At 41.4% G+C, this 141,278-nt stretch overlaps 3 protein-coding genes and 1 long non-coding RNA gene across 6 annotated transcripts in view; 2 read left to right on the forward strand and 2 right to left on the reverse strand.

Moving 5' to 3' along the window:
• ZCCHC4 (zinc finger CCHC-type containing 4) overlaps positions 1 to 11,942 on the reverse strand; it is a 19,605-nt gene extending 7,663 nt beyond the window's left edge. Inside the window, exons 1-8 of the mRNA XM_048848692.2 lie at positions 11,773 to 11,942; positions 11,264 to 11,382; positions 9,794 to 9,876; positions 8,635 to 8,910; positions 5,781 to 5,861; positions 5,403 to 5,475; positions 2,123 to 2,273; positions 1,515 to 1,615 (exon numbers count right to left, since the gene is read on the reverse strand). Of these exons, the coding sequence (XP_048704649.2) occupies positions 1,515 to 1,615; positions 2,123 to 2,273; positions 5,403 to 5,475; positions 5,781 to 5,861; positions 8,635 to 8,910; positions 9,794 to 9,876; positions 11,264 to 11,382; positions 11,773 to 11,911 (1,023 nt within the window). The 5' untranslated portion in view covers positions 11,912 to 11,942. The remainder of the gene's footprint in view (positions 1 to 1,514; positions 1,616 to 2,122; positions 2,274 to 5,402; positions 5,476 to 5,780; positions 5,862 to 8,634; positions 8,911 to 9,793; positions 9,877 to 11,263; positions 11,383 to 11,772) is intronic.
• Positions 11,943 to 16,190: 4,248 nt separating this feature from the next.
• On the reverse strand, positions 16,191 to 56,651 carry PI4K2B (phosphatidylinositol 4-kinase type 2 beta). 2 transcript variants are annotated; one of them, XM_048848698.2, is made up of 10 exons: positions 56,489 to 56,651; positions 44,430 to 44,587; positions 34,195 to 34,395; positions 32,274 to 32,405; positions 28,524 to 28,677; positions 25,675 to 25,742; positions 24,953 to 25,052; positions 23,075 to 23,208; positions 21,428 to 21,487; positions 16,191 to 17,936 (listed from the first exon to the last, which is right to left on the reverse strand). In XM_048848698.2, exons 1-10 carry the CDS (start codon positions 56,634 to 56,636, stop codon positions 17,763 to 17,765), a joined length of 1,329 nt encoding a protein of 442 aa, XP_048704655.1. In that variant the 5' UTR covers positions 56,637 to 56,651; the 3' UTR covers positions 16,191 to 17,762. The 2 variants fall into 2 exon arrangements, with proteins under 2 accessions (XP_048704655.1, XP_048704654.1); XM_048848697.2 differs by lacking the exon at positions 56,489 to 56,651 and adding an exon at positions 50,915 to 51,343.
• SEPSECS (Sep (O-phosphoserine) tRNA:Sec (selenocysteine) tRNA synthase) lies at positions 51,368 to 101,703 on the forward strand. Of its 2 annotated transcripts, none has more exons than XM_048848695.2 (11): positions 51,368 to 51,534; positions 63,356 to 63,510; positions 66,053 to 66,171; positions 66,261 to 66,419; positions 68,743 to 68,896; positions 73,350 to 73,452; positions 78,238 to 78,367; positions 78,692 to 78,783; positions 97,938 to 98,031; positions 98,699 to 98,789; positions 100,213 to 101,703. In XM_048848695.2, the coding sequence occupies exons 1-11, from the start codon at positions 51,406 to 51,408 to the stop codon at positions 100,466 to 100,468; spliced, it is 1,482 nt and encodes a 493-aa protein (XP_048704652.2). In that variant the 5' UTR covers positions 51,368 to 51,405; the 3' UTR covers positions 100,469 to 101,703. The 2 variants fall into 2 exon arrangements, with proteins under 2 accessions (XP_048704652.2, XP_048704653.1); XM_048848696.2 differs by lacking the exon at positions 51,368 to 51,534 and adding an exon at positions 56,733 to 56,946.
• A 10,786-nt stretch (positions 101,704 to 112,489) lies between these two features.
• On the forward strand, positions 112,490 to 115,553 carry LOC142071785 (uncharacterized). The gene is made up of 3 exons (XR_012667978.1): positions 112,490 to 112,789; positions 113,571 to 113,734; positions 115,186 to 115,553. It is a non-coding gene; the product is annotated as an uncharacterized LOC142071785 (long non-coding RNA).
• Positions 115,554 to 141,278: the final 25,725 nt, after the last annotated feature.

Consider the following 141,278-nt stretch of genomic DNA (forward strand, 5'->3'; position numbering starts at 1 on the left):
CCCGCCCCAAGCATGGCTCCCACAGCTCCCATTGGCTGGGAACCGCAGCCAATGGGCACTGCAGGGGCGGCACCTGCGGATGGGACAGCGCACAGAGCCGCTTGGCCATGCCTCTGCGAGGAGCCAGAGGGGGGACATGCCGCTGCTTCCAGGAGCTGCTTGAGGTAAGAGCTGCCCAGAGCCTGCACCCCTGCCCCAGCCTTGATCCCCCCCTCACTCTCCAAACCCCTTGGTCCCAGCCTGGAGCACCCTCCTGCACCCCCAACCCCTCATCCCCAGCCCAACTCCAGAGCCCGCACTCCCAGCTGGACCCTGCACCCCAACCCCCTGCCCCAACCCGGAGTCCCCTCCCACACCCTGAACTCCTCATTTCTGGCTCCACACCAGAGCCTTCACCCCCTCCCACACCCTAATCCCCAATTTTGTGAACGTTTATGGCCCGCCATACAATTTACATACCTAGATGTAGCCCTTGGGCCAAAAAGTTTGCCCACCCCTTCACTAAGTCAACAGCACAGTTAATCTACCTCTCTGAGAAGCAGTAGCTATGTTGGCGGAAAAAGCTCTCCCACACAGCACTGTCTACATGGGGGGAGGGGTGTGTGTGTTAGGTGGGTATAACTATGTTGCTCAAGAGTGTGGATTTTTCCACACCCCCGAGTGACACAGTTATACTAATAGAGGTCTGTAGTGTAGATCAGCCCATAGAAATATTAATCCAAATTAACTAAAGGTGGGAATTTAAAATGGAGTAGCTATACTGCATTAAATCCCTGTGCGGACACACTCATTCAGAATTAAAGCAGCCATATTCACTTTGGAAATTAAGTAAATTAAACCGAATTAAGGCCACTTTAATTCTAAATGAGAATGTCCACACAGAGGTTTAATGCAGTTTAACTAATCCATTTTAAATTCAGACCTTATGGCTGGTTTATGCTGAAAACTTACATCTCTCAAGGATCTGAAAAATCCACCTTTGAGAGACATAGCTGGGTTGATGGAAGAATTGTTCTGTTGACCTAGCTAACATTTCTTGGGGAGGTGGATTAACTACAGCGACAGGAGAACCTGGCCCATCACTGTAATGAGTGTCTACGCTGAAGTCCTGCAATGGTGCTGCTGTAGCATTTTAAATATAAACATACCCTTAGTTAATGATTAACTTTTCTGAATGACCCCATGTGGGCAAGCCCAAAGCTTTGTTATATTAAAAGCATCTCAAGTGAGAAGGATTAGTGGATAGCGGGCTGCTGAAGTGTCAAAGGAGCTTGATGAAGGCATCACAGTGCTCCACAGTTTATCTGAGAGATCACCAATATAAATGTGGAATATATGTATCAGGTTAAGAAATAACTTGACAGATGTGGTGTTTGCTCTGCTGCACAGTAAGGCATGAAGTTGAAGACAAATTGCCTTTTGCACAGAAGTATTTTGATTATCTACAGTCCAGCCCATTTTAATTTCTAATATATGTAGGGTAAATTAAGAGCATTAATTAGATTTGGTCATACCTGGTAATCCATCATACTGAAGCTTGGGAAAAACTCAAGAATGCGAGACTCAAAGAAGTATGGAAATATCCAAAAAATGGGCAACTCTTTGCTACTGTGATCTAATAATAAAAAGATTCAGATATATTTTTTGTTAAATAAGGAAAGCAGAATGAACTGCATGAAAATGTAGTTTTATTTATGCACCCAAAGCAGTTATGTGTGTGAGAATAGCTCAAACGGAACCAATTCCGTTAAGAGGGCAGAATGTTAGCCAGACCACTATGGGTAGTTAGCTTCCACCTGGACAACAACCAAGGACAGGTGTAAGTGACATTGATTTAATGTTTTATCCACAAAACAAACATAGAAGAAATTAAAAAAAGAAAAGAAAATGAAACTTTGTATAAAGAAAGTGATTTGTTGCAATGTCAGGACATTAGTCAAGAGCACCTCAACCATTAGTTAAAACATACATTTAAATTTAGCATATTGGTCTTACATCTTTAGAAACTAGAATGAAAATGTGTGCATCAACTCAAGAGTCAGGTACCATTTTAAACAGTAGTTTATTATTACGGGGTGATGAAGTTATTAACTCCATCATCTTATTTGCTTGTAACACATACCTTCCTCTTGAATCTCTCTCCATGTTGCAATCAGCTTTTTGAAACTAAAAGCCAAGGGCTCCACCAAACCTCCAAATGGGGGGTCAGTCACCAATATGACTCCTTCACCTTTCTCTTGATGCAAGAATTTTCTACAGATTTCATGTGCAGCCTGCAGGAGATATAGGTTACTTTCCAGAAAATGAGCTCAAAAAGTTTAAGGACAGCATTGGGCATTATTAAAAAATGTGTTTTTTATAAGTGTGCAGTTTTCTTTTAGAAGTCTGAAAATGTGTTTTGCATTTTAATTTTTTTTTAGTGAATTTAGTGTTTGTAAAAACTGATAGATTAAAAACACTGAAAATGAGTCTTTATATTTCATAGGCTAGATATAGTAAGGATAGCAACAGCTCGAGCTTCCTAACACTGCCCTTCTTATTGGGTCCTAACCCTGACCTGGAGAGATGGAGGCTGCTAGGAGTGAGAGAGTAGCTCAATCTCAATGCCAATTCAATATCTGCTCTTTTCCCTTGGTTGGCAATTAGTGCAAATTATGAATGCAGATGGAGAATAGCTACCCCACTAGGAATTAGGATAAATTCACCAGTTCATTCCATATCATTACCAAATCTATTACTTTTCAGAAACCAACATTCCATTTTGGAGCTGGATTTCCACTGATAGCCTTTCACATCTAGATTAGTATTCTACTAACATCTGTTAGGATATAGATATTCAGGTCTGTCTGTAAAGGCCTATACTCCAAGAATTTAGGTGTATTCTTATCAGTTGGCTAGTTCTAGAGGTATAAAAGAAAGAATCAAAATCACTGTCTGCTGGTGTAAGGGCCTTCTCTTACTGTGACAGTCTGAGGCCCTGTTCTTAGCTAAGGCCTTTGGCTAAGCAGCAGAGGCAGCCATAAACAGGGAAGTGAATGGTCACATCCTCACATTCCAAACTAGTCACATTGAAATAAGGTGCTATTGGGCTGTTAGGAATACAATCCTGTCCTGATAGTTCCTATCACTTCCAGAGAAAGGGAAGCGCCTAGAAAATGTAAAAGGAAACTTAGTTTGATAGCATCCTGTCTGGCAAGAACTCACTTATCAATAGCTGGGATGTGAAATCCTCACTTCTGTATTGTCTTGTCATTATAGTTCCCACTTTGCTATTGTTTGTCTGTATAATCTCTGTCTGGTTCTGTGATTGTTCCTGTCTGCTGTATAATTAATTTTGCTGGGTGCAAACTAATTAAGGTGGTGGGATATAATTGGTTACATAATCATGTTACAATATGTTAGGATTGGTTAGTTAAATTTCAGGAAAATGATTGGTTAAGGTATAGCTAAGCAGAACTCAAGTTTTACTATATAATCTGTAGTCAATGAGGAAGGGTGTGGGTGTGGGAGATGGGAACAGGGAATGGGGGTAAGGAAATTGGAATCATGTTTGGCTAAGGGTAGGAATGGGAACAGGGACACAGGTGTAAGGCTCTGTGGTGTCAGAGCTGGGAAGGAGGATACTAAGGAAGGAAACTGGAATCATGCTTGCTGGAAGTTCACCCCAATAAACATCAAATTGTTTGCACCTTTGGACTTCGGGTATTGTTGCTCTCTGTTCATGCGAGAAGGACCAGGGAAGTAAGTGGGTGAAGGAATAAGCCCCCTAACAACATCCTACACAATCATGTACTGTTCCTTCCCCTATGAACCATGTCCAACTCTGTCTGGTGGAGGGGGAGGGGGGAAATCTTTATAATAACTTCTATTCATAAAAGTGCAGTGGTTCGATAGCCTCAAATAATTTATTATACTATTATGTATACACTTCTATAGTGCCAATCATTTGAGACTTCCCATAAGTTAAAAAATTAAACTACAATGGGGTATAACTATCCCTAATTCACTTTTTTTTCCCTTTTTCTTTTTTTTTTTTTTAAAGTGAGACACAGTAATACTTTAATAGAATGATAAAGGATTGGATTTGAACCAAGAAGGCAAGGAAAGTTTATTATGGGCCTGAAACCTCAAATAGCTAGTTTCACTCCTGAACGTTAGTTTTCTTTATTATTTTTGAGTCAACGTTAAAAGCTATGGTTTATGATGCAAAAATATGAATCCTAGGTGAAACCAAACTAAAGGGCACTGCTACAGATATATTATTATAAACTGGTATCTACAATAACAACGGCTCCAGAGGAGACTAACATTTATTGTGTAAAATTACTTGGATGAAGGTATTGTCAGAAACAATCTCAAATTTGTAGGTTATATTACAGTATGGTTCCACTCTGGAAAGTGACTATAAATATGGCATTGTGGGGTTGCATGTTTCTTTTCAATGATTTCCAGACCCAAAGTGATCAGTATACCAGTAAAAAGATGTTTTTGCTAACTGTCAACGTTACATATTTGTCCTCATTTCAGACAGTCAAGCTGAGATATTTCGATCTTGAACACTTGTAGTAAATCCTGCCCTCAGTGGACCAGTGTAACCCCACGGTCTTCAGTGGGACTTCAATAATAAATTCTACTAGTGATTCACAAGTGGGAAGCTTGTTCCCTCTTCACTGTGTTGGATCTGCAAGACTAACTGGAGTATAAAGCAGCAGCCAGCAGATAGGATTCTGAAGACACAAAGGGAGTAATCTGCTGAGAAGGGTGGGGCCTTTTTTTCTCCAAGTCACTTCTCAGAGTGGATCCTCACTTCAAGCTAGTATAAACAGAAAAATAAGATACAGCAGAACTTGATCACTGAGTACACCAGCTAACAGAGCGCCAACTACTAACGATCTGGGATTGAGGAGGAAATTTTCCTGTGGATGGATTATTGTCCATTATAGGACTTCTGACACCCTCCTCTGAAGGATCTGGCTTTGGCCACTGTCAAGACAAGATACTGGACTAATGGGCCACCATTCTAATCCAGCATATTCCTAACTCTGTTGCATTCCTCAATATTGTCCATTTGAGATGCTTTCTTTCTTATGTAAGAAAATAACTTGTACTGACAAACTCTCTCTCTTTAATACAAAATAACTAAAAAGTATTTAAAGTAAAAGTAACTAAAAATATTTAAGTAGCACTAGTTAAAATAGGCAGTGATGTCCTTGGATATAATGGTATAAGTTACTGAAGAAATTGACACTGCTATTCTTTGATCTAAAGTAGAGTTTGCTGGGCATTACATTATGGTAACTATTTTATAATATGTTTGACCATATCAGTAATATGGACAAAGTTCTACATGAACAACATACACAGCTTTGAGAAAACATTCAGGGAATTTGACTGGCCCTTACCTCTCCACCAAAGAAATAATGGTTAAACATATTATAGTGGCAGAAGTCTTCCTCTGTATAAAACTGTGAATACCTGTAAAATAAGTTTTGAATGTAATAGAAAACATAAATTCCTGTATGTTAGTAATAAGATTTAGGGTGAAAACTTGTGAGCACAGGGCCATGACTGGTTAATTACAAAATATCTTGACAGGCTGAGTGCAGAGGACAAGTACTTATATTGGCCAATCATTGAGCTAGTTGGAAAACAAGTATACCACATGGATCCTGGCTAGGGGAAAAAAAGAACAGATGGCAAAAATTAAAAATGAAATAAACCACACAGAAAAAATAGTTTGTGTATGTTCCCCATACAGACAGACACTTAACAAAACCTACCTGAAATCAATATCTAGCAGAAGGCTTTTAACACTGGACTCCTGTTCTCGTGATGCTTTTAATCGGATCAACTCATGAAGCCTGAGGTAATTAAAGCAAAGCAGTTTAACGTATCATATCATGAGTGCTTCAGAAAATAGTTAACTAGACAAAGAATGACCAATAGTTTTCCAAAGAAAACAGCTTATTTTTCAGATGAAATCACACTGAAATCTCCCAAATTCAAGTTATCAATCTTTCAGTTTCACTACTATTTAAAGTTAGAAAAAAACATCCCATTACCTGAAACACGATATTAGAGATGATAAAGCAGTGGAGATTGTTGAGCCCAACAGAATTCTCAATACTTTTTTTTTTTTTAAATAAAGAGAGGCTTCTTGTGTCAAGGAGAAATCCAGTGCACTTCAGTGCCACTACCATGGAAGACAGCAAAATTCTACTTTCTAATGAAAGAAGACTGTTGGTACTTCACTATAATATTTATAAGGCCTTCCCTTCCTGTATCTTCATAAGATCTTCATGAGCTGCTTTGGCAATACCAAGTACCTCAAACCAGAGCTCATGAAGGCACTTTAATGTCACATACAGAGGGAGAGAACCCTTCTGCTAGATACTGAATCACGTAAGAAAAAGGACTAAGCAAATTAGGTCTTGTCTATACTACAAAATTAGGTCGATTTTATAGAAGTCAATTTTTAGAAACTAATTTTATACAGTTGACTGCGTATGTCCATACTAAGCACATTAAGTGGGCAGAGTGCATCCTCACTACTTGTGGCTAGCATCAACTTACAGAGCGGTGCACTTTGAGTAGCTATCCCACAGTCTCCACTGCCCATTGGAATTCTGGGTTAAGCTCCCAATGCCTGATGGGGCAAAAAAATTGTCGCGGGTGGTTTTGGGTACATGTCGTCAGGCCCCCCCTCCCTCCTTCGCTCCCTCCGTGAAAGGAATGGCAGACAATCATTTCGTGCCTTTTTTCCTGGGTTACCCGTGAAGACGCCATACCATGGCAAACATGGAGCCCACTCAGCTCACCGTCACCGTACATTTCCTAGGTACTGCTGGCAGGTACTGCATTGCTACACAGCAGCAGCTCCTTGCCTTTGCGATGTACGATGGCTATCAGTCCTACTGCACCATCCCCTGGGTGCTCCTGGCAGACCTCGGTGAGGTCGATCAGGGGCGCCTGGACATACATGGCTATCCTCCTCTTAGAGCACCGAATGGGAGCCAGAGACTCCAGGTCATTCTCTTCTTTAAGTTTTGTCTCATGGAGATTCAGTCCTGCCTGGAATATCATGTGAGCTGGAGGCCTCTCCCTCAGGCTGCTCTCCCAGCCAGCAGCACCGCGCGGTCGCACCTACCCCAGCCTACCCCTTGCTCCCATGGCTCATGAAGCCTGGACAGTAGTAAGAGGCAGTTCAACTATAGGCTGAGCAAGTGCAGAATGGTGGTAGAATGTGCCTTTGGACATTTAAAAGCTCGCTGGTGCTGTTTGCTGACTAGGTCAGACTTCAGCGCAACCAACATTCCCATTGTTATTGCCGCTTGCTGTGTGCTCCATAATATCTGTGACAGTAAGGGGGAAACGTTTATGGCAGAGTGGGAGGTTGAGGCGAATCGCCTGTCATCCGATTTTGAGCAGCCAGACACCAGGGCAATTAGAAGAGCACAGCAAGGCGCGCTGCTGCGCATCAGAGAGGCTTTGAAAACCAGTTTCATGACTGGTCAGGCTTCGGTGTGACAGCTGTGTGTGTTTCTCCTTGCTGCAAACTCACCCCCTTTGTTGATTTTAATTCCCTGTAAGCCAACCACCTCCCCATCTCGAAATAAAGTAATTATTGTTTTGAAACCATGTATTCTTTCTTTATTAATTAAAAAAAAATATGAGATAACGGACAAGGTAGCCTTGGTGGGATGGGAGAGGAGGGAAGGACAAGGCCACATTGCTTATTGTAGCCACACTAAAAATCAAACTGTTTGAATGACAGCCTTCTGTTGCTTGGGCCATCCTCTGGAGTGGAGTGGCTGGGTGCCCGGAGCCTCCCTCCCCCCAGTTCTTGGGCGTCTGGGTGAGGAGGCTATGGAACATGGGGAGGAGGGTAGGTGGTTATAGAGTGGATGCAGTGGGGGTCTGTGCTCTTGTTGGCTTTCCTGCAACTCCAACAGATGCTTCATCGTGTCCGTTTGCTCCCCCATTAGCCTCAGCATCGCGTCCTGCCTCTGCTCTTCGTTCTCACTTAATTCTTTCCTGGCCTCTGCCACCGAATGCCTCCATGCATTAAGGTGTGCCCTATCAGTGCGGGAGGACTGCATGAGCTCGGAAAACATGTCATCGTGAGTGTGGTTTTTTTGCCTTCTAATCTGCGATAACCTCACGGACGGAGATGATAGGGGGAGCATAGAAACATTCTACGCTCTACAGTTCTGGGGAGACTGCATGGTCACCTGTGCTCCTGAGTTCGCCACGCTGACCAAACAGGAAATGAAATTCAAAAGTTTCTGGGGGTTTTCCTGTGTACATGCTAGTGCACCAGAGTTCAAAGTACTGTCCAGAGCAGTCACAATGGAGCACTCTGGGATAGCTCCTGGAGGCCAATATCATTGATTTGCATCCGCACTACCCCAAATTCGACCCAGCAAGGTCCATTTTAGCGCTACTCCCCTCATTGGGGAGGAGTTCAGAAGTCAATTTTAAGAGCCCTTTAGGTCGACGGAACGGGGTTGGTTGTGTGGACGCAGTCATTTTTAAAATCGACCTAATGCAGCTAAATTCGACCTAACCTGTAGTGTAGACCAGGGCTTGGTAACAAGAATTTCTTGCAAGACATATTGATGCTCACTAACATACCTTGGTGTGCCAACACAAAGCACTCTTTTGAATCCTAGAGCAATAATAAGGTCCAGCAGAAACTGACAGCTTCTATCTGCAAACAAATACTGTGCATTTGTCTTCTTATTCTTCAGTGGACACAAAAGTTGACTGGGCCTTTGTAAATGGGCAATGGAGAGATCACTCAGTATTTGATGGCCAGAGTGTTTTCCCCACTCCATTGGCAATAGCAACTGCTGGCATTCTTGACAAAATTTCCTTTTTGATAATGGCAATAGACCAAACTGCTTAAACCTTCAAATACAAGATAAAATGAGGAACCAATTTTAGAAAACAAACTATTGAATGAAGGTATGAAATTAGTCCAAGTATTTTATAAAAGTTTAAACAATACAGTAGCACTATTTCAAAGGTACTGAACCTCAATCAATTAATGGTTAGGAAAAAAAAATGTTCAACAGCATGCTTGGGAAAAGCCTTACTTGACAAGAAAAGGGTGTAGCATGGGGGCTAACTGTGTTGTGAATCTCAACAGAGATTGGTATACATAGAGAAGAGCCTATTCCTGCTACCAGCTAATCAGCTACTCCTTTAACTTAAGTGGTAGAAGCCTGTTCCTTTGGTGCTAAAGGTTCAAATGACCGTAGTAACTGAAGATATTGGGCCCCCTCCAGACTTCTAACAGCAACACGGTCAGCAATACCCTTGGACTGGGGCAAAAACTTCTTCTACAAACTCTGGAGTAGGATGGTTAGTCTCTAAGGTGCCACAAGTACTCCTTTTCTTTTTGCATATTCAGTAGTGTACATTTCTTTTGTGCTATCCAGCTCACTTAGTCGAGTAATTGGCTTTCATTTTTATATTATTTTCCAACTGCATTCACTACTTGTTTTGAACTCCTACTACTGCTGACCTACATTATTACCTTAGCGCCCACGATGTGCTAGGCATTGTCCACTCATACAAAGATACAGTCCCTGCCCTGAAGAGATCACAATTTAAGGAAACTTTTCATGTAATTTTATCTTCATAGTTTATTGGTTCTTATTTTCCCAAATCTTGTCTGTAATTTTTCATATTTTTAATCAGCATAATGGAGGGATGATCAGTACATATGATGTACCTAAACTATCTACATGCTCATATTTAGTAATGAAAATGCACATAGTAACAATACCTTTCCACGTTCTGTCTGTGTGACAAAGAGGGTTGACAACTTCTATTAACTCCTTCTCGTGCTGAAAGTCTACCTTCTAACACCTGTAGATATAGAAAATGTAAACAAAGATGTGAAACTAACTATGCTATACGAAAAGTTCACACTTCTCTGTTGAAAAAAAAAGTATGGATTCCCAGAAGACCTAACATTTCTATTTCAGCATCTGACTATCCCTGCAAAAGATCCTACTACTCAGAAGAATTCCCACAATCCCTGCAGAGATCATGGCAGCATTCAACATACTGGAAAGGTGATTCCCTGAAAAAATTCAAACAGCCTATGAAAGGATAGATTCCCTTCTTTTCATCCTTCTACAATAATAAAACCAGGAGTGGGAAATCAAAAATGTTCTGTTGCAGTGGAGTGAGAGAAGGATTTACCCACTGTTAAAGGATGCCACAGTCTTAAATGAGATTCTAATCCCCTTACGGAGTATAAACCTGGTCCTGCCACCAAGGACAATGAGAATTTTGCCATTGGCTTCAATAGGTGGAGGATCAAGGCCTTGTAGCTGTCCTGAAGGTATGACTGACCCTCCCCAAGTATTTTAAAAATATTTATTTTATTCCTATAAGAAATTCACACTTCCTGTCAGATTTTATTTAACCTTTTTAATGCAGCTGCAAAACATCTATAAAGAAGCGACAAAACTAGTTTATTTAAAGGACACAATGGAAGGCTGTGAAGTTTAATGGACTAGGAACCAAGGAACCTAAAGTATGTATAATTCCTGTATGGACACGTCTATCCACTGGCAACACCACTTCACTCCACACAATCCAGCGAATAGCCATCTCACACAGTTTTCAAGTTAGACAACTTTTCATCACTTCCAAACAGCTGGGTTTGAACAACAGACCAAATGGTGAAAGGCTTAAGAATCGGATTGATAAACGTCCATGCTAATATCATCCCCCAAGAAGTGAGTTTTAAGATCCAATTTGAATCATGCAGACATGTTGAGAATAGTATTGGAAAAAGAGATAAGTTACTGAATGTGAAGAAATGATAACACTAAGCCCAGTGGAAAGATACTGTGGCAAGCTATTCCCTCCGAGCTCCACCAATGCTCATCAATCCTAAGTTAACATTATTTTTAAATTGTCTGAGCAAAGACATACAAATCAGGAAAGGGTGCAAGGAACTGTATTGTGTTTTGTAATATTCACATAGAGTGACATTTAACCTCAGCTGTACTTCCTTTGAAAGCAAATCCTGTTTGAAACTGGATCTCCAGAGCTGCAGGGATATTTCACCATTTAGCCCATTCTCTTTGTCCAACAGCTGGAACTTTAGAAATAGTAAATATTATTGCTTCTCAGATAAAAGAAATCTTCAGTTCAAATATATACACACACACATACATATACATATACACACACACAGGAAAAAAAAACATTAACCATATCTTAAATAGTATTTTCTTACCTTTTCATTTTCCCACTGAAAAAAATTGCAGTCTTTCCTATCTCTACATGCTGAACAAGCATAAAATCTTCTTCCCTCTTCTTTTCCTTGGCTAATCTTTACAAACAGAAGAGTAGGACCTAAAGAAGAAATGTGCTGAGATCAGTACCTTTAAAAGAAAAAAATGCAATTTTTCCATTTGCTACAACACTAGCTATAAGGGATTATAGAATTAGATTTGAGATATATTTATGGCCATCCCTCCCCGAACCTGCCTACGTCCCCTCTGCTACAACTCGCCCCCATTCTCTCCAGCCCCTTCCCGTCCCGAGTTCCCTCCCCATCAATCTCCGCTGGCCTCTGCTCCCCTCCAACCAGCCCCCATTGTCCTCAGCCCCACCTTTCCTTCCCCCCCCCCCCGACATCCCTCCCTCCGCTCCCCTCCTCCCCAGCCCGCTGGCTCCCCGCCAAGCCCGCTGCCCCCTGCTCCCCTCCCGGGCTCCGTCCCACTGGCCGGGCTCAGGACTCACCGTGCGGGCAGCAAGGAGCGGGCCGGCCGGCCTCCTGCCCCAGCACCACCGCCACCCCCGAGCCCCGCAGAGTCCTCTCGCTTCCGGCCGCCGCATCCCCCATGTCAATCGCCAAACCCCGCTCCGCGGAAGCTGCCATGCCACCGTCCCGGCAGCCTCAGCGCCCGCCGCCAGTATCGGCTGGTGATGAGTCCTGCGGGCGAGAGAACCCATGCAAACCCCACGCTGCGTGCGCCGGCTGCAGCGCCACCCCGTGGCCGGAGGAGCGCCCGCCCCAGCTGAGTAGCGCCTGGGATTTGCAGCCCTAGTTAAATGACAAACATTAAGCGTTTTCCTCACTTCTGTCCCTTCCCTCGCCCCCATCCGCACAGAGAGCTGCGGCTGCACCTGCCCAGCCCAGGCCCCATTTTGAAATTTTATTCTCGCACATCTTTTAAAAACATGATCTCCTTGCTGGAGGTGGGGAGAGCTGAAGGAGTCCCACTGGCTCTGGGTTTTCTTGTTCTGCAGGAGCTGCGCCTTGGTTCTTGTCAAGGAAAAGTTAGCACATGTGACTCCATTTTGGTTTGGGGCCCACCATTGTCCAAAAACAAGCACATCATGCACCAGGAGGCGTGTTCCCTAGCTACTGCATTCCTGTGAAAATCCTCCTCCTTGTCTCCAGCCTGCCTTGACTCCAAGTATCTGTTCTTTCTCAGTCCCTAAACTCCCTATCTCCTGGCCTTTGATGTGAGGTCTCCCATCCTGATAATAAAAGTTACTGATGCATGGCTTTAGGACCGTGCTGTGTAATTAACATACTAGTTTAGCCCGAGGAATGCACCAAGCAGGGATAGGTGGTAGATAAGAAAAGGGTTTGTGTCATAAATATAAAGGGAAGGGTAAACCCCTTTGAAATCCCTCCTGGCCAGGGGAAAGCTCCTCTCACCTGTAAAGGGTTAAGAAGCTAAAGGTAACCTCGCTGGCACCTGACCAAAATGACCAATGAGGAGACAAGATACTTTCAAAAGCTGGGAGGAGGGAGAGAAACAAAGGGTCTGTGTCTGTCTGTGTGCTGCTCTTGCCAGGGACAGAACAGGAATGGAGTCTTAGAACTTTTAGTAAGTAATCTAGCTAGGTATGTGTTAGATTATGATTTCTTTAAATGGCTGAGAAAAGAATTGTGCTGAATAGAATAACTATTTCTGTCTGTATATCTTTTTTGTAACTTAAGGTTTTGCCTAGAGGGGTTCTCTATGTTTTTGAATCTAATTACCCTGTAAGATATCTACCATCCTGATTTTACAGGGGGGATTTCTTTATTTCTATTTACTTCTATTTTTTATTAAAAGTCTTCTTGTAAAAAACTGAATGCTTTTTCCTTGTTCTCAGATCCAAGGGTTTGGGTCTGTGGTCACCTATGCAAATTGGTAAGGCTTTTTATCCAACATTTCCCAGGAAAGGGGGGGGGTGCAAGTGTTGGGAGGATTGTTCATTGTTCTTAAGATCCAAGGGTCTGGGTCTGTAGTCACCTAGGCAAATTGGTGAGGCTTTTTACCAAACCTTGTCCAGGAAGTGGGGTGCAAGGTTTTGGGAAGTATTTTGGGGGGAAAGACGCGTCCAAACAGCTCTTCCCCAGTAACCAGTATTAGTTTGGTGGTGGTAGTGGCCAGTCCAAGGACAACGGGGGGAATATTTTGTACCTTGGGGAAGTTTTGACCTAAGCTGGTAAAGATAAGCTTAGGAGGTTTTTTCATGTAGGTCCCCACATCTGTACCCTAGAGTTCAGAGTGGGGGAGGAACCTTGACAGTTTGTTTATTGGCTAAGGTTTCCGATGCACGAGGGCAACATGCTTTGCTAAAAAGTATATAACCTTTGTATAATCTGTGTTCGGGGTCCCCTCCTGGCTAGCAGGGGGGCACAACGTTTCAGCATAATAAACTTAGTGTCTTTTGGGAACTCTGCAGTTGTGGACTTTGTTTATGTGCCTCAGCCTAGATTTGAACTGTGCATGACCTACCAGGTATAATTCGCAGCAGTTGTGTGTGTGTCCTCTCAGGTATAATTCGTAACATTCTCACAACTCTCATCATTTGCCACACTCAAAACAGGCTTTTCAAATGTGGGTGTAATGTAGGGGAAGTCTACTCCTTAGACTGCAACAGGAACCATTTGAACTGGAACTGTATTTTAGTAGGTTTTATCCGATTTTTCTGTATCACTGCTCTTGGAGTGCAACATCCATATTTTCATGTGTTTATACTTTAAAAAGTTACCTTTTAAATTGACATTTTTCATACACATTGACTTAGACAGAAAGGGTGGTTTTGCACAGGTAGGCCTCACGGTGGGCCTACTCTGAAATTTGACTTCAGCACAGGAAAGTTTACGTGTGCAGCTGATCCCTTTGCACAAGCGTTGTTTTCCAATTTCAGTCACAAACAAGTTTTTACTGCTGTGGATGCCTATTTCACCTACAGAATCAATATAGCTGAGAGTGGATGAACTGCATTCTATTCCTTCTCAATCAAAATTCTTAGTGAGTGCTCATTTATACAACCCCACTGAATATACGGGAGTTGCACAGATGTCACAGAGCAGAATTTAGCCCGCACAACTTTTGTTACAAGTCATAGATATGATAAGAAAACCCAGCTGGTGTCTCAGGTGCCAGGTGGAGGTTATTCACTGTCAAATAAATATAGAAATCAGCTACCACAGAATGCCCTTCTGACTGTGACAGTGGCTTCTTTAAGTAGTACTGGTTCTGAAACTAGGGAGTGAAAAGCATCTCTCCCTGTGGTAAAAGTGCAGTCCTTGTGACTCCATAGGACCTCTGCTCCTTCTCAAATGTTACATACATATACACACACCCCAGAAATTTAAAACAAGGCATCACCCTCCACTAAAACAGCAAAGAAAAAAGGGATGTGGAAAATCCTACTCTCTTCCTTGGTACTTAAGGATATGTCTACACAGCAAAGAAAAACCTGCAGCTGGCCCATGCCAACAGATTCAGGCTCATGGGACTCAGGCTTTGGGCTGAAATCCAGACTATAGGACCCTGCAGGGCCTGAGAGCCCAGAAGTCTACACAGCAATGAAACAGCCCCACCGCCCCGGCCCTGCAAGCCTGAGTGTCAACTGGTGAGGCCAGCCATGGGTTTTTCTTTGCTGTGTAGACGAGTAAGTGTGCCAAGTACATGCTATCTTGGACAACATATGGGCACAGAACACAAAGGGAAACGAGCAGGTAAAAATAAAATACCATGTTTTTAAGGTTTCAGAGTGGTAGCTGTGTTAGTCTGTATCAGCAAGAACAACGAGGAGTACTTGTGGCACCTTAGAGACTACAAATTTATTTGGGCATAAGCTTTCATGGGCTAAAATCCACTTCATGAGATGCATGCAGTGGAAAATACAGTAGGAAGGTGTGTGTATATATATATATACACACACACCACGAAAAAACGGGATTACCATACCAACTTTAACAAGACTAATCAATTAAGGTGGGCTATAATAGTGTGTGTGTGTATGTATATGTGTATGTGTGTGTGTGTATATATATATATATATGTATATATATATGTATATATATATGTATGTGTATATATATAAAAAAATCTTCCTACTGTATTTTCCACTGCATGCATCTGATGAAGTGGGTTTTAGCCCATGAAAGCTTATGTCCAAATAAATTTGTTAGTCTCTAAGCTGCCACAAGTACTCCTCATGTTTTTAAGAGTATCTAACTATAGATCATTAGGTAGAGTCAAGCTGCCTGCACTTGTTAGTTTCACAAGCATATTATTCACGGTATTTATAAATTCAGCCAAGAGGAATTCCTGTTTGCTCTTTACTATTCATTGGCAGGAGACAAGTTGTAACAGAGCAGCAGCACATACGTTTATATTGTGTAAGGGAAAAAGACAAACTGCAGAGTATTATTATTTTAATAACTTGTGGAGTGATTATAGAAATGGCAGTATTCAGGACTCACTGTTTTCTTCTGTTGTTGGTGCTTGTTAATTTAGATAGGTAAAGAATAGCTAAATAATGTAACCATTTTCAGAATACCTATTCTTGTTTCAGTCTCATCATAGATGAATGGCTTCAATGCCACATGGCTGCCTGAACAGCTTCTTCACAGCAGGTACTTGAGTCTCAACAGAATGTTAAGTACGCAAAAATAAAGTTAGTATCCAAGATATCCAACTGCTTATTAGAAATGTGTAAGTTTGTTAGTATAGTACTAATGGCATTGCAAGTGTTTTTTGTTGTACTCTTTCCCATTATATGTAATATTGAAAAACTTCTCAATGTTCTACACCATGTACATTTTATCTTGTAGAAAGTGATTTGGATGCAGACTTTACAAAAGATTAAGTTAAGGTCCTCTTCCTGCTTAAGAAATAAGACACTTTAGGCAAAAACTATTCATTTCAGACTGACATTTATTGTTGCAAGTAGGCATGCCCAATACCTTAAATATACTCTTTAAATTTAAGAAATTGTTCAGCTAAAAACTGAAGCCATAGAACTTTATAAAGGTGGCTGCCTCAATCATATTTTAAACACCACAGTCCAGTAAATTCTACATTTAAGGCTTAGACATTTTAGTAAATCAAGGGAATTCCTGACATGCTACAATATGTACATCAACCCAAAATTATATAAAACAGTATACAAAGATTTTGTTTTTGGGATTAATAGTATTGCTTGGAATTATAAAATACAGCAATGTCTGAAATACTTAAACTGTAGATTTCCTAAAAGCAACAATATTTGTAACAAAGGTTTTTCCCCCACCCCAGGTCCTAACCTTCCAGGACATCACTGAAGTAAAAATAATTTACCATATCACATAAGCCACAGATGTGAAAGATGAGTCTATTTTAAACTGTGTAGCTTCAACATAAAAACAAATAAGCGGCAGGCAAACATGGGGTTGCAAGGAGTCCAATGACAGTGTTGCTGTACTCTACACATTGCAATCTATTTTCTGCCTTTGCTGGTCCACATTAAATAATGGAGAGCATTTAAACTGAAATGTTGCAAGTGGGATGGCTCAACAACCAACACTCCAGTGTTTTCATCAATCAACAATGGCAGGGAACTACTTTGGTGTCAGTTAATATACTCCATTGAATTGTCATACATAGCATTAGCCATCAATTCTAAACAAAACTATGTAGTATTTTGTTGTCATGATGGAACTACAGAATGCTACCTATGGAGTAAATATAGTACAGACAATTTTCCATAAGTTATTTAAATATACAAGTGATCCTTAAAAGGCTAAAGACCAAATTTCACCCAGGAATACATGTACATAACTCCCAGTGAGGCCAAATGAAGTTGTGTACACATATGAGGGCAAAAATTTGCCCTAATTCTGATTAAACTAAGATGTGCTTTTTTGGTCCCCAACTCAAAAACCTTTGGAGTATTTTTCAAGTTTCAAAAATTGCAACTAATGCACTTTTTTAAATGCATGACCATTTTATTTGAATATTTTCCAACTCACTAGGCTATGAAAACCCATGGAATAACTTATGACATCTGTAAGCAGTAACACTGAATAGCATTTTACAATCAAAGAAAGAACATGCTGTGCTTCATTTCTAAAGCATATATAAAAAGGATCAGTTTATAATTGTATGTGCTCACATTTATATCCAAATAATAAGCATTTTTTCTATGTTGTATTCAAAAGTAGTCTCAGAATATGTAAACTGTAAGTTTTCCCTTTAGTATGAATTCAGCCTATAAAAATACAGTATAGACAAATTCCTCTCATTCCCTGACATAAGGAGTCACAATTTTGACACAAAAATTGTAAACTTTGATTACATTCAAAATACAATGCTTAAATCTTTACATTTTCAAGTTAAGTTTTGAGGTTTTGGCAGTCAGAGCCCTCGGTATATAGCAGAATTACATTATTGCAGAGCCTTTTGTGTAAAGTAGCGTACTAAATTACAGTCATTTACTTTCCTCTTATGTTGCTACCAGGAGGAAAAGAAAGGCTTCCTGCTATGAAAGGTCTGTGTGAATGCATTACTCAGATGAACAATTCGGCCCTGACTTCCAGTACTACTACGCTCCACAACCACGCGTGGCATCTGAACTAGCTGAATTGGACTTCTTCCATCTTTTAATGCCTGAGTGAGATTTAGTATCTGCAGAAATAAAATAAAACAAAGTAAGTGGTACCTAATGAAAATTTGATTGTTCAACCTGTTTAGATGCTGCTCTTAAAAAAACAACCAACCAATCCCATAGGGTTCTGGTAATTCTATTTTCTCGGTTATCTTTCTCCTAAAGAATCACATTGTATTTTAAACTGCAAGTAAAACAACATAAGATATTACTGGGCAGCTGAACGTTCCACTAATCTTTTCTCTTGAGAGCATACACACCAAACCCTGCCTTAAATACCTCTTGTGAAGCAAGTTCTTTCTGAACTACTGGAATAGGTTACAAATGCAGAAATGCTTTCAGGTCTACATAGTCTAGCACATCTCCAAAGAAACCCATATATTAAAACACAGGAGGGCCATCAACATTTTCTTAGCCTAGAAGTCTGCCAGCTAAAATTTTAGCTATGAAATGACTGTCTCACATCACAAGAGAATGATTACAGGCTACCTTAAAAACCCGTCTAAAATGCAGTTATCCTAGTTATTCTTTCATGTCTTTCATGAACCCTGGGAACCTTTGAAACAGAATAATTTTTTTCTATTTTACGTTACAAGATGGAAAGTTTTAGGGCATCCAGACTATGCTGAACTTTAGTGATGCTATTATATAGCCTTTACACAGGTAAGTGTCTAAGCTTTTAGTTACATGGATCCCTGAACGATACATGGCTTAAAGGAAGAGAATGTCTCTTTATGCAGCAAGTAACGGCTAGACCTACTTGGTTTGTGCTGAATCCAATGACTCTTGTGAGTTAACAGACATTTTGGTGTAATTCTTGAAATATCTTCAGAAAATTGCTTAGAATACAAAAGGGTCTAAGAATTCTTAAGAGAATATGGTATTGAACAGTAAAATCTTAGCTGGATCTCTATTATTTTAAAAAAGGCTTTTCTAAACTAGAACTTGTCTTGATTCTAAATTATTTAACAAAAGAATTCTGCAAAACCTTTAATCAGTTTTCAATGACAAGTTACCGGCGTGTCATGAGAAGGTTACTCGCTGGAATCAGTTTGGTGCTTGATGAATACTTCCCAGCGATAAAACTCTGTGAAGAAGGGGATGTGACTTTCATATGTCCACACACCAAACTTCTTTCACAAGTTCTTTCAGAAACCAGACCTAACAGTTCATTTTGACAAATATGCTTTTACTGGCTTTTTTGCCAGAAGAGCTACTTAATTTACCAGAACCATATTTGACTCAGCGAGCAGGAAAGCAGTATCAATGCCAGAGACTTCTGTGAAAAGGGGTCAGATTAACCCTGTACAATGCCACTGTAAAACTGAACATGAATAACTTCTGCATTGTTCAGACAGATCATGAGCTCAAGAAAATCAAATTCATAGAGTTTAAGGCCAGAAGGGACCACTAGATCATCCCATCTGACCTCCTATATATCACAGGCCCTTAAATTTCACCCAGCTATCCCTGTATTGAGCCTCATAACTGGTTTTTGGCTAAAGCATATCTTTCAGAAAGGCATCCAAGTCTTGATTTAACAACATCAAGGGATAGAGAATCTATCATTTCCCTTGGTAGTTTGTTCCAGTGATTAAATCACTCTCACTGTTCAGAGCGTATAACCTATTTCTAATTTGAAAATGTCTGGCTTCAGCTTCCAGTCATTGGTTCTTATTAAGCCTTTCTTTGCTAGATTTAGGGGCCCTTTCTCTTCTCCCTGTGAAGGTACTTATACACTGTAATAAAGTCATCTCAATCTTCTTTTTGATAAAGAGTTCAATCTGTTTAGTTTAAGACTCTCACTACAAGGCAGTTTTCTCCAGTTTCAATCATTTTTATGGCATTTTGCTGTACCTGCTCCAGTTTTTCAACATTCTTTTAAAAATGCTGAACACAGAATTGAACAGAGTACTCCATTACGTCTCACCAATTCCTTATGTAGCAGTAAAACTCACTTCCCTACCTCCAAGGATTACATTAGCCCTTTTTGCAATAGCATTGCATGGGAGCGCATGTTCAGTTGTTTGTCCACTATGACCCCTAAATCCTTTCCAGAGTCATTGCTTTCCAGGATACAGCCCCCCTTTCTGTAGATTTGGCCTGCATTCCTCATTCCTATAACTTTGCACTTGGCTGTATTAAAATCATTTTGTTTGACTGGGCCCACTTTACCAAGCAATCAAGATGGTTCTGCATTACTGGCCTTTTCCACCAGTCTGTGTGCCATCCATAAATTTGAATCAGCAGTGTTTTTATATTTACTTTCAGATCACTGACAAAAATGTTAACTAACATGAGGCCGAATACTGATCCCTGTGGAACCCCTCAAAAACTACCTCCATTCAATGATGATTCCCCAATGACAACTACTTTGAGATCCGTCAGTGAGCCAGTTCTAAATCCATTCAATGTGTGCTCTAGGTTTTATAGTGCCCCTTTTAAATAAAATGTTATACAGTACTAAGTCAAATGAGTCACAAAAGTCAAAGGTAACTGTATAGTTGCAACGTACTTAACCCCCAAACTCGTAAATCTCCTAAAAAAGAATCAAATCACCTTTCTTGACAAGACATACTTTCTGTCAAACCAAATCTTATGTTCAAGTCATACATTAATTAGCACACAGACTAGCATAGCACTTCAACTTAAAATAGTAACTTCAGTGGGAGATCTATTGGCTTACAAAGTTTTGACTAGATAACTTTAGAATATTACATTTTATATTAGCTATGGTGGCAGAGACTTCGGTCTCCAGGAGGGTTACTTGTATATTAAAAATAAACACCAAAGCGATCCAACCAACTAAAGATTGATGCAAAAATGAGAACCACCCGTTTGTTACATGCTAGAGAAGCCAGCTAAAAAAGAAGGTTGTCTAGTACTCCAGCGCAAGACCAGTGGAAAGAAATTATCCTTTTGATATTTCATTCAATAATTCTGGGAAGCAGGTTTATCTGTGTTTGCATAAACTGCTAAACTACTCAAACTGGAATTATTCACTGCTTAAACATCATACTAAAAAGTATGCATTTTGATCAGAATTCAGTCTCAATAAAACCATTACATAGAATTCTATACTTTATGATTAAGTGCATTTCAGTTAAACTGCAATTCAATTTGTAAATCCCAAGGTGTAAGCATGTGGTACAACGAATGATTTGTAAGGAGTTCCTGTTGCTTTGTCACACACTTATGTGCTAGGTTTCACAAAACTGTCTTTCAAGAAATAAACATACAGTTAAGGTCAGGTGTTGTTTCCTCAGCATTCACATTTATCTCAAGTTAACTGCTAGTTTAATTCAGCTTAATTGCTGATTGAGCTGTATGCTGGTTTCTCTAAATACAGTTTATCAATCAAAGTTTTTCACTATATTTAACAGCAGTTAGTTTCAGGTATATCTGAAAAATCAGGCAATTATTAAGAAATACAGCAACTATCTTAAATATCTTACTAAGTGGTAAAATTTTTTAAATGGGTCATGATAAGGAATTTAAAAATCAGCCATACCTGTCCCCTCATCACTGACATTTGGTTTTCAAAAGTAGCCTTGTCAAATCCTTTATCGGTCTTTATTCAAAATAAAAACAGAGCAGTTATTTTCAAAACATTTCACCATTCTTAAAACCAGATGTATTTGGAAACACAATCTTATTCTAAGAATTTAACTGACCTTTCGTAAAATTTTAAAGTTTATGATTGAGACAAACCATAACTAGGAAGGAAATTCCAAGTACAAAAGCAATTATAAAATTAAGTGTAGTAGCTGTGTAAGATGACAGATTGGACTTGGACACTGTCAACATCAAAGTGAATTAGAAGTAGTTTCAGATACTACACCTGTCCCCAGTTCTCTCTTTTCGTAGTTTTGAAACTGCATTTTAAAATGTCTCTCACCTATTACTGTGTGAAAGAACCACACAGGGTGACCAATACAAGGGAAACCGGGAAGCAGACTATAAAATAGAGAGCTATAAACTGCGCGAAGTAACTGAAAAAATTCTTTATTGTCTTTCAGTTTTAATTAATTAGGTATTACTTATAACAGTAAAAAGTTTCAGATACTGCATAAGTGGAATATTTCTGTTGACAGTACCCTTTAAGACATAAGAGGAACAGCATGAGCAGTAACTGTGCAAGCTTAAAATCACCTTTTCACAAATGTTACTCAACCCCAATGTGCAGAAACTACCTATATGGGAAAAAGGACAGGTCTGTCTCCAGATCCATTAAATCCTTCACATTTCTGCTGTGACTAACAATGGGTGCTAGTTAGTGCCAATTTTGATTGTGGTATTTTAATCACTTTAAGTCAGACAAATACAAAATTACATTAATGAATGTGTTTCAGGACTCTACTTTTCCAATCAGAATTGCATTTTTAGAAATGCAAGTTGTGCGCACACACACACACCCCACTATGGTCATCTGGAGCATTCAGCATGGTAAATGTTCATATTTTACAAGATTAGAATTTGTATAAGTCCCCTTTACTAAGATTACAGTTGTGTTCAATGCTTTAATAAACAGAGTAAAAGGAGGTGTGTGTGTGTGTGTGTATTCACAATAATATATAGTTTGAATATCTTAAAATGAAACTGACAAAACCTCTGTCTGGAAGCCCATTCATTAATGGAATGACACAGATTTTAATATCGCTTTGAAGGCACATGTAAAATGAAATATTTTAAATATGTACCAGCTGGACTAATGCCTGATATTACAGTAAGTGAAGCTTTTTCCCCAAGTTATTACTGTTTATTTCAAGTGCATGTTGCCAGGCATCTTAAGTGACAAATATATTTAAATGCATGTTTTAGTTATTAGTTTAGTGTTTTTTAATTGATTATATAAAATTTAAGTGTAACAAAGGAGGCTATTACCCATCAGTAAAGTTGATTACCAACAATTTCAAATCTTTCATGCACAATACAAGGCCATACATTTACAAAGGGGGATGTATGACTACTGTGTCAGCCTATGTACCCCTTTTGCCATCCTAACATTAGTGGTAAAGCATAAGTAGTATCACATATTGTGAAATAATTAAGTAAAGTAATACAAGTTTCTAAGTTAACTTTTAACAATTAAGTTTTCCTTCCACATATACTACTCAACTAACTATCCCTTCTCAATTAAAAATTAATTCTGATTCACCTTGAACAGTTCATAAAGATCTTCACAAAGATCCTGTACAAAGTTCATGTCAGAAATACGAGGGAGAATCAAATCTCTGGTCTCTTGGGAAAAAGGAACTTTTGCTTGAGAAAGCCAAGCCCAATGAAATGGATCTAATGGGAAAAACAGTTCAATTTCTTGATTAATTAACAGGTAGAAGTTAGAATCAAATGATCTGCTATGGGCAGAAATCTTAGGAAATAACTTGCTATTCGGTATCAAAACATGAAACCATTTGTCAGTCAGCAGTTACCAAAGGTTATTTACATATATAATATTCCCAAATTTGTTTGCCACTATTATTCACTGTGTTTGCTTGTAATTACAAGTTAAATTTGATTGCTGTAAAGGCTTTAGTTTTTAAGAGACTACAGAAGACATTTTAAAAGGTTATTAGGGTCGCAACAAATATTTACTGAACAAATAAAAATTAAAAAGGTTAATTGTTCCAAAATAAAAGTCCCTACTTTCCCTATCTCCCCATCAGTTATACAGTTTGTCTTGGAGTGTCTTGTCTTTGATCAAATAAAACTACTTCCAGATAGTTGATTTGATTTAAAAATATAACCTATAATTTTTAAGTAAAGATCAATCTTAACTTACTAAGACATTTTCTAAAAAATAGCTTGAAAAATAAAAATTACTAACTATAACAAGGGTCTTTTCTCAATCCTATAATCTGTGAAAGAACGTAAGATGAAGTTTATGTACATTGTATAATGCTTTTTAGTTAGAGAAAAGCAGCTCTGCATCCCAGAGCTAAGGCTTTTGAACCACACTGAGATAGATATTTTATTTTTAGAAGTAGTATTGCACCAATCTTGTCCAACTTAAAGAAGTTTATATGCTGAGATTAATAAAATTTATACCGAACAGAAAAATAGTAATGCTCTTTAAATTTTAGTATCACAATACAGTGGATTCCACTTATTAACAACATCTCAGTTCTCAGCAAAAAATTACATTAACTGGAAGTTGCCCATAAGCAGAAGGCAGGTTTGCAGGGCTGCAGCTAGGGAAGGAAGCACTGGAACATACCTTCCATGGCTGCAGACCCACACGCCAGCCTGCAGCCAGTGCCTGGCACATTCCTTCCCTGGCTGAAGCCCTGCAAGCCTGCCTGTGGTCAGGGCCTGGCACATCCCAGTGTTTCCTTCCTTGGCTGCAGCCTCACAAGTCTGCCTGCCTTTCTTCCAAAAAGTGTTAATAAGCAGCATGCCTGAGGCCAATAGCCAAATCCCATTAGGGATCAACTCTCAGCAAAATGTTGCTCTTAACCAAAACTTAAGATTGGTATTGGTATTAACCAGCATCCACTGTACTTAAGTTTGCTGTCCCAGGTAAAGGTTACCTTAACCTCCGTACAACAGAATAAGGCTGAAGTTATATGTCACTTTGTATTTGTCTACTAATTTCAATAAGCATTACAAAAGGATGAAGAATAGTTTGTTTTGTAATAGGAAGAAATAGGACCATTCCCATTTATAGAAATAATCTGGGAATTTTAGCACTCAAGAGAAATTCTATGATAGCAAGCAGAAAGTGCACATTAAAGATGCATCCCTAAATCCCTTCCAACCCCACATATCTAAGTAGGTATTCATATTAATGCATCCTATTAGTCACCATCCATTACTGGTGGGGTGAAAAACCAGCTAGTGAGTGACTATGAAGCACAAACACATTCCAAAAACAGTAAAAAGCCACTCAGTATTTGCTTATTTTCTTGAGGGAAAAAAATACACCATTATTCAATACAAACAAAAGTTAATATGGTGAAAATATTGTAAGTATTCTCAAATACCACCTGAAGACAATTATTCCCTCAAACTGAAGATTAAAGAACTCAATACTCACATGCTCTCCACTCGTCAGGATGTTTAAAGGGAAAAGCTAAACCATTATCAATTGCAGCAATTTTAATAACAGGTTCTTTACTAGTAGTCCATTGGATATCCTAGGTAAGAACATTTTCAAGTTACTAGTAATTGAAATATCGATAAGGTATACACAAAATTAAGTATACAGTAAACTGCATTATTATTTTTTTAATATAGCGGGTTTAGCAACACCACAAGTGCTTTAGACTGAACAAAAAAAATAAAATAAAATGAAGGCATTAAGTGGGAGTACTCAAAACGAAGGCCAAAAGTCAGGTGCATAAGGTTTGGATCCATTTATTCACTTCTGTAAACAGTATAAATGACCAAAAGCAGCTACATCAAGACAGCCTGAAGATCTAATTTAAATCAACAAAACCAAGATTAAGTATTAGATGAACAGAGCATATCAATAAAGTAGCTAAGATACTGCATTTATGTGCAAGCAGACAACTTTATTGTTGAAGCACATGTGCTACAAAATGTTGCTTCTACTTATTTAGTTTAAATACGAAGTTCATTAATGGTTTTATCCAGGTCACTCTGTAATTTAATTTGACCAGACGGATATAGCCACATATTTCACCAGGAGTACTCTATCACATTCCTAGTTAAGGCACACTGTGCATCAGCATTCCAGCTACACTGTTCAAATTTTATGAGTCAACTGACTAGTTTTGAAAAAAAAATTCTTCTTACCTTATCTGAAAGATCAATATCATCAGCTTGCTTTTCATACCTGACTAACCAGTTATCATTGCCCCTGTCTTCAAAAAGGGAAACAAAAGTTGTTGTGGGGACGTGCAAGTCTTTTACAATTAGCTGATCTTAAAATAATGTTGTAAAACAATTTGTTTCTATCATAAACTGAAGATATTTATTAGAAGGACAAGGGAAAATATTCACAAAAATATTTTTCCATCAAAATACACGTGTTTTAGAGTTTGTTTAAAAAAAACTAGTATTAGATTAACTGGAAAGATGTAAAATTTTTCATGTTATTAATTCAAATTTTGTGTAGAGTCATGCACTAGTAGTTCAGCTTCTCTTACTAGCTGAGCAAACATGTAATATCAGGAACGTCAGCAGAATTCATTTTAACCTGTTTTCCCAGAATAAGTTGGCTATGTTGTGTATGTTCTCGCCAACCAAGTCTGGGGGAGGAGGAGGACGGAAGTGTCAGTAGCAGCAGCAGAAATTTGGCTCTGGGCTGCTGGTGGGGAAAGGGCAAGGCCCTCCTCCAAGATTATCCATGTTTTAACAAATTTAGCTAAGCACACAAAGGGGAAAGGTCTACTTCTGAGGGAATTCTGCGCCACTGCACAAGCACAGAATTAACGTCCCTTGCAGATTCCTCCCCCCCGAATATCAATTGATTCTGACGGGGAGGCAAAGGAAGCTGCAATTACACCTTTCGCCCACCCAGGGCTGATGTTGTGCTAAAGAGAGGGCAGCTGGCTCATGGGCCGGAGCAGCCAGCCACAGAGAGGGAGATGTCGGAGACTGTCTTCCTCACAGCACTCTGCCCACAGGGCCAGGTGGAGGCAGCACAGGACATGGTGGGGAGGACAGAGCAGGTCACACAGCGCTGCTGGGGGGGACACACAAACTGGGGTGGGGGTACAGGAGCTAGTGGGGTGACAACATTGAGCCAGGGGATGAACATTGAGCCAGGGGGTGCAGGGCCACCTGGGGACAGGGGGAGTGGGAGTGGCTGAGTGGGGCTTCAGTGATACATATGGACAAGGGCAGAGGTGCATGACTGAATGGGAGAGGCTAGGGGTCAACCACGGTCTGCACGGAGGAGGCTCCCCAAATCCCTTCCATCGCCACGCCCCCTACCCCGCCACCCAAAAAGCCCAAAACAAAAACACAACCCTCCAGGTTCACTCCCAGACCCCTTCCCAGCAATTACTTCCTTCTCCCCTCGGTTCTTCCATTGGCCCTGACTCCCCGAAGCTTTGCACTGCTTCTGAGGGGTGCAGGAAATACACTTATTTATTGTAGTTTAAATGAATTATTACTCAAAGTTCTGTATTAATATAACTAATAAGGAATCTATTTGTCAAAAAACATTTCCTGAGTCTTTTTTGCTGACATGTAACAAAACAGACAACAAGTATGTCTGTATTTTGAAATGTTACCAAAATAATTGAAACTGGCATGATTATATTGTATTTTGACAAATAAAATATGCACAATATTACAATATTGTGCACAGAATTTTTAATTTGCTGGTGTACAATTTCACCAGGAGTAAAGGTCTACCCAAAGATGCTGAGAGGAGGGGAATAGAAGACAATCTTCATTCCTAAGAGGATATTCTCTACCAGGAAAACACAATGGTACGTTGTAAATTCTTTCACAGGGTCTGCTGGATAGAAATTCTTTCACAGGGTCTGCTGGATTTTGTGGGGACAGAGGGGTGGTGTATTTAGATTCTTCATAGATTTGGATAAGCATTCAAACTTTGAACATTTTACTGTTCCACTATTGCTAGTTTTGTACATAATTTGGTTGTGTGGATGCTGCTTTACATGTTTGGTTTTTAACTTATTCTCTTAAAGTAATATGGCGCAGATCATGAAAAATCTGTAAAAGTTTGGAGACACTGAGATCAAGCTTGGAAACTGGCTGCCAAACCGTAACAGTGACCAGAAAGCACAATGATATCTTTATCATCGTACTTTCTTCCTTCAGGGAGTTTAAAGTGATATGCATCCTCAACAGACTTTCCTTGAGATATCCTCAACCGGCTTTCCTGCTACATTCCTAATTGCGCGGGGTGGGTGGGGAGAGGAAGGAAAGAGGAAATTGCAGTGGTAGGACCTGTAGAAGAGCAAAAGAAGGAACCCACTACTGGCAAAGCAGTGGAGGAAATGTCCATACCAACTACCTTCACACTCATGAGGAAACTGGACTCCTACATAGCCAGCAACAGAACATCAGCCTCCAGCTACAGAAAAGGAAGTTTGGCCAGCATGAGATGCTGAGGGTCAAAGTTCCAGGGCTTGCTCATGCTGAATAGGACCAGTTCTGAAGTGATATGCAACTGGGCTGCCATCTTCTTCCACTCAGCAGAAAGATCTGGCAGCAGATATTGCTCCTCTTCCCAGTTAAGTGGTCTTGAAACCCCAGTGTGTCCCTCACAGCTTGGCTACGATATGGAAAGTGGAAGGTAAGGGCACATATCCTGGGAGACTTCCCTCTGCTAGTAATGGAAGAGAAACCAGAGAGCAAATATCCCTAACTCACATCAAAAGGCTAATCGCTGGCTGGGGTTGTGTGCTTGATTTGCTACATATTGCTCTAGCCCTCAGTGTGCCTTACAAAAGCCAAAAACTGCTTAAATGGCTGCTATGATACTTGATACATTTCAAAGACAAAACTTTTGTAGCTTCAACGGATTTCACAAGTTCATCTGCAAAGGAGTTTCAGATTTGTGAAAAGTATGTGAAATGCATTAGAAGAATGTTACTTTCACTCAGCACTATTTTCTGACTCGAATGAGCAAGCAGATATAAACTGGGGGACAGTATGTTAGATACCTGTGTTTCTGATGACATAATCTAAAACAACCAATCTCTCAAACTGTGACTGAAATTGTTTCCTAGTATTCTCAGGTAAAGGATCAGTTTCAAATTTCCTGAGCCAGTACTCAGCTTCTTTATATCCTTCAACGAACAGCTGGAAGGAGCCAACCTGCAATTTTAAGAACCTGCATTTAGAAAATGTAATCAAATAGGTGAAGTTTAAAAGTTAACTGAAAGAACTGAACACAGAGTTCTGAACACAAAGTGTTTGACAGTACTACTCAGAGTAAGCTACATGAAATATTAAGTCTACAAAATAATCCCCTGCTTCCAATTTCTAGATAACCACATTTTATAGGTTGAAATACAACCGAACTATTTCCAGTTTCAGAGTTCTTTATGATTAGAGTACTACACCAGAACAGCATTCTAGTCTTAGTTTGCATATAAGCAGTATGTCAGAAAAGAATAGTTGAATGTTCAAAAACAAAACATAGCAATCATATTGATACATGATATAAATTTACTGAAAGAAAAGCAGCAACTAAAAAGTTTTACTACTGTCATAATTTGAAAGCAGTTCAATCCAATCAAACTGGAACTACTTCAGGAGCCATACAAGAGATGGCAAAAGGAAAACAGAAATGTTTCACAGCAGTAGTGAAGTAACTGGAAGCAACAGAGGTTGGCTAAAGTGACTGTATGCGTATATCCTGATTTCTAGACCAGTCCTCATTTTTCATGTGGATCTTGGTACCTCAGAACTTCTTTTGGGATCCCTGAAATGTCCCAGCTCTTCTATTTCACCACTCAAAACATCTGTTTTCTACATCTGTTCAATAATTTGCTCTATATTTACTAGGCACAAAACAGTCCAATGGACTGAATGTTCACAGTGATGAACAGCCTTTGGGGCAACAAGAAAATCAGACTACGCACTACTAAAGCTGCTGTTCTGCTCAAAGTGAACATCAGTGACGCTTGGTTCAGTGTTTCATAAGCTCATCCAGAACATTAAGTTACTAGAGAAAATCCTCCATTCTCACAAATATGCACCTTTCATGTCTGAGTCAGAGAACTGGCAGCAACAATACCAGCACACTTTTTAAAAATAAGAGAACTTTTGTATGACTTTCATGACCCCAAAAATCATTTCCACAATAGTATCTGAGGAAGAAGAAAACTGTGTGAAAGAGGACTGCATGTGAGAGAGGGCACACAGCAAAGAAAGAACACTCAGGAGGAAAGAGAGGCTGTGCTTGTGTTCAGAACAAAAGGCTGCATGTTGCTATGCATCTATGTAAGTAGACAGAGACTTTCTGGGAAATGCATGCCTAACAAGTGTCATATGGAGTGCTGTTGTGGGTAGCCTGCACGTGTCAGCAGATAATGGGGGAACCCACATGTGTGCATTTGCTTGATTTTCAAGAGAACATGGTTGTGAGATTTTGGGGATGCAAGAAGAGCATGTCTATGATTTTATGGGTGAGGAAGTCGTATATGAGGCTTTGATCAGGGAGACAGGAGAGTCTATAAGATAAAATGAAGGTGGGCATTATGTACAAATGGGGAAACCAAGAGAGGAAAGAAAAGACAGACTAAGTGAGTGACTGAAAACACTGGGCAGTTGGATGAGAAAACACCACAAAAAAGGTGGAGGGGAAGAGAGAGAACAATTATTATACCACATAGAAAAGATACTGATGGGAAAATAGACTGCAAGGCAGGAAAAAATACCTAGAAGAAGAAAGGAAAGATGTAAAGAACAAATACAGTGTGGAGACAGTAAATTTTAGAATCCTCTTGGTAGAAAGTGTAGATGCAAAATGATGCAGTAAAGTCACCAGATTTTAAAATATGTTTAAATAAAGGGATAATATCTGATATGCTTTGTGGACAGAAATTTGTTTAAAGCTAGCTAAGGCTGGCAGTCTTTTTGTTGAATAGGGGCATGTCTACACAGCAATGTAAACCTAGGGTTAGTGGGACTCAAATCAGCTGATTAGTGTCAGGGAATCCTGGGCTTGAGCATCTACACTGTATTTTAACCCTAGACTAAGAATTTTCTGACCTGTGCTTGAACTCAGGGCTCTGGCATCCACACTGCAGTGCACCCAAGTCAAAGTAAATATATCCCGAAGTGCCTTGTGCCCCAGCTCCCCCATGTTGGGACTCTAGCCCTAGCAAGGTGGTGCACTGTGGGAAACTCTGCTGCCCATCCTGTTTCCTAACTGTGGCGGTGCTACTGATGGGACTCCCATAAGGAGTACGTAATCTACATAATTAGCTCCTTTGGTGGCTGTCTTAGTATAATGACTACAGTTTGAGAAGGCTTTATACTGAACTGCTGCCTAATCTGAACTGGGCTCTCTACCTCTAGGCTGAGTCACATTGCCAGGAAAATGCCCACGTGCACCAGTTTGGAGGATAATTAGGATGTTGGTCTCCAGGACTATCAAACCACTAAAGTAAAACTTTGCAATTCTTAATTTTTACAATGGGATGTTCAATGAAGGTGTTTTCATTTTTTTTTTTTTTTTTTGTATTTATTTGTCTGTTTGGAAGTTTGACATAAAATGTAGATGCCAGAGGAAAAACACAAACACCCTCCCCACCCAACCTGGCTGCTGCCAGCTGCAGAATGGTGAAGTGCATATCCAGGGCTTGGGGTACAGTGTGCTTCATCATCCCCTAGGGATCTCTTATCCCTACCCCCGCTGCACCCTGGGAGACAGGGATAATGGATCCCCCAGATGCTACAGACAAGTTTTGGGACTGGCTCCCACTCACTGCCCTCATAATGGATGCTGCCAAGATGCCTCTGCATATGCAGCTCCAGGGAATAGCAGCCCCAGGTATCCGGGAGTAAGGGCCAGAGAACGGAGCAGGGACTAAGCAGCTGCCCTGCAGGGAGTGGGAGTGGCAGAACTCCTGGCTTAGCACTTCCAGGAGAGGGATGATCCCCAAACATCCTGGCAGCCAGGAGCTGCCTCCCACTGTCAGCTTTGCTCCCTGTGCTGGGCAAGGTCTGCACAACAGCAAAGAGGAACCAGAGCCACTGCCATGGGAGGCTGCAGAGAAGTTTGGAGTCTGGCACCCACTTGCCACTGTGAGAGTGCACATTGCACATGCAGCACCAGGGAGGGCAATGGGGGCGAGGGAGGGGGCAGAGTTGAGTGTGAACCACAGGCAGGGGGAGCGTTGGGCTCCCAGGTCAGCACAGCCAGGGAGGGATGACCCCAAATATCCTGGTGACCAGGAACAGCCTCCCACCTGCCAGCTTTGCTCCCTGCTCCAGGCAGCAGTGAGGAGATGAAACAGGAAGGGGGGAGTACATTTAGCCAGGTGGTAATGTCGTTTCTGGCCACTGCGCTGGCTGCCTGCAGTGCTACTTCTCTGCAGCCAGGAACTCAGATACATCTGGAGGACTTCCAGGACCCGAGTCAAGTTGGAGCCACATGCAGCCAGCAAAATAATATGGCTCGGACCCTACATCCCAGTTTAACATGGGCTCGGACCCTCTAGAATCCTGCGACCTTGGTCCAAGCCCTAGGTTAGCTCAATTAACACGTGGACGCAACGGGGTTTTGGCTTGAGCCGGGGTTCACACTGCTGTGTGGACATAGCTGGTATTAGTTTAGGGTTTCTTCTCCTGTGACTGAAACTACCCATGAATGTCCTCTTTTTGATTCAGCAAAGTATATATCCTGTATAGACAAGGCATTAACAAAATACTACAATGTAAAGCTTCTCAGAAGAACTTACCTTAGGAGGTAGTCCAATTCGATGAAATTTTTTACCAACTTTTGGCACTTTTTCTAAAGCATATTTTTTCCCTCTTGATTTTGCACGATCTATTGCACTGTAGTTAAAGGTTTCACTGACAAGCCAGACAACCTTAAAAATATCCAAGTTAAAACATGGCTCAAAGTTGCTTATCATTTCAATTACAGATTGACAATAAGATTTCTAACCATCATAAAGATTCCAGGTGAATAGCAATATTTAAAAACACAAGCAAATTCAATGCAAAAAAAGCTGCACACATGCAACACTGCAGATGGCAGAAAATTTAAATGTACACATAGGTCTGGAAATTCTAGACTACAGTCCTTAGAACTGGCCCCCTATTTTAATATACAAAGCTTTGTATTACCACTATATTGAAAGAACTACATTAAAAGAATGCTAAGATTGCAAAGTCAAGCACTCAGAAGTTAGGAAATAATGAATTAAAGTTGCCCAACCTTATGCAACCTTAATGTATATACAAAAGGGGGCCAAATTATGTTTGTCTAACATGATCATTTACTATTTTTCCGCCCTTGACCTCTGCTTTATTCAGTGAATATGTAATTATTGAATATTTTTTAACCCTCTCATTCAGTCTCTCCCTCCCAGGTCTTATTTATGCTCACCATCCAAACTCTGTACTGAATACAAAATTATTAGTTTCCTTGTGGTCATTTCTATGGTGCTCTCACGAATGTCTGAGTGCTTCACAAACATTAATGACTTTATCTGTATAATTGTGCTATGAAAGTAGGTGGTATTATCCCCATTTTACGGCTGGGGAATGTAGACCTGGAGAGATTAATGTCAAAATTGTGCAAAGTGTCTAGACAACTAAGCGCTTAATTTTCAGAGGACTTGGTATTTTTAATAAAACTTTATACATTCAAAGCACAGCTCCAACTGACTTCAGTTGCAGTTCTGACAATTCAGCACTTCTTGTAATTTGGCCCTAAGTGTCTCACATTGATCACCAAGCAAATGCACACACAAATAGCGACCAAATAGGTATTCAATTTCCTTAACCACGACAACATCCTTTCTTTTCTTGCAGCCCCCTGCCTCATTCGCTATTCACCACACTTACACCTTCTGCAACACACAAGAGGTTCTACAGACAACATCCTCCTTCGCTACACAGTCCTGATATATGCATACAGCACTATCCATCCTAGGCACCTAATTAGGGAGTGGTTTTGAAGAAAAAAATAGTATGATTGCACATATAAAGACCGTCTCATAATGCATATGCAAAAAGGCATGAATTAAAGCTGCAAGAACAATTTCCTAACTTCTGAGTGCTTGAATATACAACTTTGAAATAACTTCAAAGCAGCATTTTTAATGCAATTTCCTAGGGTTGTTGTTTTTTTTTTAAATTAAAAAAAATCCCATCCTGTAAAACCATAATGATCCCCCACATTGGTCATCAGCAGGATTTGGAGCTTTATATCCACAGTGCAGACCTCATCATATGAGCTAGGGGACAGTTGATAGCACTAGTAAGCATTATTTCCTATGTGGACCAACCACTGGAGAGGGATGAGACATGCATTTTTCTGATCGGTTTAACAGCTATTTGCTGAAGGCAGAGAAATGTGGGTTCCCTTCCCCAGGACTCCTAGGTTCCATTACAGGCTCTGGAGAGGAGCATGCTATAGTGATTAGACACAATTTTGCCACTGGACCCCAGCTTGTCTCTCCCTCCACTTGGCTTCTATTCAGCCCTCTCACACTGGCTCATGCAATGCACATTGAATTGTTTTTCTCCAATATTAGTTTCTCTCTCTCAAGTTGGGGATAAAAATACTCAGTTTGATTCTACATTGCAATATCATATCCTCGTTTATTCTGCACACTTAAGTTGTAGTGTACTAAGAAAGAACTCTTTTACCTTAGTTTTAGGTACCACTCCTAATCCTAGTTTGGTGTCCACAAGACAGGCACCAGTTTCAGAAAGGTATCCCTGATTAGGAACAAGGCACCCTCTGCCAAAGCAGCAAGGACAACAGATCTTGTGAATGTATTTGGTCCATTTTGGATTCAGATGACCATAAGGCTCTTCAGATTTTGGTTTGAACACTCCAATAGTTTTCTAAGAAAAAAAATCCAAAGTTAAGTAACACATAATAATTTGAAGTGTAAGAATTAGTCACAACAGTTTTTACTGAAAAATTCACAACTTGCATTTTAAGATTTATAGACTTGGAAAATAGTTTGCCATCGTTGATGATATTCTGCTTTGTACTTGTTCATTTTGGTCTAAACAAGGAGTTGAATAGGAACTCTAAAATGGTAATGTCAATTCACAAGTTTATAAAATGAAATGCTTGTCTAAAATGTACCATTCAAAATAAAACTTTTGTTCACAGATATTTTAAGATAGACATCTTTAGTGTTTGGGTTTTATTTATATTAAAAGGGATATGGTCAATCTTAAATTTTAAAAATTAGTTAAAAGTAGTAATCAGATTTTCTAATTTAAGATGTTTTCTCTCCCACAATACTTGTGAAAGACGCACAGAAACACAACTATACTGAAGAAAGTGACACTTACATAAAAAACTGAAGTTAAACTAGAAAATATTTTTCTTTCCTCTAATCAAATTTTAGGTGTTTTTAGTGACAGTATATAAAAAAGTAATATGTTTTTTTAGTTTGTTTGCATCTATAGGGGCTGTATTGTCTTGTACAGCTGCTTCAGACTTAGTTTCTCATAGCAGACAATGCCTCAAACCATCAAGTCATTTACCTTAAAGGGAAACAATGAGCTTGAAATTGTCCTTATTGTTAAAAGTAAGCTTAGGGTTTACTTTTAAGTTTCTGTTAGAAATGTCCATCTGACTGATTGTCTCCAAACTCAGTTTCAGGTAAATCAGTATGCTGACCACAATAAGGTTCAAGTAGGGATCATGTCTTCATTCTCTCTATACCAGTAGTCCCCAAACTTTTCAGGGTCAGGCCTCTCATTCCCCCTCCCCCCTCCGCCTACCCAGAGCTAGGTCAGAGAGCAGGGCAGTGGCTCCTGGGGGAAGGGGGGCAGTCAAGGGGACAGAGGTAAGGGGACCAAGGCTGGGGCTGCAGATGGGGACAGGTCTGGGGACAGGAGTAGAGCTGGGGCCCTGGCCAGGGGCCAAGGCTGGCAGCTGTGGCCTCAGCCAGAGCAGAGTGGGGCTGGGTGGCACTCCCTCCCCACCCCCATAGGGGATGGCCCAGGCCCTGCCGCACCCTCCTCAATGTTCCTCTGTGCCCCCCTCTCCCCCCCCCCGCCCCCCGGGGATGCATCCGTTCAAGTGAGCTGTAGCTCAAATAAATTTGTTAGTCTCGAAGGTGCCACAAGTACTCCTTTTCTTTTTGCGGATACAGACTAACACAGCTGCTACTCAAACCTTTTTAGATAAGAGTTAAGCTCATTTACCTACTCCACTTGACTCAGCCATTTGTGTTTTTGTTTGTCACTTGTAATCCTTTAAAGCCATCTCATTCTTATGCAGATGTGCTAATGAAACAGCCCATATTGCCATGGACAATATAACACTAAATCCCCACAGTATAGCATTTTTTTTTAAAAATCGAACAGTTGAGTTTTGTTTTCTTTTTTAACAGCTGCACATAGCCTTGCCCAAAAATCATTAACACAAAAATTCCCTTTGGAAGGATATTTATCTATAAAATAAATGATAGATCTGACAGTCAGAAATATATGGTGATTTCCATTTTTATTTTGACATTTTCAATCCTTTAACTCAGTAGTCCCCGAACTTTTTAAGGTGCATCACCTTACCTCTAACGTAATTCCCCCGCCCCCGCCCAATCCCCGAGTCACAATTGGGAGTCAGGGCTGGAAGCAGGGCCGTGGTTGGGGCCAGAGCTGTGGCTGGAGCTGGGCCATGGCCGGGAGCCAAAGATGCGGCTGGGGGCAGGGCCAGGCCGCAGCCAGGAGCCACGGCTGGGGGCAGGGCTGGGTGGTGCTCTCTCCCTGTCACTCACTGGGGCTGGCCCGGGTCCTGCCACACACCCCCGAACATTCCTCCATGCCCTCCAGAACGTGGGTGTGTGGGGGGGTGGCGCCCCAATTTGGGGATCGCTGCTTTAACTCATCATGTATTGATATTCATAAGCGGTTCTTTTTAAGAGTCAAATAACCGCTGTAAAGTTAATATTAAAGCAAACAATTTAAAATTTCTAATCTATCATCTTTTTATGAATGATTTAATAAAATAGTTTACATTACTACCTTTAAAAAGACAGAACAACAAAAATAAAGGGTAATTGCTTGACTAGAGAACTGAACATTTCTAGTTCTAAATAAATAATGCCACAGTCCAAACAACTTTAATTATGATTTGCATTAGCTAATTCAGATGCAAAAAGAGCAAAACAATGACTGACAAGCCATAGGGCAATATACAAAATAATCAAACAGTAATGGAACCATATGAAATCAGACTTCACATTTTAATTCTATATACTCATGGACAACAGCAGTGCACTGACTGCTAACCTGATAGTGTATAGATCAGTCAAAGCTTCCCATAAAATGATTCCTATAATAGATCATTCTTGCCTGAACAATTTTGAAGGGCTTAGTGTATTTACATAATGAAGCTATCCTGACTAGCAAGCATTCATCATGAATCCCAATACAAATTTTAATCACATTTTTACCGTTTCTGTATGTAGAAAAATACCATTTAAATTTTACATCTGTGCTTTTTTTTCTGTTTATTGTAAAGGAATTCCTTAAATTAAACAGTCATTAGTAAATAAGTATTCTCAGAATTTTAATGTTAAAATGATCAATATCTATAAAAGGGATTCATGAAAAATCAAATTGCAAAGCTGAAAGGAACAGTTCGGTTCAACTAGCCATGTCACACATATTATTAAAACACTCAGAAAGGTTCTGCCTGCACTTGAATTTTAAACTACTTTTATAACCAATTAGTGACACCGTTTGCTCAAAACAAAGTCAGTGGCCATAAACGATAAGTTTAATACACAGTGAACATGGTACAGCATTTCACTCCATCAAAATTCTACTCTGGTGCATGGTTTTCTCCCTGAAAGAGTTTCAACCCACCATTTCGTTGTATTATTTTTATTTCTGACATCCCTCTTCCTCCTATTACAGAGGATATCCAAAATGCACTTCCCTCACAAGCAGCTGATGCTGCTTTGTGCAAGCCCTCTAGGCACATACATTCTATTGGGGTAGTAGTGACAGTTGCCCACATTTTCCCAGAATGGCAAGGAGATGCTTGATGAGGACACATAAATATGGGTCAGCTCTAATTGCAAGGCAGAAAGCTGCAGAGTAAACAACTCAAACCACATTTGTTGTGAGTCAGTCAGATGAGCATGTCACAACCATGTTTTTGTATCCAGTTTAACTTTTAGCATGGATGGAGCCAAGACAACTTAATACCCTTGAACTGAAATGGGTAGCACTGCTTGAACACAGATGTTTGTGCACTTTCTAGGAACAGAGGACCATCATTTGCTTTAATTGTGCATGCTTTACTAGGTAAATGCTTTTTACTGTACTTGTACAATACTGAAATATTTGTTTTGCAATCACTAGAGGAATGTTTCTATTTAAAACAACTATATATTGCTTTGTTTTTTTAGTTCCATAGCATTTTGAATACTGGATTTATTGAGTTTATTTTGTTAAGTCACAAGTCCAAAGTCAGAGGCTTGGAGGAAACACTGACAGGTAGTTTAGTTGCTGCTACCCAAAGCAATCAAAGCACAATACATTTATTTGAAGAGTCTACAATACTAGTGACTTCTTCATTTCCCAGTGACGAGTTGGTAGATACAGTAGTATATGCAGCCTGTTAACCCTATAATCAGTCTCGTGCCTCCTTGAATTACACTTTTAACCTACCAAGGAAGCAATCAATACATGTGCCACATTAAAGGAGTCCCACCCATTCCACCAGTTGACTGGACCATGATGTATTTTCTCTGTATTGTCAAATCTAGATTATCCAATCCCAGATATGGCCTCTAAAGTTTGACTGAAGCACTGATCTTGCTGAGCTCTACAGGTTCAAAACTGTTGGGCAGCATAATTGTGCAGAGGCTTTTAATGAAGAGGAGTTACAGAGCCACACAGCTCGATGTTTAAGGAAGTCTCCATAGCAGGATTTGAAGTCTACACAAGTCTCCTGATTGACTCCACAGGTTACCTAATGGTTTTGTGTACTCTATACACTTCCAAGACTTCAGGACAGTTAGTCCTTGGAGCAACGATAATATCATCTATGTTCCGTAAAATGCAACGCACATTAGGATTGGGGTGAGGGGGCTTAATAAAATATTTTAAACTGCAGCTCAATTACTTTTACAATATTATATTTGAATTTAGATTTCATTAGCCTTTTTTTAATTTAGTTTCCTTTACCACTGATAAGCAGGGATGGTGTCCCTACCTCTGTTTGCCAGAAGATGGAAATGGGCACAGAGACTGTATCACTTGATGATTACGTGTTCTGTTCATTCCCTCTAGGGCACCTGGCATTGGCCACGGTAGGAAGACAGGATACTGGGCTAGATGGACCTTTAATCCTACCCTGCATGGCCGTTCTTATGTTCATTACCCAGAGGTATTTTAATACACAACGAACTAAGAGCATGATGGTAGTTTATTGTTTCACTTCTGTTGGCATCAAATAAAAGAGCTAAGGAGAGGGAGGCAAAAATCCACATGTTCAGTTTACGTATATTCTGGGAAAACAGGTTATCAAGACAATGATACAATCACAGGGATGTTAAATACTGTAAAACACAGAGTGAAGAAACAAAATACTTTGACTACCTATTTCCCAACACAAGGGAGAGAGGACTTATTTTCCCTACCCACAGGGGAATGGGAGAAAACACATCAGAAAAGTAGTTTGGTGTGAGATGATGCAATACTGAAATGTCAAGCTGAAAAAGGCTTTAAAAGCCAGCTTAAAAGAAAGGGGCTTGGACGGTAGAGATGTAAATTTAACCAGTTAACCAATAAGCACACAGCCGGGGTGGCAAAGGTGGGGGACAGGAGGCAGCCAGGACCCCGGGTGTGTGGGGGGCGGGGAACAAGGGGAGGAGAGAGGAGGCAGAAGAACCCTGCGTAAAATGCGGGTGGGCTGCAGCACCCCCGCAGCCCTAGTTCCCAGTTAAACCGATTGAATTTCAATAGATTAAACTATTACTTTTTTAACCCTTTATTTACATCCCTATTGGAAGGCTGACAAAGGAGTGTCTGCGGGGTCCAAGAAGCACAGCAACCTATCCTGAAGGACAATCCATCACTCTCACAGATCTTGGGAGACAGGCCAGTCCTTGCTTACAGACAGCCCCCCAACCTGAAAGAAATACTCACCAGTAACCACACACCACACAACAGAACCACTAACCCAGGAACCTATCCTTGCAACAAAGCCCGTTGCCAACTGTGTCCACATATCTATTCGGGGACACCATCATAGGGCCTAATCACATCAGCCTCACCATCAGAGGCTCGTTCACCTGCACATCTACCAATGTGATATATGCCACCATGTGCCAGCAATGCCCCTCTGCCATGTACATTGGTCAAACTGGACAGTCTCTACGTAAAAGAATAAATGGACACAAATCAAACGTCAAGAATTAGAACTTCAAAGACCAGTCGGAGAACACTTCAATCTCTCTGGTCACTCGATTACAGACCTAAAAGTTGCAATTCTTCAACAAAAAAACTTCAGAAACAGACTCCAAGGAGAGACTGCTGAATTGGAATTAATTTGCAAACTGGATACAATTAACTTAGGCTTGAATAGAGCCTGGGAGTGGATGGGTCATTACACAAAGTAAAACTATTTCCCCATGTTTATTCCCCCCCACCCCCCTGTTCCTCAGACGTTCTTGTCAACTGCTGGAAATGGCCCACCTTGATTATCACTACAAAAGATTCTCCCTCCCCCCCCACTCTCCTGCTGGTAATAGCTCATCTTAAGTGATCACTCTCGTTACAGTGTGTACATCCATTGTTTCATGTTCTCTGTATATATAAATCTCCCCACTGTATTTTCCACTGAATGCATCTGATGAAGTGAGCTGTAGCTCACGAAAGCTTATGCTCAAATAAATTTGTTAGTCTCTAAGGTGCCACAAGTACTCCTTTTCTTTTTGAGAATACAGACTAACACGGCTGCTATTCTGAAACCAGCAACAGAAATGATGGACCTGGACAGAACCCTGAACTGACAAGCACAGAGACTGCTGGGAGAACGAGGCAAAGCTGTAAATCAAATGTAATAAATCTTCTTGTGACCCCTTAGCCAATACTTTCATATTCTGAAATAAAGCTATTGCCTACCTACCAATATTTTTATAAATATTTAGTCCAAGCATATTTGAATATTATATGACAGTTTCCTCCAAATATATCAAAGTGTGATGAAATGACTCATTTTGGGAACAGTAACTGTCAGGCACACAGGAGGGAAAGAAAACTGAACTCTGACCTTAAATGATGCTGAGCGGAAATATAAGTAACTGCTTCAGCACTAAGAAACAAACAGGAAAATAAAGGACTCCTCCCAAAAAAGTGCCACAAAGAAGATTGCCAAGGATATCATAGGCATTGGGACAGTCAGAGACTTGAGGGTGTTAGGCATTGTTACATACATATAGGACTGCCAGAATTCATGGGTGTTTTAATGCGTCATGATTTCAACAGAGAATATCAGTTTATGGTGCCATAGCACTGACCGGCCCCAATCATGGATCAGGGTCCAACTGTGCTAGGTGCTGTATAAATAAAACAAAAAAAACAGCCCCTGATCTGAGGAGCTTTTATAAGATCTGACTTGGATTAGGATTTCTGCTAGGATTGTGAGTCTTAGCTCCTTCCTATGAGTGTGATGGAACTCCCCTCACAAGGTGTGTGGGGTTTTGTTTTTTAACTTTTGAAGGCAGCGCGGTAGAGCACGAGCCAGGCTTTCTAGTGACTGTAGCACACTGCTCCAACAAGTACTGTGTTCTGAAAGTTCTAGTCTCTCAATTCAACTGCAGGAAGTGACATGTCACAGAAAGACAAGGTTGGGGAGGCAATATCGTTATTGGACCAACTTCTGTTGGTGAGAAAGAGAAGCTTTCGAGCTTACACAGAACTCTTCTTCAGACCTAAAGAACTCGGTGTAAGTTCAAAAGCTTGTCTCTCTAACTAATAGAAGTTGGTCCAATAAAGATATTACCTCACCCGCCTTGTATCTCTAATATCCTGCGATAAGCAAAGCTACAACACCACTGCATACATCACAGAAAGAAAAGCCAATTCAAGATAATTAGAATAAGAGTACACTAGAAAAAGATGCATCCAAAACCAGCAACTTCCAATCTCCGAGGAAAGATGGGTGGGCAAGCAAGAATCGTGCAAGTTGATTTTTTCATAGGAGCAAAATTAGTAAATATTAACCCCTTCTCTAATGAGATCATCTGTGCATGATGACCTCTCCAAAATCCAAAAAAAGATTAATAGCTGTTCCAAGGATATAGGAGTAAAAAGCTCCACCATGCAGTAGCAACAAGGCAGTTGTGTATAAATAAGGAGTGAATATTTGGCATGTAAGAAGACAGGTACTTCCACTAAGGCACAATACTCAGCCTGTAGAATGATTCTCCCCACCCCTGCCCAAAAACTCCCCCCCAAAAAAACTACCTATGCAAAACCAACTGAAGATAAAAGCCATCCAAAATAACTGTTTTGATTCACGACCAGCCAAATCACAGCAATTTGAAATACAATCAGACAGCTAGTTAAGGCATGGTTAACAGGACTGCCCAGCAGACTGGTGTCAGAAGTTGGATAGATTTTCTAAATGCATCAGTCCACACCAAGCTCTTTTCTAGAAAAGTTCTTATACCACCCTCTTCACCACAGTAACTGAATACCTTCCAGAAGTTCAATAAGTGACATGACTAACATCTGTCATGTGTGGTCCATTCTCTCATCCTCCTCTCCGCACTGGAGGTTGGTGGGGGACATGTGTGCAGAGTGGTTTTTGTTTTAGTAGGTCTTTAAAAAAATATGCACACACTGCTAGCTGTTTATATTAGATAACATGAGGTTGAAAAAATGCACATTTCACTAGGAATGGAAGATGGTGACGTTTGTGATGGTCCTTAATTCCTGGGGGAATTCCTTCCAGTCTCTGACCAACCTCTGATGCAGCTGTGTCTCCTGCATTAATGAACTTTACTTACCCTTGTGGTGGGAAGTTCCACTGTGGCTGAGAAGTGGAGTTGTCAACCACTGTCCTCATCCTGGAGGCGATCTTTTAGAAATCTTGAGCCCAGGCCATCGAACACCTTGAAGATGAGGACAGACACCCCAGATAGAAACCCAAAAGCCTTTTATCAAACAAGTGGAGAAAGACTTCAGTGCGATGGGCATGTGGCAATGGGAAAAATGTTGTCAGGTTTATAAACTCTTTAAGGTGGAACTCTGGTAACACCTTAGAGAGGAATTTAGAACGAGTCTGCAGCACCACCTTATCCTCATAAAATCTGGAATGAGATGGGTTGGTCAAGACAGCTTGAAGAGTTCACTCACCCTGTAACTTGTAATCACTGTCATCACGAAAGTGACCTTCCATGTAAGAAACTTAAGATCACAGGAAATGAGTGCTTCAAAAGGAGGTTGCATCCACTTTTTCATAACCACATTAATATCCCAGACACAGGGATTTTTAATGAAGTTTTTTAAAACGGTCGATCCCCATACAAACCTGATAACAAGGATCATTCTTTTAGGGATACAGGACAACCATCTGGAAGGTTGACTGAAAACCTAATGCTGTACCTACACTGTACAGTGCTCAAGATCCAAATGCCAAAGGTGACCATAGGTATTCAAGACTAACAGGCTTCTAGTCTGCATCTAACTGGGAGGTCTTTGCAGACTACTGGTAAAAGCTGGCCAGCTAAGCATCTAGAACCTTCCAAAAACCCTCTCTTTTTGGTGCTTGCTGAAACATCCCTTTGGCTTTTGGAAGTGCTGAGGACTTCAGATAGAGGTGATTAAGTTCCCTCAAAGCCAGCTGGCGATGTGAAGTCAAATTACAAATCAGAGCCTCTCTTTTTAGTACACATTAGGGGTTAGAATCAGTCACAAGAATGGAATGAGACCCTTGGATAACATTTTCAAAAGCACTTAAAGTCACTCAGAAGCCTAAATCCTACGTCCCTGTCTCAGATCACCATGTACACTTCACTCTCCTGAGTACTAACTTCTCATGTTTGCTTACAACATTCCTGCCAATACATCTCAGAATGATGTTATGATGTTAGCTTTTTTTGCAACAGTGTTACACTGTTGACTCACATCTAGCTTGTGATACCTGGGGGTTAGAGTGTTTCTTTCCACAGTACTCCTTTCAATCCAGTCATTTCCCATTTTGTATCTGTGTGATTGATTGTTTCTTCCTAAATCGAGTATTTTGCATTTGTTCTGATTGAATTTCACCCTATTTACTTCAGACCATTTCTCCAGTTTGTCCAGATCATTTTAATTTAACAAGAGATGTGAAGCTGAAATTTAAGAAGCAGAAGAGACTCAAAACGTGAGCAGGGAAACAGAAAAATCCCTATTAACAGAATTTAAAAGAGAAATTTTAAAGACCTCTGTAAAACTACTTGAAATAGTGTGCTATCAAAAGCTTCAAAACATTCAAGTTTTTGAAGTTTATGGTATCCTTTTAAGATAGTCCTTTTAAGATAGTCCTTTTGATATTTAAAGAATATCAAAATTTTACACAAGGTAAGAAGAATCCTTGACTTGTTTTCAAACAGTAACAGAGATCCCATTCCCCATATATTTTGATTAAGCATCAGCCATTCAAAAGTGCCTGAATAAATTCCACTACACAGGAATAAGAATTATTTTCAGATTATCTTGTTTTGCAAGCTACCTGATCAAATTGATTTTCACAGCCGTGCTATTAACGCATCAAAATAAATTAAACTAACATGGCACCATTTATTTAAGGGAGACAGTTCTTTGGTTACCAGTTAGAGAATGCCAGTTTCTTCCACCTTTTCAAATAAAATGAGTTGTGTTTACCATGTCTGATTAGTCAATAGTGCACTCACCCCCTTTGGATCCTTGACAAAATAGCTCCCACTAGATCCTTGGGAAATTCGTTCTGGAAAGACTCCACACTCGATAGCTTGTTCTGTTCTCAGCACAATTTCTGCAAATTCTGGATCATCCAAAAATAAGTTCATCTCTGCAGTACTTCCCGCGTTTCCTAAAAAACAAAAAGTTATTCCTCTAAATGTTATTGAACTATCTTAGACAAGGTTCACACAATAAATGGCGAGTAGGAAAAAAATATATCAGTTCTTCCTCCTTTAGTTAGAAAACGGCACTAACATTCACTGGAGACCAAGGGTGAAATGCTGGCCTCCCTGATGTCAGTTGAGTTTTGCTATTGATTTCACCAAGACTAGGATTTCACCAAGTGCCAACAAAGTATCTATTGTTTAAAAAAGTTAAGCATTAAGCCTAGTTTGTGTCAACTTATCTGAGTTCAATATTGTAAAAATGTTTGTCATCAACTTTAATACAGAATAAATAAAAGGGAATATGAATAAACATTAAATTTAAACATGTAAACAACTCATGTTTCTTTTGTTCTTATAGTCTTGTTTCCAAAGGAGGGAAGTTCAAATGAGTGGTCTAAAAAGCTTTTATTGATCTTTTTTACTAATATCTGTCCACATATGTAAGTTGGCTTTGTAAAGAAAGCTAGATGAGTAAAGCATTTCAAGCAGCACTGAATATTCAAGGATATAGTCCATATAACAGCTTTGCTTAATATACTTGTTTTTTTACATTTTCAAATCCTCTGCCACAAACTAAAGTATGATAATATTGTTCACTAGCCATCCATTAAGCAGATCATTTGCAACTAGCATTAACATCCGGTTTAAGTTCTGAAATGCTTGTTAACATTCAAACTTTAAAGCATTCTAATTAACTGATCACCAGAGGGTTTTTTGCATACCAATAAACATAGAAATTACAGCTCTGTACAAGTGTGAAAAAAAAAAATTGAAGTACTATGAAAACAGTTTCCATGACTTTGCAGTTCTATTGCAATTGATACATTTTGAAATCTGTTTTTATCAAAAGCTTTGAAATCTGAAGTATCTGACAAGTTCTCCACAATTTTTTTTTTAAATTTTTGGTTAGGACTATATTTTACATATGCAAAGTTCTTATAGCTAGAGAAAATATTTTAGGGATTCTAATGTAAAAGTTAAGGCTGGTCTATCCATGGAATTATACAAGCTGTTCCTGAATAACTCCATATGTGGACACTTATTCCAGAATAAGAGTGCCTTGTTCCTGTTAAGTGTGTTAAGCTCTACTAACTGCCTGACATGAGGGAAGGAGAAACAAGCTCAAGGACACTTTAAACATCTCTTCCTGGAGTGAAAGGGGAGGGGGCAAGGACCCAGAAAACTTGATGTACCAGGGCCTGAAATTTCTCGCAACAGGCCTGAGTGTAGACAGGCCATTATTCAACCTTGTCTCCCACATACCTTACTCTTCTCCTCCCTCTTTTTGTCTCACCACTATCTTCTGATTCTCATCCTTAATTCTTTTCCCATGGGAGAACGTCACACCATTCAGCTCACTGGTTCACAGATGTATAAAAGACATGTTGATATTACTGAAGTCAGAGGTAAAGTTTTGCCTTATAATTACAAAGAATGTGGTGTGTGTATTATGTTACTGTACATATTAAATACAAAATTTTAGTCCTTATCATCAAGGCATTCAATGGCATGTGACCAGAATATCTAGATTCTACAAGATTATAGAAAGCTCCAGGATGAGGACAGTGCTCAGTAACTCCACTGCTCAGGTATTCACAATTCTCCTGGGGGAAGGAGGGGAAATGACACAGAATGAATGACATTTGACAGATGTTAGTCATGTCACTTTTGTGCTAATGGAAGTTGATCAGATACTGTAGTGATGAAGATGGCATGAGAAATCATACATGTTTAAAGTGTATGGGACCTTTATAGAAGGTCAGAGCGTCAGTGAAAATGATGTGAATATGATGTTTGGGGGCTAAAGTATGCCAGAGGATACCTTTATGGGACATTTTTTGCTTTTAAGGGTTTGTGGATGGGGTTACCCTTAAGCAATGCTAACTTTTCTTAACCAAGTTTTTGTCTTTGGGGGGATACACTATTGTCAACCATTTTTGATGTAGTCCCCAATACTGCAATCAATCCTGAGCAGGCAGATCCCCTTTCACCTCAGCTTCACTTCAGTAGGGCTCTATGCTGGAACAAGGGTCTGCCCACATCTAACTACAGAATCAGATCACTAAACAGCTTAAAATTCAAATGAGAGTCTAGATTGTATAACTCACGTCTTCTGAGCACCCTCAGCTTTTACGTATAGCAACTTCACTTGCTTAAGCTTTGTCTAGACGTGTGTTTAAGCGTGCAATATTAAAACATGTTAGCTAACATAAAACATTTTAAAGGAGTAAGACAGAAAGCAGCAAATACTTTAATACATGCTAAACTGATTGAGTTAAAACCGGGGCTCCCCCTATTCTATTCTTTACAGAATATACACTGTGCTCACCACCATAATATCTGAGCTCTTTCCAGTAGTGCATTAAGCAACATGACTATCATCTCTCATATACTGTTCTCTCAGACCCTTCCCAGTGATAAAAATGTGTGCAGTTGAGAGTTGTTGTGACACTCTGTACCTTAAAATAGCATCCTGGAACCTCCATATTCACCACGGTCATATGATTATGATATGTTTTGTACAATGAGTGCCTTGTGAAGTATCATCTTAAAATGATCTGTCCTAATCTGTTGAATTTTACTATCATTGTATGTGAAGTCACGAAGTATTGCTATAGGTTTGTTAATCAAATGTCGTGTGAAGTTGGGAATGCTCACAGCTAGCCTTTCAGTGGGGACAAAAGAGTTACATCAGGACCAGCCAGACATGTGTTGATTGCCCATCAGGAAGAATCCACTATCCCCGAGACTTAGAGAGGGGATGTACCCAATGAGGTCTAACTAAACCCAACCTCACAGCAAGGATCTTTCTAGTAGCTAGAAAAAGGTATAAAAGAGGGACAGTGAAATCATCACTTGGCCTCTCTCCATCCACCATTTCAAAACCTGGAAGACTGTTAGGAAGATAAAACTTTGAATTGGGGAAACTGGTCCCAGGTTGGGAAGGGGATCCAGCCTGTGTAAATTGGGGTGAGAGACTGTTTGATTCAAACCTTACTTAGGCCTGGTCTATACTGGGGGGAAGGGTGGGGGATGCAAGGTAAGTAGGTCTAAGTTACGCAACTTCAGCTACGAAAATAGCATAGCTGAAGTCGACGTACTTAGAGCTACTTACCGGGGGGTGTCTTCACTGCGGTAGGTCGACTGCTGCCGCTCCCCTGTCGACTCTGTGTACTCTTCTTGCTCCGGTGGAGTACTGGAGTCAACGGGAGAGCGCTTCGCGGTCGAAGCGATAAATTGACCCCGCTGGATCGATTGCTCGGGAGGTAAGTGTAGACATGCCCTCAGACTGTAGAATTTAGACTGAAAGATTATTATTTCTTATGTAACCAACTTTGATCTCTATGCTTGCTACTTATAATCACTTAAAAATCTGTTTTATATTTTATCTAAAACAGTGTTGTTTTTGTTGAAGTACTTGGGAAATCTCAGCTCAGGTTAACAAGGGTTGTTGCATATCCACTACCCTTTGAAGAAGTGGCAAACTAATTAATGATCTTGCACTATCCAACTCTTGCACAGCATAAGACGGTATATTGCTGGGGTGACTGGCTGGTGCTGATCTCTATATAATTTGTGACTGACTCATGCAATTTATCTGCGTGTGGGGCTCCACATGCTGATGGCTGAGTGATCACAGCACCTGGAAGGGTTGGCTGCCTGTCACTGGCATAGCACTGAGAGAGAGAGCCCAGGTTGGAGAGTTAAGGTGCACAGCAGTCCCACAGTTCCATGTTGTACCCTATGAATCCTGTCAGTTGTGTTCTGGAATTTTTATACATAAATATATAGCAATGTGGGTGTACATATTTGAAAGGCAAAGTCAAAGAAATGCTCCTTGCACTTTAGTCTGAATGGTGGAGAGGTTTATTATGGTCCCTAGTTCCTGAGAGAGTTAATTTCTGACTAGTACACAGACAAGCTTTACTATTATTGCAGAAAGTTCTATCATATCAAAGAAGCAAAGTTGTTGACAGTCTTCATTCTGGAGCTATAACACAACCAATTCAGCACATATTTAAAGGCAACATGCTTCATGTACTGTACACCATACTTTTAAAACGTGTTATGTCAGAACACATGAGCGAATACATTTTAACATAACTTCTTTAAATCTTAGGCCTGGTCTATAGTTAAAAGTTTTGCCAGAATATAGCAGTTAGAAATAAGAAAAAAAAAATCCCATCATTCCCCCTCTCCCCTCCAGAAAACTGACATAGCTATGCCAGCAATAGCCAGAATGAAGATGCAGTTGTGCAAGATAACATTACTTTTTTGATGATATAGTTTATTTCATTTGAGAAACTATTATAAAATAAACTGGAAAAAGGATTATTTTACAGCTTTAAGCTGCATCTCAACTAGCAAAGTTTGCTGGTATAGCTATACTAATAAACTTTTTCTAGTACAGGCAAAGCAGTTTAGACAAGGCCATAGGTTTACACTCCTTTACTGACCTGGAGAGGCTTGAAGAGAGGTATAAAGTCATAAGAAAGACAACTAACAATTTGTTAGTTATTACTTTCTTGCTACAACCCTCTTTTTGGCACTTTTGCATTTGGAATTTCACCGACAGACTGACTCACTTTAAAATTTGGACACTTTTCCCTTGAGTACTGGGTTTCAAAGACAATAAAGCAGTTATTAAAAGTCAATTTCATATTGCCAGAAATGTACACACCTGACACACTAATACAAAGCTCCCCAGTCCTATAATAGGTCATAAAACCAAGCACTGGATCACTTTTCACAGAATGGAAAGTGAATAAATATTATTCACAAGAAAAGGAAATTGGACAGTCCTTGAACAAGCAAGTCTGAAGGAGAAAAATGAGAAAGCTTTGCCAAGTTGTCAGGAATGATAGACTGTTCCAAACACTAGATACAGCATGACTACAGGTGTGAAGCCAGAACTTGAAAAAGATGACAAGAGCTGTTAAGTGAGAACTGAGGGCAAGTCTACACATAAAACGCTGCAGCTATGCCACTGTAGCACTTCAGTGAAGAGGCTACCTACGCTGTCCACGTAGGTACTCTGCCTTCCTGAGAAGCAAATTCTCCTACTGACTTAGCGCTGTCCACACCAGGGCTGAGGTCGATTTAACTGTGTCGCTCAGGGATATGGATTTTTCATACCCTGAGCAACATAGGTATACCAACCTAATTTCCTAGCGTAGACCTGACCTGAGAGGAAAACAGGAAGCAAGAATACACAAGACTGGATATAGAGAGGCAAGTGACCTCACATAGGGTCTTACATATAGAGACAAGGAGTTTGATTTTTAAGTTAATTTACAGTAGCAGCGTTCCTTAAAGCACTGTTTTTAGAGGATGGTGGTCCCAAAAATGATTACATTGCAATATACTCTCCCACTGTTCTAGACTAACAGTGACTGAAAGTAGTTTTTACATAACAACTGACCCACACGTTACATGATACAGATTGGTGGTGGTCTCCTGAGATGGATCCTTGCTGGCATTTTCAAAGAGGTATTGGGTATGGAGACTCAATTACCTCTGTAGATGAGAGGGTATCCTTACAAACAAACTAGCAGGGAAGGGGCTGTCACTGTCTATACTGTAGCCATTCCCTGAGCAAACAGGCCTTCAGTTAGGCAGCTCTTGCAAGCAGCAAAAATAGCTTTACAATGATCTCATACTACACCCCATCCCCTCCCCTCCCTCTTCAGGTAAACTCTCTCAAATCGAATAACAATTACAACTTTGATCTTGTTCCAGTAACAGCGCCTGTTTTGTTCCGGGCTCACTTCTTTTAAAAAGTTATTTAAACTAAGTAAGTCGTATTCCAGAACATGGAAGCAAGAGGACGGAGGGTAAACCCTCCTTTTACACGGTGTGGGGGAAGGCTGTATGTGTGTATATAAAGGAAGACTGTGAGGTACTCCCCTTTAGGTTTCCTACCCTAACAAGCCAGCAGCACCTCGGAAAGAAAAGAGAAAGTGAACTGGATAAACGCTGAGTCAAGGGATCAACAAACCAAAGACAAGGCATGAATGGAGGGGTGGTGGTGAGGAATCCCCGCGTTCCCCCGGGGGGGGGCAGGGGGACAAAGAGTAGAAGCCAAGGGGAGCGCTGTGGAAATTGGGGGAGGGGAGGCAGTCCCACCGGTACACCAGCTGTCCCAATTTTATAGCTACAGTCCTGATATGTGGGGCTTTGTCTTATGTAGGCACCTATTACCCCCACCCCCTCCGGATTTTTCAGTCTTGCTATCTGGTCACCCTACCCACCGGGTGGGTAGTTTGTGTGTGGACAGGGCTCCGCTGTACCTGCAGCAATGCGAGTCTCCCTGTCCCAGGAGGCACCGGCGCTCCGGCTCCGGCGGGTGGCAGATGCTCCTAGCAGCGGCTCTTCCTCACCATCACCCTCAGGGTCCGTGTCTATGTCCCCATCCTCCTCCTCCTCCAGCCCCGAGGCCCCGCCAAGCCTCACGGCCCCGCCGGGAGCTGCCTTCACGCCGTGGAGCCCCCGCGCGGGGGGGCTGTCCTGCAGCGTCGGCTCCGAGAGCAGCAACAGCCGCTCGTCTGGCTCCTCAGGGCCCGGCTCCGCCATTAGCGTCTGCGGCGGGCTGGGTAAGATCCTGCGAGCCGCCAGGCGGGCTCACACGCTACCGGGGGAACGCATTGCGCAGCCAGCAGCCGAGAGTCGGACAAACAAGCTCTGCGGCGCCACCTCTCAGCAGCCCTCACTGCACATGCGCACCGTGGCCGAGGACCGTAGAATACCTCGCCACCCCCTCAAGGACCAGCTCCAGGAGCAAATGGTACAGCAGGGAAAGACTCGGCCGCTGAGCCCTTCCACCCTTGTCCCCTTAGCCTACCTAGGGAGACACTCTTCCAACACCCGCCCCCGGCGCACGCACTTCAACAGGGAGACCTGCACTCCCAAGGTAGGGTGACCAGATGTCCCGATTTCATAGAGACAGTCCAGATTGTTGGGGCTTTTTCTCATATAGGTACCTATCACTCTCCACCTCCTGTCCCGAGTTTTCACACTTGCTATCTGATCATCCTATCCCTAGGGGCCTGCCCAAACACACAGGCACAGAGCCAAGCCACACACTGCTTCTCTGCTCTATTCTCTGTTGGGAAGCTTGAGTTGACAATATCTTTCTTTACACATTTATCATTTTTTATTCTCTTGCTTTGAAAGTGAATTTTGGGGCCAAGGCACCAGCTCCAGTAACGCCGCCACCCCACACAAGTACATTCAGGACGATTGAGGCAATCTACAGGCCTGGGCTGGCTGCATTTCGTGAAATTTATACCATATATGAAATTGCTACAGCACAGGACTGCTTGCTGCAAAATGACACCCTAGAATCTAAGTTGAATACATAAATTGATTGTAACTGATATTATTGTGGGAAATTAGTCATTTTATGAAATTGTAAGGGTCCTTCAGTGTGCTACTTGAAAAACCTAAATAAAGTTACTTTTTTCAGTGACTGATAAAATAACCAGTCAAATACCTGACTGGTCTGTTTTATCACAGCTTAACTGCGGGACATGGACTTTGGAGCCCGCTCATGTATCATTTGCTTATATAGCTATTAATATCTGTAATCTCATAGAATCTCTTCATATTTGCATTTCTCTTTTCATTTGTTTCTGCTGAAGATGAGCAGAATGGACCAAATTTATCCCTAGTGTAAACCCAAACAAATTGGCCCTTTATGCCCAGTAAAAATTACATGGAGACAAAAGATATGGGAACTGATTTTACAGTGTTGCATATTATATGGTCATCAATCCCTGTGCACAGTGGGTGTAAAAAGCTACCAAACCATAATGGCAGAAAATTCTACACCCACTCTGCACACTGAATAATCAGGTCCCGTGCATCTCCACATAGGTGAGTTAGCTGCTACTGTTTTGTAGCTATTTCAATACTGTCCTATAGCATTGGTGAGACAGAACCTCCTTTAGAAGATTCCAACAAGTTTGGAATTTTTTTCTGCCAATAATGGGGGATGGACTGAACAAGAAATATGTTTATATTTCCCTCTCCTACCCCATTTTTGTATACTGGAGTGGAAATGTTAACACTGTTTGGATCTTCTGCTCATGTAATGGGAGTTCTGTGATTTGCTCAAACACTCCTAACCTAAACAGCATTCACGATAGCTCACTCACTGACTCATGGTACAGATCTCAAACAGGAAAATGCCCATAATAATAAATTATTAAATATATAACATACATTATTTACAAACTATTAATATTGAATTCAAATTATTAGCTCATGTTTCTGGATTAACAATGGTCTTTTTAAAAATGCTGAAAGATCTGGATTATTTCATTTTTTTCATATCTTTTTCATCGATTTGAACATGAATCTAATCCTTTAGTGTATCTCACCGTGTAGATATTTACCTCTTACAGTGGTGTCTGAACCCGAGAACAAAGAAAATATAAAAAGAGGCTAAGTACAAATAGAAGTAAACCCCCATGGTAGCTCGCTCACATTCAGTGTGTTTTTAGCTTTAGGTGGGCGCCCTCTTGTGATACTTTCAAATAAAGAACAAAATAAATAATGTCCCTTGTTGTATGAAAACAAGATTAATTCAGTGCATCATCACATTCCAGGTACAACACAAAATATTTTAATTTCTAAGGGAAAAATCTTTTAGAATGGCTCTTCTATGTTCAAACAGGCTGAATAACAATCTATTAACAGGTTTCAGAGTCGTGTTAGTCTGTATCCGCAAAAAGAAAAGGAGTACTTGTGGCACCTTAGAGACTAAATGCATCCGATGAAGTGAGCTGTAGCTCACGAAAGCTTATGCTCAAATAAATTTGTTAGTCTCTAAGGTGCCACAAGTAATCTATTAACAGTAAAGTGTGAGCCAACAATTATTCAAATAAGTTTAACATTAACAACTTGTGAGGCTTGTTGATGATGTAATCAAATCGATTAAAGCTATGTTCAGTACGGTAAGTGAGGTCACTATGTATGTTTCCCATGTTATTTAGCCATCTAAACATAAAACTGAAGTGGAAGAACCAGATAAGACTCCAAAAGTAAGTTTTAAGGGGCCAGTTATATTTGCTCAAAACTAAACATCAGAAGTATGAACTCAGGGACCTATCCGACAAGCTTACTTTAAAAAAAGTCTCAGTCAGTCCTTTATTTCTTATGTATAAAAACAAATAACCAAACATTCTAAACTAGAAAAGATTTTGTGGAGACAGAATACATTGCTCCTAAAATTCCAGTTCTACTAATTCCTCTCTTTTAGTCCTTCCAACCTCAGCCTGACAGAATGAATTGTTCAGGCACTCCTCCTGCTTATAAAATGCAGGCAAGAAACAAAAACATCTCTAACGGAATTCCACATGTCAAATATTCAAAACAGTAAAGAATTGACAAGCAATCCACAGCTTGAAATATTTTCATACTAAATTGTTATTTCAAATAGTTAACCATTTTTTAAAAAAAGTATCTGCTTGAGTGTCAAACTGAAAAATGGCTACATCTGATTAATAAGCTTCACTGTGACTAAACTGACCAGTTATGGAAGTGATACTAAACACCTAAACAAAACTGGGCTGAATAAAAGTTACTCTAGCAGTTTTAACCTAATTTCTGCTTGCTTCTTCAACCTAAACATTGCTTCAATGCATTGTTTGTGTCTAGTTTTAGATTTAAATTTACTTTGCAGACAAGATATACCACATAATAATGAACCACTCAGGAGAATGTAAAAACGTGGTTGTTTAAATAAGATGGTCTTTTAATACAGATGCCAGAGAAATTTATTAAAAAGCTAAAAGGAAGACCTATAAAAGAGTAAATACTTATAGGACATTAAATATATTGTATCAGTTATTTAATAAAACAAATACATTTCAATTCAATACTTGAAATACTTAAAAATTTATGTTTAATGCATTAAGAAGTCTTGTGTAGTCCAAATATAAAACTATCTACAAGGTACCCACAGATGAAATCAGAGTGTAAAATCTATTGTGTTGCCGTCTGGTGTTTCATAATAAAAAATTTAAAGCAACACACAGAAGTATGCAAAACGCAATCTTTTGTGTATAAACTGTGGCCCCAATCCTGCTAATACTTACACACATGCCTAACTTCCAAGTATGTGAGCAATCCCACAAATTTCAACTCATAAGTAAAGATAAGCATATGTTGCTGTTGCTGGATCAAAGCCTTTGTACATACTTTACACATCTAAAGTATTTCAGGTGGGCTCATAGAACTGTAGAGGTGCGTCTGTCTCTAGTTCTGGGTGTTTTTAGAGTGCATTAAGAAGAGGTTTCAATAAAATAATTTAATACTGTAAATTGCTTGGCAATGTCCTGAAATGGGAGTTCTGGGCCTGGTCTGCACTTAAAAGTTTTGCTGGCATAGTTATGTCTGGGGGCCGGGCAGGCGGGGAGTCACAAACTATACCAGCAAAAAGAAAAGGAGTACTTGTGGCACCTTAGAGACTAACCAATTTATTTGAGCATGAGCTTTCGTGAGCTACAGCTCACTTCATCAGATGTTTACCGTGGAAACTGCAGCATCTGATGAAGTGAGCTGTAGCTCACGAAAGCTCATGCTCAAATAAATTGGTTAGTCTCTAAGGTGCCACAAGTACTCCTTTTCTTTTTGCGAATACAGACTAACACGGCTGTTCCTCTGATACCAGCAAAAACACTCTTTTGCCAGCATAAACTAAGAAGGTTTGCTGGTATAGCTGTTCCAGTATAACCCTTTCTAGCATAGGCAAAGCCTTAGTGAATGTGGGATCTTCTAGCAGAGGTTTTGAGTGAAATCATGCTGTTTCAAGTGATTTAATTACTTAAATATAAGGCTCCTGTGTAAGGATTTGAGATAGCTAGGCAGCTTTCTCCATGAACGAAACCAGTTTAGTTTTCTGTTTAAAAAAAACAAAACAAAAACCAACTAAATATTTATTTTATTCTCCATTAAGTTTTTCTGTCTCAAGGACATAACTGACTTTGGAAATGCTGTAGAAAGGCATTAGCAGTTAATGTGGTGAAACGGGTACAAACTTCCACAGGGGTTCAATAACCCAATTATGACTTGTCTACGCACAAAAGTTGTACTGCATTAATTATACCAGTATAGCTAAAGCTGCAAAACACTCTTATTATAGATGTAATTATACCAGTATAAAGATGCTTATAGTGGTTCAGTTTATTCCCATTCCCTTATGGGAACAACTACATTAGTATAAGGCACCTTGAATTGTGTCCACACTAAGGGTTGTACTAGTGTAACTATTTTAGTAAACAAGCACATCCCTAACCACAATAATTATAATGGTGGAAGAACTGCATACAGCAGCCTGACATGCATGCTTTTAACTTTAAGAAATCCTATTAACCACAAAGGGGGACTAATCATAAACTTTAAGTTAAGCACCTATGGGAGTGTGAGCAGCCTCAAGACCTAGGTTTATTTCTAGTCCCTGCAGGAATACAGTATCCTGCTTTTCCTCCTTTGTATAGAAAAAGGGTTTTTCAAAGTTACCAAAACCTTTCACCTCTCTAACATGTTCAGGCCTGGGTAGGCTTTAACAAAACGGCAATTCCACAGTAAGCTCCAGGACAGCCCAGCACGCCCCTGCTATTCAGGCCTAAACTAAGCCCACGTCCTAAGGGCGCTGCCTGAGTTATTCGCAGGCTGGTCGGGCCGGCCTGTGAGGGCAGAACTGGACCTTTCCGAGCCCATCTTTACTGGACGTTGGTACATCCACGGGCCTGAGACCCGTGAGCTCCGCGGCAGCGTGCGCTTGGCCAGTCCGGCTGAACTCAGGCCAGGGCACGGCGTGCGGAGCCCAGGGTCTCCGCGTGCTGCGGAGGCCGCCTCACCTCCGCATGGAGACACCTGGCTGCAGTCGGCTCCACTCTGCGGGCTGCGGCCGTTGGTGGCTGCAGGCAGGCTGAGGAGGCAGCAGCGCCCCCGCGAGGCATGGGCGTAGAACACTCCGCGCGCCAGGAAAAAGGCGCCGCACCGCATCCCACCCCCAGGGGGCGCGGCGTGACGCGTTCTCCACGCGCATGCGGACAGGCTTTTGATTACTGCCTCGGAGTTGAGCGTGTCACCTCACGTGGTGTCACGGCCCTTCGTTCTACGGGGTTGCGCCTGCGCTGAGGCGGCAGGAGCGTCTGGAATCTGAGCGTGTTTGTCAGGTTCTCCGCCCACTACTTCCGACATGAACGTTGAGAATTTCGGCGCTAGTGAGAGGCTGGTGAACGCGGCCTACGTGCGGCAGGGGGCGCAGGGCCGGCGCGCGCATGAGCTGTGCCTGCGGGTGTTGCTGGAGCAGGTAACGGTCGTTCCTACCCCGCTGCTCCGTCAGCGTGCGCCCAGCCCCCAGCTGTTGCGCAGCGCGCACCCTCCCTCCCTCCGTCCCTCGTGCGCACTGATTAGAGCGGTGGCTCTGAGCCCCCCGTCCCTACCCTCAGCCTGAGGCACCTGGCCGGAGTTGGGAGGATCCCCAGTAAAGGCTCCCTGCCCCCTCCCCCTTCTGTGCGCCCTTTAGGGCAAGAGCGCGTGTGGCACTGCTGTGTCCTTCCCTGTTTATGGAGTAGCAGCCGTGTTAATCTGGATCCGCAAAAAGAAAAGGCGGACTTGTGGCACCTTAGAGACTAACACATTTATTTGAGCATAAGCTTTTGTCAGCTACAGCTCACTTCATCAGATGTATCCGATGAAGTGAGCTGTAGCTCACAAAAGCTTATGCTCAAATAAATGTGTTAATCTCTAAAGCGCCACAAGTCCTCCTTTTTTTTTAGTCTGGTTATGATTTGTCTGCCCCCTAGCGCACAGGAGCCCAGCCTTTGGGTTGTGTTAAGGCTGTACAAACACAGAACAAGCTCCTGGCCCTTGCCCCAAAGAGCTTACAAGCCAAGTGTAACTCCAGAGGATGGGTGGACGCAGATGGACTGGGAAATAGGAGAAACCTTGTCATTGCACTTGGTGCCTTTCACCTCTTTCTTTGTGTAGGGCACACACTTTGAAAGCACATGGAGGGCCTCAGGGAAGATGCATTGATTTTTGTGGTTAGAAGGAACCATTATATTCATCTAGTCAGATCTTCTGCAGAGATGCATGCTGGAAGCATTGATATATCCCCCCAGAATAGCCATGCAGCACCTTGTCTGGCTCCAGCATTGTGGATCTTGGGCTTTGCTGGTATGGACTCCAAGCAAGTTAGAGGTTTCTGTCTTCCTGCTTCCTAGCAGAGTGCTTTGCTGGGGCCCACATATTACCAGGGACTCATCTACACTACAAAGTTGATCTAGCTACATCGCTCAGGGTGTGAAAAATTCACTCCCCAGAGTCAAAGACACCTAGTTAAACCAACCTGAGTCCCAGTGTAGACACTGGTAGGTCGACCGAAGAATTCCTCTCAGAGAGGTAAATTAATTACAGCAGTCGAAGAAGCTTGTCCGTTTCTGTAGTAAGGCCTAGGCTATGCTGCACGGTTAGGTTGAGATGCCTTGTGTTGACCTAGCTGTGGAAGTATCTTCACTTAAATTTGGCTCCTGCTGATGTAAGTGCCTCTCTACGCTGACTTCGTTACACCACCTCCGTGAGCGGCATAGAGTCACATGTAATTAGGTCAATTTAGTGTTAGAGTAGACACTGCCTTGCATACATCAACTGTTACTGGCCTCCAAATGCTGTCCCAAAATGCCCTACACTGACAATATTATCAATAAACGTGCTTCTGGTGAGGACACGCACTACCAACACAAGAAGCACATGGGCACATGCACAAAAGATTTAATAACAGGTTGACGTAATTTTGTAGTGTAGATGTGACCTAAGTCTCTCCACTACAGTTTGCAGCTGTTCCACTTTAGCGTTTCTAGTGTAGATTTACTTCATTATTTTTGCAAACTCTACTGTGACCACTTGAAAAAAAGTATTAGATGCTTACAAGCAAGAGGTACAAAAGACAAATGAGGGGCAACAGGCAGGGTCTAGAGCCAGTGCCCTGTGAAAAGCATAGCCTCTATCTGCTGCTCAGACTTTTACTGGTTTGTTGTTCCTAGGTCCTACTTGAGGGCTCCTATTTCAGGTTAACCGCTTCTTAGAATGGGTCTGATAAATTTGAAATGCCCTACCCCCTAACTCTTGGAAGTGAGAAGGAGCTTTCTCTCCACCCTTTCAGAACGCTCACAGTGGCTGTAAGGGTTGGGTCTTCAAAACTCTACCCTTCTCCCACTTCTGAGCTTTCTTGCTGCCATTGAGAAGGGGGCCTGAGATAGACCTAAAAATGCAGTAGGAGTAATGTTTCTCAAGTCCCTTCTCATTACTCTATTGTGAATAACTCCTGTGACCTTCTTGCTGCTTATGGCTTTCACAAGCAGCAGCCTGACACTAACATGGTTTGTGATGGTTTCAGTGTTGCCCATAGGTTTCTGAGTGTCAATTGTGAAACTGACCAGAGTCCTTTAATTTAATTCTTGTGCTGCTTGGTAAAGTTTTGAGCCTCACAGGTGTACTCTGTCTGGAGATTAAAGGGCTTGTTTACAGACCTGGGTTAAGAAATAAGGCATCCTTTTCTGGATGGAGTTAATCAGGGACTGACAATCCCTGAGGAAAGTAGCACTTTGTCAGTTTACATTTGGTAGACTGTAACCATAAAATCTCTGCTTTTAGCACTTAGGCCATGTCTATACTACGAAATTATGTCAACATAAGTTACAACGGTATAAAGCCACTGAAGTTATTACATTGCTTGTGTGCGCATGCTTGGCTCCTTGTGTCAGCAGTGTGTATTCTCATCAGGAGCTCTTGTATTGATATAGAGTGCAATGTACTATGGGTAAATATCCCACTGTGCAACTCGCCACCATCCAGTGCAGGATCTTTTGGGAAGTTCTTGCAATGCCTGATAGGACCAAAACAAGTCACGCAGGGGTGACTAGGAGCATGGGGTCAACTTCCCATAATGCATTGTTCTCCATTCCATAATTTCATCTGCATCCCATAATTTTCATGCCTTCTTTTCAAAATTCCACAAACCCATGTGTCCCTCCTCACTGTCCGCCATCTATGACAGAAGCATGGAGTCTGCACAGCTCTGTACTTTTGTCATGAGCATGGCAAGCACAGGGCATGTGATCCTGCAGTATTTACAGAGCTGTCAGAGGAGCCACAGGGAATGTGATGATTCCTTGGAGGCTAGATTGCTGTGGGACATAGTAAGAACCAATTCAGGATTGCGGGTGGCATTCATGGAGCAGTTGGAGATGGTGGAGTGTTGGTTCTGGGCCTGAGAAACAAGCATTGACTGGTAGGATCGCATCGTTATGGAGGTATGGCATGAAGAGCAGGGGCTGCAGAACTTTTAGATGCGCAAGGCCACGTTCCTGGATCTGTGTGCAGAGCTCTCTCTAGCCTTCCAGTGCAGGGACCCCAAAATGAGAGCTGCACTGACAGTTGAGAAGTGAATGACGATTGCACTGTGGAAATTTGCAATGCCAGATTGCTACCAGGTAGTCAGAAATTAATTTGGAGTTGGGAAATCCACCACAGGCTGTTGTCAAGCAAGTGTGCAGGGCCATTAATCATCTCTTGGTATGCATGACTGACTCTCGGTAATGTGCAGAACATGATGGATGCTTTTGGAGCAGTGGGGCCACTGAACTGTGGTGAGGCGATAGATGGCATGCATATTCCTATTTTAGCACCAGACCACCTTGCCACAGTACATTGACAGAGGGCTACATCACTGGGGATGCTTTACTGACATCAGTGTGGGCTGGTCAGAGAAGGTGCATGACACGCACATCTTTAAGAACACAGGATTGTTCAGAAAGGTGCAGGGACTTTCTTTCCCAACCAGCAATTACCATTGGGAATGTTGAAATGCCAATAGTGATCCTGGGTGACCCAGCCTATGCCTTGCTCCCATGGCTCATGAAGTTATTCACTGACCACCTCGACAGCATCAAGAAGCGCTTCAACTACAGGATCAGCAGGTGCAGAATGACAGTTAAATGTGCCTTTGGTTGTTTGAAGTGTCACTGGCATTGTTTACTTATAAGTTTGGGCCTTAGGGGGAAAAATAGCTGAATGCCTGCTGTGTCCTGTATAATAGCTGTAAAAGAAAGTGGGGAAAGTTTCCACCGGGGTGGAGGGCGGGACTGAAGCGGCTGTCTGCTGAAAAGGAACAGCTAGCTACAAGGGCTATAAGAATTGCTCAACATGGAGCTATATGACTCAGAGAGACTTTGAAAGAACATTTTAATAGTGAGTCAGAGTAGTATGTTTTGCTGTAGTGTTCTCTTCCTGGCCTTGCTCTTTTGCAGCCCCAAATGAATCTTGCAGTGATTGCTGTGTGTGTAGCAGTATAAGTAGGGCCCTACCAAATTATGGCCACAAAAAACATGTCATGGACCATTAAATCTGGTCTTCTGTGTGCTTTTACCCTGCATTATACAGATTTCACAGGGAAGACCAACTTTTCTAAAATTGGGGGCCCTTCCCAAAAGGGACTTGCAGTGGATCACAAGGTTATCTTAGGAGTGGGTTGTGGTATTGCCCCCCTTACTTCTGAATTGCTTTCAGACCTAGGCAGCTGTTGGCCAGGCACCCAGCTCTGAAGGTAGTGCCCTGCCAGCAGCAGCGCAGAAGTAAGTGTGTGTTGTGATTCATTACCCTTGATTTTTATTTTTGTTCTATAATATTCTGAAATTAGTAATTAGAAGTGAGTCTCCCGGTTATTAATGTGGAATATTGTGGTGCCTCCCTTACTCTCTTCTTGTGTGTTCAGACCTAATTTTCTGACCATTTAAATGGACACTATCATTTGTCTACATTTTTTCCTGTTGTTGTGACAAATAACTAAGATTATTGAAGGAGACTAGCAGAAGATAGTCTCTTTTTTTAGTGTTTAAAAACATACAGAAAGAAGAAGAGAACAGGTGTTGCATAGCTATTTGTTGCTGTGTAGTAATGCTTTGTGTTTTCAGAGTGCTTTTCATCTAAGCTAGGGGTTCTCAAACTGTGAGTCGCGACCCCAAAGTGGGTCGTGACCCCTTTGCCAGGGCTGATGTTAGACTTACTGGGGCCCATGGCCGAAGCCTAAGCCCCACCACCTAAAGCCAGAGCCCTTGGTCTTCAGCCTTGGCTGGTGTGTGGGGCTCCCGGGGTCATGTAGCAATTTTTGTTGTCAGAAAGGGGTTGCGGTGCAACCTGATCTAAGCACGTTACAAAAAGTGAGTATACTACACAAAGGAATGCAAAGAACAGTTGGCCGCAGTCTTTGTTTGGTCAGTCTCACTGTTTCCCCTGCATAAGTAGTCAGTTTCTCTTGCTTTAGTGGGTTTTTTTTTTTTAAAAAACAGTAACAAAGAAGAGGAAAAAATAAGTAGGAAAATGTGTAATACCTGAAATTACTTTTTAACTTTCTTTGATTATTAGTATTCTTTCTTCTGTTATCCTAATTGTCTTTTACTTTATTTTCTCCATGTCTCTTGTTCAGTGTTATACTCCTAATGGACTAAAGCTGCATGTAGTATATCAAATATCCTGTATATCCTTCATAAGGTGAATCTCAGAATCATAGAAGATTAGAGTTGGAAGAGACCTCAGGAGGTCATCTAGTCCAAACCTCTGCTCAAAGCAGAACCAACCCCAACTAAATCATCCCAGCCAGGGCTTTGTCAAGTTGGGCCTTAAAAACCTCTAAGGATGGAGATTTCAGCACTTCCCTAGATAATCCATTCCAGTGGTTCACCCTCCTAGTGAAATAGTTTTTCCTAACATCCAACCTAAACCTCCACCACTGCAACTTGAGACAATTGCTCCTTGTTCTGTCATCTGACACAACCAGGAACAACCTAGCTCCATCCTCTTTGGAACCCCCCTTCAGGTAGTTGAAGGCTGCTGTCAAATCCCACCTCACTCTTCATTTCTGCAGATTAAATAAGACCAGTTCCCTCAGCCTCTCTTCATAAATCATGTGCCCCAGCCCCCTAATCATTTTTGTTGCCCTCCACTGGACTCTCTGCAATTTGTCCACATCCTTTATGTAATGGGGGCCCCAAACTGGATGCAGTACTCCAGATGTGGCCTCATCAGTGCTGAATAGAGGGGAATAATCACTTCCCTCAATCTGCTGGCAGTGCTCCTACTAATGCAGCCCAATATGCCTTTAGCCTTCTTGGCAACAAGGGAACACTGTTGACTCATATCCAGCTTCTCATCCACTGTAATCCCCAGGTCATTTTCTGCAGAACTGCTTAGCCAGTTGGTCCCCAGCCTGTAGGAGTGCATGGGATTTTTCTGTCTTGAGTGCAGGACTCTTCACTTGTCCTTGTTGAACCTCATCAGATTTCTTTTAGATCAGTCCTCTAATTTGTCTAGGTCACTCTGGATCCAAGCAAGAAACTTCCTAAATGCTCTTTGCTGCTTCTGTTTATGCATCCTAGAATGCTGTACTTGGAGACAAATACATCTTAAATGTATTCTTTCTGGGAACATTAATATCAAATTGCATCGAGTATAGGAGCAATTTATTATGTAGCTTTTATTACTGAATGTTCCAATTTCATGTACTAGGAAGGGGAGACTAGAAGATTTCTTTAATGCTTTAAATCTGCTCAGTGCACTAAAGATACCAAAATTAACAAAACAATCTACTTACAGAAATCTTATCAATTTTAATTATCCACATCTAGGAAGTATTTTTATTATAGTTATAATTCCTTCTGAAGGGCAAGTGTCCTGAAAATGGATGGGATGAAAGTACCATCGAACTCTTCCTCCATGAACTTGCCATTATGGATAGCAACAATTTTCTGAGCAACTGTGGTGTGGGTGAGAGGGAAGGAAGAGTGGCATCAGGATTAGTTGCCCGTCGGCATTACAGGTAAGTCTGACAAGTAATTTTAATGCTACTGTTTTATTATGTTTGTTTTGCTTATTTTAATATCTTGTTATCAGAGTTTGAAAGCATTTGAAAAACAACATTTCATTACAGACAATTACATCAGTTTCAGATATCATATTTTCCATTAGCAAATCATTGAAAAGTTTTGTAACAAGATTTTTTTGTTAAAATCTCTCACTGTGTTCTCACAACTTTGCTCTTAAGGAAATTGTGAGTGTTAGAGATGCAAAATTTTGAATTGGACACCTGACAAAGCAAGAAGGAAAAGAAGAGACTTCTCTGGTTAAAAAATAACTTGTGTTACTTGTCCTTTAAAGTTCCGTTTATAGAGCACTGCATTAACCCATCTGTATATTATTCAAAACTTCTTCTTTCTTCTAAATATTATCCCTATTGGAAAAGATCCCTTGCATCCAAATATTGATTGTTGTAATTATTAACTCATGACAGAGATTAGTTGACATTACCATAAACCAAGTCCATTAAAATTGATTCAGAGGAGGTAGAGCTATGAGACAGGGAGGGCTTCTAATAGCTTGAAGTCCTGAGTCTTCTGAGATTTGATGGGCGCTTTGGATATTGAATTTTAGAGACTCTGTAGATATTGCTTTATCTAGATCTGCTGTTTTGGGTTGCTGTCCTATGCCAATTATCTGCATTCTATTGTTATGTCATCTGTAATGTCAGCAGAGTGAAATTTACTGAAATCCCCATCTCTGACATGTTGGTACAAGGACATATCGGAGACTAGTATTCTAGTAAATTCGACTTTCACAAGTTAAGCTCAGTTTAGCCCATCCAGTTTTATAATGGGAGACCTCCAGAGAAAACCAGGGAACTGAATTCCTTTTGCAATTGCAACTAAATATGGTATTTTCCTTCACTTCTTGTTCTAAATTGCAGTTCTTTAAATTTAATGCGTGGTCATAGGGATCTAGCAGTTTTTGAAGGCCCCTGCAATTCTTCTTGAGGAAGAATTGTTCTAGTGGAGGACAGACCTGGAGGCATCACCTCTGTCTTCTTTCTCCCATTCCATCTACTTAATTCTGTAGTCAGTCTCTGGCTTGATTGAGCTATGGGATCAGGGGCATCTTCGGAGCATCTCTCTCTTTCCAAAAGTGCTGCTACCTAGCTTTTCTAAAGGAATGTGGTAGACTAGGAGTTGAACATATTGCAGGTGACAGAGCTGAGGATGTTCCTTAACTGTTGCTGGGCTGGGACAGTTCTGTCGCCTTATGTACCACTTATACCTACTAGCTTCAGTAGTGGGAGAGAGAAGGAATTCTTCTAAGAGTTGTCCTCCATTCCATCCCCACTCCATTCTCCTGCAAATTAGGTAAGTAAAAGAGTGGGGGGAAGCGTCAGGCAGTGGTTTGAGAGCACACTCTCCTTCTCAGCCATATTAAAATCAAAATGAATGGGCAGAGTGAGCCCAGCATCTAGAGACCCAGACTAGGAAAGAGAGATAGGGAACATGTAGACTGAGAAAAGGGGGACCAGGGGAACAAAGCATTTTTGTAATTGTAAAGTAAGGATTATGTGCAAATTTTTCAATTATCAAACCAATTAACTATTGCTGTAGTTACACTGAAAGGGGGAGGAAAAAAAACTTCAGATATAAAACCACCCTCCTAAAAGTTCTGCGTTCCCTCTAGTCCATCAACTCTTCAGTGAATGGATGTATATGGCTGGAGTCCTCGCTGTCCCCAAGACAAAAATGGAATTCAAGTTGTTAGTAGTTGTATACTGTTGCTGAGCTTTCTTAAGCAGCTGCTGCATTTCACCAGTGGGTGAAGTTATTTCTGTAAGTGTGTAGTTCATAAAGAGTTATATGATCCTTCAAGCCTGAAAGGTGCTAAATAATATTCCACATTTATAAATGGAATTTGAGTGGTATCAGAAAGATGCAAGAATGTGAAGAAAGATGGGACTGCACAGAATGAGAAGGAGGAGGTAGTAGAATGCCGGGTGGGTAGAGACAAAATGTGGAGGGAAACACAGTGTATATTAACATAAATGTTTTAAAATTTATTTTTAACAGAGCATATGTAAACCACTTCATTGCTCTGTTGTTGTGAAACGTTTATCAGGCACAGCATCTGTAAAATCCCATGGGTGTACTTTGCATTGTATAATACTGCTTTTTATTCTTCAAAAAACATGGCTGCAGTGTGTGTGCAAAGTGTGCTAGCATTTGTAGCATGATCTGGGGGACACAGATTTCACAGCCCTTTCTTCCGGTAAATCTACCTGGTGGATAAAGTAATCACTAGTATAGGCCTTCTCAGTTACTCTGTTTAACAAGATGTTGTTTTTGATGGCTTTACTGTACAGAAGTGAGTGAAATAGTCAATTTCATGTTACTATTATAAGGTATGGTAATTCATTATCTGATTTTGGTGTTGCATTGGATAAGACATTTTATCAATGTTTATCGAATCAAATGCTCTTCAGAAAACAGGAAATATTGCTTTAGGGCTTGAAAAATTCTTAATGTAAGTTTTCAACCTCTTTTGTTCAGGCTAATCCATGGAATTGGGAGGTCAGGAGATATTTCTGCTGTCCAGCCTAAAGCTGCAGGTTCTAGCCTTTTGAACAAACTTACTAATTCAATAGTTCTGGACATTATAAAGCTGGCTGGTAGGTATGAAACGAATATTTCTCTTATGTGGGTGATATGGCAGTTAGCAAATATTCTATGCTACTACCTCGTTTGTTTTTATATACAGGTGTCCGGACAGTGACCAATTGCTTTGTGGTTCCTATGGCAACTGGCATGAGTCTAACTCTGTGTTTCTTAACACTGCGGCACAAGAGACCAAAGGCAAAGTATATTATTTGGCCACGCATAGATCAGAAATCTTGCTTTAAATCTATGATCACTGCAGGTAAGAGGAAGAAGGTGGGATTAACCATGCAATGTGGCATTCTAACTACACATGTTTAAAACTATCCTTTTGATAGTGGTACTGGATTCATAAACTTGGTGTCTGGAAACAATAAAATAGACGACTGTAGAAATCCAAATAGAATATGGAGATATGTAAGAGTAGAGAAAGATATCATCACTCTGCATAAAAAGAAAGTGAGGAATGTGTCTAGAATGTCGTGCCCAACTTCAGGCACCATATTACAAGAGACCAAAGAACTGGAAATAGTTCAGCAGAGGACAACAGTTGAGTATTTAACTAGGCAGCCATAGCATTCTCTGAACATAGGTAATTATATGGAATGTGGTTTAAGATGTGTAATACCTGCTTATATACAGAGGAGAGGTTAAGAAAAATAGATTTATATTAGGAAAAGAGAGTAAGAAGAGGCATGACTGAATTTAAATAAGATGGATGCCACCAAATTAAAGAATGAATAAGTGTCTCAGAAAAAAAAATGGCAAGTATTGGATGTTTAGGGATTGGTAATGTTTAGGGATGCAGAGTCTCTCTTACCCCTACCTCACCAGTCTGAAACCAGCCTAGGTCAACAGTGACTAAGTCATTGCAGTATGATGGTTTCAGGTTGTCTAGTCCAAGTTCTTGTGGACAGGGGCTCACTCACAATTTCATTCCTCCATGACAGAGCTGAGGCATATTGTTAATCCAAGGAGGGAAGACCCACAATGATGCTGCCATGCTATATTGGAAATTGAAGAATTTAGTTTGGTCAACTCAATCCTACTGCCTTAGAAGTCAATAGGGGAATTCCCATTGATTGCACTGGGAACAGGAGCAGGCTTGATGGGAGTTCAGTACAAACTTCTTTGCATAGATGGAAATTAGTGTGTGAAATGGACTGCTAAAACTGGCAATTGGGATATATGAAATTTAAATTTATAAATAAAAAAGGGTACAAATACTACTGAAAGAGGTGACCAGATATAGATGGATCACATGACTTCCTTCCATAATAGGAAATTACTTTTCAATCCTTATTTTGCTTGGGGATGATGGTTTAAATTACTTTAATTTTTCTGTTTGCATGCCATTCAGTTAAAACTGATGGTGGGAAAAAAAAACAGAACACTGGGGCCTTTTTCTTTACGTTTTAGTTGGTACACAAAGTATGGAGGCTAAAAGTAGTGAAACTTCTAGACTTGCTCGATCCACTGTGGAGGAAAATATATGGTTCTACAAAATCACACCATATTTTAAGTATCAAACTAATTATTTTCAAAGAAGTGTTTTGAATTTTAATAGAGCCTTAAGTTTGCAGGCCTGTTCATATAGTTAACATGCATAATTGATCTTTTCAGTAACTCCATAGGTTTTAAATGATGCCATTTTGTCATGTACTGAAAAAACATACATGTGGCACTATGGACTTGTGCAATTGGATAGTTCCTCAAGCAGTGGCCTAACTGAAAAATGAATATATGTGCACAAAAGCAGTTTAGCCATTTATGACTTAGATGTGTTTACATTTTTTTTTCAAATGCACTGTCTCTTGGGTATGATCTTCAGTGAGGAATATCCACATATAAAGTTTGCAGTTCAACTGTTTTATTGAGTCTTTGTATCTAAAGAAGTCTTAACACTTTTTAATGTGATTCTTTTCTTTAGTGTTTGCTTAACTCAAACATGGATTAGCAAATTTGGCTCAGATTTTCCAAAAACAAAAATTTCACTTCCAGAATGAGACCAAATGTGGACATTTCAAAACTCTGATGAATATTTGAGAGTTGAGAATGAGTAAAAACAGGATTTTGATGAAAGTTGAGTTGCAGTCTTAACTATAGCATTTGCTACAAACTGATTTTATTTTTAGAAGCGGTTTGATTAGTATTTTTAGCATTTTTTTCCCCAGCAGTACTGTTTTAATGTACCTTGGAATCTTGAAAGGGAAATCCTTTTGACTGATTTCACCTGCCTCCCTCATATTGAATATTTAAAAACAGAATTGGGAGTGAAGGGGTTAATCTGCTTCAGTAAGGGAGATTTCCTTGAACCTGTTGCTGCTATATGATTCAGCTTGCAAAGAGCACTAGCTTTTACCTAACGCCCAAGCTCTCCAGTGGGCACCAGTGAAGTTGTCATTTATGTACTTTTATGTTCTAAATGATTCTGAATCTCTGAAGTAGTCTCTTACCAGAATAAGTGAGTAGAAATAAAAAAATCTGAAATTAAATCAGAGCCAATAAGCATGCATCTAGCCTGAAGATATAGACCTGTAAAATTACTGCTTAATACACACTCTTATTTTTATTGGCTGGGTTAGGTTTTGAGCCAGTGGTGATAGAGAATGTATTAGAAGGTGATGAGCTGCGCACGGACGTAAAGGCGGTAGAGGCTAAAATCCAGGATCTTGGGGCTGAAAATGTTCTCTGTGTTCATTCTACTACATCTTGCTTTGCTCCAAGGGTACCTGACAGGTAAATAATCCTCACATAATGCTTGGTAACTATTACCAAAGTTTTAAATAACCTTCACATTTATGCTCATCTTTCTAAAATTGCTTAATTACTACTACCAATAGTTAATGAAGCAAAATAGATAGCACAGTGAAAGTTTATTTCCAGTTTCCTCCTGGAATTCAGGGAGCAGGAGGATGGAAACAATGCGCCTTCTGCAAAAAAGCATACCAGAAGAAGCAGAAAAGGACGGACAAGAAACAGGGCAGATCTTTCTTTTCATACCTGGCTGAGGATAATAATCTCATTGCTTTTGGTGATATAAATGTGATTGTAGCCAGCAGTTTTTCATGTGATTCCACAGAAGTGGGTAAAAATGGTCTTCTGTGGAATCATACAACAGAAGCTTCCCTGGTAAGTCAGAGGTCAAATTTTTCTTGGTTACAGTTCCCTATGCTGCTGTCTTCTTTAGTTCACTGATCACAGATGAATTTTTGGCACCTTAGAGACTAACCAATTTATTTGGCCATGAGCTTTCGTGAGCTACAGCTCACTTCATCGGCTCACGAAAGCTCATGCTCAAATAAATTGGTTAGTCTCTAAGGTGCCACAAGTACTCCTTTTCTTTTTGCGAATACAGACTAACACGGCTGTTACTCTGAAAGATGAATTTTTCTCATTTGACACTTTTGATAGCCCAAGGTGGGATGTCTGTCCACTGTGCAAATACCAGTGTAAATATACTAGTATAGCTGCAGCATTGCAAACCTGAAATGTAGATGTACTGGACGGATATTTAAAAAAAAAATTTTGCTCTGGTTTCTTGGTTTGAGCACTTACTAGCTGATCATGTGATGCTGGCACTCTGTTTCCAGCTGTTAAATCACATTAAAATAAGCTTAACATACATTACATTCTTTCCTAATATTACATTTCCATGCAAGCTATTGCTGTAATTGCCACAGGGATGTTATTCAATCATTACTGACAAGGGAGATGAACCACACAGTCAAGAATGGGAGATAATATGGTCTTGAAACACTATATTAAGATGTGGTCCGCACTATGAAATCTTTGAAAACTCTTGTTCTGGAAACGAGAAATTGGATTCTTATGGCTAAATGCACTCAGTATGTTGGGACAAATTTTCAAAATGAGACCAGTGATAGTTGCTTGGAAAACCTGCTTTTGTGAACGTAAATACTGTCTGCATATGCAATTAGATAATAATAAACCCAAATACTGGGTTTTGCCAGTGTACAGTTGTATATCTGTGGGCTCATTTGTGTTCACAGTACAATTTGTTTAAAGTATAGGTTTTAATAATATTGTTGAGGTTTTGAAAATATAGTACCTTAACTTCAGCATAAGAATTGCTTAAATTAGGTATAATTCCAAAACAAAATAATCTTACTGCTGTTATTTTCTTTACTGCATCAATATGTATCTATTTGCTTTAATTGCTTTGATACCTAGAAATTCATAACTGAATGTCTGTGAAGTTAGAAATGAAACACTATCTTACAGTTGAAAAATGGCTAGTGAAAAATATTTCACTCTGTTATCCTACATTAGTCAAAAGTGTCCCACATTTTATTGATTTAAAAATAAACCCAAACACTTATACATGTTGGAAGGAAAGTGGGATGAATAATTCTGTCAGAATACAATGAACATTACCTGAAGATGAGTTGGAAAATGTATTGGCCAGCTTGAATCAAAACCACCAAATCAACTAGTCTGTTTTTGAACTAGCGTAAATTTCTTTCACTCCTCTGCCTCCTCTCCTTTTTTGAGAAGGTAGTGTTCTGTCCCCTGTGACTCTGAAATAAAATATAAGTTGGGGCTGCTTTATAGCACACTACAGATAGAGGGTTTTGAGCTTTTTATTAAAAGGATACTTCCAACCATCAAAGACCACAAGATGCATATTCATAAAAGGAAGGTGAATCCCATACAAGATCCCTGTAGGATACCTTTTTATATGCATGTTTTTAAATATCTGACATTTTTGTTTTAATGCTCTGTCATAGAAGTATGCTGAAATGTAAATTTTAAGCAAATGTCATGCTACATGAAATTTAACATTTTTTTAAAAGGTCTTTTTAAGCCTAAATTCATTGTGTGCCCCTTTCTAAGTATTACCACTCTTTATTGGAAAGAACAGAGCCGTAACGAGGGATTTTAGTGCCCGGGGCAAGTATATTTGTGTCCCGTAGAGGTGATGGGTGGAGGAGGCTTGCAGGGTAACATGCCACCCCCCCACCCACTATTTTTGCCTTCTATTGAGTTGTGCCCCACAGTTTGAAAATAGTTACCTCTTGCCAGAAGCCAGTAGATTGGAAGCTAGTGGGAGCTGCGTGGGCCCCTGGTTCTTTGCACTGTGGATTTTGCATGTGTGCAAAATCCAATTGAAAAATTAACTTTTCAAAGAGAATATTTTCAAAAATAAATATAAGAAATGTACACAAGTGGGGGGGAAATCAAGGGATTTTAGAGAGATGCCAGAATTGGAACCCTTTTCCAATGTACTAAAAGCGAAGATCTTATAAAATACAAGAGGCCCGGAAAGTTCAGTGAGCTCTGCCCGGTGAACTCCTGCATCTATGCAGAGCTTTATAGACTTTAGTGGGGTCCAGAGGTCCACCCACATGGAGCTCATTGCAGCTCTGAGCCTGTATGGTAAGTGAAAGTTTATCTGGATTGTGAGAAATCAATTCCAGCAAGGTGCTGATCCATGGATCTTTGCAGTCAGCAATTATAGGGCTACCTATATATTAAGCCTAAGGAAAATCTCTTTTGTTAGTAAGTTATCTGAATTATATGAAAGCAAAGATATTGGCCCAAATCTTGAAATGAGTGTTGCTTGAAAAAGAAGAGTACAGGATTCAACTTAGTGTAGAGGAAAGATTTATTGGTAACTAGTAAAATAAAATGAAGATGGTAGAGAAGATCCAAACAGAGAAATACCAACCATCCAGATATGGTACTAACTAGGACCAAGTTCATGTGCCTTTAAACTTAGCTGGGATCAAGCATATTCAGACTAGTATAGCTGTCCTCTTTTGGGGCCCGTATTTGGGAAAGCGCTTTAGTCAATGGTCTTAAGAACATGCTTGCCTATATTAAGGGCCTTAAGCATCACCCTCTGACCCTGCAACTGCAACATACTTTGGTTACTATATTGTAGTTATCTGAAGATACAATAATTTATGTGCAACATCATTTGACTTTCTATGCTATTTGCTTTAAAATTGTACAAACCTCTCAGCAGGTTCCAGAACACACATTCTTAATTTAGATTTATGTGCAGACAAAGTCTAAAACAAAATAATTTGGTGTGGCAAAAGTGTCAGCTTGGAGTAATGGGAGCCCAAAGTCTACTTCCCACAGAGTACATATAGTATGAGCAGCAGGAGTGCATGATTCTCGTCCTAGATCTGTCAGTATTTCTCTCCTCTTCTGGAGGAACCACTTGTATTGTCAAGAGGACAGAGTTACTTCCATTCCAAGTTACTCCTTGGTCTCTGCTTAGCATGCAGATGAGCACCAATTGATGTCAAAGGTGCTGGTGGTTTTTGAAATATGATTACTAAGGTTTGTACTGAGACTACCAACCCATTAAACATAGGCCACTCAATAGCTATCAGAGGGTAACAACTTTAGTCACTACCCAGCTGGGTTAGATTGAACTGGGAACCTAAGGTGAAACGTTCCCTATCCTGTGCTACTTGCAATCTCTTTAGACATTTCATTCCCCACACAAATTTTGAAACTTCAGTCAAACCCTTTGTGGGGCTTAGTGCTATAAATTGAAAAAAATACAGTAAGCTGAAACATGCTTTAAAAAACCATTTTTGCAACTCTAATTATAGTTTTTTGCGGGGGTGCTTTTTACTAAAAAGTTCTTTGGAATCAAGGTTAAGCATGAAAAATTTGAGCCCAACCCAAAAGGTTAGAGAGTGGGTATAGGTAACTAGGAATGTTGGTTTACCAAAAAAACCTTTCCATTTAACTGTCAGGTCACAATGGTAATACTAAGGTATGTCTACTCTCAGCTGAGAGCATGCCTCCCAGCCTCGGTGGACAGAGACTCGCTAGTTCTCCTTGAGCTTGTATGCTAAAAATAGCGGTGTGGACTTTGTAGTGCAGGTTAACTACCTGAGTTAGGACTGAGGAAGTCAGGTGGGCCTGTACTCGAGCAGCTAGTCTGTGCCACTGCCCATGCTCGGAGGTCTGTACTGGTATTTTTAGTACACTAGCTCAAGGAGAACTAGCATGTATCTGTCTACCCACCTGGAGGCATACTCCCAGTTGCAGTGTACCCTAATATAATTGTGGAGAAGTTTCCTTTTCTGTCACTTGCCCCCATTTTGATCTTCTTGTATTAATTAGTCCTTAAATGGCCTGACTCATACCATAACTTCGTGTTTGGTTATAAGTGTTTTCCTAATTTGCACTTTTATGTTTGTAGACTGGAAGAACTGGCTGTGATTTGTTCTAATTATGACATTCCTCATATTGTCAACAATGCATATGGAGTTCAGTCTTCAAAATGTATGCATCTCATCCAGGAGGTATGAGGCTTGTATTTCAAATGAGACTTTTTAAAATGATATATTTATATTAACCTTTGATATGCAGTTATCTAGAACTACAAAATGCACAACATGGGCACATTCTGTCAAATGTTTTTGCAGACTTGAATCTAATCCCAGGCAGTTTTGCATGTCTGGCAGATTCAAAGGACAGAGTAGTTTTTCAGAGCTGCTTCCCCCTGCTGACAAAGTCAAGTGGGCCAGATTGAGCAGAATTGGTTTCCAGCAACCTTCCTACATTTCAGACTAAAAAGGGTTTTCTTGAAGGGTTATTTGGACTCCCCACAACTTCTCATAGTTAGGGGCTTGAAGTAATATTCATTAGCTTCTGATTATTATTCACACTACAAAATCAGAAACATACAAAGTAAAACTGAAAGAACAGGAAGAAAAATAATTTCCCACAAAACTTGGGATTTTTTAATTGTCAAAAATATGGAAGAGACTTCAGGGTATTGGTGATGCTAAATCAATAAAGTATATATAAATAATTTGTCAAAGGTAATGCACTATGTGAATTTGAGGCTGAGGAAAGGCAAGGTAGTAGAGGAAAGAGTAAGGAAAAGAAAGGGGTTGGGGGGGGGGAGGGGAGTTCCAAACTGTTGTTTCCCAAAATGCCAAGCAGTATGTGGCCCTTCCAGCTGCTTCCGATTCTTTTTCTAGTGTAAAAATTAGGATGGAAGCTTTTCAGTATTCCAGATGTCGTCATTATAGAAGAAAGTGAGTTAAAATTGGCAGATGGTCAAGCAAACTGCTGCTGAAAGTGGGGGATGGAACCAAATAGTTCAGATAATCCTTTTATAAAATGAGAGAGAGACTTGGAAGAAAATATATGCTCACCTTTTCTCTACTGTCTGGAACATAACATTTTCCCCTATCTTTGCTTCATTTTATTAAGAAATACTTTTCATAGTGGAAGGATGTTTTATGTCTTCTTAAAACTGCTTCCTAAACTTATTAGAACAATTATATTTAAAATCGTGGACTGTAATTGAATAGGAATTAAGACCTCTTCAGGATGTGAATTAGGTACCTTATTCCTGATGCACTTCTGAGATGGCTGAAGGAATATGACAGAAGTGCCACAACATCCTACCAATGTCCACCTCATCCTTGCTTATTGCTACAGACTGTTCCAGGGGGAGGAAAAACTGACTGATACTGGATAAGCTACTTTGTTTGTTTCAGAGTAGCAGCCATGTTAGTCTATATTCGCAAAAAGAAAAGGAGTGCTTGTGGCACCTTAGAAACTAACAGTCGCTAAGGTGCCACAAGTACTCCTTTTCTTTCTACTTTGTTATAATGCTACTTCTTAAAAAAATGCCTGTTTTGGGAGAATTGTTTGTTAAATGGACATTTCCTAATATGCATCATCAGCAATAAAGCTGTTAAAACCCTTTTATCAGTAGTTGCAGTCTAGATGTGTGTTTGGTTTTTTTTGGTCAACAGCACCTTCAGAAGTGTAGATTGAACAGACTGAGGTCTTTAGGTATTTTGATAACAGTCCTTTTACTAGAAGTTCGTGGAAATTCCTTGTTTTAAAGGGACACTGTCAACTTAAATCTTTCTGAGAAATGTTTTACTGACTGTTACAAACGTTTAATCTGGCTATAACTGAAAGATTAGAGGAAAAGACATCTTTCAGCATGTTTAACATCTGACAGCACTTTTTGTATCAATTTCCCTTTTGTGTTGGTGTCTCACACATCAGCAGGATAGAGGAAAACATTTTACAATCCCTATTTTTTCAAAAAAAATCACAGGCACAGATAAGGGATATTACTTTGGGTCTAATGCCTGAAACTACTATTTTAAAAAAAAAAAAAACCTAGATTTCAGGTTGATGGTGACCCTTTAATAAAATTATATTGTTTAATCTTCACAAGCATTAATTTTTTAAACAAAAACATTTGAAGTAAGATTATGGCTGCTATGCGCTCTTGAGTGGTTGAAGGCCCTTGGCAAAACATACTTGAGACATGAGGATGGAAAACAATTTCTGATGTTTTATAGTTTACTTGATATTTATTGTACCTACATTATAGTGGTTTTGTGACATGTAATTGTTTGTGAAACATTTTGATTTTCACATGGATGGGCTGTGTAATTGCTGAGTATTATCCTACAGCTAATGAGGGTTTCTTATCAGAGAAACTATATTATTATAGGCTAAACTTATGATCAGAATGTTAAGAAACTTAATTTCCTGTGTCAACTCAAATGGAAAAAATCATTTGTAATGATAATCTTGTCAAGAAACACTGAAAAGCACAATTATGTGCATTAGTGTATTGGGCTGTGCATTTCTTTCTGGCTTGTAGCTAGATATTTCTTATGATATAATCTTAAACATTTAACTGAAGTCATTATTTCAGAGTTTGTTAACAAAAGAAATCTCTTTTCTTCAATAGAAATTATACAATCTAGGAGGAAATGAATTTTAAGGTATATTTAGGAGCCAATGCGTTCCACAATAACAGTGGCAGAATTTGTCAATGGTAAGGGATGTCTTGGAGAATCATGGGCCCTGGGAAAAGTTCAAGGGTCCCAAACCACTATCATCCTCAAGATATTGGGAAGTTGGGGCATTCCACCCCTCCAATGTAATGATAGATATCGATGGAAGGGGAAGCTACATGAAGTTCCCAGGGCACCTGTTTATCCATGTTGTCACAAGGCAAGTGCGCCTCATGCCCTCTTGGGGTGGGGTAATTATTTCCCCACAGTCACGTCCTTCCGATCACCCCTTGTCTTGGGGTAGTGTGGCCTAGTGGTAAAAGTCAGTGTGGCTACTCTCTCAAGGTTGTATGGCCCAATGGCCAGAGTCAGGGTGTGGGACCTAATGGTCCAAGTGAATATGGCTTCCCGGTTCAGCCAGGGTGTATAGCCTAGCGGCCACAGTCAGTAAAGCCACCCTCTCTCAGGGCCGCATGGCCTAGCGGCCACAGTCAAAAAAGTGGGCCACCACCCCAGGGTGGCTGACAGCCAGGTAGGGGGATCTGGGCCCTCCCTGCTCCACCATGTCCAAGCTCAGGGCCGTGTGAGTGGCAAGTATGCCCCCCACTGAGTCAGCAGGGAATCCGTTCAAAACATGCTGACCTCACTCAGCACCACAACTTCTCTCCCTGAGCTACTTCCTACCTGGTTCCTGATGCCAGGGATTCTGGGCTCCCCAGTCAGTGAAGCTCCCAACATCTCCACCACTCCTTGGCCATCCTTCAGAGTCTCAGCATCCCTGGCTTCTGCCATCTGGGGCTTCTGCAGTTCATAGGCTGGAGCTTGCAGCATGCATTTTCTCTCTTCAACAGTCAGCCCTGAATGGGCTGAGCTGCTCCCTTTTATACCTAGTCTCCAGCTGGAGCATGCCCAGTAGGGCCGCAGGGGTGTGGCCTCCTCAGCCTGGAGAGTAGAGTAAACTCTCACAGTACCAGTGCAGGGCAAGTGCACCCCGTCACACTTGTACACACTCATTACTAATAGACCAATGGATTGTTCATAGGTACCATGATGAATGCCAGAAAATAAATGCTAGATGGATGGATCCAACAAACCAAAATGGAATGGGAGGATGAGAAGGAAAAAAACTAGATTTTTTTTTTTTTGAAGCAGGGGAGTGATCCTGTTCCCAGTATCCTGTCAACTGCCCCACTTTTCCCTTTCCCCCAACTAAATGCAGGTGTTAAACCTCTGGCATTCATCTCCGCACCAAAACACTGCCAGCTCATTGGCTCCCTCCCACTCACCACCCAAACAGCTGTTTAAAAAACAGAAGTGACAATACATCTTCTCTGTTTTGTTATTGTCACAGATACTAGTAACATTCATGTAGCTTGATTTAATATATAAATAAATTGTGTGCTTGAGTATATTATACTGATTTCATGCTGCTACAGATGTCTCAGCTAACTGGAGAATTCATAAATTTGTGGCTTTTAAAAGGCCAGAAAGGACCGTTGTGATTTTTTTCTAGTCTGACCTCCTGCATAACACAGACCATAAGACTTCTCTGAATTCACAGGATTTGTGCTTCAGAAAACGGAGCCTTGCTGCAGTATTTACATCCTGTGTCTTGGAGAATACTTAGCCTCCTGGTTATAATGACAGTTTTTTTTATTGAGGGGAACTTGACTCCATTTGCAGTAGTGGAGTTACTTGCATTTTCATATTATAGGCAATCTTACATGATACAATTAACTGAAATCTTGGTAAGGACAGTGATTGAGTGTTCTCCCACAATCATCCACTGGTTTTAATGGGAATTATATATCTGCACTGAGAAAAGACTCTGTTTTCTCAATTAAACATAGCTACACCGTGGCCATTTTTATATATAAATATAATCCCTGATTGAGACTCAATTTGGTAAACTTTTGAAATGTTGTGGGTTACTGACTTTTATAGGAGTTATACAGTTAAAAATCCATGCAGTACTTTGAAAATGTACCGCATTGTGTAAGACTTCAACTTAGTTCAGTGTTTCAATTCCTTGCAAAATAGGGATTAATAGTAGAATTACAGATAGATGAACCTGTGGTGATATGTAGCAATGCAACCATGTTCTTAGTAAACACTACTGAGAAAAGGAACTTAACCATTTTAATTTTGTTTTAGTTCTAATGTATTTTCTATGAGAGTTTTATTAATGTAACTTGCTGTCCATTGCTTTTACACATAATACAATTGGATGCTGTCAAACACTTGTTCCTAATGTGTACATGTATGTGGGGTGGTTGTGTTGTTTTTGTTTTGTTTTTTTGTTTTTAGGGTGCTCGAGTAGGTAGAATAGATGCTTTCATCCAGAGTTTGGACAAAAATTTTATGGTTCCAGTAGGTGGTGCTGTCATTGCTGGCTTCAATGATTCCTTCATCCAGGATATCAGCAAGATGTACCCAGGTAAATAATTGACAGATTGATTCATCTTTGTGAAATAACTGCAGAGAACTTGAATATCTGCTTCTGTGTGTGTATGTGTGTATGTGTGTATATATATATATATATATATATACACACACATTCATCTTTGTGAAATAACTGCAGAGAACTTGAATATCTGCTTCTATATGAAGCAGATATTCAAGTTCTCTGCAGTTATTTCACAAAGATGAATGTGTGATATATATAATTTTATGTGTGTGTATGTATGTGTGTGTGTATATATATATATATACACACATAAAATGAGAGAGAATTAAAATAATCTGTATATCATTGCTTCAGGAAGAGCTTCAGCATCTCCTTCCTTAGATGTCCTCATTACACTACTGTCCCTGGGTGAAAGTGGCTACAGACAGCTACTAAAAGAGAGAAAGGTAAGCTTTCTGGCAAACAGCATTTATTTTTCTTTGTAAATACAGTGCAGTCACAGTACAGCCCAGGAGCATTCATATATGAGTATATGCAGTTTGCCTGTTTATCACTGGATCCCAAACTAGACAATTAATCTAAAATCCTTTACTGTATTTCAGGAGCCACATGCCTCATTGTTTAAAAATATATGTGACTTCCAAAATAAACCTTTTACTTTTGAAAGCAACAGCAGTGCAAATTCCAGACGGTTTCTGACTTTGAAAACAAAATTGCTTGAAACATGGATCATTTTTTTAAATGTTCATGTATTTGGCCTGAACATTTCACTTCAAAAGCACGCAGTTCACAGGAAGAATACTAATTGAAACTTGAAAACAGTTTGTAGTAGAGTTAATGGGAGTGGTTATGCTTTAGGTTGGACCATCTAATTTCAGAAGCGCTATCAATCTAGGCAAATACTTCCTTTGTGGCTGGGTCAGGCATTTTGCAGCCTGTCAGTTATACATGACCTAAAAGAAAGTTGTGAGGATTTGATTTTATGTAAATGTCTGCATCTTCTATTACTTTATTTTGTATTGGGCTTAGACATGGTGTCTCTTGTCTATTTGTGCATATCACATGCGTGAAATAAAACAGTCTGAACTTCATAGTCTCTCTTGTTCAAATACAATTCCATCTAACACCTTTAATCATTAGATTCACAAATAAGGTGGTATACAGTAGTTAGCTATATTTTGACTAATGAACAAAAAAGCTGAGATTTGCATCAGTAAATGTTTCCTTTTTCTTCCACCCATTCCCTTAAATAATTGTAAACAAATTAATTATGCCTTTCCGTAAAATTAATTTTGATTGTGCGCTTTATAACGATGGTGAATATGTAATGTGGAGCTGTAGGAATTGTCCATGTCACAAATATGGTAATTCTTTATCAAATAAAATGTCTTAATGAATAGCTGTATATTTCAAAAGTAATGACATTATTTTCCTGGAACTAGGATTCTAAAGTGAATAAAACATCAGATATTTACAACTTCAATAGGCAGGTCTTTTTATTCAAAATGTGGCTCTACGCTGTAAACATACTTTATGTATGGTGTAAATATTTCCTTTATTGGATTTGTGGTAGGAATGAGAACCCTTTTTGTTTAAATGTTCTTGCTCCTGAACTGTATAACTCTAATAGTGATGTTTATTGTCTGTGCTCTGTGGAGGCAGAGCTATTATGCTCTCAGCAGGAGCTATTTATAGCTTGACATTGAATACTTCTTTCTATATTGGTGCAGCCTACACCTACTCAAAAAAGAAGTGAAGCTATAAAAAACTCCATGTATTTTTTCTTTCTTTTCTTACCTTATCCTTATTCACATCAAATGTTACTTCAGGTTATTTGAGCTCAACTCAAAACAAAAAGCCCAGATTTTTAAATAAAGAAGGATAATCTCTTGCAACAGAGGGAAGCAAGAACCAGACTACTCTGTTTCTGCCCTTCACTGGGGAGAACTGTGTCAAGGTGTAAAATGTTATCTGGTGGCAGAGAGAGGAGTGTGCATGCAATAGGCAGGCCCAGAGGTTCAGGGCCTACGGCAATATGGAGGGAGTGGTTGTGTGACCAAGGGCAGAGCAGTGAGGGGATCTAGCTGACTCGCAGGGCTCGGGCTAAGGGGCTGTTAAATTGCCGTGTAGATGTTCAATCAGTCTGGCACCCGGGTTCTAAGACTCTGTGAGGTGGGAGGGTCCCAGAGCTCAGGCTGCAGCCCGAACCCAAACGTCTACACCACAATTAAACAGCCCCTTAGCCTGAGTCAGCTGGCACAGGCCAGCTGCAGTTGTCTAATTCCAGTATAAACATACCCCAAGTGTGCACGTATTTAGAGTGCAAATGGCTGGGGCTGGCAACAGGTGAACCTACATGAGAGACTGATGTGTCTTTAAGGGACAAATGCAGTGGGTATGTCTGGGAAGGAAGAACTGATCACAAACACCTTCACCGCTGTTTTGCTGTCTCCGGGGGTTGGGGGGGGGGAATGAAAGCAGTTTTTTTCTTTCTCCCCTCTTCTAGCCCTGTCACCTCCAACATCACACTTAACACCTAGTGACAGTATTGCCTCATGCATTTTATATTAATTGACACAGGGACTGTCTCTTGCTATGTGTTTACAGACTGCCTAGCACAATGAGTTCCCAGTCTTAGCTGGGGACTCTAGGCACTACTGGAATGCAAAGAACAATAATAGGCACATAGTCAAATATGACAAGTACATGAATGTTTTCTCTCATTTTGAATTCTAGTATTATGTAAAGGTTAGATTTCTAAGAGGTGATCTTTTGGTGCTCTTACATAATATGCTTGTTGTGCATCAAATTCTATATTTCAGGTTTTAACATGAAACCTATATGTTATATACTTATTTCTTTGGCTGAACCAGACAATATGTACCAAACATAGTAGTAATACAATTCCTGACACCCAATGCAAAATATTACTCATGCTGAGGAGCAAATGTTAATAAACTCAGAATAATCATGACAACCAAAGAACCTAAATTACAGTATCAGATTTAACATTGGTTACCTATACTGTGGAGAACATCTTACTGCTCTGTCTAACCATTTGATATGTTGGTGATATCAGGAAGGCAACTACAGAGTGTTGTGCTCAACTATTTAGCATTTTCCTTAGTTTTCTCAATAACCTAATGGTCAGGATGTATTGGCTACCGCTGAGACACAGCCAGCATATGTTATTTCCTGCTTTTGAAATGCAATGCAGATTTTGTTTTGGTGACTAGGTGTTTCTAACTTTAGTTATTTACAGAGCCACTATATTCCATAATGACACATGAGTATGAAGTATTTAAAACTACATGAAAGAGAAAGGTACAATGGAGAGGAACATTTTGATTTGTAGCTGTTTTACATATGTGTTACCAAGAAAATGTAGACTGTGTTGATAAATATGAATGTACTATATTTTGTCTCTACAATTCAAAATCAAGTTATATTGCTGCTCTGCTTACAGCTGAACTTAGGAATAGTGAGAGAAAATGCTCGTAATGCATATTAAGACTGTTAAGTTTTCAAAATGTTAGTACTCCAATACTTTCACTTATTCAGATGAGAGACATTTGTTGCTGTCTCAGAATTCGTGAAGTGTTAGATTCCCATGTTATAGTTTGTGAGATTTTTTGAGTTACTGCAGGATTTTCTCTTTATATGGAACTTTCAGATGCTTTGTAGAACCTGGATTCAGACCCACCATTTCCATGACTTTCTCACTTAGCTGACGTTAATGCATAAATTTAATATCTTAAATTATGTTTTGCAATTATGCAAGCACATGGCATGAGTAAATGGTCAAAAGCAGTATACATGTCCAGAGTCTGTATTAGAGATGCATGGATCTAAAGGTCACGCAGACACAGAACAGTGTGCATGGTAGGATTTACATAGTTGAAAACAAAAACAATTAAGTTTAGAACATGAGGATCCCGTTCAACAATGTGTCGTCATCTTACCTGAGTGGTGGAGGGTTGGGCGTTTTTGGTTTGTTTTCTTGCATTTTTAAGCAACTATTTTGGAGCATTTAAGCCTCCATTTGTAAGCCAGTTTCCATTTTTAAAACTGACATTAATTATATACCAGTGTTTGGAACAAATGAGATTTCAGCTTAAGCTCTGTGTCATTTCAGAAATTGGACTCTGCGTTTTAGCAAGCTGTAGTTCTCAGTGGTTGCAGAGGGGTTTCATTTTTAATTACGCTTTTCAAATCCTTCTACTTTGTGTTTTTCTTGTGGATTCTTAAGACTAAAGAATGTCTAATCTTGTATTTGTAATCAAATACAGACTATATAATTGTTTTAAGCATTTAAATTCTTTACAGTATGTTGTCCAAAGGTGTCTTCAAACAAGTATATTGAAGGGGCTCTCTCTGGAACCATAATGTGTGTCAGTAGATTTAGTATGGGCTGGAAGACAGAAACTTCTAAGTTCTAAATTTCTATGTCACTTACTTGTTATAAGGTCTGGGGCAAGTCATGTAGGCCTGGTCTGCACTAAGAATTTATATTAGTAGAGCTACATCCCTTAGGGGTGTGAAAAATCCATACCCTGAGAGACATACTAGTCCAGCCTATCCCCAGTGTAGACAGTGCTAGCACAATGGAACCTAACTGCCCCCTCTGGGGAGGTGGTTTACCTCCGTCATGTACTCTATTGGTAATATCTACACCGAAGTGCTGCTGTGGCGCAGCATCATTTTAATTTAGACGTATCCCTAGAGACTGATTTCAAAGGTGCTGAGCTCCTGCATTTCCCATTTACTTACATTGGAGCTGTGGGTGCTTAGCCACTCTGAAAATCAGATACAATAACCTCTCTGTTCTAGCTTTTCTATGTGAAAAATAGGAATTGACAGGGGTTTTGAGATTAATGGGTTTGTAAACTGCTTTGAAGATGCCAGGTGCTAAGGATTAATTCTGAACCTAAAATAGTTCAAATGTCACAAAAAAACCAAACCCACATACCTTAGCTTAATTTCTTAGGGTGAGATTCTCATACTATCCCATCCTCATTAAGCCAGGTAAAAGGGACAGGGCTCTGAAATCTCTATATCTGGCCAGGGAAGCACTGCAGAAGATAGCTGTAAGGCTATCCTCTGAGGAGCACTTTGCAAATCCTGAAATAGGAGTGGGATGGAGCTCTGGTCAGGAGAGGTGTATTGGGGGAAGGGTCACAGCATGCATATAACTATGGAAATTCTGGGCAGTGCTGCAGCTCACAGGGCAGACCCAGGAAAATTCTGTGTCTAGTGCTGCAGCTGTGCTGTCATAATGTAGATGCTTCCTACATCAACGGAAAGGGTTTTTCCATTGATGTAGTTAATCCATCGACCAAGCTGCATCTACAGTGTCTATATACAATAACTGGGTCGCACAGCGTGAAGCATTTTTCACTGCTTGGAGTGATATAAGCTAGGTCTGTCTAATTTTTCAGTGTAGACCAGGCCTTAGTCAGGCCCAAAGGGCTTTCTGTGTTATGCCAGGGATGTCTCCATCTCTCAGAGTAACCCAGGATCAAGAAGGCACAAAGATGGCTTAAAGCCATGATCGCTCCCACCCCTCCAGAACTGAAGATCTTGCAGAAGGAAATGATACCATAGTTGGGACCCTCCTTCCAGGTGATGATGTGATATCCTCTCGCACTGAGGATACCTCTCTGAGGGAGGGAATGCCAATTATTAGGAAGAGACAAGTATTAGTAATGGGCAATTCAATCATTAGAAATGTCTATAGCTGGGTTTGCGATGAGCGGGAGAACCGCATGGTGACTTGCCTGCCTGGTGTGAAGGTTGCGGATCTCTCGAGACCTCTAGATAGGCTCATGTGTAGCGCTGGGGAGGAGTTGGTGGTTGTGGTACATGTAGGTACCAATGACATAGGGAAGGATAGGAGAGAGGTCCTGGAGGCCAAATTTAGGCAGCTAGGTAAGAGATTAAAGTCCAGGACCTTCATGGTGGCATTCTCCGAAATGCTTCCAGTTCCACACGCAGGGCCAGTTAGAGAGGCAGAACTGCAGGGTCTCAATGCGTGGATGAGACGATGGTATAGGTAGGAGGGGTTTAGATTTATTAGGAACTGGGGAAATTTTTGGAAAAGGGGGAACCTATACAGGAAGGATGGGCTCCACCTAAACCAAAATGGAATCAGATTGCTGCCACTTAAAATTTAAAAAGTTGTAGAGCATTTTTTAAACTAAGGGCTGGGGGAAAGCCGACAGGTGCGGAGGAGCACATGGTTCAGACATCCCTTAGGGGAGGATCTGTCAAATGAAAAAGAGTCCCATTCAATTACATCATGTAATGGCCAGCAGCTTAAAATGTTATGAGTTTTTAAAGTGCTTATATATCAATTCTAGAAGTCTAAATAATAAGATGGGTGGATATAGATATAATAGGCATCACAGAAACTTGGTGGAATGAGGATAATCAATGGGACACAGTCACACCACGTTTCAGAGTAACAGCCGTGTTAGTCTGTATTCGCAAAAAGAAAAGGAGTATTTGTGGCACCTTAGAGACTAACCAATTTATTTGAGCATAAGCTTTCGTGAGCTACAGCTCACTTCATTGGATGCATACTGTGGAAACTGCAGAAGACATTATATACACAGAGACCATGAAACAATACCTCCTCCCACCCCACTCTCCTGCTGGTAATAGCTTATCTAAAGTGATCACTCTCCTTACAATGTGTATGATAATCAAGTTGGGCCATTTCCAGCACAAATCCAGGTTTTCTCACCCTCCGCCCCCCCACACAGAAACTCACTCTCCTGCTGGTAATAGCCCATCCAAAGTGACCACTCTCTTTACAATGTGTATGATAATCAAGGTGGGCCATTTCCAGCACAAATCCAGGTTTTCTCACCCCCCCTCCTTTTATTTCCCCCCAAAACTTTAGATAAGCTATTACCAGCAGGAGAGTGGGGTGGGAGGAGGTATTGTTTCATGGTCTCTGTGTATATAATGTCTTCTGCAGTTTCCACAGTATGCATCCGATGAAGTGAGCTGTAGCTCACGAAAGCTTATGCTCAAATAAATTGGTTAGTCTCTAAGGTGCCACAATTACTCCTTTTCTTTTTAGTAACAATATTGGAAGGACAGAACGGATCGTGCTCGTGGGGGATTGGCACTATATGTGAAAGAAAGCGTAGAATCAAATGAAGTAAAAATCTTAAATGAACCAAACTGTACCATAGAATCTCTGTGATAGTAATTCCATGCTTGAGTAATCAGAATATAGCAGTAGGGATATATTACAGACCACCTGACCAGGATGTTGATAGTGACTGTCAGGGAGATTAGAAGGGGCTATTAAAATAAAAAACTCAGTAATAATGGGGGATTTCAACTATCCCCGTATTGGCTGGGTACATATCACCTCTGGAGGGATGCAGAGATAAAGTTGCTTGACAGCTTAAATGACTGCTTCTTGGAGCAGCTAGTCCTGGAACCCACAAGAGGAGATGCAATTTTTGATTTAGTCCTACGTGAAGCATAGGATCAGGTCCAAGAGGTGAATATAGCTGGACTGCTTGGTAATAGTGACCATAATATAATTAAATGTAACATCCCTGGAGCGGGGAAAACACCACAGTAACCCAACACTGTAACATTTTAATTTCAGAAAGGGTAACTACACAAAAATGAGGAGTTTAGTTAAACAGAAATTAAAAGGTACAGAACCAAAAGTAAAATCCCTCAATTTAAATGTGTACCCCAAATTAAAAAACATAAAAAGAGAACCAAAAAAGAGCCACTGTGGCTAAACAACCGAGTAAAAGAAGCAGTGAGAGGCAAAAAGACATCCTTTATAAAGTGGAAGTTAAATCCTAATGAGGAAAATAGAAAGGAGCACAAACTCTGGCAAATGAAGTGTAAAAATATAATTAGGAAGGCCAAAAAAGAATTTGAAGAACAGCTAGCCAAAGACTCAAAAAGTAATAGCAAAATTTTTTTAAAGTACATCAGAAGCAATATTGCTAACTGCTAAACGACCACTGGACGGTTGAGATAATAAAGGAGCACTTAAGGATGATAAGGCCACTGCAGAGAAACTAAATGAATTCTTTGAATCGGTCTTCACGGTTGAGGACGTGAGGGAGATTCCCAAACCTGAGCAATTCTTTTTAGGTGACAAATCTGAGGAACTGTCCCAGATTGAGGTCTCATTAAGAGGACTTTTTGGAACAAATTGATAAACTAAACAGTACTAAGTCACCAGAACCAGATGATATTCACCTAAGAGTTTTGAAGGAGCTCAAATGTGAAATTGCAGGACTACAAACTGTCTATAACCTATCATTCAAATGAGCTTCTGTACCAAATGACTAGAGGATAGCTAATGTGATGCCAGTTTTTAAAAAGGGCTCCAGAGGAGACCCCGGCAATTACAGGCTAGTAAGCCTGACTTCAGTAGCGGACAAACTGGTTGAAACTATAGTAAAGAACGAAATTGTCAGACACATAGATGAACATAATTTGTTTGGGAATAATCAACATTGTTTTTGTATAATGAAATCATGCCTAATCAATCTACAATTCTTTGAGGGGGTCAACAAGCATGTGGACAAGGGGGATCCAGTGGATATAGTGTATTCAGATTTTCAGAAAGCCTTTGACAAGGTCCCTTGCCAAAGGCTCTTAAGCAAAGTAAGCAGTCACGGGATAAGAGGGAAGGTTCTCTTATGGATTAGTAACTGCTTAAAAGATCAGAAACAAAGGTTAGGAATAAATGATCAGTTTTCAGAATGGAGAGAGGTAAATAGTGGTATCCCCCAGGGGTCTGTACTGGGACCAGTCCTATTTAACATATTCATAAATGGAAAAAGAGGTAAATATTGAGGTGGCAGAATTTGCAGGTGATACAAAACTACTCAAGATATTTAAGTCCCAAGCAGACTGCGAAGAGCTACAAAAGGATCTCTCAAAACTGGGTGACTGGGCAACAAAATGGCAGATGAAATTCAATGTTGATAAATGCAAAGTAATGCACACTGGAAAACATAATCCCAACTATACATATAAAAGGATGGTATCTAAATTAGCTGTTACCACTCAAGAAAGAGATCTTGGAGTCATTGTGGATAGTTCTCTGAAAACATCCACTCAATATGCAGCAGCAGTCAAAAAAGTGAACAGAATGTTGCGAATCATTAAGAAAGGGATGGATAATAAGACAGAAAATATCATATTGCCTCTGTATAAATCCATGGTACACCCACGTCTTGAATACTGCATGCAGATGTGGTTGCTCCATCCCAGAAAAGAAGTATTGGACTTGGAAAAAGTTCAGAAAAGGACAACAAAAATGATTAAGAGCATGGAACAGCTTCCATATGTGTTGTATGAGTGCAGGGCCTAGCATGGTGCAGCCTCTAGGTATTACCATAATCCAAGGCAAATAATATTTTTTAAACCCACCATCTCCTAAGAGATGGAAAGCCCTTTAAGTCTAGTTTAGCTTCTCAAAACTAGAAGAATTCTGCAATATAAATATGTAGTATGATTCAACTATTTCTGAGAACATATCTCCAGTAAAGATTCTGCATTAAAATGTAAAGATTCCAAAGTTATTAATAGGAGTACTTGTGGCACCATAGAGACTAACCAATTTATTTGAGCATGAGCTTTCGTGAGCCACAGCTCACTTCATCAGATGTGTACCGTGGAAACTGCAGCAGACTTTATATACACACAGAGAATATGAAACAATACCTCCTCCCACCCCACTGTCCTGCTGGTAATAGCTTATCTAAAGTGATCAGCAGGTGGGCCATTTCCAGCACAAATCCAGGTTTTCTCACCCTCCACCCCCCCACACAAATTCACTCTCCTGCTGGTGCTAGCCCATCCAAAGTGACAACTCTTTACATAATCAAGTCGGGCTATTTCCTGCATAGATCCAGGTTTTCTCACTTCCCCCCCACCCCCATACACACACAAACTCACTCTCCTGCTGGTAATAGCTCATCTAAACTGACCACTCTCCAAGTTTAAATCCAAGTTAAACCAGAATATCTGGGGGGGGGGGGTTAGGAAAAAACAAGAGGAAACCGGCTACCTTGCATAATGACTTAGCCACTCCCAGTCTCTATTTAAGCCTAAATTAATAGTATCCAATTTGCAAATGAATTCCAATTCAGCAGTTTCTCGCTGGAGTCTGGATTTGAAGTTTTTTTGTTTTAAGATAGCGACCTTCATGTCTGTGATTGCGTGACCAGAGAGATTGAAGTGTTCTCCGACTGGTTTATGAATGTTATAATTCTTGACATCTGATTTGTGTCCATTTATTCTTTTACGTAGAGACTGTCCAGTTTGACCAATGTACATGGCAGAGGGGCATTGCTGGCACATGATGGCATATATCACATTGGTGGATGTGCAGGTGAATGAGCCTCTGATAGTGTGGCTGATGTTATTAGGCCCTGTGATGGTGTCCCCTGAATAGATATGTGGGCACAATTGGCAAAGGGCTTTGTTGCAAGGATAAGTTCCTGGGTTAGTGGTTCTGTTGTGTGGTATGTGGTTGTTGGTGAGTATTTGCTTCAGGTTGCGGGGCTGTCTGTAGGCAAGGACTGGCCTGTCTCCCAAGACTTGTGAGAGTGTTGGGTCATCCTTTAGGATAGGTTGTAGATCCTTAATAATGCGTTGGAGGGGTTTTAGTTGGGGGCTGAAGGTGACCGCTAGTGGCGTTCTGTTATTTTCTTTGTTAGGCCTGTCCTGTAGTAGGTAACTTCTGGGAACTCTTCTGGCTCTATCAATCTGTTTCTTTACTTCTGCAGGTGGGTATTGTAGTTGTAAGAAAGCTTGACAGAGATCTTGTAGGTGTTTGTCTCTGTCTGAGGGGTTGGAGCAAATGCGGTTGTATCGCAGAGCTTGGCTGTAGACGATGGATCGTGTGGTGTGGTCAGGGTGAAAGCTGGAGGCATGCAGGTAGGAATAGCGGTCAGTAGGTTTCCGGTATAGGGTGGTGTTTATGTGGCCATTGTTTATTAGCACTGTAGTGTCCAGGAAGTGGATCTCTTGTGTGGACTGGACCAGGCTGAGGTTGGTGGTGGGATGGAAATTGTTGAAATCATGGTGGAATTCCTCAAGGGCTTCTTTTCCATGGGTCCAGATGATGAAGATGTCATCAATATAGCGCAAGTAGAGTAGGGGCTTTAGGGGACGAGAGCTGAGGAAGCGTTGTTCTAAATCAGCCATAAAAATGTTGGCATACTGTGGGGCCATGCGGGTACCCATAGCAGTGCCGCTGATCTGAAGGTATACATTGTCCCCAAATGTGAAATAGTTATGGGTAAGGACAAAGTCACAAAGTTCAGCCACCAGGTTAGCCGTGACATTATCGGGGATAGTGTTCCTGACGGCCTGTAGTCCATCTTTGTGTGGAATGTTGGTGTAGAGGGCTTCTACATCCATAGTAGCCAGGATGGTGTTATCAGGAAGATCACCGATGGATTGAAGTTTCCTCAGGAAGTCAGTGGTGTCTCGAAGGTAGCTGGGAGTGCTGGTAGCGTAGGGCCTGAGGAGGGAGTCTACATAGCCAGACAATCCTGCTGTCAGGGTGCCAATGCCTGAGATGATGGGGCGCCCAGGATTTCCAGGTTTATGGATCTTGGGTAGTAGATAGAATATCCCAGGTCGGGGTTCCAGGGGTGTGTCTGTGCGGATTTGATCTTGTGCTTTTTCAGGAAGTTTCTTGAGCAAATGCTGTAGTTGCTTTTGGTAACTCTCAGTGGGATCATAGGGTAATGGCTTGTAGAAACTCGTGTTGGAGAGCTGCCTAGCAGCCTCTTGTTCATATTCCGACCTATTCATGATGACAACAGCACCTCCTTTGTCAGCCTTTTTGATTATGATGTCAGAGTTGTTTCTGAGGCTGTGGATGGCATTGCGTTCCGCATGGCTGAGGTTATGGGGCAAGTGATGCTGCTTTTCCACAATTTCAGCCCGTGCACGTCGGCGGAAGCACTCTATGTAGAAGTCCAGTCTGCTGTTTCGACCTTCAGGAGGAGTCCATCTAGAATCCCTCTTTCTGTAGTGTTGGCAGGGAGACCTCTGTGGATTAGTATGTTGTTCAGAGGTATTTTGGAAATATTCCTTGAGACGGAGACGTCGAAAATAGGATTCTAGGTCACCACAGAACTGTATCATGTTCGTGGGGGTGGAGGGGCAGAAGGAGAGGCCCCGAGATAGAACAGCTGCTTCTGCTGGGCTGAGAGTATAGTTGGATAGGTTAACAATATTGCTAGGTGGGGTGAGGGAACCATTGCTGTGGCCCCTTGTAGCATGTAGTAGTTTAGAAAGTTTAGTGTCCTTTTTCTTTTGTAGAGAAGCAAAGTGTGCATTGTAAATGGCTTGTCTAGTTTTAGTAAAATCCAGCCACGAGGAAGTTTGTGTGGAAGGTTGGTTCTTTATGAGAGTATCCATTTTTGAGAGCTCATTCTTAATCTTTCCCTGTTTGCTGTAGAGGATCTTGATCAGGTGATTCCGCAGTTTCTTTGAGAGCGTGAGGCACAAGCTGTCAGCATAGTCTGTGTGGTATGTAGATTGTAATGGATTTTTTACCTTCAGTCCTTTTGGTACGATGTCCATCTGTTTGCATTTGGACCCTTCAGCCCCCAACTAAAACCCCTCCAACGCATTATTAAGGATCTACAACCTATCCTAAAGGATGACCCAACACTCTCACAAGTCTTGGGAGACAGGCCAGTCCTTGCCTACAGACAGCCCCGCAACCTGAAGCAAATACTCACCAACAACCACATACCACACAACAGAACCACTAACCCAGGAACTTATCCTTGCAACAAAGCCTGTTGCCAATTGTGCCCACATATCTATTCAGGGGACACCATCACAGGGCCTAATAACATCAGCCACACTATCAGAGGCTCATTCACCTGCACATCCACCAATGTGATATATGCCATCATGTGCCAGCAATGCCCCTCTGCCATGTACATTGGTCAAACTGGACAGTCTCTACGTAAAAGAATAAATGGACACAAATCAGATGTCAAGAATTATAACATTCATAAACCAGTCGGAGAACACTTCAATCTCTCTGGTCACGCAATCACAGACATGAAGGTCGCTATCTTAAAACAAAAAAACTTCAAATCCAGACTCCAGCGAGAAACTGCTGAATTGGAATTCATTTGCAAATTGGATACTATTAATTTAGGCTTAAATAGAGACTGGGAGTGGCTAAGTCATTATGCAAGGTAGCCTGTTTCCTCTTGTTTTTTCCTCCCCCCCCCCCCCCCAGATATTCTGGTTTAACTTGGATTTAAACTTGGAGAGTGGTCAGTTTAGATGAGCTATTACCAGCAGGAGAGTGAGTTTGTGTGTGTTTGGGGGTGGGGGGGAAGTGAGAAAACCTGGATCTATGCAGGAAATAGCCCGACTTGATTATGTAAAGAGTTGTCACTTTGGATGGGCTAGCACCAGCAGGAGAGTGAATTTGTGTGGGGGGGTGGAGGGTGAGAAAACCTGGATTTGTGCTGGAAATGGCCCACCTGCTGATCACTTTAGATAAGCTATTACCAGCAGGACAGTGGGGTGGGAGGAGGTATTGTTTCATATTCTCTGTGTGTATATAAAGTCTGCTGCAGTTTCCACGGTACACATCTGATGAAGTGAGCTGTGGCTCACGAAAGCTCATGCTCAAATAAATTGGTTAGTCTCTAAGGTGCCACAAGTACTCCTTTTCTTTTTGCGAATACAGACTAACACGGCTGTTCCTCTGAAAGTTATTAATGTCCAATAAAATAATTTTCCTGTCCAAAAATGGGTATGTGTGTATTATGCAATATGTATATCTGCACTGAACGGTACATATTGTAGTAGATGGCTTTATTAACGGGTAAACCTAGAAACCATAAATCCCATTTCTAAAGACTTTCCCGTGATATTCATAGACTGGATTTTTGTGTTACTACCTCACATTTCATGGTCGGTCTAATATGAAACCTCAGGCTAGACTGATTTCAATGAAGCTGTGCTAATTTACAGCAGATGAGGAACTGTCCCTTTATATCCAGGTTACCAAAATTGGCTCCAGAAACAACACTGATTTTTTTTGCTCACTTCTTCAAAAGTTTCTTGATAGTTTTATATATACTTCTGTGAAGCTTGTGATTATATCTAACCTGACCATGTCATTTGGCACTTTTGATATACGCTGCTTCTAGGATTAACTGAATTTTCAGTTTTCCGTTAGATGTGATTGTTTCAGGGGGTTAGAAATCAAGCTAGAATGCCAGAAGTGCAATATATTTTCATATAACAGCATTTACTCAATAGCTAGCTAGTTTTTGTGGTACAGTTGTTTCACATTTTCATTCACTCTTCCCCCTAGCAATTTAGCTGACATTTACTGTGTAAGTAATTCAATACACCTTTTAGTATGATAAGTCTTTTAAAAACTGAGTAATAGTGCCTACCACATAAAAAATCAATTGTATTTACCTAAATTTCTTTTAAGAGCTCATTGTATATATTTGCTTGGGGTGCTTATAAATTTTCCATGCAGCAGAAAATGATTTTATAATAGAGGTCAACTATAGACTTGACCCCCCAAAATATTGCCAAATCTGAAAAGTCATTAATTTATTGTACAGTGAACTGCTTAGCTAACTATTTATTTATAGAAGATCTAGATGTTGTTAAATGGAAAATAAAAATTCTAAAATGCAAAGCATGCTATTTTACAAAAACAGGAAAACATTTAAATTTGTATACAGAGGTTTTCAGTCAGTTTGATGAAAATGCATATACCTAGGTTTCCTCTCCTACTTCTTCATTCTTCCCTGATTCATCTAGTCCCTCCACATGCAAGTAACAATTCTGGGCTAATTGAGTGGTTTAGATATCTAATCATAAATGAGGAAAATGTACTGCTATAAGTAGCTAAGTTAAGAACTCAATTATACAAATCGGAAGTTACTTTATTAAAGGGACATTGTCAAATGTACTACACTATAGGGAAGTCCTCAAATGAGACACCCTTAGAGTGTTAAATTGTTGGGGAATATCTTACTGTTCTCATCTCTAACTTTCTCTCATCACCATTCTCAATAAATGTATTCTGAGAACAGCCATTGTAAATACACTCCCTTGCAGTGTTATCCTCTGTTGCTGCAGAAGTAAATAGCCAATAGAGGGAGCACAAAATAATGAACAAATCAGATTACAAAAATGATACTGATATAATAGATGAGCACATTAGAGATACTTATTTACTCCTGAGGGAATTCTGCACCAAAAAAATTAAAAATTATGCACAGTGTTCTAAAATTTTGCAAATTTTATTTGTCAATAAATGTGGAGGCTCCAGCATGGCAGTAGGGAGCACAGGGCACTGGCTACACAGAGGTAGGAGTCACCCTGGACCCCTCCTAGGACACAGACTCGGCAGTGAGGCTGCACCTGACCCTGACACAGTGCAAGGACCAGGCCTGCCCCAGAAACACCACAGGCCCTGCCCCTCTACGCCAGGTGCACCAGGTGTGGGACAAGCAGGTTCAACCCAGCAGGATCCAAGTGTGGAGCGACGTAGTGTGGGGGAATCCAGGTGTGGGGTGAGAGGGTTCTGTGTGGGACAGTCAGTGTGTATGTGGGGGATCTGGATGCACAGGGGCTCGTTGTGGGTTCTGGGTGCAGGGCTAATGGGACTCTGCAGAGGGGTCCAGTGAAGGTGGTTGGGGCTAAGCTGGGAGTGTGTGTCTGGGTATGAGGGGATGGCACTCAGCCGAGGGTGGGGGGGAGGGGAGTGTCAGGTGTGTGGGGCTCAGCAGGGAGGTCTGGGTGCTGGGAGAGAATGGGGCTTGGTGGGATGGGAGTTGGAGTGTGGAGGGCTCAGCGAGGGGCGGTCCACGTGCGGAGGGGGGTGGGACTTATTGGGGTGGGGATTCGAGTGCGGGGGTTCAGCAAGAGGTCGATGCAGGGGGTGAGGCTCAGTGGGGGGGTTCGGGTGCAGGGAGCTCTGTGGGGAGGTTCTGGGTGTTGGGGGATTGAGGCTCGATGTGGGATCTGGGTATGGAGGGGTCCAGATGCATGGGTGGCAGGCAGCTCCCCCACAGTGACCCCTCCCTCCGCAGCTGAGGAGTGATGGGGCAGGAAGCGGGAGGGGGCAGAGCTTCCTGCAGCCGGGAAAGGTTTCTGGGGTCTGACTTGGCCGCAGCTGCTCCTTGCAGGGGAAGAGGAAGTCCAGTCCTCCCCCAGTCCAGCCAGGACTAGCAGCTGGGCCCGGCACAGGGTAGGAGCCACTGGCTGGGGCATCTTCATCCCCACCCCCTTCTGTGATTTACCTCTCTGTCAGCTGCTCTGGGTGCCTGAAACAATGTGCCTGCTCTGCTGGGGAAGGTGGTGACCACACTTGCAGCTTCCCTTTGCTTCCCAATCAGGAAGTCAAAGAAATCGGTGGGAATATGAATTCTGCGCACACACTGTGGCACAGAATTCCCCCAGGAGTATAACTTATTGTGACAAGAAAGTGAATAACAAATGAATATGGTGTTTGTCTTCCACGAGGAGCAAGAAAAATGTGCCTGGATATGGGAACAAATGTTACTTTTAAGCTTCTAAGAGGATACTGTAAATAAAGCCAACTGCAAACTGTTGTACTCAAACCATAGAAGTATTGGGTTTGGTTTCAAATTGCCGCTGCAAAGCAGTAATGATTTGCCACAAGTTTCTAGTAGTCCTCCTCACTGCCCATAGAAGCCTCTTGCAAGTTTTTTTTCTCTAACTAGACATCTCAAAAGCTTCATGCTGTTGTCAGTGAACTTAAAGGTAGTTTGATTAATTTTGTTAGGTGGCATGACACTATTTCTCTGTGTTTGAGTGAATCCATCCCATGTGATTAAGAGGGTCAGCTCAGGAGCCATTTTCACTTGATTTCTCTAAGATGGAGGCTACAATTCAGTTCATCGCAGTGGCCCAGGAAAACGAGGTATACACATTTCTCAGAACTGCCCCCCAACCCAGTTGGTTCTGTAAAATCTCTGAGGTGCTACCTACAATGGTATCTTTAATTCACCAGAGCTAACAGGTTCCAGTCAGAGAGGTACATGTCAGAAGGTAGGATGATGATCCACACATGGAGGATGCTGATGCTGCTGTGTGTAGAAAGGAGGGTTCTTTGTCAAGTCCTAAAATTGATGAGGATGCCGAAGCAATGGCCATGAGAAAGAATGATGGGGAGAAGTAGCAAGCAGGCAGTTGTACTGAAGTGAATGGTGAACAAAATCATTATAGTCAGGAGGAAGAACAAGCTGATATCTAATGACCAGGAATAGGCTACCCAAACTTTAATCCTCTTTGCCTTTGTGCCCCCCCCTTCTCTCTCTCCCTATGTTTACCAATGTGAAGTGCTGAAAATGACAACTCAGAGGCCATAGGAAGTGTTAGGAAGAGTGGTGTTTGTTCTGACTGTTGTCCATCTGTTCTGCGCTGAGGTGTGAGGGGATCATCACTAACACTGAATTGTTTGGTTGGTGAAGACCTGAAGCAGCTGTGATGTGTGGGCTTTTTTTTTTTTCCTAATATCGTGATGTCGCATATGCATTAGTCAGGATAGGTAGGCAATTCACGTAGGCATCTCTGCTTTTGGCATCCTTTTCAATAAAGGAACTGTCTGATGAAATGACATCTGAACTTTTGATACCCATCTATAATGTTTAGAAAGCTTGAGCAGCAGCTGCAGGGTGACCAGCTACTTTTCCCAGAAAGAGGACAGGGAGGGGAACTGTCTGCATGGCATAGTTGACTGTGGAGAAGAATATAGCGTATGGCACAAAATACATTCATACTCATACCAATGCTCTCTTGCTTAATGTGAAGGCAGATCAGATGCTGACCTATTGTCCTTCTTGTGTAGAAAAAGAGGGATCCTTTTAGGAGCTGATGGCAGTTGCAGGCCTCTAGTGACAGATGCCAAACTGCACTTTTTTTCTACACTCAGACTGTTCCAGATTAAAACAGTGCAAGCAGCAGTTTGGCATGACTTGGCCTGCAATGAAGGTAGAACAGTGTTCTCCTCACTTTATACAAGTGGGTCCAAACCTCCCCAACTGTTTACCTTTAAATCAGGGCTTTGGAGCTGTGCTCCGGCTCTGCTCCAGCTCCAGGCAAAAACCTGCAGCTCCACTGCTCCAGAGCTGCTCCACGCTCCAGCTCCGGGCTCTGTTCCAAAGCCCTGCTTTAAATCAATCAAAAAGCAAAAAAATTGATCTGATTGATTAACAGTTAATATTTAACCATCATTTGTATCCAGATCTGTTGATGCTAAACAGTAGAAATATTCTGATTCATCACAGAACTGTTTCAGCTGGTAAAAAACAAGAATATTTTCTTCTCAGATATTGATGTGATGGAACAAAATGTGCTTTTTTAGTGTTGTACTGGGAAGTTAAAAAAGATGGATGAAAGGAATGCTAATTCCTGTTTTCTTTGGCATCATGCAGGGTTAATTTTTTTTTTTTTGAAGCGGCTATTTATTGATAGAATTTGTGCTCAAAGATATCATCATGTTTCACCAAAGGTTCAGCTTCTTATGTCATGAGTGTCACAGCTATAGTCCTATCTGCTGTACTTGGATATGAAAGATGCCGTGGGACTTTTGTAAGAGTAGAGGTTTGTCCTGGTGTAGTGGGGCAAAAATTCCCTCTAGTCTCCTCAACATGTCTTGTTGACGTTCAGAGTTATGCACCAGTTGGTTGCCATACTCAACTCCAGTGGTGCGCTATGTTATATACATTTGAAGTGTTTTGGGCTCCTTCAGGATGAAGGACACTAAATATATGTAAAATATAGTATTCACCAAGAAATATAAAATATGCTCCAAAGAATGATATCTCGACTTTTTCACTGAACCAGTGTGTCCCCTGTCCTGATAAATACTATAGACAAGGGCTTTGTGTGTGACTATTTCTGCAAAGATTTCCTTGTGGCGATTCCCCCACAGTGTCTTGTTGGGAGGGAAGGGTTTGTTGAGCTATGGTAAAGCTCTTGCCCGAAAGCACAGCAGACTGGCTGCAACCCTGCACCAGCTTTGGCCTTGTCAGCTCTTCTCTAACTCCCTGGTTCCCTGGCAGTGGCTGCCCTGTTGTGGTGAACAATTTAGATCAGAGATGATGTGGGAGTACAGGTGGTCTGCTATGTTTGCAGATGCAGCCTCTATCACAGCAAGGCCACCCTGCTCCTTCCCAGGATGGATGGATGGATTACCTTTTCTATATAAATTCTGCGGAGCCAAAGAGGGATTGATAGGAATCGTAAGCACAGGTGCTGGCCCACATGGAGCTGCTTCATCTGGTCAGGTGGCGAAGATAATGGTATGGAGGCAACTGAGCACCCCCTCTCTGTATGGAGGGATATCTACAAAAGAAGAGGCTTCCATGCGCAGCTCAAGGGCACTGTCTGACCTATTGACTCAAATAAATGGCTGATGCTTAATACATATGAAATGGGGACCACTTAGGTACTTTGATATATTCTGGAGGCTGACAACTTTCCAAAATTGATATTAACTATTCAACAGAGAAAGAGAAAGAAAGAAAGAAAATTGAAAATTGTTGCTTTTTTCCAGGAAATGTTTTCCTACCTTTCAAGTCAGCTGAGGAAGCTAGCAGAAGTCTACAATGAGAGGCTGTTGAACACACTACACAATCCTATTTCCTTAGGTAATTCCCGTTCAGGTTTGAACTAAGCCAGCACTTCTGAAATCTTCTGTATTTTTAATATGCTTGCATACACAAGATGAGCTTGCATATGGTTCACCCTTCCATTCCATTAATCTTATGCCAATACGAGCCCATGGAAATCAATGGAATTACATCAGCCTAAAAGTGGAGTAGTGTAGTTAGTGACTCAGGCCCTGTATTTATATACCTAACTGCTTGTGATCAAAATATGCTTAGTTTGATCATGAGAGTAAAAAGACTGACATGTTAGCATTTAGTACTACAATTTATTTATTTCTATACTGTTTAATAGTTATTTCAACCACAACTGCTTGGCGCCGAATTTCAGTAAAATAGACTACTAGTGAGTCCCTTTATTTACTTGGGATTTTCATTGTAAGCAATAACTCTGTTGAACCTGGAAAACTGGAATGTCTCTCTCCACACAGTATCTCAACTGTATAAACAGTCTAATAAGATAATGAAAGGATATTTAGTGGAAAACTGAAAAGACTTAAAAATAATAGTAAGAATGTTCATCTTAGTTATATTCTAAGCCAAATACTTAACCAGGTTACCATTGTTAGATAAAACTTATCAATGGTTCTTTTCTGATGAAAGAGGAGCTTTATTACACTTATTATAACACAGCTATTTATGTCTTCAGCTATGTCACTAGAGAACCTAGATAAACACAGTGACATGGCTGTCACTCAGCTTGGATCTATGCTTTTCACAAGACAAGTTTCAGGAGCAAGGTGAGCATCTGAGATATTTTAAACATTTTTCATATTCAGTGAAGTTTGCTATGCTGTGATGGTTCTTAGGACTTTACAAACTAACTGAGGTATAATGTGTACACATGTATCTCTCGCACAAATTTGAAGCTGGTTGTAAAGAGTCAGAGTGATGCATTCTTCATTCTGCTGCTGTCGCCCTTCACTGTCTGTTACTTAAGCTTTCCCCAAAGTGTCCTCATGCTTCCTCCCATGCTGCTCCATATGTACACAAGGAGCTTCCTGTAAAAATATGCTAAACCACTAACTACATAATGTCTGGCAAACCTCTCCTTAACTTGCCACTGTCAGGATGCCTGCGAAACACTGAATGCTGGTTAGACAATTGGTGTGCTACGATATGACCACTGATTACCATGTTACATTGTACTATCCCTGTCTGTTTGCTTTAGCACCTGGTGCCACTAATCTTAAGATTGTCCTTGTCCCAAATTATTCATAGTCTTTTTGTTATGTGTGGCAGTAGTGCCTAGCACAATGTAGTCCTGATCCCTAATTGGGGCCTTCTAGGTGTGATACCACAATACAAATTGGTGATAATGCATCTTTCACTAGTGGTGGAAGCTGTTACTGTACTTGACAAAAAACTGAGGGTTGTAATTTTAGAGGAATATTTAACTTGGCTTCAGCTGTATTTTAAAAAATCATCTTTGTGCCGAAGACCTGGGAAACACATTGCTAATCTCTGTTGTTAGTTGCTTTTTGGAGTGTGAAAGAAAATCCTACTTTCCAGAATTAACTTCAGCCACTGTAGGTGGAAAAATTTTACTGCTAGACAGTACATGGCAAGGGAAATGCAGACCAAATAATTTTTAATGATTTCAATTTAAACCTTTTAGAAGAAGAGGATGATCTAAAACTTGTTTTGGCAGAATTCTTTAATCTGAATATTGCTACTGTCAACCAGCTGCTGCTACATAGTTAATGTCACTTTCTCTGGCAGAGCTGAGTATTTTCACATCAGAAGACATGCTTCATTAGCTTGGATTATTCCACTTCTTACACAGATGAACTACAGTAAATCTGTATGTACTGCAGTAAGATGGGTGGGGGGTTTTTTGGTTTGCCTGATGATAACTGTTACTTGTCCTGCTATTATAGTCCTCTTTGTGTAGATTGGTCGCAACAGATACCATCTTCGAAAAGTTCAGGGTTTCATCAAGTTCAAAATTTCCAGTCCTATTTGTACCTACGCTGTTTTTTTTCATAGTTCTTGATTTTAATGTTCTTTAATAATTGGTTCACTTCAGGTACTTTTATACAAACTTGTTTATAATTTACACGTGTTGTTATGCATAGAAATGCTTGTAAATGATTTCAGAATACTGTGCTTCCTGTAAACAGCCCTGAGCATTTTTAATTGAATTGTGATTGTTTTTTTCAGGGTGGTTCCCCTTGGGTCTTTGCAAACAGTGAATAACTACACTTTCAAAGGCTTTATGTCACATGCAAATAACTATCCCTGTGCTTACCTCAATGCTGCTTCAGCAATTGGAATGAAAAAGCAAGATGTAGACCTATTCCTAAAAAGACTGGATAAGTGTATGAAGACTTTTAGAAAAGAAAAGAGCAGTGGAAAAGATGTGCCTGAAATGGATAACTATACCAAACATACAAGTGCGGGAGAGACAGAAGACTAGAACAAGATGTGAATTTTGGAACACACAAAGTTTGGTGTGATGATTTTTTTTATTTTTTTTTTTTTTTTGATTCTGGGAAGTTTGTATCCTATTTACATTGTGGAATATGCAATACAGAATTTAAATTTTAAAAAAACTTGGGTGAAATTCAGATTTTAAAAAATTATTGGGTAATATTCATCGCTGTGCAGACAGCAAACCATGAGGCTTTTGCACCTCTGAAAGCCCACTTAAGTACTCAAATAGGGCTTAAATGGTATGAAGGCTCTAAGATGGGTCTTTGTCTAGAGATGAATGTGCCCCATTATGGTTGGAACTGGACAAATATCTAAAGAAAATTTCAGTGAATATTGATTAATATTTTAAAGTGAATTTGCTTCAGCAGTGTTTTGTATCCCTTCTGATTTTGCTATTGGTGTTCATTTAGCAAACAGTCCTTTTTTCCTCACAAAAATGTCTGTGGAATGAGTGTTCGTACTTGTGAGTATTTGCTCATGAGTGCTTTCACAGCCATCTCCTGCTACATCTCTTTATGGGCATGAGAGGGGAGATAGATATTATTAAATGAAATTTTAAAATAATCTGAGGATGAGATACAATGGGGAGAGATGGTTTTTCCAAGTCCCTTTCCTGATAGTAGTTTGAACAGCTGCAAACAGGAGCCACATGTTTGAAGTCTGGACATGTTCTTAGGTGGGGAACACCATGAAAAGGCACAAACTCCCTGTGGCAAAGGGAAATCTACAACACTTCATACCCAGCCAGTCCTCAGCCCCTGGAAAGTTTTGCAGGATTGAACAGTCCCACAGGAAGCATATGGGGGTAAACAGCAAGGAAAGAAGGGGGCTGCAGTAGGAAGGCAGTAAATGGGAAGATCTCCCCTACCTCTTGCATTTGATTTGTGCCTTAATAATTGCTCTCCTGAATGGGAGCAATCAGCAGACCTGCAGTAATGGGAGATTGGTTCTCCTATGGGCCCTGAAGAGGGACAGCAGATATTCATGGGGACTCCCAGGAGGTTAGATTTACTCCAGCACTTCGATAATTTTTGAGACCATGCCTCCTAATTGTGAACCATCTCCTCTGGGTGGTGCTGCTGCTACACCAGCTATATTCAGTGGCTGAGTGAACTGGTTAGCCTAGCTAAGGACCCATATCACTGAATTTGCTTTTGTTGGCTTAGGCTTGTAAAGTTTTTCATTTTAAAAAAGAAATTAAAATGGATTCATGCTGTATATGCAGAGTGGCAATTTGGTTAAATTGAAGATATTCCAAATCATTTATTGGCCGAGTGGAGCAAGATCTAACGCTCAACTCAGTGGCATTTCTCTGTGTTTGTCCGTAATGTGATATCTTTGGCACGCCACATCAGATCAATTTTAAAAATAATGGAATGTTCTAGGCATCCGTGGGCCCACTTCTATTAGTTCTGGTGGAAATCAGAACACCAGAAGAGCCCAATTCAGAGGAAAATCAGGGCCCCAGACTGTTTGTTGCCACATGCAGAGGAATCTCTGCTGCCCCCTGTACATAACAGAGGCAGCAGCTTAACTTATTGAGTGGGGAGACTGTAGCCTGGACTCTAATAGAAATGAGAGCTTTCCAAGGATTGTATATAGGGAGGGAAGTGGGGCGGGGAGGGGGGGGAAGAGTCGGGACCCAGAGAGGGAGGGGGCCAGGGTAAGGGGATGCAGCAGGGACCAGAGGGATGGGGCAGTCATGATGGGTGAAGCAGGGACCCAGAAGCAGGGGAAAGGGAGATGGAGGGGGAAGGATGCAGGAACCCAAAGACGACTAGGGGTCAATGGTGCTGTGGGAGAAGCAGGATCTGCAAGAGAATGTAAGGGATGGGGAGTGGTGGTGGTGAGGGAAGCAGGGGCCCAGAGTGGAGATGGGGGGAGGAGAAAGTAGGGGTGGGGAGTCAGGAGGGGCAAACCATAAATACTTGGGGGTGAGGAATAAGGACCTGGAGAGTGGGGAATGGTGATGGGGAGTATAACAGGGCATAGCAGGGCCCCCCTTGGTCCTGCCTCTGCACCACTCCAAAACCACTCCAAGACCTTCTGGCTCAGCAGTCACCAGTGCAGTTTATTTGCATAGTGCCACACCATCACCTTCTCACCAGGTACAGCTTGCGGGCTCTAGCCTTGAGGACTCCTTAGGGTATGTCTACACTACGAACTTAGGTCGAATTTATAGAAGTCGGTTTTTTAGAAATCGGTTTTATATATTCGAGTGTGTGTGTCCCCACAGAAAATGCTCTAAGTGCATTAAGTGCATTAACTCGGCGGAGCGCTTCCACAGTACCGAGGCAAGCGTCGACTTCCGGAGCGTTGCACTGTGGGTAGCTATCCCACAGTTCCCGCAGTCTCCGCTGCCCATTGGAATTCTGGGTTGAGATCCCAATGCCTGATGGGGCTAAAACATTGTCGCGGGTGGTTCTGGGTACATATCGTCAGCCCCCCGTTCCCTCCCTCCCCCCCCGTGAAAGCAAGGGCAGACAATCATTTCGCGCCTTTTTTCCTGAGTTACCTGTGCAGACGCCATACCACAGCAAGCATGGAGCCCGCTCAGCTCACTTTGGCAATTAGGAGCACATTAACCACCACACGCATTATCCAGCAGTATATGCAGCACCAGAACATGGCAACGCGATACCGGGCGAGGAGGCAACGTCAGCGCGGTCCCGTGAGTGATCAGGACATGGACACAGATTTCTCTGAAAGCATGGGCCCTGACAATGCATGCATCATGGTGCTAATGGGGCAGGTTCATGCTGTGGAACGCCGATTCTTGGCTCGGGAAACAAGCACAGACTGGTGGGACCGCATAGTGTTGCAGGTCTGGGACGATTCCCAGTGGCTGCGAAACTTTCGCATGCGTAGGGGCACTTTCATGGAACTTTGTGACTTGCTTTCCCCTGCCCTGAAGCGCATGAATACCAAGATGAGAGCAGCCCTCACAGTTGAGAAGCGAGTGGCGATAGCCCTGTGGAAGCTTGCAACGCCAGACAGCTACCGGTCAGTTGGGAATCAATTTGGAGTGGGCAAATCTACTGTGGGGGCTGCTATGATGCAAGTAGCCCATGCAATCAAAGATCTGCTGATATCAAGGGTAGTGACCCTGGGAAATGTGCAGGTCATAGTGGATGGCTTTGCTGCAATGGGATTCCCTAACTGTGGTGGGGCTATAGACGGAACCCATATCCCTATCTTGGCACCGGAGCACCAAGCCGCCGAGTACATAAACCGCAAGGGGTACTTTTCGATAGTGCTGCAAGCTCTGGTGGATCACAAGGGACGTTTCACCAACATCAACGTGGGATGGCTGGGAAAGGTGCATGATGCTCGCATCTTCAGGAACTCTGGTCTGTTTCAAAAGCTGCAGGAAGGGACTTTATTCCCAGACCAGAAAATAACTGTTGGGGATGTTGAAATGCCTATATATATCCTTGGGGACCCAGCCTACCCCTTAATGCCATGGCTCATGAAGCCGTACACAGGCAGCCTGGACAGTAGTCAGGAGCTGTTCAACTACAGGCTGAGCAAGTGCAGAATGGTGGTAGAATGTGCATTTGGACGTTTAAAGGCGCGCTGGTGCAGTTTACTGACTCGCTTAGACCTCAGCGAAACCAATATTCCCACTGTTATTACTGCTTGCTGTGTGCTCCACAATATCTGTGAGAGTAAGGGGGAGACGTTTATGGCGGGGTGGGAGGTTGAGGCAAATCGCCCAGCTGCTGGTTACGCGCAGCCAGACACCAGGGCGGTTAGAAGAGCACAGGAGGGCGCGGTACGCATCAGAGAAGCTTTGAAAACCAGTTTCATGACTGGCCAGGCTACGGTGTGAAAGTTCTGTTTGTTTCTCCTTGATGAAACCCCCCGCCCCTTGGTTCACTCTACTTCCCTGTAAGCTAACCACCCTCCCCTCCTCCCTTTAATCATTGCTTGCAGAGGCAATAAAGTCATTGCTGCTTCACAGTCATGCATTCGTTATTCATTCATCACACAAATAGGGAGATGACTACCAAGGTATCCCAGGAGGGGTGGTGGAGGAGGGAAGGAAAATGCCACACAGCACTTTAAGCACAGCACTTTAAAAGTTTACAACTTTAAAATTTATTGAATGACAGCCTTCTTTTTTTTGGGCAATCCTCTGTGGTGGAGTGGCTGGTTGGCCGGAGGCCCCCCCACCGCGTTCTTGGGCGTCTGGGTGTGGAGGCTATGGAACTTGGGGAGGAGGGCGGTTGGTTACAGAGGGGCAGCAGTGGCAGTCTGTGCTCCAGCTGCCTTTGCTGCAGCTCAACCATACACTGGAGCATACTGGTTTGGTCCTGCAGCAGCCTCAGCATTGAAACCTGCCTCCTCTCATCACGCTGCCGCCACATTTGAGCTTCAGCCCTGTCTTCAGCCCGCCACTTACTATCTTCAGCCCGCCACTTACTCTCTTCAGCCCGCCACCTTTCCTCCCGGTCATTTTGTGCTTTCCTGCACTCTGACATTATTTGCCTCCACACATTCGTCTGTGCTCTGTCAGTGTGGGAGGACAGCATGAGCTCGGAGAACATTTCATCACAAGTGCGTTTTTTTTTCTTTCTAAGCTTCACTAGTCTCTGGGAAGGAGAAGATCCTGTGATCATTGAAACACATGCAGCTGGTGGAGAAAAAAAAAGGGACAGCGGTATTTAAAACAGTCGCTACACTCTTTCAGGGTAAACCTTGCTGTTAACATTACATACATAGCACATGTGCTTTCGTTACAAGGTCGCATTTTGCCTCCTCCCACCGCGTGAACGGATTTTGGTTGAATGCCAGCAAACATACACTGCAATGCTTTGTTCTACAGTGATTCCCGAGTACATGTTACTGGCCTGGAGTGGTAAAGTGTCCTACCATGAAGGACGAAATAAGGCTGCCCTCCCCAGAAACCTTTTGCAAAGGCTTTAGGACTACATCTAGGAGAACCGCAAATGCCAGGGCAAAGTAATCCTTTCACATGCTTGCTTTTAAACCATGTATAGCATTTTAAAAGGTACACTCACCAGAGGTCCCTTCTCCGGCTGCTGAGTCCAGGAGGCAGCCTTGGGTGGGTTCGGGGGGTACTGGCTCCAGGTCTAGGGTGAGAAACAGTTCCTGGCTGTTGGGAAAACCGGTTTCTCCGCTTGCTTGCTGTGAGCTATCTACAACCTCCTCATCATCATCTTCTTCGTCCCCAAAACCTACTTCCGTATTGCCTCCATCTCCATTGAAGGAGTCAAACAACACGGCTGGGGTAGTGGTGGCTGAACCCCCTAAAATGGCATGCAGCTCATCATAGAAGCGGCATGTTTGGGGTTCTAACCCAGAGCGGCTGTTCGCCTCTCTGGTTTTCTGGTAGGCTTGCCTCAGCTCCTTCAGTTTCACGCGGCACTGCTTCGGGTCCCTGTTATGGCCTCTGTCCTTCATGCCCTGGGAGATTTTCACAAAGGTTTTGGCATTTTGAAAACTGGAACGGAGTTCTGATAGCACGGATTCCTCTCCCCAAACAGCGATCAGATCCCGTACCTCCCGTTCGGTCCATGCTGGAGCTCTTTTGCGATTCTGGGACTCCATCATGGTCACCTGTGCTGATGAGCTCTGCATGGTCACCTGCAGCTTGCCACGCTGGCCAAACAGGAAATGAGATTCAAAAGTTCGCGGTTCTTTTCCTGTCTACCTGGCCAGTGCATCTGAGTTGAGAGTGCTGTCCAGAGCGGTCACAATGGAGCACTCTGGGATAGCTCCCGGAGGCCAATACCATCGAATTGTGTCCACAGTACCCCAAATTCGAGCCGGCAACGTCGATTTAAGCGCTAATCCACTTGTCAGGGGTGGAGTAAGGAAATCGATTTTAAGAGCCCTTTAAGTCGAAATAAAGGGCTTCATTGTGTGGACGGGTGCAGGTTTAAATCGATTTAACGCTGCTAAATTCGACCTAAAGTCCTAGTGTAGACCAGGGCTTAGTCTCTGGACCCAGAAGGGCAGAGCTACCACACTCCTTCCCTGGCTCACACTTCTCTCACTCTCTCTCCCCCTTCCCCCCGCTGTCTGCCTCTGGGCCTGTATCTAGACCCAGGCTAATCAGGCTGGCAGCTGTTTCTCCTTTGCCAATTGGCCACTGGTTTCCCCCAGCCAACCCCAATTTACCTCCTTTAATTGGAGTTGGAGTGGCAGAGGGCTGGCTCAGCCATTCCTGCTGAGTACCCTGTCACAGGGAGGGAGATATGCAGGGGGGACACATAGACTGGGGCAATGGGGGCACACACTGAGCCCCTAGTATGAGGAAGGGGGTGGAAGAGTTGTAGGGAGACCCTGAAATAGAAGAGGATGCAGTATGACACACAACGAATTTACTGCGGGGAATGAAATGGAGGAATGCAAGTAGCCCCTAGGGGCACATTGTGCTTCGCCTGCTGAAGCTATGAAGAGTGTAACCCCCCCCCCCAGTTTTACACACACACACATTTTGTTTTGTGGTACCATTGTCTTGGCATATTTTTACTTTAACGTAATATCACTGTTTAAATGCTGCATTAATTCTATCAAGTTAGATTTTATTAAACTTACTTGTTCATAAGCATGGTTTGTATGAGCCACTGTAAAATACTTTTATACAAACTAAGGCCCATAAATTGTAGAATTCTGCCAGTTGGAACAGAACTGCCAGACCTCCTATTCTGCCAGTGCCCCAAGCCTTTGTGCCCCATTTGTCCACTTCTTTCATGGGCATCGTCAGGGCTTCTTTCCCCAACACTAATCTCTATGCCTGGAATGCCCTGCAAGGGCCACTATTCTCTCTGCAATCAAATCCATTCTTCTGGCTCACATCGAAGACTCAGCAAATGCCCTCATAAAGCGAGTCAATTTAATATTTTTTAAAAAAACCTTGTACCATCATGATATGCATGTGCCTTAAACTAAATACCTCTGTGATGTTATTGCTGCTACTCTTGTTTCTCCTCACCCCGTTGTTTGTCACTCTCACTTGCTGTGTCGCTGTCATTTGTTATGTCATGTCACATCTTAATTTAGACGGTAAGTTCTGAAGGCCATATGCTGTGGGTAATTTAATAACTTGAAATGAAATTTGATTTAAATAATCCAAACTCAAATGGAAAAGAATTACCAAACCTTTGTGTTGGTCTCTTACAATGCAGAGCTAGTTCTGTACAAAAGATCTGAGCCAAATTATTAAACAGGATGCTTTTAAAGGAAGATTATAACGTCATTGACCACTATCCGCCAGTATGTATGATAAAGTAAGTAATGTACATTCCAGTGATGCTTCAGTTACTAACTTAATCTTTCCATATGTCACTTATAATAACCAATTATGGACAAGGTCCCCTCAAGACGATGGGAAATACTACCCCTTGGAAGTGGGCAGAGTTTCACAGCACTGCTGCTAGAAGGTGGTGATAGAATGGAGGCAGCATTGTTTGGAGGTAGGGCGAGAGGGAAAAGCTGACAATGGCTGCCTTCCATGAAAATTTTGCAGTGAGATTTTATGGCGAAGGGGAACTCAAGAACTTTTGCCGCACTGCACCCAGCCACAAAGTTCACAGGAGGGCATGAGTGAACTGACATTTGACCTGATGATCATGTGGAGATTTTGAGCAACTGCACTTTCAACATAAGTAAGGCCACGGGACCTCCCACAACTCCTCAAAGAAAACCAAATTAAGTGGTTGAGAGGGGGTGGCTTTGTGTGTAGGAGGGGGCCAGTGCTGTTTCTTCTCAGGGTGTGCGAGATGCAGTGCTTTAGTTCCATTTTACCATGTAATAACTTGTGCTAATTAGATGTTCCTGAATGTTTGACATGTCTGATTAATTGTGTATTAAGATCTCCTGTAATATCTTACTTTAAATGATCAGGGGCAAAAATACATAATAAATGTTTTAATATATTTGTCTTTGCAGCCTTGAATATTTTTGCCTAGCTTTTATGTAAATCTCATTTCAGAGGATCAAGCAAATTCTTCAAGTATTTACCACATATATTGCACTGTTGGTGTGCATCATGTCTGTCGGGGGCCAACTCTACACCCTGAGTTTACTCATGCCTCCAACTGAGTGTTTAAAGGATGGAGGTAGCCCCAACCACCCACTTCCTTCTTACCACCTGTGGAATTTTCAGTGTCTCAGCTTGCTCACTGTGTGATCTATCAGACCTGATTGAGGGAAAGAGGGGATAATTATTAGATCAGCCTGAGAGAGAGAAAGGGCAGGCCAGCAGGGCCAGGGTAAAGGAAGATCACTGCATGGAGTGTCTCTGGCAAAAAATGATGCTTATTGTATGACACAGTGAATAGAACTGCTATGTGGGACTCTAAGAGGGTGGTGATTGATACAACACAAATAAAGTACACAGTGGTGGTTACAAATTGGAGGTGTCAGAGCGATTTGTTCAGGGAGACCGGAGCAGAGGGCAGCTCCCTGTCACAGGACACCATCTCCAAATTTGTTGACAGGATTCCTCAAGATGGCAGAGAGGCGTTTAAGTCCTTTAGCTTGAAGGGGCAACTTGCATGTAATCCCTTCAGTTAGACCATGCAGACACAGGAAGTGCCAGAAATTTCAGAGGAGGAAACCAGCCATCTTCACCACCATGTCTTCTCACCAGCCCTCATCATCATAAGACAAGAGATTTGACTCCTTAGCTGGGAATGGTGTACAACCTGTGTTGGATCTCCCTCTTACATCCTCTCCATTTAAGTGCCATTTATTTTATTTTCATGGGGTGTGGATTTCTACAAATCATTGGGTCCTAGAAATCATAGAGGTGTGTTACTCAATACAATTCTAGTCCCTCCCCAACCATCTTCCCAGACCCTACTAAGGGCCTGCTCTCATGAGAACATGTTAATCAAATATGCCTTATTGTAAGACGAAAGGAGCTCTCTTTACTTAGCTTAACAAAGTGAAGGTTAATTATTGACTTGATCACAGTCTATAAGTACTTATATGGATAACAGAAATTTGATAATAGAACTCTCTCCAATCTAGCAGACAAAGGTATAACAAGATCCCGTGGTTGGAAGTTGAAGCTAAACAAATTCAGACTGGCTGTAAATTTTTAATAGGGAGGGTAATTTACCAAAGGTCATGGTGAATTCTCTATCACTGGCTATTTTTGAATCAATATTGAATGGGGTTTTTTTTAAAAAAAGATATGTTCTAGTTCAAACGGGTTACTTTGGAGAAGTTCTATGGGCTCTGTTATACAGGAGATCAAACTAGATGATCACAATGTTCCCTTTTGCTCTTGGAATGTAACATTCTATGAATCAAGAGGTGCAGTCACTTCTAAATTTTGGAGCACTGGAAGAAGTGCCTCAAGAACATAGTACAAGGGCAGGACTGGGGCCATACGGTGGACCTGAGACAACTGAATGCTTTCATTTGCAAGCTCAAGTTCAGGGTGGTGACTCTGGCCTTGATAATTCCAATCTTTGGTCCACTGGACTGGTAAGCAGCTATCTACCTCCAGGATGCTTATTTTTGTACAGCAATTCATCTGGCTCATTGAAAATATCTAATATCCATGTGGGCAATTACCCCTACCAATAGAGTGTCCTGCCAATTCATCTATGAAAAGCATTAAGGGTATTCACAAAATGCCTAGCAGTAGTGGCAGCTTACCTGACGAAGAATAAAGATTTACCCATACTTGGATGATTGGCTCATTTGTGGAAAGTTCCCAGAATAGAATCTGCCACTTTTCACCTTCCTAGGATTAAAAGAAAACAGATAAATCAGTGTTAGTGCCTACTCAAAGGATAGCATTTTTAGAGGCAGTTCTGCACTCCCATCATATCAATTGTCTATCTGCCCCCAAAAAGATTATATTAGATCTGGTCAACCACCTGCAAAGTCATACTCCGACATCTGTGAGAATTTGTCTGAGACTTCAAGAGCACATGGCCTCCTATACATACATAATTCAGTATGTCAGGTTTCACCTGCAGTGAACATAAGGATGGTTAAAGTCTGTATATTAGCCCAAACATCACCTGGATATGCAGGTGCCCCCAGAACTCTCGTCATCATTAAATTGGTGGAAGGCCCCTCTAAAAGTTTGCAAGAGAATACCTGTCTCTCCACTATTTCCTGAAGAAATAGCCTCCATCCTGAAGAAGCCCCTGGACAATCTTCAAACACATGATCTATGGAGTTTTCAAGAAACCTGGGTTCACATACATGTCTTGGAGCTAAGGCATATTCATCAACTGGGCACAGTTTTCCTTTCAGTTCTGAAAAGCCTGGTAAGTCAGATCATAATGGACATCACTACAGCCTTGTTTTATATAAATAAACAAGTGGGAGCAAGAACCACCCTTCTGTGTCAAGAGATGTGCATCTGTGGAACTACTGTATCAGTCACAAAATTACTTCAATAGCTCTACTACTGCCAGTCCTGCAAAATGTGCTGGTGGATCACCTCAGCAAACAGTTTGCGAACAACCATGAGTGGTCAGTAAAGGGTACCTTTATTTGTTCAAGATGTACTCTTCAGATCGGGTCATCCAGCCATAGACATCTTTGGCACCAAAGAGAACAAGAAGTTCCGTAAGTTCTGCTCTAGAGGAGGGCAGAATCCGGGATTACTGTCCTGACACATTCCTTATCCGCCGTTCCCCAGGTCTAACATATGCTTACCCTTCAATTCCATTGATCCCAAGTTTCTCAAGAAACTCAGGATTCTGCCAGGATGATCATGGTAGCTCCAGCCTAACCCAGGCAGTTTTGGTTCTTGGATCTGATGAATCTCTCCAACCAAACTCCAATACAATTGCCTCTTTAGCCAGATATGATATCTCAAAGAGATGGACAGATCCTCCATTCAGATTCACTTTCCCTGCATCTACTAGCATGGATGCTAGCTGGTTAACATCAGTAGAGGGGATCTGTTCTGATGAAGTACAGAACATTGAGCATTCTCAGTCTACAAGGCTTTCTTACTCTGCCAAGTAGAAGAGTTTCACTATCTGGGCAGAATACCACCAGTTGTCTTTGTTTGAAACTTAGATACCAGGTATAGTGGATTACCTTCTATCCTTAGAACTCTGGACTACCTAATGAACTCCCTGAAGGTCCACCTAGCAGCCATCTCTGCTTTCAACCCTCCCATTCAGGAATATTCTACTCTTTCCATGCTGTGCAGTAGCTAGGTTCCTGAAAGGCCTTGTGCAGGTATATCCCACAGTTAGAGAGCCTCCCCCTCCTTGGAATCTCAATATTGTATTGATGGGTTTAATAGGTCCATCTTTTGAGCCACCAGCTGGGTATTCCTTCATTCAACTATCCATCAAAATATCCTTTATAATAGCAATAACACCTTCCAGAAAGGAAGGGGCAATATAAACTTGCATGGCGTGATCTGTGTACATGGTTTTTCATAAAGATAGAGTAGTCTTGAGACCTCACAGAAAGTTCCTGCCTAAAATAGTCTGATTTTGAACATGTAACACTTCTCCCTGTTTTCTTTCCAAAGCCACATTCCAGCAAAGGAGGTGGGGCTAAAATTACACCCCAGAGATTCTTAGTGCATTTTCTTTCTACCTGAATAAGACTAAGCCATTTAGGGCATTCCCAGATTATTTGTAGTTGATGGGGACAGGATGAAAGGTCATATCAACATGGAGACATTCTAACTGGATTTCTGCAGGCTTTAGGTTGTGCTATGAAATTGCCCGCTTAAGACCCAGTGGTGAGAGTGATGGCCCACTCCACAAGACCTTGAGTAGCTTCTGCATCTTCTTTGAGAAATGGTCCGTATTAGAGATATGTGGGCAGCTTTCTGGGGGTTTGTGCTTATGTTTTTGCAGCATTATTTCATAGTATAAGCATCAAGATCTGATTCCCCTTTTTGGCAGAGCTGTCTTACAATCATTGTTCAATATTTCCCACCTCCTGTTATTTAGTCACTACTTGTGTGTCACCAACCGTGGAATATAAATAGCCAAGCACTCAAAGAAGCAACAACAGTTACTTACTTTACTAACTGTGATTCTAAAAGATGTATTGTCCTTATATATTCCATGACCTATCCTCCTTTTTTGCTACCAGGAGTCTGACAACACCTGTATTCTGTACTGGCGAAGGAACAAAGGAGCAGTTGGGTTAGCCCCAGCTTTTATGCCCTCGGTCAAAGGCATGAGAACACCAAGTGCAGGCATGGCCACCTACCCCAACAAACACAGCTGGCAAAAAAAATCCGAACTCAAGTGCATAGGGGACATGTGGACCAACAATGGAATATATATATGGACAACACATATCAAAGAACCAGTGTTACTGTAAGGTAAGTAACTGTTTCTTATTATCTGTGAGATAAACAAAATTGGGAACCATTTGTGCAGTAATCTTATTATCTGTTCATGCTTTGCAATGACTGTATAGGAAACAGAGCAAATAAAGCCTACCAGATGCAGCAAACTCTCTTGAGCCTAAGAAAGCAAAAATGTAATGTTGCAAATGTAAATGCTGGCATTGCAGCTTAATATACATATAAGCCAAGTAATCTATATTGTGTGATCATCATTTTTTTAAGAAAGGCTGGAGCCCAGAGACTAATAAATGTCCTCATCTGCAGTGTATCAGCAGTTCTCAGTCCTGCGCTGATGTACAGATAATAAATCTAATTGAAGAAATATTACATGAATCCACATGTGGATTATAGATGAGTTACAGCCTTTTGCTCATGAAGCTTTAAAGACTCAGTTGCCGTTTTCATTTTTTTGTTTTGGGGGTGTCCAAATTACCTCTTATTTTTAATTCAACATTTTAATAACACTGGCTTGAGGGGTTTTGAAATCCCAAGTAAGACAATTTAAGAAGCTGACAATCATTTTTTTTAAATCATGTCCATTGCAAACTTGAACTGGTTACAAAGTGACCCCCTTCTGGTATTAAACAGAGGACCTATGGTGAGAAACCAATATTTGAATAATTGTGCTGTGTGTATTCAGAAACTGTTGCTTTTCATTTATTTATAAAACTACCTTTGTAAATAATGTGAGCATACTAGAGTGCATTGTAATCATTCTATTTAAAAATATTGGTTTAAAAAACACTGTCTCTAGCCATCTGTCACAGAGTGCCTCTGTCACTGCCCAGTGAATTACAGCTGGACTCCCATACCTACTCCAAAAGGCATGACAACAACAGGAGCCTTTGCCTTGGGAGAATCTAGTTGGAAAAGACCCTGACTGTTCAAGGGCCCAGATCCCAAAGTCTCTGAACTAAGGTAAAAGCCCTGAAGCCCTTGCAGACACTGAAAGGCTTCTCTGTGATCAGACTTTCTTTTCTTATACCCAAAAGGGGTGGACTGGGAGGTGTAACCTGGGTGGTGGGGGCTGAGCCACAAAAGAAGAGACAGGCCCCCCATAAGACTGAACTATAACTAAAAAGGGGGGATGTCAGGGTGGGAGACAACCTGCTGCACCCCTGCCTGACCCCTAGTGGCACTGGTGGTGAGCATTCCCCTTTACAAGGCCTAGTGATGAGACATAATATTTGACTTAGATTTTGGATTCAAATCCCACCTGTGTCAGTAGTGGAAAAATTATAATCTGGCTATTTTTTGGCCTACTATGTGTGAAGCGAATATAGTGGCTCTCAGTGGACAGATGTGTGCACCACAGTTGACACTGATGGGAAAGCAAAGGAGCCAAGAGCCAAAACACTTACTCACCCTCCCACACTTAATGGTGGTTTGAATAAGTCAAATTGTTGGAGCACTGTCGGGAAAGTTTGCTCTCTTGCTGCTGACTTTGTTCTCCAAGTACTGTCCCTCAGTTTTTGTGAATTAAAGGATTGTGAAAAAAAATGTTTTAGCAGAAATATGAGAATAAAGGCATGGTACCTCCTAGCAGTAGATTTAGGAAGGTCTCCTGATAGGTTATGAGGTGATGGCCAGTTTAGTGTGAAAAAGCTTCCACTGTAGTTACCCGATTGTACCCAATCTGTGGCTAAAAAGCAAATGGCACCTTCCATTGCTGTCAGCTGTTTAAATGTAGACTGTACCCTTTTTTTCAGTCCACTCTTCTACAAGTTGACCTGTGAAGTTGTTCTTGCTATGTATAAACTGTCAAAAATGCTTAGGGTCTCATTTTCTGCCCATACTGCTGTAAATCAGAATAACTGGACTGAAGTCACATGCGTTACATCACTATAACACCCCAAGTTGAATTTGTCACTTCAGAACTGCTGGCTTCCATTTGATGCAGGGGAAAAGTCATCTGACAGCAGAGTGAGAGAGCTCAGTATCTGAGCATTTTGGTTTGATAATGGGCTAACAAACAAATGATGATGTTTAGTACTAGGTTGTGAATACTTGGTGAGAGTTACTCTGGGGGCACAATGGGACCTCAGTCGTTGTTGGCTTTTAGGTACTACCATAATAAACACTACCAACAATAAACACAATTATTGTTAATAATAGTCCCATGAGTAAGCCTTCTGGAGTCAATGGAACCACTAGTGGGAGTAAGAGGGCTCACCAGTGTGAGCAAAGGGCTCTCAGTTTGGCCCTTGATATGCTCAAAAAGAGGAATGTAGATAGACAAGAAAGGATTTTCCATCCTATCAGATTTAAAAAGAAGTATTTTTATAAGCTTTCTTACAATATAGTGTAATAACCCTTGTTTAAATACAAAACTCTCCAACAATCTCTCACAGTCCATCTCCCTCTTCTAGATGCTCTAGCAGTGACGTTACAATGCTTTATCTAGTTTATGGTTTTGCATCGCACTCGTCATTGCAATTTTAGAAAGTACCAGAGAAATGGACTAGTGAGCAACAGACAAGCCAGATGATAAAAGGTATGTTTTTATATGTATATATCTAGAGAGAGAGAGAGAGAGAGTGTGTATGTTTATAAAATATAAATTGCACTGGAATTGACATGCTTCTTGTGGCATTGTAGAAGCAGAGAATCGTCTGGCAGGATTTGAATAAATAGCTATAATAACACCATACCACATCATGATAAATATTTATCTTTTTTAGAGCCAGTAAATACTGTCTAAATACATATTTGTTTATTTTACCAGAATGAGTGTCCACCTGTCAATTTTAGGAAATGCTACAACTTTATTTCCAATAATGTTGTATTTTTCTTTGACTTTTTTTTATTGTTCTTTGTGTGTTTTTGAGCCAACTTTGCAGTGCTACGGTACAGGAAAAAAAAATGCTTACCAGTATATTACCATCCCCATGGATGCAGAACTTAATAGGCATGAAATTGACTGATGCACTTAAAGGGAGCAGGTCCATGTGCATATGGTGCCAGCAGTTTTTAGGGTTTATAATCAGTAAATGGATTTTAATACAGAAATGGTTTTTAATAATGATATAATTGATACTATTATAACTCCAGCTTGTATTCTACACAGTGAAAACTGCAATATTCACTTTTTTTTGTTTTATTTTAGAAAAATTCATCTGAATGTCAAATCTATGAGCTATATCAATGCAGCACCGTATTTTTCAGGAAAAGACAGCACCAGTCTACAATGTTAATTTTTTATACCTTGATTACCACCACCAATGCCTCTCATCTCTGAGACAGTGGCTTGGGATTCTGAGCCTATTATGTTGCTTGGAATCTTAGGTCTGATTCTAGTCCTCCTGAAGTCAGTGTGAGTCTTTCCACTTACTTCAGCTGGACTCGGATAAAGCTGTCTGTGATTTTCATCCATTCCTTAAGGTGAAGATCTACTCTGAAAAGTGACTGTCAACATGACCATGAGCTGTCATGATGACTGTAGGTCAGTGACTTCTAGGTCAGACTTTATTTAAGTTTACAAGCAAAGAATTGTTGTTTTCCGTCAACAGGACAAACTGTTCTTTATTGCTCAAGCTTCATCATCAGTAATAAAGATTTAGGAAGCAAAAGTTCCAACCTGTTTGACATTAATGCTTTCAGTAGAATTATACAGGTGTAACTGAGGGCAGAATTGGGCAGTTGGAACTTAGTTTACATTCTGTTGATGTGTGAGCCAGAAAAGAGTTCAGCTCTTTCCTGTAGATGTGATCGTTCTGCAGTGCTACCAGGAATAAAAGATAATTAAAATGTATTTTTCTCATGGAAGCAAGTAGATGTGACTCAGAATGCACTCAGGGAACAGTTCTGCTGAGTTAAAAGATGCCATTTTTATTTGGTCACCATAACTGCACTGTTATGCAAGAACAAAGTGGCATAGACTTAACCCTGCACTCATTAGGCCTGATTCATATCTGCCCTGCAGCTTGTATAGTCATTTACACCATTGCAATAGTCAACTGTTCTGATCTGATACCATTTAATATATATGCTGCACTGACTCTGCACAACGGGCAAAGGAGTGGGGAATTAGACCCACTGTTTACATTTTAGTCCAAAGGACATAGAAGTCAAACATCCTTCTCCCCGTCCACCATGCTCTGCCATTAACATCAGTTAGTTTTTGTAAAACACATTGCATTCCTTTCCCCAGGAAGCTGAGCACATTATCTGTACAACACTCCGATATATTGCTAGAAACATTCCACTGTTAAGTTTTTAGAGAGTTCTTTTCATAGCTAGCAACCTTGATGTGACCACAGCACCTGTTTTTACCTGATAAGATCATTAATTTTTTTCCTCTCCAGCATTTGTGTTGAGCATAAGCAACTCTTTGTTTATACGTGACAATTATTGCCCGGATATCAGCTTGCTGGAACGCTGACCCATATTTCCTGATTTAATAAAAACAAACAAACAAACCATTAAATGACCAATTAGAAGAGAGCACTTCAACAAAAGTGGAATGAACTGTATTATTATGAGAGCGCAGGTTTCTCATTAGCTGAAATAGAGCTAAGACCACTCCTGGAATCAGTCATCATGCAGCTTTTCAGCCGTCACTCTGCTGCAGCAGCGGCCGTCTCTTAGTCAAAATGACAGCATAGCACTGATCTATATAGTTCTCTCAGCAAGAGCGAGAACAGTTGCATATTCACAATAAATGTGTTCCTGGAATAAACACATTGGGAAGTACAGCTTATTTTTTTAAGAGAAATTTTCTTATCCTCCCTCTCTCCTTTTTTTTAAATTTAGTAGGTTGCTGTCATGTACAACATTTTAGTTTTGTAACTATTCTAGGCAGAGCTTTATAACTGTAGTCTATGGAACTTATGATTTTGTTTTTCTGCATACTACAGCTTTACATTTCTAAAAGTCTGCTGGTGGCAGCTGTCATTTTGTGTTCAGTTCAGATGTGGACTAACAGAAGAGAGACGTGCTCTGCTCTCTCATGAGCCAGCTGCACCAGTGTTTAGCAATCCTGGGAGCCCTAAGATAGCAAGGCTCCTAAGACTGCAGCTTTTATCAGCGCTGTGTTGAATAGACTTGCTCTGGGTGGGTTTCAGTGACACATTGCTGAAAATGGCATGGAGTGGGAGAGCCATTATACAAGGGCTCCCAGAATCGATACCACTGATTCAGTTATCAAGAGTGGAATTTTCTGTCAAAAACCCTAGTGTAGACAACATTCTGGAGTCTTTACGTTTGCTTTTTCTGGTTTTGCCTTCATCTGTATGAAGAGTGGTTTGGACTTAAAGTACGTAGTTGTGTATCAGATTCTTTAGTGTCAAGGGCCCAGATCCACAAAGGACTTAGGTTCCTAACTTCTGTTGATTTGTCTGGATCAAGGGCCATATACGTACTGTGACAGGGTCGGGCCAGATGGCTACAGGAGAGTGCTAGAAAGCAGATATATTAGCCCCAGGTTAAGTAGGTCCCTTTTCCCTGGGTAGGGTAACAGGGAAGGTTCCAGAACAATCAGGAACTTTCTGGAAACAATTAAGGCAGACAGTCTGATTAGAACACCTGCAGCCAATCAAGAAGCTACCAGAATCAGTTAAGACAGGCAGGCTAATCAGGGCACCTGGGTTTAAAAAGGAGCTCACTTCAGTTTGTGGTGTGCGTGCAAGGAGCTGGGAGCAAGAGGCGCAAGAAGCTGAGAGTGAGAAGGCATACTACTGGAAGACTGAGAAGTACAAGCATTATCAGACATCAGGAGGAAGGTCCTGTGGTGAGAATACAGAAGGTGTTGGGAGGAGACCATGGGGAAGTAGCCCAGGGAGTTGTAGCTGTCACGCAGCTGTTACAGGAGCCACTGTAGACAGTTGCAATCGACAGGGACCTGGGCTGGAACTCGGCGTAGAGGGCAGGCCCAGGTTCCCCCCATCCCTCCATCCCCCACAACACCCTACTTGATACTGGAGGAGTTGACCTGGACTGTGGGTTCCACCAGAGGGGAAGGTTTCTGGCCTTTTTCCCGATCCACTAGGTGGATCAGCAGAGACTGCGGGGATTGTTCTTCTTCCTTTTCCCCATGCTGGCCAGTGATGAGGCTAACTGAGTGAACGGCAGATTTGAGTCACGAAAGTGGCCAAACTGAGGGCTGCCATGAACCTCTGAGGCGAGCAAATCTGCCAATAAGCGCAGGACCCACCAAGGCAGAGGAGGAACTTTGTCACAGTATCTAGATCAACAGATTGATTATACCATTATATTTTCTGTTTGGTGCAGGTGTGAAGAAACTCAGTATCTCAGGGTGACCGTCAGGCCACTGGTTCAAATTCAGATAAGTTGCAAGTATCAATGAGTGTCTTATTTAGTTTGGCCTTTCAGAAAGGCCTCTGAACTCCCAGTGTTTGATATCAGAAATGGGCAAAACAGACCCCCAAAATGGTTTTCAAAAAAATACCTGAAACATTCTGCCATTTCATTTCATGTGATCTTGAAGCCCCATAAGTCTTTGGTTTTACAACATTTCAGGAAAATGGACATTTTTTGTGTTGAAGTATGCAAAAAACAGAGAAGCAATTTTTTTTCTTGAAAATGTGCACTTGTAAACATCTAACCTTAGGTGGAAGGAGTCTGTGTCCATTTGTATGGGGAGTGTGTCCCCTCCTGGACAAGCTGCATGTTTGTCTAGTGCAACACAGGCCTTAAACTGTGGTCAGTGGGTCACTGTTAGCCCATGGAACGCTTGCTGGTGGACTGCAGTGAACTGGTTTTGGAACATTATTCCCCTTAGCACTTCTGTGTAGTGCTAAGTATATATTATGACAGGAAACTGAGCCACAAATGACAAGATCCTCAGCTGGTGTAAACTGGCATCACTCCATTGAAGTCAATTTACACCAGCTGAGATTCTGGCTTAGAAAGTGTGTGATGAGCCTGAGGGAACACTGTGGTCTAGTAGGTTAGGCATGAGTCCGGGCATCAGGACACTCGCATGCTATACTGGTGCTGGTATTTACTTGCTGGATGACCTCAGGCAAATGATTTAACTTCTCAGTTTTCCAGTTTCTGCATTTCTAAAATTAGGGTAATTATATTTATCTACTTCATAGAGTGATGTGAGGCAGAACTAAATAAGGTTTGCAATAGGATTATAAGTACAAAGCCAAAGGCAGGGTGTAGCAGAGATGGGAGTAAAATACAGGAGTGTTTGACTCCCAATCTCATGCTTTACACTATAACTAGTCCCTTTGGCTATGTCAGTGTAGGCCCAGGACAAAATGGACAATGGAAAATGCATAACCTTGTGAATTCCCTCTGGCTCAGGATGATCAACGTGGGTAATACGACACTGCCATTAACCCTACAGCTACCTGTTCTCTGGATATGCACAAACAGAATATGTCTGCTTCCACTGCTGCCATTAGGCCCTTTTCATGAGAACCTAAAGAATGCCTGCAATATTATTTGAATGACCCCTTGTCCGTTATGCAGTTTAACTCTTTGGTCTCAGCAATGCTCATACAGCTCCTGTAAAGTTAGCCAAACAACTCATCTGTGAGGAATAGAGGTATTGTTAGATCATATAAGTTCTTCAGAGGAATCGTTCCTTTCTCAAGGTGTAACCAATTGGAAATAACATTTTGACAGTGAACATTTCCAATACTACCATTTCATCAGAACCCAACTCATTCATTTTCTATCCAGCTGAAGCTCATAGTAGATCTTCCTCTTCCAAGTTTGACAGGTTAGGGAGTCCAGAACAACATACATATATATTCTTCGTTGGAGAGTAATCTGTTTTCTAGTGCACTGGTGTTGATTTCCCTTTAAATATAGAGCTGCATGGAGCTCCACTTTCAATTTCACTGCGAAGGTTTAAGCATGGGCCGCGGGTGAGCCCTATGCTTGGGTAGCTAACCCCTGGCCCAGCCCGCCCCTTTAGCCTGAGGCCCCTTCCCTCCCATCGAAGCCCAGAGGCCCCCCCACGTGGCTGCCAGCCCCTCCCCCCAGGCCGTCCTGCCCCCCACCCCCCCGTGCGCCAGGCAGGCGGCGTGACCCCTCTCCCCCAGCCCCGGAGCGCAGGCTGGCCCCTATTAGCCTGAGCCTGGGACCTGGCCAGGGGGGGAAGAATCCCCCACAGCACGGTGCTGGGAAGCAGGAAGGGGTCTGGGGGTGGAGCCTTTCCCTGCCTTCGGTACCTGCCGCTCATGGGTTTAAGCCACAGAAGACATACAACTTGCATGAACACACAAGAGAGGACATTCCCTAAGAAATGCTTCTGGGGAAATAAAATAGGCAGCTACTAACAATTTATGCTCAGTTCGAACAGTTTTCTTAGAAAATCTAATGCCACAAAATCAGAGCATTTAAATGATTCTGGTTCCAACCACACCCAAAGATTTTCTCTGAGATTTCACTTTTGAAACAAATAGCTGTAACAGAGAAGAACCTTTAAAATATCACCATGTAGCCCTGACATTTTCTAAGGCATATGAAAATAACAAAAAATAACATTCAAAAGACATCAAACATGAAGAAACCTCCAAAGGCCAATCTTTCTTCCAAGCCTTGTAAACAATATACATGCATACTGTAGAGAGACACATAAAATGTGCGCTCTGCATTTCAGGTAAAGTTGTGATCATAAATGGAGTGTAACATAAGTAGAATATTGATTACTTCCACTGGCAGACCATGAACAAACAAGTCCCAACAGAATTGTTCACTGTTGCTTGTGCCCTTTATTTAGCCGGGTTTTAGATGAAAGAAAGCTAACAAAGGTATGAGATAAAGGACTGGCAGTTGTGAGCTCCTTCAAACAATCCAATTGCGCACTAATAAAGTCTGTGGAAATAGGGCCTGACCCTAAGAAGTGCACCCCCCAAAGTATCTTCTGCTAAAGCCAATGGGAGCTGCAGGTGCTCAGCACTATGTTGGTTGAGGACTGTGGTTTCTAACAGACATTAATTAAAGCCTCTTCACAGAGGCTTCTTACACTAAAATTAACACTTGTTTGAACTGCAAATCAGTCGGAGCATTCCGAGTGCAATTTGTCAAGCAAAGAGGAATCAATCCAAGTGAAGCAAAGATGGAACACTTTAACTGTAGGCCTTAATACAACCCTAACAATATTTCCCAACAATCCTCTCACATTCTTGCTGGGTTTCCATAAGTAGGATTCTCTAGCAGGAATTTCATTTTCCTCTAACTTCTTACAAAAAATAACAAGGTAACATACAGTCAAATGAACAAGTACGATATTTATCGGTAAGCACTTCAGGGCAGGAGCCATCTATTACTCTGTGCTTGTACGGTGACTACCACAACGATGCCTTGTTCTTGGTTGGTCTGTAGGCGCTGCTGTAATAAAAGTTTATTATTATTAATGATACTAAGTAAGCACATTGAGCTTTAAATACAAAGAAACTGAAGCTATGTCTAAATGACCCTCAGGAGCATTATATCATTTATCATCTATCATTTATAAAAGCTTAATCTAAAAATCTCTCAGGAGTGCTAGACATCTGTATTCCTAGGCTTTTCCTGAAGAGATGGATTGATACATGTAGGACAGTCTCATTGGTTAAATGATTACCTATGGTGGGCAAATACCAAATGCAATTTATATTTTGACCAATTGAGTCAGCTTTGGGAAGGAAGCATAAGTCTTTGTATTATAGATATTTATTTTTGTTTTCTACATTGTAATGTTTAAGCAAGTAAGTCCTTTGCAAACACATTAACAAAATTAATAGACATAAGAGTAGCATTCTTTCTCTCTGTGCTTTCTCTTGCTCTAATTGAAGTCAGGATCAGATCTCAAACTGGGTCTTTGTCTGTTACATTCAAGTCTACATATTTCCCCAGTGCTGTTTGTCTTATTTAAAATCAATCCAAGATGCATTATTAATAGAGTGCAAAGAGAGAATCCCATCTTTACAAACTTCTGACTTTGTGGACTTAGGCAAACTGAGTCTAGGTCTACGTATCAACTAAGAGTCTGTCAGGCTTAATGCTGGTAGAACATTATTAAGTTGTTAAAATTGCAGTAAAATGCAATAGTGTTTGGATTTTCCTAAATGCTGGTGAATGAATGACTGTAATACTCATGTGCTAATCTCTCCATTTCTCGTGTTAAGAGTAATATCTGTACCTGTGTGTTACATAACTTCCATATGGCTGGCACAGACCTCATAATAATGAGCCATTAATCATTGCTGAGTTTTGCCCACAGAAATGGCTACACCCCTTTGCAGGAGAGAGTGGTCAGTTAATAAGCATTAAAAAGCCTCATGTCCAAAGGAAATGCCTTGATTCTCAACACAGCAGGTAGAACCAGTTTAGAGGACAGTGTAGAAGGGGAAACACCCACCCAGGGAGGAATTGCACAGGATTACTTCACCAAAGAATTGGCTCATGGACCTCCCCCCAGTCCCCTGTGAACCCTAGAGTCAGAATGGTCACATGGCAGGATTATGGATAAAAGCTGCCTAGCAGAAGGAAACAAGGTTCTTTTTACCAGATTGGATCTTTAAAGGGAAGGACTTTGTCTTCCAGGTGAAGGACCTCGAGATACCTGTGACAACCCCCAGGGTACAACCTGGACTGTGGGACCACTGTGTCCCCTTTACCTCTCAGGATCAGAGTACCTCTCACATTGCTCTGCTAGTGACCAGCAGCCCCTTCAGGCTTCGCTGTCACATAGCCATTGGCACACGAAGGCACACCCAAAGTTACATACAGGCTCTCACAGCCTCTCATGAACTATACACAGGGAGATACCAGCAAATCTGCCCAGCACCAGCCTTGCATACCAGAAATGTACAATCTTACACTGTTCCAGACCTTCTTGATCAGTGCAAGCTCATTAATTAGTTTGCTACTTCAGAAAAGGATAGTGGACATGCCCCAACCTTTTATAATCTGAGCAGATTCCCTAAACACTTTAGACAAATGTACTGGTAAAGATAAAACATTAAAATAAGTTTATTAACTACAGAAAGATAAATTTTAAATGATTATAAGTGTTAGGCATAGAGGTCAGAGTTGGTTACATGAAAAATAAAAGGTAAAATCACGGTTTAAATCCTAAACGTTATCAGACTAAGCAAGATTTGAATCAAGCAGTTTTTCTCAGCCCACTAGGCATTGCAAACAGTTCACAGTTCTTAATACACAGGCTGAATTCCCTGCTCAGCCTGGGACCAATCTCCCCAGTTCAAAGTCTTTTCTTCCAAACATTTTTGTTGCCTTCAGAGTAGGTGAGGGAAGAGAGAGGTAAACTCATGGTGTCATTGTCCCTTATTTTAGACTCTCAGTTCATGTGCCTGGACAAATATTGGCTCACACCATGGACTTAAGCATCACATATCCTGATACCTTTATGAGTTACAGAGTTGAGCAATCCCCCATAGTGCAGAGCTTGAGCAACTGTCTTTTATTGAATTGTAAATCTCATATTTATAATTCCCCTAGTGGTCAATGGCTGGTGATAGTCACTTAACACCAGTCTGGGTGTGGGTCACCCACTTTGTTGCCACTGGAGAAGTATCTGTGAGCATCCCCCAGACTCTCAACATACTGTATTTCAATAACAACCATATAGCAAAATCTCATAACTCAATATACAATGATGCTATACATATTTTGACAGAACAATGAGTTTCAGCAAATCATGATTTTTCAGAGGATACCTTAAAAGGCATTCTTTGTACAAAATATCATAACCATTTACAAGTGGTGATTGTGGGGGTTACAGTGTGCTATTCTGAAGTACCAAGTGTCACAATGCCACAGCTGGGGTAAGCCTCAGAAGCTGAACTATAAGACCTTGTTACGGTGAACAGAAATTTGATAAGATAATAGACTTTGCCTATCTGAGTCTTTAGTATTCTTAGCATTGTGAAAATATCTCCTCCTTCATTTTCATTCAATATATAAAGCCTACGTAAGTTTATTACAGGATTGGACTGAGTGTTGCCCAATTGGATACAGGAGGGAGATCTAAGGAGGATTTGACCAGTGGTATGTGTCTGGTCTCTTTGGAACAGAGGAACTTGGATTTTCTGTGACATTAAAGTAAAAGGGCCCAATATCACAGAGGTTCACTTACTTGGTGTCAAGATGTATTGAGGATCCCAAGAGTATTGTTTAAACTGTATACTGAGGCTGGCAAAAGCCTAGGAAGTTAATAAGCCATGTGATTAACTGGTGTGTCTAAGGAATTAGAGCCCTAGCTGACACTGGGTTAAATTCCCTATTATTGAACAGTTCTGCCCTGAAGTAGAACCTACAGTCTTGAGATACGCAGGGGCATGACGCATACATTATAACTTGTCACTGTTAACAGATCATAGCAGCAATACCTTTCTCTTCTCTTTTCATAGGCTTACTTGGGAATAAGCAAACAACATTTTCCAATCTACAGCTTCACCAATGAATTGTGCTAACAATTATTAAAGTCAATATTACATACACCTATTTCTCCTCCAACAAGTGCTCCTCCACGAGGATCTTCCTTCAACCCTACTTCCTTGCATGATAAGGTGTTCCCTTCCAACCCATGCTATCCATGTCGGTAGAGCCACTTTTGGAACTACTTCTTTGCTATGGTTACCTTCTCACCTCCTGCCCCGCACCAAGTTGCCTTGTCCCTTGGTCATTGGGCTTTCCCTTTACTCCAGTTGGCTGCAGCCAGCATCCTGGCAATATCTTTTGGGAATGAGATTCCCATGCCCATGGCTTTAGCTGCAAATCCAGCCAGGTACTGTTGTCCCTATTCAAAATCCTTGAGTACTTATTGGTGTTTCCCTTGCCATAATAATGGTGTGCACTTGGTCTAATATAATCATTCACTCCAAATTATCTTCACAAAAATAAATTTTTCTTTATTTTGGAAAGTGGAGGGAAAATGTAAGGAAATGAAGCTACACAGAATATAGCATCTCGAGGAAAGGCAAAATGATGCTAGGATGTATGATAACTCTGGTGGCTACAGTCTTTTGACTTAAACCCAAATATTCTTTGAGTTCATTGGGTCCGGAATTCAAACTGATAGACTCCATGTTTTCATTGACTCTCTAGTTCAGTGTGACATGCTCCTGCAGCTAGCAGATACTGTGAGTCTAATTATCGTTCCAGCTACACTGGGGTAAATCAGGAGTAACTCAGCTGAAATCCATGGAATTACTCCTGAGTAGATGAGGAGCATTAGGCTCTGTATTTTTTCAGCTGTCAGTGTTGCAGATACAGTTGTTTTGGGGACCCGTGGAGTTGTCATGAAGTGTAAATGACTACTAGATAAGAAAGGGAGTTGAGCCATGTTTCCACTGATGAGGTCTGCATACTTAGATCTTCTGTAGCTGTAACACTGGGGGTACATATATATATATGAGCATTCAGAAGAGCCCTGCTGAGTTTCGCTTCTTTCATCCAGTACAGAAAATGTCAGCACTCCCTCGGAGAAAGCAGTAGATTTAGCACTGAGCATATTTTCACTATAGTATGTTTCATAATGGGACTTTTACTCAATAAGTAAATGGTCTATTTTCCCAGGATTTAAGATTTCCTACTCAGCCCTCTTCTTAAAAGACTTAAACTCAGGGGGGAATAGTAATTCGTCAGTCATCACAGCCCAGTCTTGGCCTTCTCTTACACAATCTTCAAATTCTACTGGATATTTTATGTAGGGATTTTAATTCAGACTATAGTCCTTGTAATGATAATTAGGGTTACTTCCCTTCTCTGTCTTTTATTTAAGTGAAAAATATAACAATAAAGCACCAACTATGACTCGTGAACTTGTGAATGGGTGAAAGTAAGTTAACTTACTATGTAAAAGACTTTTTGATAAAATGGTTTTCGTTATCTCATCTCTGTGATTTATGGGTGCTAACAGGTAGTCAAGATTCCTAGTGAGGGAAATAGAAATCTGAAAAAAGATGCATGAATTGAAAACACTAAATCCCCTTTGGCTGGGAGGTCAGTCCCCTTAGAGCCTGGTCCAAAGCCCATTGGAGTCTATCCATTAACTTCAATGAGCTTTAGATCTGACCATGGTTTTGTGAGTGAGGACTGGGATCCTGAGCTTTTTGTCTCCCACAGGTTTTACAACAGCATAGCTCCAGTGTTGCAGTGGAAGTGCTCCTAACTGACAGCAATGTCAGGATCAGGCCTAGAGGCGCTTATAACTCGATCAGTTATTTTCTCCTTAATCTATTTATCTGAGTTTCCTTAAGGGTTTTGTTGTTGCCCCTTTGCCAAGTAGTAGCACATGTGAGGGCTCTGAAGTTGACTTTCTTGTTGGAGGAGAAATCAATGATGTGCAGTCTGTGCAACTTCTTTATTTTACACTGTATAACCAGTCCTTGAACAGCGGTGGCTAAACAGCACACTGGAAATACTCTTTTTCAGGAATCTTGGACAAAATACCAATGTCCAGTACCCAGGAGCAACTCTGTGCCACAAACTGACTCTAATTAGAGATATTAAGGCAGTGAGCAAACTCCCTTGCTTCTGGCAATGCTTTCTACAGAAGAAAATACCTCATAAAACTAACAACAATGCAGCATTGTTCAAAGACTGAGCAATGCTTAAATGGTAAATTAAAGAACTTGTAAAGCTATATGTAACAGCCAACTGGTAACTCCTGCAATACAGTATTTATTGTGTGGTTAAAGAGTTGACTGGTGGTTTGAGCTGTGTTTTTTACTTTGTAATTCATGAACACCTACTGAGCACTAAGTAGGAACCTGTTTGTTATCCTATTTAATCTTTATATAACAGGTAGGTAGTTAGGCACTCTAATGATAACAAAGTCAAAGCAGATGTTTGAACAAGTTTAATTATGGCAATTTAGTTAAACCTGTGAACTTTTCTAACATAGACAAGTCCTTAGATTCCATTTTGTATTTAAAGCATCTTGTAGGACAACGCACATTTTTTATATCTTGGCTGTTTGTTGATTTCGTTGCTTTCATTTTTTCTTTGGTTAATGTCTTCAGACTATGTTAGGAGATTAAAGATCAACTGCAGGTGCAGATCTACACAAAGATAGGTGGTATCTAGTGCAGGTAGCTGTGCTAAACAGTTTAAAGGGGCTGGAGTTCTGCCCTCACCTCTTCCCCTGCCCCAGCCAATGTAGTAGGCCTGGCACAAGGGGAAAGCAAACATTTAATCCTTTTAAAAGTTCCTGCTCTGGCATGGGCTCCCCCTGTGCTGCAGAGGCATTCTGACGCAGTTGGCCAGAATGCATTTAGCTAGAATACGTCTGGAGACTGCTGCTGGGGCAGAGTGCACTCACACAAAATAGGATCATGGTTTTAAATTCCAGAATAAAGCCTCTACCAAATACAGTTTATTTTTCAACTGTGGGAGGGGAGAGGTAGCGATATTGTTTTCTAATACATAAGCCCCCATATAGCAGTTTACAAACATCAGCTAATTAATCCAGAGGCCCAAATTACTCAAATGCACATATAATTTTTTCTCCCTGTAGTAGGAAGAGCGCCTGAAACATAAGCCCTTTTATCAGAGGCCTGGTATGAGACAGGACCTGCTCACAGAATCTGGCAAGAACAGGGCTGATATTGCAGAAATACACATTCCTAAGAAGTGCTAGTTACAGTGTACTTATGCAAACACATTGTGATATTAAGTGGTACCAGAACATCCTGATATTAAGTATGGTACAGAAACATTCCCCAAAAGTAACAGGAACACATTGACCCTCCTAAAAGATAAGGTCAGGATGACAGTACGTAATAGAGATGTTTTAATTTAATCAACATGTACAAGGTGATGGATAATAACTTACCATGTTAGGGGGCAGTAACTAACTATGCTAGAAGGGAAGTATTAACTTCTTTGTATGGGGGTATAAAAATGTATTTCAGAGGGAGTATTTTTGTTCTGCCATTTACTGAGTTGGTCCATTGTTACGGCATACATGTATTAGTGGTCCGGTAGAGTTTGCTGGATACTAATACCGTGCTGTGTTGACAATAAACCTGGATGGGTGCCTTTGTCCCTTAACGGATCTTGTGGTTATTGGGTGGTTTGCTTGAGGTCTGCTGTGCCAGCTGTCTGCGCAGGGCTGGGGCAGCACACAGAGGGAACACACACACGCAGCCAAACATCTGTTATCATTTTACCACACTGGTGACCCACAACCGCTGATCTGGTAAGTAAGCGAGCTGTCCTCTGTAGGAATTGTGATCTAACATAACAGAAAACAACAAGCTAGGGAAGATTTTTGCTCCGAGTGCTGAGAGTAAGGGCAGGAACATAAACCCATCTCCCAGCAAGATTTTCACCTTATTTAATAAAACAACATTTTTATTACCAAGACATGTTAGGAGTAAAAATATGATAGCCTCTATTTTATGTAGCCATTGATCTTTAATCTGCAAGGACCTGGAGGTTTTCCACATTGTCATTGCTTTCCGGCCAAAATACGTGACTGCAGAGAAATGGATAAGTGAGTGCCAGTGTGGCTTTTTTTTTTTCCTATGAAAAGACTGAAGTTGCTTTGTGTACATGTGTGGAAAATGCTGATATTTTGTTTCTATAAATATCTTGCTGCCTGCATGCCATATTTCATTTATGCCGTTTCCTAGGAGTATTTGGCTTCTTATCACTTTGACACAGGGTGCTGAATTCAAATGAGCTTTTGCTACAGTTTACCTGGCAGACTATATTTGGAACAGTGGTGACTGTTGTGCACTTCCTGAACAAGAGTAACTACTGAATGAAACAGATTACACTGAAGCACTGCAAAACACTAAGGTTTATAAAGCATACACTTGCTATATAAATACTAGAGAAAATACAGACTTTCTGGGCAGCTAGGTGTGTGAATATATACTGTATATATATGTGATGTAACCCCCCACCCCCTGAAATAATTCAATACTATTCTTGGGAGTTTAAACACATGGAAGTAATGAAATTCAAAGTTTCAGTTCCTATTCACAATACCACTGTCCCAGACAATCCCGGGTTTCAGGTCACTGCCCCAAGCCTCCTGTCCCAGTAGAAGGGAATATTTCCTGCATTCAGGGTTGCCCAGAGGAGGGGCAAAAGGGATAGTTTGCCCAAGGCCTCCTGTTCGAGAGGGCCCCGAAACCAAGTGGCATTGCAACCTGATACACGTGGCTACAGCGCCACTCAGGTTTGGCCCAGCCACCCCCTCCATCTCCATCTGCAGATGAGCCAAACCTGAATGGCGCTGCATCCCACTATAGCCACGGGAAGTTGGGAGGTCTTGCATCCACAACTCAGCCCCTTTTGTGGGTCGTGATTTGTATTGCTGCGTCTGCCATACCGTATTCATAGCCCATATTTCCCAAACCAAAAACCTGTATTACCATGGAGTTAAGGTTGAGTGTATGTATCAACAATTCCAGAGTTAAAAACACGATGCTGTGTCCCTCATTTGGCTGCCAAGCAGGGTGAACAGACCAGTAGAGCTGGTTGAAAAATTTCAAACTGACATTTTTTCACAAAGAGCAAGGTAGGGTGACCAGACATCCCAGTTTTAAAGGGACAGTCCCATATTTAAGCCCTCCTGCAGGTGTCCTGTCTTTTTTTTAAAAAAAGGGAAAATTTGTCCTGTATTTTCTGTCTTCCTCTCCATCAGTACTGGCAGTACCCACCCCTGCTCCACCCTCTTCCCCCCCCCACTCCACCCCTTCCCCCAAGCCCCCGCCTCACTTCTTTCCAGCTTCTGCCTCCTCCCCCAAGTGACGTCAGGAGCTCCTGGGGGCAGGGCGGAGTAGGCTGGAGTCAGGTTACTCGCTGCTGCTAGTCCCAGGTCCCCCACTAACCCTCCAGACCGCTCTGGACCCTGCGTCCCCTGAAGCACAGGGTCCCCCAAAATGTGGGGCCCGGGGTGGTCGCCCTGCTCCATCCTAGGGACAGCACGGCTCTGCTTGGACCCGTTCTGGGCACCACCAAAAATTATACAAACCTGGTGCCCATTGGCATGGGGAAGCTAAGCTCTGGAGTGATGAGGGGAGAGCGATTTCCCATCTGTTCATGCCCCAAAACTGCAGGCTCCACAGCATCAGGGTAGGGGTTTTGCACCCTCTTCGCTGCCTCCCACCCAGGTCCTGCTCCCAGGAAGCACGGGGCTGCTTCGTCCCCTAGGAGCCCTCCTCTGTTGAGCCACCTCTCTGGCCAGGTTCGCGGAAGCCCCTGCAGTCAGGTTCCCTGGGCCCTGGTGCACAATGCATCCGTAAAGCTTAACCCCTTCCTGCCCGTGCTGTAGCCGGGGGACAGGAGGTGGCTGGGTTACGTCGGTGGCCAGCAGCAGCCTGGAGGTGTTAGCTGTCTTTTGACGTTGTGCGGGTAGGAAGGGACAAGTTGCTTCCAGCCACGCAGGAGTGGTGAGGAGGGGGAGAGATGTGCTCTGCAAAGACACAGGTCAGGTCATCCCTTCCCCGCCCCATCCCCTGCGGCTGGAAGCAGCTCCCTTCCCTCCCACCCAATGCCAAAAGGCTGCTGCTGGCCACATACTGGTGTGAACCCTGGCAGAAATCTGGGGAGCGGGGCATGTGACCCTGCGTGCCCCCCACATGTTGCCTCAGGAAGATGCAGCACCAGGTACCAGGAGAGGCAGATCCATCCCAGGGGCCCAGCCAGGCATAGAGGGCAGAAATCTTTGGGCAGGGAGGGTCAGGTCTGTTGATCACATCCTCTGTGTGAGAGAGGTGTATGGGAGTGTGTGTGTCACCCCCCCCCCCCCCCCGCCGCCGCCCCATGTGAATCTTAAAGATAAGAAGATAAATAAAAAGAATTCACTGTAGAGTATTTCTTTTTAACAGGGGCTCAGTCAACTTGATGTTAATTTGAACATTTGTACGATTGATTGCCGTTGAACTCGCTTGAATATGAGTAATTTTACCAGGTATCCCATATCCAGCATAGGGAAATATGGTCACCCTAAACCAAGGATAATTTTAAAACCAAACTTACAGCCACTGTGGGAGACTTTTCCAATGCTCCCAGGGGTTTGGGCTGTCAGCCCTTGGTGGTATTTGTAAACACTGAGTGCCTAAAGTCAGGCATTGAAGTCATCTGGATCTGCTGTACACTCAAGGCCTGATCCTGCACCACTGAAGTTAGACTCTTCCGTAAGTTATGTTACTGTACAGCTGCTGACTTTTGTCTATTGCTTGGTCTCATGCACGCTTAGCTGCTTGCATCTGTGCTGTGTGCACTCACCATGAGCGACTGTGTGGGTGGAAAATGTGATGCACCGTGGTAAGTATCCCAGTGTGCCCCGTGATGCTATCCAGTGCAGTACCTTGTGGGACATTTTTGCAGTTCTTTGTGTGATACTAGTGATTCGCTCAGGGATTTCTGGGAACTAGGAGTCAAGTTCCCACAATGTCACTTTATCCATCCCATAATGTTTGTTCCATCTCAGAATTTTTGCACTATTTATAAAACTTCCACAATGCCATGCTCTGCTTTTCGGTTTCTGCCATCTCTCTGGCAGAAGCATGGACCCTGCAGAGCTCAATGCAATTGTAATAACTGTTGCTAATACAAGTTGCATAATTCTCCTGTGTCTGAGGAACTTCTGTGAATACTACTACAGCCAACTGTATGATGAGGAGGAAGAGGAGATGCTCAACCATTACTGGATGAACATAGCAAATAAAAATACCAAGTTGCATCTGGCATTCACAGAGCAGCTCCACACAGTGGATCACTGCTGCTGGTCCCAGGAAATGAGCAATGGCTGGTGGGATCACATTGTTATGCAGGTTTGGGATGGTGAGCAGTGTCTGCAGCTTGCAGAACTTTCAGATGAGAAAGGCTACATTGTTGGATGTGTGTGCTGAGCTCATTCTAGCCCACCAGAATGAGACCTGCATTTATAGTGGAGAAGCAAGTGGCAGTCATGCTCTGGAAGCTTGCAACACTGGATTGGTATAGGTCACTGTGAAATCAGTTTGGAGTTGGAAAATCCACAGTGGATTGTCATTGTCATCCAAGTACGTAAGGCCATTAAGAGTATCCTACTGCACAGGACTGTGACTCTTGGTAATGTGCAGGAAATCATGAATGGATTTTCAGCAATGAGGTTCCCAAACTGTGGTGGGGCAACAGATGGGACATAGCTCTCTTCATTGGCCACAGTAGTGTTATTGTGATGCTTTTATGAACTGGTGTACCTTCCTCTTCAGAGCTTAAATATGGGTGGGTTACTGACTGCTGGTATGAATTTTGATACAGTACTGCTCTGCAGCTTGAGCCATGGTGAGTATGGCATGGGGGATGGGGGGAAGGCTAATTGCATGGAAAGTTTAGAGGCTGGGTGGCCCAGGCTATGAGTAGAGAGAATGTGCACTGAATATTTCCAATATTCTCAGAGACGCAAGGTGGGTGACGTAATCTCTTATTGGACCATCATCTGCTTGTGAAAGAGACAAGCTTTGGAGTTACACAAAGTTCTTCTTTACCTTAACACTGCAAGTAATATTTTCACAGGCAGTGGTAAGTTTGGCTGATCTCTCAGTCCTGAGGGTAACAAAACCTAGCTGCTACTGGTATCCCAAAGCCACCCAGGCGTGCATGCTGCTGGCCTGTTTACTGCCATGGTGCCAACAGAAGTCATCAGAGTGGTGTGAGGAAGTATCTTATCACAGGGGAAGAAACAAGGCCACTAATGTTTGAGAGAGGATTGCAGAGTATCTACATGAAAGTTTCCTTGAGAATGCTCAAGAGGGACATCGCTGTTGAGATTAACAAAGTACTTTGCATGACTCCCCTTGCCTAATCCAACAAGACAAAGAATGGAAAAGCCTACATCTTCTCAACCTCTCTCTTTTACTGCTATGAGAGCACGGGACACTGATCTGATACGGCACTGCTGCTCATGCCTGTCGTGCCCCAATTTTAGCATCCTCTGTGCAATCTGCACATAGCTGTAGATATTTCTACGGCTGTTCCATAGCTGTGCTTACATAGTCTCATCTGTCCCCCGCACAGGCAGGGGAGATCTGTGACTTCTTTCCTGCTCCAGGCAGGATCACGTCTAGTAGCTCTATGTGCGTGAAGCCAGCCTGGTCAAATGTTCACAGCAGTGGGATAGTAGGTGTTCGTTCCAAGGTGGGCATTCAGAAAAAGGAATTTAAAAAACACTCTGGGAGTTTTAGGAGGGGCTGGCCGGGGGGGGGGGGGAGGGGCGGCAGGGCGGGCGGGCAGGCAGGCAGGCAGCTTCTTATCTCTGTGACCCTGGGCAATGTTGGTCAAAATTGTGACTGGCGCAACCACTGTCACGGGGACTGGGCCACTGTGGAGCAACCACTATAGGACTGTTAGGATCGACACAGGTAATGCAGTATCTACATTTGCACTGCACTTACAGGAGTAGGACAACCATGCTCTGCATCATTCAGGGAGGTGGTGTTACTGCATCACTGTAACAGGGTGTTTACATTGGTGGGAGACAAATGCAGGGGTAGACACATGCAAAACTAGGTTGAAATTAGTCAATTTAGGTCAACCAAACTTTGTAGTTCAGACTAGGCCTGAGAAGGACCAAGTAACGATGGCCCAGGCACCATCTTCAGAAGGAGTAAGAATATTGGAAACAAATGGTTACATATAAAACAAAATTATAACATGCTTTTTAGAGACTAAATTTAACAGGTTAACCTCCTATCTGAAGAAGGATTATCCCACTCAATGCCTTCTGCAGCTTTTCAGTCAAGATAAGATGAGACCCTGTTTTCATGAAGGTAAATGCAGTACTTTTTTACTTCCTAGATGCACGATAAGGGGGTGTCTTTTTGCCTTCTGCTTTTATCCATAAAGTTCATTGTCTGTACTCAGAGACAGGATAACCTCTCGAGGCTTAAATTTTCCTGTGTGCTGCTTCTCTGTTGACCTTACATTTCCCTGCTGACCTCCTATGTAAATGGGTATACGTTGTGTTAGCTGACAATGCTTAATTAACATCCCGACAGAGAGAGAGAGGGGAGTAAACATCTTCTGTCTGTTAGAAAACCTGTTTTTCCAGTTACAGAATCTAAGAACATATTTTCAGTATGTGCATACTGAATTCCTTACATAGTGTCTGTACATGCATTTCTCAATGATATTAATGACCAGTGCAACCCCAGTTTTCATTTAAGATCTCACATTCTTTGGTGAACCAGAATCGGGACATTCCTGTAAGCCTCTTGTCAGGTGGCATTAAGGGGTTCTTGGGTCACAGAACCTGATCAAAGGATCAACCCTCTTGCAACACCCTCTTGCTTCCAGGCTCAGCTTCTCCAACCAAGCTGAATTTTCCCCTTTTTCTAGGTGCTGCTGCCTGAGGCTTCCAGACCTCAGTGGTCCCTAGCTTTGGTCAGTTCTCACCAACAGCTTTCCTCCAAGCTCCTCACTGGCAACTCACAGTTACTACTTGCCTTCCAAACTCTGCTCCCTGCCAAGCAACTCCTCTTCCTTGCTGCTTCCTATCTCTGAATCCTCTCTGGCCGGGCTCGAACTCTCCAGGTCTCAGTCTCTGTCTCTCCTGGTCTCAGACAACTCTCGCTTGCCAGTCGCCTCCCTTTAGGGCACAAATGACCACTTTGAAGCCCAAATGGGGCCAAGTGACAAATCACAGATGCACTGGCCTCTTGCCTCGTAAAAGGCCAGTGATACCCCACTTGAAAATTAAGCAGCTAACTTTACCATCAAAGAAATCCCTTAGGATTTTTTGTTCATGAATCATACATTTTAAGGCCAGAAGGTGCCATTATATACATCTGGTCTGAACACCCACATTCACTGCCAGAGAACTTCACACAGAAATTTCTACATCAAGCCCATATCTTGTGTATGAGAGAGAGTGTATGTTTTAGAAAAACATCCAGTCTTGATTTAAAGTGATGGAGAATCTTCCACGTGCCCTGATAAATTGTTCCAATGGTTAAATACCCTCACTGTTGAAAATTATCTTATCTCTAGCCTTAATTTTTCAGCTTCCAGGCATTGGAATATCATTCTATTGATAAAATTGGCAGAAATTACATAACATGAAACCATTAATCATAAATAAGCAAGGTTTAAAAATAAGAACCTGTTAATAAAATTATCAAAAAGTCTTAAATACTGATGGTGAAATCTAGCTCTCCTGAAGTTAATGGGAGTTTTGACTTCACTGGGGTTGGGATTTTATTCTGAGTGTATATATTAATCAGAGGGTTTGAAGAAATAATTACTAATTCCTTTCTCAAATCCAAGCAAAATATATATATATATATATAGTTACTAAAGACCATCAGTTTAAAGCTTTGGGTAGTTTAAATTTCCAGCCAAAGAGCATATGATTTACGAACAAAAGATTTAACAGTGCAAGTACATTGAGGAATAAAAAAAATCTTCTAAAATTTCCATATCTTTCTCCTCTATACTTTATTTTTTTTATGCAGTTGAGACCTTAATATTATAAGCTGATCAAAATAATATGTTCTTTTATCATTCTTAACTGCTCATAATTTGCTAGGAAACTTAAAAGATACACAAAAACCAGTAAGAGTAGCTGGACAGTGTATTGTATAAGAATTGGGTGGTGTCCCTTGAAATAATTTCTGAGCACCACCAAAGGACTCATAGACTATTTGAAGGGCTGATACTCAGTTCCTGAACATGTAGGCCTTACATGTTGTGTACATTTAGTAAACATGGTTCTCTGGAGCCCCAATGTGCCTGTCCGGTTTCTACATATTTTGTCGTTTAAAGTGCAAAAAATGGAGACAGATTAATGGGCAGAGTTGAGGTCAGACGGCTGGATGATAAATGCAGTTGATTACGTGATGCTACAATTTGTTACATGATTCTGCAACTTATCAGTGAATGTGACCACCACATATATGGTATATATTAGTCTATATGTATGTCCACTATATTCCATACACAGGTCTGTCTAGGGTTGTTGAGGTGCTGTACTAAGCTAAGAGTAGGAACTCATCATTTTGTTTCAATTGTACAATTGTAATTCTATCTCATTGATTTTAAAGGAAATAAACCTGCTAGGAGTGCTTCACTTTTCAGTGGATAACACTATCTTTAAGCACATAGCGCTAGATTCTACTTTCATGTACAAACATAAATCAGGAGTTACTTTGCCAACTTTGAGCAAAATGGATAGGTAGAAAAATATCTAGTTCTTTTTTGTGCAGGGATAATCCCAAAATGGTTGAATGATAACATCACATTTCACATGTGGCTTGGTTTCAGTGAAGTATAGCCATCCGCTAAATCTGAAAAGCGTTTTTTTAAAAGAGGGAACTGTGTTTTGTGTGTATGTATCACACCATATTTTAGGTTCTTATGTCAACACTTGGTTAAGAACAAACAAGGCATTTGGACAGTAATGTTCATTTTAGAAATGGCTTTAATACAGTATTACTGAATTTTGCTGTGAAAGGTCCACGTATGTCACTGGCCGCTAACATAGGTGAGGTTTTATGGGCAGAAAGGACATTGCAGTTTAACACACACACACACACACACGAGAGGTTTTCTTTTTGGAACTAAGTTCATGGTTTTATATGACCTCTATTGATGCCTTGGTTAAACCCATTTTCCTAAAGAAGAGAGGATTTTTGTTTCCATTTTCACCTCCATTTTTTTTTTTTTTTTTTTGGTCTTAAACGAGTAAGAAGGAAATTAAGTGCAAAAATGTAAAGAAACTTAGGGGGACTGTTTTTTAAAGGTGCTAAATGTGCATGGTTGCTCCTAGTTTCCACTCTGTTACTTAGTCATAGAATCTCAGGGTTAGAAGGGACCTCAGGAGGTCATCTAGTCCAACCCCCTGCTCAAAGCAGGACCAGTCCCCAATTTTTGCCTTAGATCCCTAAATGGCCCCCACAAGGATTGAACTCACAACCCTGGGTTTAGCAGGCCAATGCTCAGACCACTGAGCTATTCCTTCCCCAAGGAGCAAAAAGTCCCTCTTGCTCCTACTGGCCCCTGTACTGCTCAGCTCCTATTGGATTCATACTTCCAGATGTGCACCATCTACTGGGGCTGACCTTGGAATCCACCTTGGGGATGTCTATACTAAAAGGTGTGATTTGAGTTAATTAATTGCTAATTAACTTGAGTTAACTAACATGTTTGCGTATGCTAGGCTGCATACTCCATAAAAGTTGATTTGCCTAGGGTAAACCACTAAACTTTGTCTCCTGAAACAAATGTTTGTAGAGTATTCAGACTACCAGTGTAGGTAGCTAGAGTTAATTAGCATAGTTAATTCAAGTTAAATTCTCTGTGGTTCTACCTGTGGAGAGGAAAACAGACTAAGTTAATACAGTCACAGGATGTACTAACCTCTGCTGGATTTGTGTGTGGAAACATCTGGAGGAACCCAGATGGTTCCCTTCATCCCATCTCTCCCCTTTGACTCCCCTCCAAATCCATAGATTTGGAACCCCACAAAGTCCCCACAGCGGGAGAGGCAAGGGCAAGCGTACAACAGAAGATGAACTCTTCTCTTCTTTGGGGGCAGATTCCTTCCTGCATGTGTGTACATGTTGGGGTGGGGTCTATATGTAGCACTCATATTAGTGGACTACTTTTGGTATAAGAGGTGGATGGAATGCCAGGGTTATATTTTCCAGGACCCTGTCCCTTTAAGAGGTGCTCTGCTGAAGAGGCAGAGGGACACAGCTCTGGTGAGCAGGTTGTGGTTGCAGAAGGGTTTGCTGCTCCTGGAAGGCTCTCCAGGTTTTTGCAAGCTGTGTTTTTTTTTTTTTTTCGGTTGGATTCAGAGAAAAAATGTAATAACATGCTCATGTTAAAACAGCCCCGGCCTTGGAGTGTGACATATAGTTACATTTGGACAGAGAAAACTACCGTTGTGTCTCACTGAAAAACATTTGCAATGGCACAGCGGGCACAACCTATGGAATGGTAAGATGCACTAGAGAAGTCAAAAGCCAAAGGTCTTTAAACCTGAACAAGCAGACGAAACATTCAGTACAGACACTGAAAAAGACTGAAGAGAAGGCATGACAAAGTACTTAGCACTTTGTAGTCCCTCTCCTGTAGCAGTCAAGCAGTCCAAAGAAAATAATCACCCATCACTGAAGGGAAGGAAAATACTCAGCAATATGGATATTATTCAGAGCACTAACCCTCTTACCCTCTCTTCTACCAGCGTCACAAGTGAATTAAGATCCCTAAATAGAGGAAACAATTCTGATAACACTATCTCCTCATCTGAATTTTTCTAAGTCTTGGAGTGTGGACAAACAGGATCAATGACGATACCACCAAATCATTTCACCACCCAGAATTTAAAAGCAATTATATAGGTGAAATGATAAAGGATCATTCCGTCCCCTGGCCTTCACTGTGGTGAAGTGTGTTGGGTGAGTAAGTGAACAGCTTTCTGTACACTGCCAAAGTCAGGACATCTTACAAAGATATATTGCAGTAGTTTATTATTATTTGTATTCCCATAGTGCCTAGAGGCCAGAGTCATGGACCAGGACCCCAGTGGGTTTATACTAACGTTATATTAGAGAAGGTAGGAGACATTGTTAGTCAAAGGAATATGTGAGGATAGAAAATGAACGTGAGTTCTGGACATGGTTGCAGGACCTAGAGAAACAATTCATAAGCTACACATGGAGATATTTCATTGTGCTCTTTATTTCGTGGTTATACCAAGCTCAGACAATCCCATCTCTCCTCACAAGTGAAGATGTGTTAGAAAACATGGGCAGGCAGAGATTTTGGAGAAAGGGAAGAGAAGGAAAGTGAACCTCTTAGCTGGAGCAATGACAACAACCTTCTAAACATGACAAGGTCTGTGTCTGAACCCAAGACATTTAGATGATGATCAGAACATTTCACTTTTAAAACATTTTAAAATTATTCTCCCACCAGGCATCTGAATGAGCACACAATTCAGCTGTATGTGAATGCCCTTAATGTGTGATCCAGGAATTGCATATCCTTGTGCACACTTGATTGTATTGACTATTTAAATGTGCAGCATATTCTATCTTTATATCATGCTCATCACCGAGTGCTTCTTTGATTGTGTTGCCTATTTTAAATGCATGTACCTATGGATAGTTGATAGCATGAACATTCATATGCACTTGACTGCATTTATTTGTGTGATGACTTTAAAAGGTGAACCTGCAAATCTTCATAAAAAATCACCTCATATACCAAAAGTTAAGACAAGCAAGACCCTGCATGCACACTGTAGTGTTATTTCCTAATCTTGAGAACCTTATTTCAAAACCATATTTTTTCAAGGAAGGGAGGATACTTGTTCTTATGCACAGCTAGTGTATGTACATTGCTAGGTTTAATGTTTTAAAACAAAGCAAATTTTGAATGATCTGATGTGCAATACAAAACCAACCAAACATTTGAAATAACTTTTTAAATATATAATTGTTTTCCATGCTTGGAAAACTCAGAAACAATTAATTTATTTTGAACTCTCCTCACAAAAATTGTTTTTGGGATGAGACAAAGCATAGGAAAATTTCGGCCCCAATGTAATTTTTAAAACAAGCTCTGAATGAAAACAGAATTTTCATTTGTCAGAGAATCACAGGGTTAGAAGGAACCTCAAGGGTCATCTGGTCTAACCCCCTGCCAAGATGCAGGAATTGTTATGTCTAAACCATCCACGACAGATGACTATCCAGCCTCCTTTTGAAAACCTCCAGTGAAGAAGATTCCACAACCTCTTGAGACAGTCTGTTCCATTGTCCTACTGTTCTTATAGTTAGGAAATTTTTCCTGAGATTTAATCTAAATATGACAGGTTTCAGAGTAACAGCCGTGTTAGTCTGTATTCGCAAAAAGAAAAGGAGTACTTGTGGCACCTTAGAGACTAACCAATTTATTTGAGCATGAGCTTTCGTGAGCTACAGCTCACTTCATCGGATGCATGCAAGCTCATGCTCAAATAAATTGGTTAGTCTCTAAGGTGCCACAAGTACTCCTTTTCTTTTAATCTAAATATGGTGTAGTTTGAACCCATTGCCTCTTGTCCTGTCCTCTGTGGCAAAAGAGAACAACTTTTCTCCACTATTTTTTATGGCAGTCTTTCAAGTATCTGAAGACAGCTATCTTATCCCCCCTTAATCTCCTCTTTTCCAAACTAAACATACCCAGTTCCTTCAGCCTTTGTGCATATGGCTTGCATTCCATCCCTTTGGTCATCTTTGTCGCTCGCCTCTGGATTCTTTCCAGTTTCACTACATCCTCTCTATACATTGGTGACCAAAACTGGACACAGGATGCCAACGGAAGCCTAACCAGCACCAAGTAGAGCAGTACTATTACCTCCTGTGACTTGCAGTTCTTTTTTTTTCTTTTTTTGCAACAGTATCGCATTGCTGACTCATGTTGAGGTTGTGATCCACCACAACTCCCAGATCCTTCTCAGCAGTGCTGCTCCCAAGCCAGTTTTCCCCCCATTCTGTATTTTTGCATTTGGCTTTTCTTCTCTAAGTGTAGCATCTTACATTTG

The sequence above is a fragment of the Caretta caretta genome, chromosome 4, assembly GCF_965140235.1.
Source record: "Caretta caretta isolate rCarCar2 chromosome 4, rCarCar1.hap1, whole genome shotgun sequence".
NCBI lineage: Eukaryota > Metazoa > Chordata > Testudines > Cheloniidae > Caretta > Caretta caretta.

Bases quoted from the DNA above. Each gene is read 5' to 3' on its own strand.
- PI4K2B (XM_048848697.2), bottom strand. From the start codon at position 51,197: ATGGCGGAGCCGGGCCCTGAGGAGCCAGACGAGCGGCTGTTGCTGCTC. The intron at 25,053-25,674 runs GTAAGAAGAATT...GTTCTTACCTAG, and splicing joins ATATTGATCTTTCAGATAAG to GATATCCAATGGACTACTAG. The intron at 21,488-23,074 runs GTGAATCAGAAT...TTTTGAATAAAG, and splicing joins ATCTTTATGAACTGTTCAAG to ACCGATAAAGGATTTGACAA.
- SEPSECS (XM_048848695.2), top strand. From the start codon at position 51,406: ATGGTACAGCAGGGAAAGACTCGGCCGCTGAGCCCTTCCACCCTTGTC. The intron at 66,172-66,260 runs GTAGGTATGAAA...TTTTATATACAG, and splicing joins GGACATTATAAAGCTGGCTG to GTGTCCGGACAGTGACCAAT. The intron at 66,420-68,742 runs GTAAGAGGAAGA...TGGCTGGGTTAG, and splicing joins TAAATCTATGATCACTGCAG to GTTTTGAGCCAGTGGTGATA.